We start from the raw sequence: 133,880 nt of genomic DNA, 5'->3' as shown, positions 1-133,880 counted from the left end.
TTGCATTCTTTTTTTAAGAAATAGAGATGGGTCTCAGTATGTTGCCCAGGCTGGTCTCAAACTCCTGGACTTAAGTGATCCTCCCACCTCAGCCTCCCAAAGTGCTGGGATTACAGGCATCGGCCACCATGCCTGGCCGTGATTGCATTTTTCTTTCTTTTTTTTTTGGAGACATTCTCGCTCTGTTGCCAGGCTGGAGTGCAGTGGCGCGATCTTGGCTCACTGCAACCTCCGCCTCCCGGGCTCAAGTGATTCTCCTGCCTCAGCCTCCTGAGTAGCTGGGACTACAGGCGCCCACCACCACACCCGGCTAATTTTTGTATTTTTAGTGGAGACGGGGTTTCACCATGCTGGCCAGGATGGTCTCGATCTCCTGACCTCGTGATCCACCCGCCTCGGCCTCCCAAAGTGCTAGGATTACAGGTGTGAGCCACCGTGCCTGGCCGATTGCATTTGTATCCACTGCTTAGTAGCACCTATGAGAAATCATTAACTCTACCTTGATCAAAGCAATGCAAAACAAAACCCACATAATTCTTGGGGAAAAAAAGTACACCTCAGAGGAAAAACATCAAGACCATTTGTAGAAAACTTTAAAAATTCAGAGAAGCAGACCTCCATAAAGTACTGTGGGTTAGTAATTTTATAAAAATATTGTCCAGGGTGTTGAACTGTGGGAGAGGTTTTGGGGCTTGGGCTCACTGTTCACACCTGGCAGTGGGCATTTCTCCTAACGTACAGTTTTCAGTTCTGTACACAAGGCTCTTGGCCTTCACCCATGGCACGCACCGATAAATGATTAAACCACCTTCCTCAGGGAGGACGAAAAAGGCAGGAACATACGTCTGAGCAGCTGAGGGTAATACAGACGACTGATGGTTTCCTTTATCCCCTACTGTACACTGCAACTCACAGCACTGTTCCAAGGCATGGTGGCAAGGAGAAACATCTCTGTTAGTACTGACTCAGCCTCTCTCTTTCTCTCTCACCGTGCCTAACCTACAGATGCTCATATGTTAACTCTATAAACATTTTCTGAATTGATCTGTATCAAGTCATAACTCTTTGTCCTAACTGGCCCCTTATCCTGAGTTCCTTTATGCACTTGACATGTACAATTATATTCCTGTATCCTGGTGCCTGCTTGCAACGCTATGCAAATAAGTGCACAGTGAAAAGGCATGTTCTTACCCACAGTACTGGTGTGACTAAACAGAGTATCTCTTTCATCGTGCCCTGTGTTCTGAAGAAGGCACTGGCTGTCAGTGCTCGCTGCCTTCCGCAGGGCATGGAGATCCAGCTGAGCTCCTGGGTGCAAGCTGAGCTACTGTGGACAATCTGTCCCTCTCGCCACATTAGAGGCAGGTTGAACTTGAAGACCTTGTGGCCAACTGGTGTGGCAGGATAATCCAGAGTCCTGGTTTCCTGGTTCTCAGGTTCCAGCCCACTGCTGCTGTAGCATGTGCCTGGGCAGAATGCGGGATCCAGAGAAGTGTGTGTTTTAGGAGAAATTGACTCTCCAATTATTTTGTTTTTGCTTTTCGAGACAAGGCCTCTTTCTGTCACCCAGGCTGGAGTGCAGTGGTGCAATCATAGTTCACTGAAGCCTTGAATTCCTGAGCTCACAAGATCCTCCTGCGGCAGCCTCCCTCCTAAGTAGCTGGGATTACAGGTGGGTGCCACCACACCTGGCAATTTTTTTTTTGTAGAGATGGGGGGGTCTTGCTATGTCGTGCAGGCTGGTCTTGATCTCCTGGTCTCAGGCGACCCCACTTCAGCCTCCCAAAATGCTGGGAGCACTTCGTGTGAGCTGCCACGCCCAGCTGCCAATTATTTTTTAAACGTCGTCACAATTTTGTGTTTGGTAAGATCTACCTTTCTCTCCTTTTTATTGTTTTATTTTATTTTATTCTCTTAAGCTCAATGGCAAAAACTTTTTCTCCTTTTTAAACTAAAGCTTTGAACTTGAGTCTTTGAACTTTAGTATACATCAGCTGATGGGACATGTGAGAACTTACATGCAGATAAGAATTGTTAAAAGATAATTTTCAGTAAAAGGTAAAATCATTACTCAAATAGATAGAAGACATAAAAATGTGCTAAAGATTTGATTCTACTCATGAGAGGACCAGGCAGATATAATAACCAGTTCAAAAGAGAAGTGCATGAGCACAAAGTAATTTAGATTGTTTTTCTTTTGCTTCTTTCAAGATTTTTCTCTATCTTTGGCTTTCAGTATTTTGACTATGATGTGTGTGTGTGGGTCTTCCTGCATTTATTCACTTGGAGTTTCTGGGATCTATGTATTAGTGTTTTTCAACAAATTTCAGAAGTTTTCAGGTATTATTTGTTTGAATATTTTTTTTCTCTCTATCTCTGCCTCTTGAGCATTCTTTCCTAGGATGAGTATGTTGGTGTGCTTAACAGTATTCTACATTTCTCTGAGGCTCTGTTCATTTTTACTTATTATTTTTCGTAGTGTTCTTCATCTGTATTAATCTGTCTTCATGTTGGCCGATTCTTCCTTCTGCCAACTCAAATCTACTATTGAGCCCCTCTAGTGAATTTTTCATTTTGATTATTTATTTTTCAACTTCAGAATTTTCATTTATTTAATAATTTTGTTCTATCTTTTTAGTTAACATTCTCTATTTCATGAGTCATTATTATCATGCCTTTCTTTAATCTTCAATTCTTTAAACATGGTTTACATTAAAAACTTTTTTTTTTTTTTTTTTTTTTTGGAGACAAGGTCTTGCTCTGTCACTCAGGCTGAAGTGCAGTGGTGTGATGATAGGTCACTGTAACCTTGAACTCCTGGCCTCACGTGATCCTTTCTCCCAACCTCCCTAGTAGTTAGGACTACAGGCTAATTTATTTAAATATATATATATTTTGTAGAAACAGGTTTTCACTCTGTTGCCCAGGCTGGTCTTGAACTCCTGGCCTTAAGCAATCCTCCTGCCTAGAACTCCTGAAGCATTGAGATTATAGGCGTGAACCACTATGCCTGGTCTACTTCGATTTTTAAAACATATTCATAATAGCTGCTTTGAAGTCTTTTTCCAATGTGTCCAATATTTAGGTCCCTTCAAAAGCACTTTTTATTGCCTGACTTCTTTTCCTGTGTATTTGTCACAATGTTTTTGCGTGTCATAATTTTTTGTTGAAAACCAGACATTTTAGATAATATACTGTAGCACCTCTAGATGCTGAATTCCCCACTACATTGGGGCTTGTTGGTGGAACTGTTGTTTGCTTGGGCATTTGTTTATTTAATTCTGAACTAATTCTATGAAGCCTGTTTCCTGGTTTGTGTGCAGAGTGTATAATTTCTGATGTTTCTGCTGAGTTTCTTTCTTTTCTCCTTTTTTGTTTTTTTTTTTTTTTTTTTGAGACAGTCGTGCTCTTTCACCAGGCTGCAGTGCACTGGCGCGATCTTGGCTCACTGTAACCTTTGCCTCCCAGGTTCAAGCGATTCTCCTGCCTCAGCCTCCCGAGTGGCTGGAACTAAAGGCGCATGCCACCATGCCCAGCTAATTTTTGTATTTTCAGTAGAGACAGGGTTTCACCATGTTGGCCAGGATGATCTCAATCTCCTGATCTCGTGATCCACCCACCTCGGCCTCCCAAAGTGCTGGGATTACAGGTGTGAGCCACCGCACCCAGTCTTCTGCTGAGTTTCTTAACCACTGTGTCTGGTACAGAGTTTCCACCCTACAAGTGGGGTCTGGGTCGGGGAAGGGAGCCCCAGCCCTCTTGGCCACACCTGCATGGAATACAGTTTTTGCAACGCAGAGCTGGAAGAGATGAGAGACACCAGTGACACACCCTTCTTAGAGTGAAACTTCAGTCTGGAGTGGAGGCAGAGGGAGCCCCCCACCTTCTTGGGAAGCAACACCTGCTTGGGAAGAAGATAGGAGTGGGATGTGACTCAGGTGCCACAGACTGTTTATTCTTACCGGTATTCAGGAGATTTTCTTGAATAAATATTTCTTCATTTGCTGTATGTCCTTAGGACAACATAATTTTATTTCAATTATTTAAAAAATTTTCACCAATTAGGTCAGGTGCAGCGGCTTACACCTGTAATCCCAGCACTTTGGGAGGCTGAGGTGGGAGGATCACTTGAGCCCAGGAGTTCGAGACCAGCCTGGGCAACATGGTGAAACCCTGCCTCTACAAGAAGTACAAAAATTAGCCAGGCGTGGTGGTGCATACCTGTAGTCCCAGCTACTTGAGGGGCTGAGGTGGAAGGATCGCTTGAGCCTGGGAGATCAAATCTGCAGTGAGCTGAGATGGTACCACTGCACTCCAGCCTGGGTGACAGAGCCAGACCCTGTCTCAAACAAACAAACAAATAATTTTCACCAATTAAATGGCTGTTTTGTAGGGAGAGGTCTGCTGAGTTCCTCACATAGCCATCTCAGACAGGCCATGCATAACCCTTGTGGTGAACTGATATGAGCATAAAAGAAGGCCACGTGGCCTGTTGTTCCATGAAAGAGCCGTATCCACAAAGCAACCTCCAAATGCTGAAGGAGCCAATCAACCAGAGGAGGAGGCAGACAAATCCAGTTGGTCAGCATAGGATGATTTACTGGGTAAATTTACAGATAGAAAAGCATGGTCTTGGGGGGCTGCAGACATGTAGATCTCTGCAATGCAACACCTCAAATCTAGGGCTTCTATCTTGGGGAAAAGTATATGTGCTCTGGAAGGAATGTGTAGGTGGCTATGAGTATCACTACGCCTATGATGTCTGCAACAGCATCTCGGATTGTCTTGGAGGAAAAGTGAAAGTTAAAATGAACAGGTGTTCCTACCTAAAGAGTAATACATCAGCTACACATTTGGAAGGTATTCTCGGACTCAGGGTCGGTCAGGCAGATTAGCGTTTAAAATAAAGTCGTTCTTGTCCCCGCACATATGTTTTAGTATATAAAAGTTATATAGCGAATTTTAAGTCAAAGTTACTTAAATAAAACTGAAATTGTACATTTGATTTTGAAAATGTAATTAAATATTTTAAAAGCCTACCTTGGAGATATTGTGGGTTTGATTCTAGACCACTGCAATTGCAGCAAAGTGAGTAACAGAAATTTTTCTATATAAGATATGTTTACACCGTAATGTTTTCTTCCTTCCTTCCCTCTCTCTCTCTTTCCTTACTTCCCTTCCTTCCCTCTCCTTCCTTCCTTCCTCCCTCTCCTTCCTTCCTTCCTTCCTTCCTTCCTTCCTTCCTTCCTTCCTTCCTTCCTTCCTTCGACTGAGTTTAACTTCTGTTGCCCAGCCTGCAGTGCAGTGGCACAATCTCGGCTCACTACAACCTCTACCTCCTGGGTTCAAGCGATTCTCCTGCCAAAGCCTCCCAAGTAGCTGGGATTACAGGCGTCCATCACCACGCCCGGCTAATTTTTATATTTTTAGTAGAGACAGGGTTTCGCCATGTTGGCCAGGCTTGTCTCGAACTCCTGACCTCAGGTGATCCACCCGCGTCGGCCTCCCAAAGTGCTGGGATTACAGGTGTGAGCCACCGCACCCGGCCTATAAAGTGTTTTAAAATTAACATATGTACATTGGTATTTTAGACATAATGCTATTGCACACAAAAGAAACATATACATGTGAAACAATGTTGTCCAACAATAAACAGGAATTTTATTTTGCTGAGTTGTTCTAAAAAAAAAAAGAAATGAAAACAAAGAATAAATAATATTACATAAGCTTAGTTCATAAAGCGGCAGCAGGGTTTGAGAGGATTTACTTCAATTTTGAAAGAATTTCTAATGTGGATGGGCAAAATGGCATCAAACATCACATTACGGAGGAAACTTTCAATCTATGCAGCAAGCTTTACTGTTGTCTTATTTTATTTTATTTTTTTGAGATGGAGTCTCATTCTGTCACCCAGGCTAGAGTGCACTGGTGCGATCTCAGCTCACTGCCATCTCTGCCTCCCGGGTTCAAGCAATTCCCCTTCCTCAGCCTCCCGAGTAGCTGGGATTACAGGTTCGCGCCACCTTGCCTCGCTAACTTTTGTAAAAAAAAAAAAAAAAAAAAAAAAACCCACAAAAAACAAAAACACAGCAACTTCATAGACAAAAAAGGAAAAAAAAGAAACCTTTTATCTTTAGCCTTTTTAACCATCTCATACAAACTAAGTACATACACAGAAAAGTTACTGGAATGCTCGGAATAAGATTGTTTTTCTGTTGTCTTTTTTTTTTTTTTTTAACAAGGTTTATTTTTCTCCTTTGAGATTACAATGAACATGGTCACACTACAAGTAAAGTCAGAAGTAGGACAGAGAACGCTCCGAAGGTTGGTTTGGTTATCTGAGATCATTAAAAATGGGTGGCCCTAGGCTGGGCGTGATGGCTTACGACTGTAAACCCAGCTGCTTGGGAGGCTGAGGCAGGAGGATCGCTTGAACCTGGGAGGCAGAGGTTGCAGTGAGCTGAGACAGCGCCACTGCACTCCAGCCTGGGTGACAGGAGAGAAACTTCGTCTCCCAAAAAAAGAAAAAAAACAAAAAATGGCTGACCCTAACAATATGTACAAAAATATAAAATGTAAGTAAAAAACACAAATTTCCTTTTCGAGTATTTTTATGGAGGTGAATTCATACTAATAATCATAGTAATATTACTATAATAAGATTAGTCTTTTTAAAAAAATTTTACTTTAAGTTCTGGGATACATGTGCAGAACGTGCAGGTTTGTTACATAGGTATACATGTGCCATGGTGGTTTGCTGCACCTATCAACCTGTCATCTAGGTTTTAAGCCCTGCATGCGTTAGGTATTTGTCCGAATGCTCTCTCTCCCCTTCCCCGACCCCCCGCCCCCGCCCCAAGAGGCCCCGGTGTGTGATGTTCCCCTCCTTGTGTCCATGTGTTCTCATTGTTCAACTCCCACTTATGAGTGAGAACCCCTGTTGCAAATTCTCATGGTTTGAGTTGGGTGGTGGAGAGCGCGTGTCATCTGCGGGCGGTCTCTCTACTTGAAGGTGACTACGTTTGGATTCTGAGACAGGAAGTGCAGGGTGACGAGGTCACAGTCATTTTTTTTTTTTTAGTTTAATTTTTCCTTTTTTGCTGTCTAGCTGTCCTCATCAATCTTCTGCTTCTTGGTATCGACATCATCATCCTCATCATCTTCAGCGGCTCACTTGCCCGTAGCAAGCTCAGCTTCCTCGTCTTCATCTCCATCCTCTTCCTCACCATCACCTTCTTCCTCTTCTTCATCTACCTCATTGTCAACCTCCTGCTCCCAATTTTCCTCATTAGCGTTCCCATTAGCAGAGGCATCTCTTCCATTTCTGCCTCCTCCACAACTTCCTTCTTCTCCTTTAAGTCCTTGGTGGTGATCTCGGAGCTGGTGTCTATGGCTGCATCTGACATGATGGGGCATGCCGGTGATCTGATACAGGGGATTAAAACGTAATCGAGAATTCGAGGACTCTGGTGATAAAGCTGCTGGAGTCCACGGAGGAGGAACCAAGGAGCCAGACGAGGAAAAATGCAAAGATGGCTTTTCAGAGCAGCCAGTGGGGGCTGTTTTCATTTCAACAGTGTTCAGAGGAGTAGATTCCATCTCAAGAAACCCTCTTGGTGCATGCATAAGAAGCAACTTCTAATCTGTAGAAGTTTGATCATGAGATTGCAGCAACTCAGCCACATCTTCAGGCTCCACCTCTAATTCTGCTTCTCTTGCTGTTTACACCACATCTGTGGTGACTTCTTCTACTGAAGTCTTAAGTCCCTCAAAGTCATCCACCAAGGTTGGAACCAACTTCTTCCAAACTCCTGTTAATGTTGATATTTTGACCTCTGCCCATGAATCATGAATGTTCTTCAGGGACTCTAAAATGATGAATCCTTTCCAGAAGGTTTTCAACTTACTTTGCCTAGATCCATCAGAGAAATCACTATCTATGGCAGCTATATCCTTACAAAATATATTGCTTGAATAATAAGACTTGAAAGTTAATATTACTCCTTATTCCATGGGCTGCAGAATAAACGTTGTGTTAACAGGCATGAAAACATTAATCTCCTTGTATATCTTCATCAGAACTCTTGGGTGACCAGGTGCATTGTCAATGAGCAGTAATATTTTCAAAAGAGTCTTTTCTTCTTAGCAGTAGATCTCAACAGTGGGCTTAAAATATTCAGTAAATATGGCTGGTCGTGGTGACTCATGCCTGTAATCCCAGCACTTTGGGAGGCTGAGGTGGGCGGATCACAAGGTCAGGTGATCAAGACAATCCTGGCTAACACCGTGAAACCCATCTCTACTAAAAATACAAAAAATTAGCTGGGCATGGTGGCACGTACCTGTAATCCCAGCTACCCAGGAGACTGAGGCAGGAGAGTCACTTGAATCTGGGAGGCGGAGGTTGCAGTGAGCCAAGATCGCGCCACTGCACTCCAGCCTGGGCAATAGAGTGAGACTCCATCTCAAAAAAAAAAAAAAAGAAAAAGAAAATGTTTGGTGGCCAGGTGCAGTGGCTCATGCCTGTAATCCTAACACTTTGGGAGACCGAGGCAGGCAGATCACTTGAGGTCAGGAGTTCGAGACCAGCCTGGCCAACATGGTGAAACCCCCGTCTTTACTAAAAATATAAAAATTAGTCGGGCATGGTGGCATGCACCTGTAGTTCCATTTACTGGGGAGGCTGAGGCCGAAGAATCCCTTGAACCCAGAAGGTGGAGGTTGCAGCAAGCCGAGATCATGTCACTGCACTCCAGCCTGGGCGATAGAGCGAGACTCTGTCAAAAAAAAAAAAGAAAAAAAGAAAAAAGAAAGAAAAAGTTTGAAATATCACAAGAATTACCAAAATGTGACACAGACATGAAGTGAGCACTTGCTGTTGGAAACATGAGGCTGATAGACTTACTTGATGGAGGGTTGCTATAAACCTTCAGTTTGTAAAATTGCACTATCTATCTGCAAAATACAATAAAGTGAAATGCAATAAAACAAGGTATGCCTGTAAAAGCATTTTTATAAAAAACGAACTGTCCACAATTTTAGTGTTCAATGTCCATCTAGTTGCCAACATAAAGAAATGGCATCACATTTCACATGTTATGTCTAGATCCAATTTATCCAAACCTAGGAGCAATATGAGGTTTTTACTATTGCAAAATTTAGTTTAATTTAATTTTTTAAATTTTTGTAGAGACAGAGTCTCAGTATGTTTCCCGAGCTTGTCTGGAGCTCCTGGGCTCAAACAGTCCTCATGCCTTGGCGTCCCAAAGTGCTGGGATTACAAGTGTGAGCTACCACGCATAGCCGCAAAATATTCTTTAGAACTGTGACAAATATTGCACTGATTTGGGAGTACTTCCAGAATCAGGAATTGGACAATCAATACAAGTGGGAAAATGTGGCCGGTCGCGGTGGCTCACGCCTGTAATTCCAGCACTTTGGGAGGCCGAGATGGGCAGATCACCTGAGGTCAGGAGTTCAAGACCAGCCTGGCCAACATGGTGAAACCCCATCTCTACTAAAAATACAAAATTAGCTGGATGTGGTGGCGCAGGCCTGTAATCCCATCTACTTGGGAGGCTGAGGCAGGAGAATCGCTTAAACCCAGGAGGCGGAGTTTGCGGTGAGCCGAGATTGCGCCGTTGCACTCCAGCCTGGGCAACAAGAGCAAAACTCTGTCTCAAAAAAAAAAAAAAAAAAAAGTAGCCGGGCATGGTAGCAGGCACCTGTAATTTCAGCAACTTGGGAGGCTGGGGCAGGAGAATTGCTTGAACCCGGGTGGCAGAGGTTGCAGTGAGCTTAGATCGTGCCATTGCACTCCAGCCTGGGCAACAAAGCGAGACTCTGTCTCAAAAAAAAAAAGAGTAGGGAAATGTGTTTTGTTATGCAAAAATCAATTGTATTTCTGCTCTCTGAAAGTAGGAATTGACAAGCTAATTAATTAGTCCTTTTTGTTACCAAGCACCTGTGCTGCTCAAATTCTTCCCGTATCTTGAGTCAGTGCTTGCCTCTGAAGAACCCACAAATCTAGATAGCATCCAGACACTGTCATCTTTGATTTTGAAGACACAGGGCAAGTGATGTGGAGAAGCCTTTCTCTGGGGCCTGAACAGTGTGAGTCAGAAATGCCGGTGTTGAAGGCTCTAGATTGTGCTGCATTATCACTGTTCACCAGATCCAAGCAACATAAATGCCTGTTGTTCTTTTTTTATGTTTTATTTTTTTGAGACGGAGTCTTGCTCTTTCATCCAGGCTGGAGTGCAGTGGCGCGATCTCGGCTCACTGTAAGCTCCGCCTCCCGGGTTCACGCCATTCTCCTGTCTCAGCCTCCCGAGTAGCTGAGACTACAGGCGCCCGCCACCGCGCCCGGCTAATTTTTTGTATTTTTAGTAGAGATGGAGTTTCACCGTGTTAGCCAGGATGGTCTCGATTTCCTGACCTCGTGATCTGCCCGCCTCGGCCTCCCAAAGTGCTGGGATTACAGGCGTGAGCCACCGCGCCCGGGCCCTAGTTCATTCTCTAAGATTATAGCCAACCATTTCCTGGGACATGGGAAGTCCTTCCACCTTCCCATGTACTCTCCTTTTGGAGGAATGAGTTTGATAGCAAGGGAGGCCTACACCACAGCCCAGTATTGTGGTAACGGGTGCAATCTAAAAGAAATATGACACAAACTCAAAGGTTTTGCCTGTGAATTAATTCAGTTCACATTTCCTAAGAGTTTACTATATACTGACTCCTGGGGTAAGTACTGTAAACTGTCGTGTCAATGAGTAACAGAAAACACACGGGGCCAGTAGAGACACAGAGGAGGGGCACTTGGCCAGCTCAAGTACTGGAAGGTTCCCTATCCAGTGTTCCCTACCTGACCAGTGAGGCTCACGGAGTAACACAGGGCATCAGCACACAAAAGGCAGAGGATGAGATTCTAGCAGGAAAACTCTACCCTGGCCACCAGTCCCCAGAGAGGAAGGGTTGAAAATTAATGGCCACATTGCACTTAGTTAGCCTGCAATATTAATAACCCGTGCTGTGCCTTCTTCAGCAGCAGATATACTAAAATTGGAACGATACAGAGAAAATTAGCATGACCCCTGTGCAAGGATGACACGCAAATTTGTGAAGCGCTCCATATTAAAAGGTAGTAACAATACCAGCTGTTGTGCTGAGGGCGCCTTTGTGGAGAAGTTTTCTGGAGTAGCAGGAGACTTATTTTTAATGATTATTTCTCCAGCACCAGACACTATTGGTGCCGTGGACATAGTGATGAGCAAAATATAGCAGTCCTGCCTTCATTGAGGTAAGCTCCTAGAACAGAGACAGTGGAGAATCAATTAAACAGATAATAATCCATGCTATGAAGAAAAATGTGGCAGGGCGCCAAGGCTCATGCCTGTAATCCCAGGACTTTGGGAGGCCGGGGCAGGAAGATGGCTTGAGTCCAGGAGTTTGAGACTAGCCTGGCCAACACAGTAAGACCCTGTCTGTACATAAAATTTTAAAAATTGGTTGGGTGTGGTGGCTCGTGCCTGTGGTCCCAGTTGCTGGGGAGGCTGAGGCAGGAGGATTGCTTGAGCTGAGGAGTTGGAGGCTGCAGTGACCTATGATCGAACCATTGCACTCCAGCCTGGGCGAGAGAGTGGGACTCTGTCTAAATAAATAAATAAACAAATAAAAATGAAGCATAGAGTAAGAGCTGTGGTCAGGGAAGGCCTCTCTGAGGAAGTGACCAGGTAAAAGGAGGAAGTAAGCCATGAGAAATTTATAAAGGCTGGGAAATGTATAAAGAAAAGAGGTTTAATTTGCTCATGGTTCTGCAGACCGTACAGGACCACCATGACTCAGGTGGCTTACAGTCATGGCGTAAGGCAAAGGGGAACAGGCGCATCACATGGAGAAAGCAGGAGTGAGAGAAGGGGGAGGTCCCAGACTCTTAAACAACCAGATTTCTTTTCTCTCTTTTTTTTTTTTTTTTTTTTTTTTGAAACAGAGTCTCACTCTATCGCCCAGGCTGGAGTGCAGTGGCGCGATCTCGGCTCACAGCAACCTCCACCTCCTGGGTTCAAGTGATTCTCCTGCCTCAGCCTCCCGAGCAGCTGTGACTATAGGTGCCTGCCACCATGCCTGGCTAATTTTTGTATTTTTAGTAGTGACAGGGTTTCACCATGTTGCCCAGGCTGGCCTCGAACTCCTGACCTCAGGTGATCTGCCCACCTCGGCCTCCCAAAGTGCTGGGATTACAGGCGTGAGCCACTGTGCCTGGCCAAAAACATGTGTTTTGAGGCCCCTAGTTTGCTATTGTCCTGGACATACTAGCCTTCTTACTGATTTTAAAAGGGGTATAAGTGATTTGGTGTGTCTTGATAGGTCTCATTTTATTTTGTTTCAAAGGCCACAAGCTATAATTATCATTGATTTTTGTTCTGTTGAAAATGTCTTTGTCAATATCCCCGGAGGTATACAGCTTGTGAAAATCGTCCAAGATGAAAAGAATGTCTGCCCCCTTGATATTTATTTACGGAGTGAGGATAATGATCTCTTTGCAACTGATATTCTGCTTCAGAATATCATTTCTACCCAAATCAGACCAAAAAATCGTTTGTTTTTTTTCTTCAGGCTTTCCATCTGGGCCCTTTGTACCCACCTCTTTTTCTATGTGACGATTTGCCAGTAGAATACTCCATTTCAACAAACAGGTCTATGGAAATAAGCAAACTAATTACATGCAGCTTCTTTTATGCTTGTGGCCCAGATTTAAGAGTTCCAGACCAGCCTGGGAAACAGATTTAGAAATGGAATCAAGTATTGACAGTGCTGTGATTTCTGAAGGCAGTCTACCTCTCCACCAGCACTGCCCATATGCTGGCAGGGTTCGAAACCTTGTCTGAGTTGAGGAACAAGACGGGGGCACCCCCAGGCCATCTCCCATGACCTTTGGAAGGTGCAGAAAAGCCTCGATGTCTCCATAGGAAGAAGCACAAAGTTGAGAGGAAGGGCAGGGCTCACACGCTGTCCAGGTGGCCTCTGAAGCAAATAATAGGGCCCTCCCTCTGGAGATTGGAAAGTGGATTTCCTGGTGGGGCCAGGGAAGACTAGGCTGGGTTTTCTGAGCAGGGCTTCGTTAAAGAGGGGACACCATCTATGCAGAGTCTACCTTATCCTCAGAGGTCAGCAGCAATAGATGGAACCAAGTCCAGCTGGATCTGGGGCCTCCTCACCTTGGACCTATAGTCAGCTACATTAAGACACCTCTGCTGTCTTCTTCCGTGTCCTGACCACTTCCATTTCCTGCTCTCCACACGAGGGCAGCTAGGAAGCGAGGCCTTGTAAAGAGAGGAGGCAGCAGGTATCACAGAACTAGACCAGGCCCACTCCCCAATCTCCTCATTCTCCCGGCAGCAGTGTGAGTGCCCAGCTTGTGCTGGGAAGAGGAGGTTCCCACTGTGAACCAGATATGCGAGTGGGGCTTGAAACAGGGCTGGCCTGAGCTTTACCAGGCTAAAGTGATGAATCTGCCCAAGATGTTGCTAAGGGACTGAACGGAGTTGGCATAGAGTGGAAGCAGTGATTAGAAAATAGAAAATGGGCTGGGCACCATGGCTCATGCCTGGAATCCCAGCACTTTGAGAGGCCAAGGAAAGCAGATCGCTTGAGCACAGGAGTTCAAGACAAGCCTGGGAAACATGGCAAAACTCCATCTCTTATATTTTTTGTTCTTTCTTGAGACAGCGTCTCACTCCAATGCCCAGGCTGGAGTGCAGTGGCGTGATCTTGGCTCACTGCAACCTCTACCTCCTGGGTTCCAGCGATTCTCCTGCCTCAGCCTCCAGAGTAGCTGAGATTACAGGTGCCCGCCATCATGCCCGGCTAATTTTTATGCGTTTAGTAGAGATGGGATTTCACCACATTGGACAGGCTGGCCTTGAACTCCTGACCTGAAGTGATCTGCCCACCTCAGCCTCCCAAAGTGCTGGGATTACAGGGGTGAGCCCCCATGCCCGGCCAAAACCCCGTCTCTACAAATACAAAAATTAGCCAGGCATGGTGGTGTGTGCCTTACTACAGGTACTCGGGAGGCTGAGGTGGGAGGATGGTTTAAGCCCAGGAGGCGGAGGTTGCAGTGAGCCAAGATCACCCCACTGCACTCCAGCCTGGGCAACGCAGCCAGAACTCATCTCAAAAAAAAAAAAAAAAAAAGAAAAAGAAAAAGAAAAAGAAAATGGTTTCATGTTGATACCTCAATGAGGTGAGGCTTCTCAAGAAAACAACTGCACTTAGACTCCTGTCTGGATACACTTTCCCCTCTCCTTTGATGTCCCCAGTCCGCCTCTTCTCTGACACTGGCAGTTCTGCCCTGAGGCCCTCTTCTCAGACAGCCCTGCAGCACTTTCTGCTACCCTTCTGTTTGGAACACTCAGAACCCAAAGGTGCAACAACCTGTTGTTGACCTTTTCCTGCAGACTCCCCATTTCCTTGGGAGCTGTAGCCCAGGAAACCCGTAGTGGTAGGAGTCTAGCTCCAAGACTGTAGATCACTTAGGAGTTTCTTCTGTGAGAACATTCACAAAAATCAGAGGGAGGATTTTGCCAGTGAGTGCAGCCATTCCCTGTGAGTCAGTAACCCTCTGCCCTGCATCCATCCCTGCAGGAAGGACCTGCCAAGAACAATCGCCTCCATGGATGAGCAGCCACCTGCACCGCCCGGGACAGGGCAAGTCCTCTGCGGCACGGTGCATTCACCATGTAATTAGAGTCTGAGTTGTTTTGCTGAGTCACCCTATGTTTATCACATATTTTGACACTTCCTTGACAGCAAGCAGATGCCCCAAATTTTGTGTTTGCCCTGCTGGTGGTTACAGTAAATCAATAATAGTAGATAAGAAAAACAAGTAAACTTCTCAAGCCCTAAAATGCAATAAAATCTGTCATTAAAAAAAAACGGGTAGGAGGAAATTTGAGGGTTATCCTGCATGAGCCACACCCAGAGCCATGCAGGGAACGAAGTCTGCAGGTCCCCGGCTCTACCTTGGTGTCACGCAGGCATCTGAGAAACTCATCCACAGAGTCCAGCCCGAAGTTGCCATTCCCCAGAATGAGGAGTCTCCAGGGCTGGAGGAGAGGCAGTCCCAGGATGCTCAGCTGGTTGCGACCCCTGTCCCCACTTGCATCTCACCCCAATCAATAGCACTATCATCAGGATTCAGGTCCCTTTTTTTTTTTTTTTTGAGACAGTGTCTTGCTCTGTCGCCCAGGCTGGAGTGCAGTGGTGTGATCTTGGCTCATTGCAACCTCACCTCCCAGGTTCAAGCTATTCTCCTGCCTCAGCCTCCTGAGTGGCTGGGATTACAGGTGCCTGCCACCACGCCCGGCTAGTTTTTGTATTTTTAGTAGAGACAGGGTTTCATCATGTTGGCCAAGCTGGTCTCAAACTCCTGACTTCAGGTGATCCACCCGCCTCAGCCTCCTGAAATGCTGGGATTACAGGTGTGAATCACCTTGCCTGGCCTCAGGTCCCATTTCTTTCCCATGCAAGAAATGGTCGTCAAGAATCAGGACCAGGAAATGTATATGGGTGTGGGCATCCTGTTTTGTCAGAAAGCAACGAAATTATCAAAGACAAATTTGTTCCAAGTTTACAGATCCTATTAAATAACTGGCCTGTACTCTTAGGAAATGTCAAGGTCACAAAAGACAAAGAGACTGAGGAGCTATTCCACATTAAGTGACACTATACAGACAGAGATAAATGCAGTGTTTAATCATGGATTAGATCCTGGAACAGACTTTTTTTTTTTTTTAACATTAAAAACATTGTTGGTCAACTGGCAAAGTATGAATACACTCATAGACTAAATAATAGAATTGTATGAATATGTTTCCTAATATTGATCATTGCTCGCGATTATTTAACAGTATGTTCTGTTCTTTACTACAATATTTACAGGAAAAGGACACTTTGTGATTCATTCTCAAGTGGCTAAAACGATATATATATGTATGCCTATATATGAGAGAGAAAAATAATTAAACAAATGTGGTAAAATGCTAACTACTGGGGAATCCGGGTGAAGGGCAGATGGGAGTCTGTTGTACTAGCCTTGCAACTTTTCTGTAAGTCTTATTTCAAACTAAAGAAAAATTACCAAAGGAGGCTGAGCGTGGTGGCTTATGCCTGTAATCCCAGCACTTGGGAGGCTGAGGCAGGCGGATCACCTGAGGTTAGGAGTTCGAGACCAGCCTAGCCAACATGGTGAAACCCCGTCTCTACTAAAAATACAAAAATTAGCTGGGTGTGGTGGTACATGCCTGTAATCTCAGCTACTCAGGAGGCCAAGGCAGGAAAATTGCTTGAACCTGGGAGGTGAACTTTGCAGTAAGCTGAGATCGTGCCATTGCACTCCAGCCTGGGTGACAGAGCGAGACTCCAACTCAAAAAAAAAAAAAAAAAAAAATTCAAAGGAAAAAGAAGTTCCCAGGAGACAACACAAAATGTCCCCTTTCCATACAAACTATATTTTAGTGAAACCACATAACCAATGAGGGAAAGTTCTTTATAGAATTCATACAGTTCATTGCAAGAGGAATAATAGAATCAGAAAACCATCATTTTATGAACTCCTATGACAATGATCATAAATGAACACTAAGACCTTGAGGCAGAAGCTCAGGTTGATGGAGGGAACAGGCTGACTTCATTGGCCAATCCCAGTGTCGTCAAACTTGGGGTGACAAATATAGCCCTGTGAAGAATTCTGGTCACAAATTTGAATGCATTTGCATACAGTCCAGGCTTTAGGGCTCAGCGCAGGAAGTGTATCGCATACCCCCTCAGCCAAATCCAGGTGAATATTCTGTAAGACCTGGCTTCTCTAGCAAATCAATGTCAGTTTTTAAAAAAAAATGAGAAGACTTAGCTGGGCGTGGTGGCTCATGTCTGTAATCCCAGCACTTTGGGAGGCTGAGGTGGGCGGATCACCTCTGGTCAGGAGTTCGAGACCAGCCTGACCAACATGAAGAAATCCCATCTCTACTAAAAATACAAAATTAGCCGGGCATGGTGGTGCGTGCCTGTAATCCCAGCTACTTGGGAAGGCTGAGGCAGGAGAATTGCTTGAACCCGGGAGGCGGAGGTTGCGGTGAGCCGAGATCGCACCATTGCACTCCAGCTTGGGCAACAAGAGCAAAACTCCGTCTCAAAAAAAAAAAAAAAAAAAAAAGATGAGGAGACTGTTGTGGAATAAAAGAGACTTGGGGGCACAACTAATTGCAGTGGGTGGCTCTTGTTTGGATTCTGATTTGAACAAACCAACCAATTTCTTATTTTTTAAATTTAAATTTTTTTTTTTTTCAGACAGTCTCACTCTGTCACCCAGGCTGGAGTGCAGTGGTGCAGTCTCAGCTCACTGCAACCTCTGCCTCCCAAGTTCAGGTGATACTTATGCCCCAGACTCCCAAGGAGCTGGGACTACAGGCACACGCCACCATACCTGGCTAATTTTTGTATTTTTAGTAGAGGCAGGGTTTTGCCATGCTGCCCAGGCTGGTCTCAAACTCCTGAGCTCAAGTGCTGGGATTACAGGTGTAAACCACTGCGCCCTAAACCAAGCAATTTCAATAATCGGATATTAAATAACATTAAGGAATTATTACATGTATTAAAGGTGACAGTGATATGGTGATTATGTTTTTTTAAAATGTTCTTATTTTAGAAACAGGGTCTCACTCTGTCACCCAGGTTGGAGTGCAATGGCTTAATCATAGCTCACTGCAGCCTCAAACTCTTGGGCTGAAACAATCCTTCCCCCTCAGCCTCCCGAATAGCTGGAACTACAGCAACACCACAACGTCCAGCTAAATTGTTTATTTTTTGTAGAGATGAAGTCTCACTTCATTACCCAGGCTGGTCTCAAACTCCTCTGCTCAAGTGATCCTTCTGCCATAGGCGTGAGCCACCGCAATTTAGATTATCTTATTTCCTTTTTTTTTTTTTTTTTGAGACAGAGTCTTACTCTGTTGCCCAGGCTGGAGTGCAATGGCGTGATCTCAGCTCACTGCAACCTCCACCTCCCGGGTTCAAGCGATTCTCCTGCCTCAGCCTCCCGAGTAGCTGAGATTACAGGCATGTGCCACCACGCCCGGCTAATTTTTGCAGTTTTTAGTAGAGATGGGGTTGCATCATGTTGGCTAGATCTTGAACTCCTAACCTCAAGTGATTTGCGTGCCTTGGCCCCCCAAAGTGCTGGGATTACAGGCATGAGCCACTGCGCCCAGTCTAAATTCTCTTATTTCCAAACACGAATTCGTTCCCTTTTTTCCCACCAGTCAAGGCTTTAGAAAATACGGCTGTCATGTCCTTCTTGTCCTTGCCTGGTGGTCTGGTGTCTGCTTTGATCCCCACCACCCCGCCAAACCTCATCACCTGCCCTTCAACAAAAAGTAACTCAATATGTGGCTAAGACCTCCAGCTTATATAGCATGGTCAAAAAAGACCAATAAAGTTGTAGATAAGAGATAGGACAAAAGTAAGTAGCTGTAGGCTTTTAAGGGTGGGAAACTGGGAGAACACTAAAGGAGGAAGGAAGGTTTGTAGATTCCTCTGGTGCCCTCTCTGGGCTGGTAAGTCTCGAGTGGTCTCCAGTAAAGCAGAATTTCTATGCCTGCCTTTAGGCAAAAAAGGGGAAGGGTAGAGAAAGCTTTTCTTGTGTTTGCTGCTTTGTTTTTGTTTTTGTTTGGAGATGGAGTCTCATTCTGTCGCCCAGGCTGGAATGCAGTGGCGCCATCTCGGCTCACCGTAACCTCCGCCTCCTGGGTTCAAGTGATTCTCCTGCCTCAGCCTCCCAAGTACCTAGGATTACAGGTGCCCACCACCACGCCCAGCTAAATTTTTTGTATTTTTAGTAGGGATGGGGTTTCACCATGTTGACCAGGCTGGTCTTGAACTCCTGACCTCAGGTGATCCACCTGCCTCAGCCTCCCAAAATGCTGGGATTACAGGCGTGAGCCACCACACCCAGCCTGTTTGCTGTTTTTTAATTGCCTTTAGCTCAAAATAATTTTTATGCCACAGTGGCATATTTTGGGGCATAATATTCTGGTTTCTTACACTTGCAAGTGTTGTTCCCAAGTGCACGCCCCACTAAACTGCTTGTGCACAAATCTCCGTAGGACCTGTTTCCAGGTGACTCAAGCTCAGGCAATCAGTCCCAGGAGTGGTCCTAACAAACAGACTCTAACATGGGATCTGAAGCTGGATCACCCTCTGACAGTAAGGACCCCATCACTAACCTATGTAGGGTACTGATAGCCCAAAGTTATCAAAACTTTCCCTGAAGGTAGCCTGGGTGGAATCATGGTGGAACAGAACCGACTGTCTCCAAGGCCTCCAACAGGAGGGTCATTTTATACCTCCTTATGTGCCAGTGTGGAGTGGAAGAGTCAGGACACATTCCAGGGTAGGGGGAGAGGACACGGTACCCTTGAAATTTGTTTATTTTGATGACTGAAGGAAGACAGGATTTATATTCTCAGGGCAAAAAGTTCAAACATTAGAGATAAAGCTAAAGCCTTTTCCTTCTCTCCCTCCTTCCCTCCTTTCTTTTCTTTTCTTTCTTCTTTCTTTTTCTTCTTTTTGAGACAGGGTCTTATTCTGTTTCCCAAGCTGGAGTGCAGTAGCGCAAACAGGGCTCACTGCAGCCTCAACCTCCTGGGCTCAAAGGATTCTCGCACCTCAGCCCCCTGAGTAGTTGAGACTATAGGCGTGCACCACCACACCTGGCTAATTTTTAAATTTTTCTTTAATTTTTACTTTATTTATTTATTTATTTATTCGTATAGAGATAAGGTCTTGCTATGTTACCCAGGCTGTTTTTGAGCTCCTGAGCTCAAGTGATACTCCCATCTCAGCCTCCCAAAGTGCTGGGATTACAGGCATGAGCTACTGAACCTGGCCTTTTGATTTTTCTGTAGAGATGAAGTCTCACCATGTTGCTGAGGCTGGTCTCAAACTCATGGATTCAATCAATCCTCCCACTTTTGTTGCAGTAAACTGAGGAACGGAGAGACCAATATGGCCTCCCAAAGTTTAAAGCCTTTCTTTACTATCACACTTGTCTTTAAGGGCGGAGGGGAGAGCCTTTCTTGGCAACCATTTCAACCCCACTGTTAGTAGTATGTTATATACCCCTCTCTATAGAACTCTCTAGGTAATATTTATGAGGGTGTAACATAAATGAGATCATATTACACCACTGCTGTGCAATTGCTTGTTTTACTTAACCATGTGTCTTTTTTCTTTTTCTTTTCTTTTCTTTTTTTTTTTTTTTGAGACAGTCTTGCTCTGTCGCCCAGGCTGGGGTGCAGTGGCACGATCTCAGCTCACTGCAACCTCCGTCTCCTGGGTTCAAGAGATTCTCCTGCCTCAGCCTCCTGAGTAGCTGGACTTATAGGCACCCGCCACCACACCCAGCTAATTTTTGTATTTTTAGTAGAGATGGGGTTTCACCATGTTAGCTAGGCTGCTCTCAAACTCCTGACCTTTGGATCTGCCCACCTCGGCCTCCCGAAGTGCTGGGATTACAAGCGTGAGCCATTGCGCCCGGCCGACCGTGTGTCTTAAGGATCTTTCCTTGTAGGTAGGTAGCATGGCTTCATCCCTTTTAACTGCTGCATAATAGCCTGTAAGTTAGGCTGTTCCTAATTTTTCTTATCACACAGATGTTGTGAACATCCCTGGACATATTTCCATGGACTCCAAAATATTTCTCTAGGGCAGATATATGTAGGATTATTCCATCATAGCGTATCTTGTTTAAATTTTAATAAATTATATAAAATTGCTTGACCATTTATTAAAGTTGATACAATTTTAATAATTATATCATATTACTATTAGCAGAGTGTAATATGACTTTCCCTATACCCTTGACAAAATATGACATTATCAACCTTTCAATATTTTGCTGCTCTGATAGTTTAAGACTTTTTTAAAAGATTATTGCTTTCATTTGCATTTGTCTGATTACTGAGGTTGAGCATCTTTTTTCATATTTATTGGCCACTTGCTTCAGTGAACTTTCACACCCTTTGCTATGTTCTTTTCTTTCTCTGCAATTTAAAATAGAAAATAAAACACCCAGGTAAACAAAACCTAGACATTTTTGTGTGTGTATAATTTTTTTTTTCTGTTGTGATAAACTGCAACTGCAGTTTCTCAAATGCCTTCAATCTGAAATAAACAATTTACTAAATCTGCATTTTTCTTTTTTGAGACAGGGTCTCGCTCTGTTACTCAAGCTGGAGTGCAACTGATCATGGCTCACTGCAGCTGTGTCCTCCTGGGCTCAAGCAATCCTTCCACTTCAGCCTTCCCAGGTAGCTGAGACTACAAGCACGTGCCACCACGCTCAGCTAATTTAAAAAAAAAAATTTTTTTTTTGTAGAGTTGGGGGGTCCCTCTATTGCTCAGGCTGGTTTTGAACTCCTTGGCTCAAGTAATCCTACCGCTTCAGCCTCCCAAAGTCTTGGGATTACAGGCATGAGCCCTGCACCTGGCCCCAGTCTGCATATTTTCAAGTTGATCATCCTTAACTCCTTCAGTGGATAACATACATTCACATTGTTGTGCAACCATCGCCACCATCCATCTCCAGAACTTTTTCATCTTCCCCAACTGAGACTCTGTAGCCATTAGACAATAACTCTCCAGGCCAGGTGCGGTGGCTCACGCCTGTAATCCCAGCACTTTGGGAGGCCGAGGTGGATGGATCACTTGAAGTCAGGAATTTGAGACCAGCCTGGCCAACATGTTGAAACCCCATCTCTACTAAAAATACAAAAATTAGCCAGGCGTGGTGGCACGTGCCTGGAATCCCAGCTACTCTGGAGCTTGAGGCACGAGAATGGCTTGAACGCGGGAGGCGGGGATTGCAGTGAACCGAGATCACACCACTGCACTCCCACCTGGGCAACAGAGCAAGACTGTGTCTCAAAAAAAAAAAAAAAAAGATAATAACTCTCCAGTTTCCCCTCCTCTCAACCCCTGACAATCACCCTTTCACTTTCTGTCTGTATGAATTTGTCCAGTCTAGATACCTTGTATGAGTGGAATCACAGAATATCTGTCCTCTTGTGTCTGGCTTATCTCGCTGAGCGTAAGATGAGGGCTGCTTGCTTTTTGGCATATCCAAAGCCTTGTGGGTTGTGGAGGATCCACTGGCCTGATACCTCTTGGAAGTGGGCAGTTGTCCCAACCGGGCCGTGCTCCAGGGACCCCTCACTCCCAGCTGTGCAGCCCCCCTGGAGGGGGACCCCTCACTCCCAGCTGTGCAGCCCCTGTGGAGGGGGCAGTCCTCTTCAGTATGCCTGGACAGGGGTTCCCTTCTTCATGCCTCTCAAGGACTCCTCAGGGTGGAAGCAGTACAGCCTGAAAGCTAAGAGCCCCCAGTTCTGCACCAGGCAGAGTGGATTTGAATGCCTCCTGCTTCTTATTCACTAAGTTGGGCTAGTTACTTAGCTTCTCTATGCTTGGATTTTCTCACCTGTAAAATGCAGAGGTTGGGTGTGGTGGTTCATAACTGTAATCGCAGCACTTTGGGAGGCTGAGGTGGGAGAATCACTTGAGCCAAGGAGACTGAGGCTGCCGTGAGCTGTGATGACGCCACTGAACTGCAGCCTGGGCGGTAGAACGAGGTCCTGCCTACAAAAAAAAAAAAAAGGCAGATGCTAGCACTAATAATCATAGTGGATACTTTGCTGTGCCACCTTATCTCTCATTAGGAATGAAGGATCTTTAAGGATCTTTCCCCTAGTTCTCGGAGTGCTGCCGTCAAAAAGCCTCCACTGTCAGCATGTATGGGGGTGGGGGTGCTACTTCACTGGGGAGAGTAGCTTCACAACTACTTCCCACAGTGTCTGCTCAGCCTCTACTGAGACTGCATCACAGCTCTCCCTCCTCCCTGTGCTGAGTCCTCTCCCTTTCCTCCTCCTCCTGCAGGTCTTGACCTGGGAGCACCCCTAACAAACCTCTTACATGCTGACCTCCACCTCCGTTGGCTTCCTGGAGACTCAACCTGCCACGTATCATGTTTCTCACAAGGACTAAATTACATAGAACATAAAGTTCTAAGCTGGGCGCTGTGGCTCACGCCTGTAATCCCAACACTTTGAGAGGCAGAGGCGGACAGATCACTTGAGGTCAGGAGTTCGAGACCAGCCTGGCCAACATGGTGAAACCCTGTTTCTACTAAAAATACAAAAATTAGCCAGGCATGCCTGTAATCCCAGCTATTCGGGAAGAGGATGCATGAAAATTGTTTGAATCCTGGAAGGCAGAGGTTGCAGTGAGCCAAGATTGCACCACTGCACTCCAGCCTGGGCGACAGAGAGAGACTTCATCTCAAAAAAAAAAAAAGAACATAAAAGTTTTTATCCCAGAGCCAGACACAGCGAACAATAAACATTAGTTGATATCATTATACTTTCTTTTCTCTCATGGTTACAAATGAAAAAATAAATAAAATTCCTCTCAAGAAGCCAAAGGGGGCTGGGTGTGATGACTCATGCCTGTAATCCTAGCACTTTGGGAGGTGAAGGTGGAAGGATCACTTGAGGTCAGGAGTTTGAGACCAGCCTGGACAACACAGTGAAACCCTGTCTCTACAAAAAATACAAAAATTAGCCGGGTGTGGTGGCACGTGCCTGTAATCCCAGCTACCTAGGAGGCTGAGGCCGGAGAATCGCTTGAACCTGGGAGGTGGAGGTTGCAGTGAGGGGAGATCGCACCACTGCACTCCAGCCTGGGTGACAGAGCAAGACTCTATTTCAAAACAAAAACAAAAAGTCCCAAGGAGAGACCACAATATGTGCTCATGGTGCCATTCTGACTGGGATCTTTTATCTTCAATGCTATATTTATATATATACATAGGTATATACATGCTTTATTGAGATATAATTAACATACAATACAATTCATCTATTTAAAGCATACAATTCAATGGCTTTTTGTACATTCAGAGTTGTGCAACCATCACTGTGATCATTTTAGAACATTTTCATTACGTGTCCTCCCCCACCAAAAACCCCTGTACCCATCAGCAGTCACTTCTCTTCCCTCCACCCCACCCCCAGCCTCTGGCAACCATAAATCTACTTTCTGTCTCTATAGATTTGGCTATCCTGGACATTTCATGTAAAGGGAATCATACACTATGTGGTCTTTGTGTCTGACTGCTGTCACTTAGCCTGATGCTTTCAGAGTTCATTCATGTTGCAGAATGTATCAGTACTTCATTCTTGTTACTGTTGAATATTCCATGATGTGGATAGATCACATTTTGTTTATCCATGCATCCAGTTGATAGATGTTCTTTCCACCTTTTACCTTTTTTTTTTTTTTTTTTTGAGACAGAGCCTCCATCTGTCACCCAGGCTGGAGTGTGGTGGCGCAATTTTGGCTCACTGCAACCTCTGCCTCCTGGGTTCAAGTGATTCTCCTGCTTCAGTCTCTGCAGTAGCTGGGATTACAGGCATACCATCACGCCCAGCTAGTTTTATTTTTATTTTTGTATTTTTGTATTTTTTTAGTAGAGAACGAGTTTCATCACGTTGGCCAGGCTGGTCTTGAACTCCTTACCTCAGGTGATCTGCCCACCTTGGCCTCCCAAAGTGCTGGGATGACAGGCGTGAACCACTGCACCTGACCACCTTTTAGCTATTATTTCCACTTTTTGGCTATCATGAATAATGCTGCTCCAAGCATCCATGTACAAGTTTTTACGTGGACATATGTTTTCATAGGCATATGCCTAAGAGTACGTACATATTCTTTTGGTTATACACCTAAGAACGGAATCGCTGCGTCATTTGGTATCACTTTAATATTGGGAGAAACTGCCAGTTTTCCAAAGCAGCTGCACCATTTTGCATTTCCATGAAGAGTGTGTGAGGGTTCCAATTCCTCCACTTCCCCACCACTTGTTATTATCTGTCTTTTTTATTATAGCCATCCTCCTGATGTAAAGCGGTGTCTCGTTGTTGCAGTTTTTGATTTGCATTTGATTGACAGGTTGAGCATCTTTTCATGTGCTTATAGGTTATTTGCGTATCTTTTCTGGGAAAATGTCTATTTAGATCTTTTGCTTATTTATTGAGTCTTATTCAATGTTTTGAGTTTTGTTTTCTTCATCTGTAAAAGAATGTTACAGCCTTCATAGAGCAGTGATTAATGAGAACATTTATTTGCCAGGCACACAGCACAGTGCTCTGCAGGGCACTTGGCATGCACTCCAGAAAGTTATCAAAACTTCCTGTCACCTTGCCTTGCAAGTAGAAACCAAGTGGAGTTCGTTCTGCATTACGTCACCTACCATAGTGTTTTGCATGAAGACAGGCTCAATAAATGTCTGAGAGTAAATGGACCAATTCACAACATTCAATATTCAAATCTGAATCCTCTGTGCTTTGCCCCCTTTCTCCCATTTCTCTCATTGAACCTTTTCTTCCTGGAACAATTTTCTTAATTTTATTCCCCTTGCCAGCTGCCTCCTCTTCTGAAATTTAACTCGCAGTATCATTGAAGCTGAGTACAAAGAGAACCAAAGACACCACCTGTGGCAGTCCCGAGGTGAATGTGATAAACCATTGAAGGAGCTGAGCGTCTGACAGCCTGTGAGCATAGCCTGTCCCATCTTAGTAAGAGCCACAAAAAGTAATTAAAGTACTGAAAAGAATGAGAAAAGGGAGATTTTCAACAACGCTGATTGCAGACTGAGTTATTTAACACGGTTCAGCAACCCTGGTCTGAGGAATTTTCGCTTGTAGAGGACCCAGGCCGCCATCAGGCCCGAAGAGTCCAGGTTGGTGGGGCCACCCCCCGCGGTGTGGAGCCTGCAGGGGGCCACGACTGGGTGGAGAAAAGGAATGTGATCATTCAGCCGAGTGGTAAGTCCAACCCATTCCACGCGCACTCAGCCTGCACTCTACGTGCTCTGGTAAAGCCTAGCTGAGGTGCCTGGGGCAGGACTTGAAAGGGCAAGCACAGGTGAGGGAAGGTGTGACTGTCAGCCCAGTACCAGACACCACGGTGAGATGTGAAGCTGGGTGTGTACGGAACTGCTGGTTTTACCTTAGGCCTGGGACGATAGGGAATGTGAAAAGCAAGGGGTGTATGTGTGTGTGTGTGTGTGTGTGTGTGTGTGCGCGTGTCTTGGCGCCAGCTGTAGTACCGCCGTCTGAAACCCTAGGCCACCCTCTGAATCCGCTCGAGGGCAAGCCTGGGAGCGTCAGGGGGAGGAAAGTGGAGACACAGGTGTCCCAGAGGGCAGGGACTGGTTTCAGCTCATCTTGGTATTCCCGGGCCCAGCTTGGTGCCCAGGGACCGTTCGTGGAGCTCATGAAATGCTCCCCCAGGCCCCGCACGGTGGCTCACGCCTGTAATCCCAGGCCGGGCTGGGCCGCATTCTCATTGGACGATGGCCTTTGTCAATCACTGAGGGAACTAGATCTTGAGTGTGGCCGGACATCCGGGGCTTTCCACCCTCGGCGTGGGGCGGGCTTGAGGTGGGGAAGATGGAAGGATGCGATACCCATTGGGGATCAAGGCCTTTGGCTTCGCGGCAGATTGGCAGGTGCTTGAACCACTGAAATGCCGCAGAGGATACCGGCGCTATGGCAGTGATTGGTTCACTTCGCGGGTGGGTGGTTTTCTCCGTGCGTTGGTCCCTACAGTAGATAAAACGGGCACAGTAGCTAAAATTAATGCGTAAGTAAAACCGCTGCCGGTGAGTTTTGGGAGTATTTTCGCTTTTTTGAAAGTTAGTATTTTGGCTCTCACAAAGCCTCCTGATTTTAGTAGGCTTTCCCTGGAATGACTCAGATTCCTTTTCGTTACCTTAGTTAAGGCACCCCCTCCCCGTGCAGGGTCAGGGTTGGAAAACTACCGCGCTGAGCCCAAATTACCGCCAAGATCGTCGGAAATGTGCGCAACTCAGTGAGCTAAAGCGGAGATTTAATGGATGGTATTCAGTAGAAAATGGGACAAGACATGAATGGACAGTTTACAGGAAAAAAAAATGCAAGGGGCCCCTAAACATTTAAGTGGGTGCTCAGCCTTTTTCATAATCAGAAGGATGCAAACGAAAACCTCACTGAGCTAAGGCTTCTGATCCATCAGATTGTCAAAAATCCAAAAGTTTAACAAGCGAGGTACGCTGTTAAGGACAATACAGGAACCTGATCTGTCCTGCATTGTTGGGAGGGAGTGCAAATTTACCTTTGACCCGCAACCCACCTCTAGAATCTACTCTGAAAGTAAACTTGCACAAATATGAAAACAGCATACGCGCAAGGTTTTATTTGTAGTGGCACTGTATGAATTTGCAAGACTGGAAACCATGCAGATGTCCATGAGAGGGGGAGTGGCTGAGTAAACTGGTACATCCGGGCTGGTACTACAGCCCAGCTGACTCTGTGGCGTTAAGAAAAATGAGGAAAACGACAATATTTTCTATGGCGTGATCTGTCTCCAGAGATGATGTATATTGGCTGCTACCGTTAGCAAAAAGAAGCACTGAAACGATAAAACCAAAACTGATAAAATTGATAGCATAAATGGTGGAGAATCTGGTGGAAGCCCTAGAGGGGTTCCACCAAAAGAAAAATAAGGTGACAATAATAATAGTAAAAAGAATCTGTGGCAGTAGGAATTTGCCAGGCTTCCTGTTCTGGAACCCAGCACTAGACCTGGAAAGGCATGTTTGGCTGGGTGGGCCTCAAGTTACTTATAACTGGAGGCCGTGCTATAGCCTGAGTGAAGGATTTCTGGTACCCCGCCCCTCTCCAAAAAGACGTCTCTTTGGGAACTCTAGAACTGGAATGGTCCATCAGCACCTGCCTTTTGGCAGAGAGGGCAGGCCTTTGTACCCCACTAGTGACTTGGTTTGGAGGCGGGCTGCCCCCAGAACAGGATGTAATCTTGGGCAAGGCAGCTGCTGTCAGGCTGGGCACAACCTCCCCCTCAAGGCTGTGAGGAGGGAAGAAAGGAAACAACTTCTACCTTCTTTAAAGTAGGAAACCTCCTTATCTGCCCCCTCTCCTGCAGTGAGAAGTAGAGACTAGACGTGGACACTCCCACATAGGGTACTGGGGTCTAATGGATGACTGTGGGCCTCCACCGGGCGCAGGTGACCCTGCAGATATGATTCAGAGGCAGCCTCTCGCTGCTGTTCATCAGCAGCCTGATTCCATGTGGACCATGCTGTTGCTTTCAGAAATCATGGTCTGCCTGGACCTAGCCAGGCTCACTGTTGAAGTCTTGTTGTGTGCTCTTCCTTCCAGGCCCAGAGAGCTGCCCAGTAGATCAACTTGGGCTTTCTATCAGGCTCCAAGTACAGGCAGGTCCTTAGGACAAATTAGAATAAAACCATCTCAGAGTGATCTGGTCTTAGTATAATTACTTACATTTTCAAATTAAAAAAAAAAAAGGAAAACCAGTAACAAATCAGCCACGGCAGAGAGGGGTACTGGGAGGTGATAGAAAATTTGTCCTCAGTTGTAGGTTACTCGTAAAGCACCTTAGATTGCATGTTTTCTTCAGGGTCATTGGAAAAGGTGGTTACTGTCAGTCCAGGAAGTGGGGAGCCAGCTAATTGTATCCAGATGGAGGTACAGTGGACGCTTTGAGGGAAGGAGGCCCTGAAAAGTCTCTAGCAAGCAGGCTTTGGTAAACAGAACTGCAGATACTGACGAGTGACAGTCCGCTGCTATTTGTGTCATGTAGGCAGGCCAGCCTGGGGCAGGGTTCTCAGCAGTGATGGAGGGAGGGCAGGGGAGAGATGCAAAGGCTTTGAGACTGGTTCCCATCGCTGGAAAGAGGCTCTGTGCACCTGAATGCTTTAGGTTCTCTCAACCCCCACACCCAGAGAGTTCCATTGGGATTGGCTTCTGTAGGCCTCTGTGGCTCTTAGGTTCTTGGTGGCAGTGACATACATACTGGTGATTCTCTGACATGGCTGCCAGGTAGACATCTTTCTCTTGGTGTTTGCGCTCTTTCTCCCACACTGCTGTTTCTTTTTCCCCTCCTTTGTGCTTTTTAGCTTAGATTTGGTTCATTCACTGAAATGAATCTCTGTGAGCTGATGAGAACAATCTCAGATGAGGTGGCAGAAATGGTGTCAACAGAGGCCAGCACTTACGGGGAATAGATAGGAGCCACCCAACACCACAGCAAACCAGCAGTGTTTCCATGAAGTGTCCAAGGCCAGGGGTGGGGCCTGGGCGGTGGACACCCACCACCGAGGAAGAGGAGGATGCTGAGCACTTCAGACACTGGCTTCCGAGTGCCCACCAAGCCCTGTCCTGGACCTCATAGGAAACTCAACTGGAACAGGTGTCTCCCCGACACCCATGCTCCCTTTTATCACAGATCCCCAATTAAATTCAGTTACCTCCTCCTCCAGATGGCCATGTATTCAGGGGATGCTGGGCCCAGCCCCAGGCTCCAGGGGTCTAGGCCAATCATGCTGGTCCCATGTCCTTGCCCATGATTGGTTGAAACATGGGCACATGCCATATTCTGGCCAATTGGGATCTGAAGGGATGTGGGGCGGGGACATCTGGACCAGTTCCCTTACGCCTAGAGACGCAAGCAAGACATGCCCTTTTCTTGCTTCTGGATGAGATACCTGAACTCCTGCAGCCATCTTGCCACCATGAGGAGAGCCAGTCTCCAATAAAAGCCCACAGTACGAGGAAGACTGAGCTAAGAGAACTGCAGCTTGAGCTCCGACCATTCTGGGCCTGGAGTTGTTCCAGGATTTTGACTCAAGTACACGAGTCATTCCTGTTTGGTATGATCAGAAAAGAAAGAAGAGGGAGAAGAAAGTGGGCAATGGAGACACAGGAGCTTTGCAGCGCAGCCTTGGGAGGGATAAGGGCACCTACGAGTTTGCCCTGCCCACCGATGTGCATTTAGGGGACAGAGACATTAGCTGAGGTAAGGGGTCCCTAAGACCTGAGACAGAACAAATAATTTTTTTTTTTTTTTTTTTGAGGCAGAGTCTTGCTCTGTCACCCAGGCTAGAGTGCAGTGGCGCGATGGCTCACTGGAACCTCCGCCTTCTGGGTTCAAGCGATTCTCCTGCCTCAGTCTCCTGAGTAGCTGGGATTACAGGCGTGTGCTACCAAGCCTGGCTAATTTTTGTATTTTTAGTAGAGACAGGGTTTTGCCATATGGGTCAGGCTGGTCTTGAACTCCTGACCTCAAGTGAACAGAGAATTCTTAAATCATAACATGGTTAAATGCTTTTGACAAAACACATTAAAACAATTTCAAGAAGGAAAAAAGCACTGACCACAAAAAGAAAGAAAAACACTCATATTTGGATCCAACAACAGACACAGAGAGTGAATGGTCAGCAAAGAAACAAAAGGAATCAGAGTGGAACAGAGAGGGGCTCCCGAAAAACCCCTGGCAGGCAAGAGGCGACGGCGGGAAGTTAACCTCATGATGGTGAGCATGAGGCATGGAAATGCCACTGCTCCACTTTTTTTAAGGTAGTGTGTTGATTGAGCTTTATTTCAGCAAACAAAAACTATTTCTAAGAACTTGCATAGGTTCTGTCGCTAGCATACCCTCCCTAACTCAGTTTGCTGAAGAACTGTGAATTGTCCTGCCAGTGGGGTGATCAGAAATGGGACCTGCATGGTATGAAGGACCGGTTATCCCCATCATTGTATGTTCACTCACAAAGACAGAACAATCCCCTCCGGTGTCACAGGCACTGTTCTGTAAGATCACTTTGGCATTTTATTGAATACTTTCTGGTGAGGTTCTCTTTCCCTGCACACAGGCTTTTCTTCCCTAAAGGCCTTTAACCTGCTGAAAGGTAGGGACCAAGTTGAGTTATTTTATTTCTTCTGTCTACAGCATCCAGCATAGTTCTAATTAAATACAATTAGGCAAGTACTCAAATAAGTCTTGCCTAATTATATTTAAAGTAAGTATCCTGCTTAAGTGAGAGAAATTCTTGGCAGATCTTACCTCTAGTACTATTGTTTAGTGCCAGGATGGAAGGTGAGTCTCTGAATTAGACTTTTTGCTGAAAGAACGCTCCCAGCTGGGCATGGTGGCTCACGCCTGTAATCCTAGCACTTTGGGAGGCCGAGGCAGGTGGATCACCTGAGGTCAGGAGTTCCAGACCAGCCTGGCCAACATGGTGAAACTCCATCTCTACTAAAAATACAAAAATTAGCTGGGTATGGTGGTGCATGCGTGTAATCCCAGCTACTAGGGAGGCTGAGGCAGGAGAATCACTTGAACCCAGAAGGTGAAGGGCACAGTGACCAGGCGCCAGAGTGAGACTCTGTCTCAAAAAGGAAAAGAAAAAAATGCTCTCCTTTAGCTGGATGTAGTGGTACACACCTGTAGTCCCAGTTACTGAGGCTGAGAGGAGGATTTTGTGCGCCTGGGAGGTCAAGGCTGCAGTGAGTCATGATGGCACCACTGCACTCCAGCCTGGGTGACAGTGAGACCTCGTCTCAAAAACAAAAACAAAAACAAAAAACAAAACAAAACAACCAAGAATGCTCCCCTACAGCTTTCTTCCCTACAGTTACAGAAGCTTCCAGAAATCCTCGTAAGGCAGAATAAGAGTGTAGTATTGGCCGGGCATGGTGGCTCACGCGTGTAATCCCAGCACTTTGGGAGGCCAAGGTGGGCGGATCACCTGAGGTCAGGAGTTCGAGACGAGCCTGGCCAGCATGGCAAAACGCTGTCTCTACTAAAAATACAAAATTAGCCAGGTGTGATGGTGCATGCCTGCAATCCCAGCTACTCGGGAGGCTGAGGCAGGAGAGTCGCTTGAATCAGGGAGGTGGAGGTTGCAGTGAGCCAAGATCATGCCACTGCACTCCAGCCTGGGAGACAGAGTGAGACTCCATCTCAAACAAACAAAAAAAGATTTGGATCAGGAGAGGGCCTCAGAGCCCAATAACAGCTGGAACCTCACCAGCAAGCAGAAACCAGAGGGGTCAGGGACTTTGTCTTCTGAATAAAACAATTTTGATTCCTGCAAAGTAATATACACATTGCAAGAACTCGGCAAGTACCTATAGAATGTACGCCTGCATCTACGTTTATAAGGGAAAATTAGGCCTACAGAAGTCTGGAAAGAACAAGGGCATGGGGCAAGGGTGGGGACAGCGTCAGGCATGGCCGCTGTGCATCCCGTGGGCGCAGTCTACATGTCGTAGAGCCGGAGCTGCTCCTGCACATCGCAGTCGGACATCTCGCCAAACGTCTCCTTGTTGTCTTTCATGAGCTTGAAGATGGCAGCCAGCTGTTCCTTCTGAACTCTGTCGAGAAGAAAGGACAAAGAGGAAGAAGGTGCTCCTAGCCCACTGGGGAGAGAGAGAGCCTGTGTGCAGCCGGTGGAGTTGGGACTCTCTTCTCTCTTGTGTGACTGCGGTTGCTTTTCAGAACAAGAAGAAAACGAAAATAAAACCCACTTAGAACATAGGAGCTGGTTGGGTCTGACACACGCAACTTTTGAGGGCTCTAAAAACTGGGATGCGAAATCTCAGGTTTGCCGGGGAGGTTTGGGGACCCCAGGTATCACTTAGGTGCTCTGTGCCTCAGTTTCCCTTTGGGCCTCATTTGATTGTTGACTGCACGTCCCACAGTGATGTAATGAGGAAGAAGATAGGCTCCATGAAGCAGCTTGAGGTAGTACTATGAAGAAGTAGGTTAGAAACAGCCTTCGTTGAGAGGAATGAGCCGAAAGTGGAGAAAGAAAAAACTATCAGCTGGGAAATCGGAGAGCATACAAATGTGTGCAAGACGGTGCTTGGCAAAGGAGCGAGGAGGGCAGCCTGTGGGGTTTCACTGGCCAGAGAAAGGGGGGTGCCTTTTCCTAATTTGCACAAGACACCCTATGGCAGGTGGCGGCCCTGCCCCTTTTATCAAGGGATGGGTGTGGAGGAAGACTGGCCTAAATGTTTGCTCCACGTGGGTTCTGTGCTGGGAGCAATGTCTTGTTATCTTTATGAGGCTCAGCTACACCATCTGACCAGCACAGGACAACTTCTGCAGCACAAACACCTCAGGTGGGGCGAGGCGGCTGCCGAACCCAGGGAGCCATGTTTGTTGTTTGCTCCACTCTGGTGCCCTGTGCTCCTCAGCCCAGCCGGGCACTGCATCCTGGCTGCATCTCACTCTTCTGGTTTCTGCAGTTCCTGCCCCCCACACCACACCATGGGCTCAGCGCCTTCAGAGAACGTAAACCACATCACAGTGTCGGACCTCTCAGCCCCGCTCTGCAGCTGGGTCGGCTGTAAGCACGTTACAGGCTCTGCAACTGCAGGACCTCAGCATAGCCCTGGGCCACTGGCATCCCCCACACTGCCTGGAGGGGTGGTCTCCACGTTCCCTCCCATACTTTTGCTACCATATTCCTTCTGCTTCACGCTTCCCTCCTCTCCTCAGCCCCGCATCTTCCATCCTGCAAAATTTTCTGTCTAGAGCAGCATCTAGTAGTTGAAATACTGAAGTCCCACTTCCCAGCCTCCCTTGTCCCCTGGGAAAGCTGTGTCTACAGTCGGTTCCCCTGTCTGGAGAAGCAGCAGCCTATGATGTGTGCTTTGTGCCCTCCTGTAAGAAGAAAGAGGGTCAGGTGCAGTGGCTCATGCCCGTAATCCTAGAACTTTAGGAGGCCAAGATGGGAAGATCACTTGAGCCCAGGAGTTCAAGACCAGCCTGAGCAACATAGTCAGACCCTGTCTCTATAAAACAATTAGCCAGGTGTGGTGGTGAGCACCTGTAGTCCCAGCTACCTGGGAGGCTGAGACGGGAGGATCACTTAAGCCCACGAGGTCCAGGCCACAGTGAGCTGTGATTGCACCACTGCACTCCAGCTTGGGCAACAGAGGGAGGCCCTGTCTCAAGAAAAGGAAAAAAAAAAAAAAAGAAGAAGAGGAATTCCCGTGAACAGAAAGGATGTGCTGAGCTCTGTGGATGGAAGCACAATCCATATGTCCCTGAGTGAACACAGATCATGTCATGTGGTTTTGACAGCCATGGTGACTGCATATTTTTTAACAGGGTGGATGTATGGCTTTGTACTCTGCTGCAGAGTAAGAGGCATCAAAATGAAAGAAAGGTCAAACTTCAATGGGTTCAAAAGGGATTTTTTTTTTAAAACAAAGCAAACTGAAAAAACACACAGTAATTGAGATCATCTACTCAAAGTTTATTGGACTGAACAAAGGCTGAATACAGAGATCCAAGCCATGAGGAGTACATGAGGTGTGGTGCCTATAAGCCAGGGTCGGAAACTTTCCAGACAAACCTAGACAGCTCTACTAGGAGGGAGTCAACGACCTATTGTATCAATTAGATCCCAGCCTGGACAAGGGCATGACTATTGCTGTTTGGGGACACGTGGCTCTGTGTTGAAGGCAATGACTGTGTGGCTGTTGCCATGTGGCCTGTTCTCCCCTAAGCCCTGAACCAAAGGTTCCAGGCCCAGATGAGAAGGCCACTGGGAATGCATGCCACAGGGGTTGATGCTGGACATTCCCCAGCCTTCCATTAAATGAAAACATTTTCTATAAACTTACTGCTTTAAAAAAAAGTTTTACCCAACAAACCTAAGAACTGCAAATGAGTTTGGTATAGTATAAATATTGTCAAATATAAAATTCCAAGAAACGCATTTGAGACTGATCTGATGATCTGAAGTTCTAACTAATCTATCAAACTTTCTAAGAAAAGGCATAGTCAAGAAATCTTTTTAAAGCAAACATTATTGCTTCTGCTATAGCAGAGTGGAGATTTGGCTGAGGTGGTAAAAACCTCAGTGAAAAGGTGTCTTAGCAATAAAAGGGCTGAATCCAAGATTCCTCTAGATGAAAATAAGGGGAATGGTCAAGTAAATTCCTGGTACTGGTTCTTTGCTGCCCTGTAATCAATATGGCATCTCACCCCCGACAACCAAGCCAGCCAGAGAGAGAAGTGGGGTTCCCAGGGAAAGGGGTCGGCTGACCACCCTGACGGAGCTGGTGAGCACAGGTGAGCTCTACCTCATTTGTCTCTCATTCCTCAAAGTCTTCTGTGGTTTGGCTTCAGTGAGGGCAAAAGAGGGGGGACTGGAGTGAAAGTGAACTCTGCTTTTAAAATGTTCGTTTTATCTAAGGTGTGCAGGGTGTGTGGATAGCAAGTTTGAGTGGTAAGAAAAATCCCAGTCCAGGGTCTGAGCTCTAACTCTTAAAACTCTTCAGCTTAACAAAGTGACCCACAGAAACAGACGTGAACATCTCTACACAGGGCAGGGCCAAAGGTGTTCCCAGGATCCTGCTAGCCAAGGGACAAGTCCTGATTGAGGGTCTAGAGCTCAGCAGATTTATGGAGGCAGCATGCACCCTGGGAGCCTGCCCAGACTCCTCTCTGGGGTTTCCATTTTATCTCTCAAGCTTTTAAGATGCCAAAAGGAAAAGCCTTTAGGAGGACGCTAAGGATAACTTCGTTATTCTTCAGTTCTGTAAAGAGAAATGGGGAGAAAAAGATAATTTATTTTACTCATTCCATCCTGCACCATGGGCAAGGAAAGGGGTAAATGGGGACGAGGAAGGAGAATGTTTGGAATTGCAGAAGCTGTGCTAGACTCTGGTTTCTCAAACCACTGCTGATTTGCTTCTCATCGCTTGCAGAGCTCCCCTTGATCCCGCACAGAACCTGGCAGCCCACAGACCCTGTTCAGCCTCTGCAGGGTACTTAAGGAAGGAACTTGGGCAGTTGAGTTGCCAAGGGCCTTTCTGATCTTGGGTTGTGTGGTTGTGCTGACAATATTCCTATCACCCTAGATAATTTCCCATTCCCGCTGGCTGAGTTTTGTCCCCTCGGGGGATACTGGCACCCTAGGATGCACGCTTCCAGATGGAGCCAACTGCATGTCCATCTTTTATGAACCAAGACACATTGCCAGCCCTGGGACCACTGAGAACCCAGCAGGTCTGATCTTGTCCCTCTGGCGCCCTCTCCTGGTGGTCACAGTCAGCACGCATTTCCAGCCTGAGCTGGAAATTCACACTGGCAGGTCTATTGTTTCTGTAGTTTCTTGCATACATCAGGTGGAAGAACCAGAACTACCCCACAGCTGGGGTTCCTTGGCCTCCTCCTCCCCTTCCCTGTTTTACCACACTAGCACCTTCCTCTAGAGTCATGTCCGTTTCCAGAGGAGTCAAGACAGCCCTGCAGACCTCAAATGGAGGGGTGGGTCCTGATCTATCAGAGCCAGCCCAGTCTATAGCCTGGGTTCATTTTCCCTCTGAGACCACAAGGTAGGAAGAAGTGATGGAGAGGAGCTGACAGCCGCGCCTGTTCTTTCTCCTGCCAAGCTGTGAAGCCAGCCAAGCCCTGCCAGCTTCCCTAGCTCTGGGGGAGGAGGAGGAGGCCTCTTGCTCAGGGGAGCTGTCACCAGCCTGCAAGCCCACTGTCCTAGCCACACTGTGAAACTGGAGGTGGCACTTCCCACAGCAGCTTCAGCGGAACCCAGGGACGCCACCAGGGCATGAAGTGTGTGAACCTCCAGCCCGAGGGGAGAGCTGAGGAGGTGGGCAGACAGTGGCAAGCAGGATCTTAAGCAGCAGCTGCCTCTGGATTTACAGACTTGACCGCTTTCTGGCCCCAGGCGGAAGGAATTTGATCTGTGAGTAGTTCAAGGATGAGACTGACCACTTCAGCATGTCGGGGAACTAACTGGGGGCCTTCTGCTTCCAGTCCCACTTCTTAATTGTCATGAGAGCCTGTGAACTGAAGCTCCTGGGGAGTGCTGGAACCGGCAACCACTAAAGCTTCAGGTTCTAGATGCAGATCTGTTGGCTGAGCTAGTAAATTTAAAGTTAGGGGACGTGCAGCTTGTAGCTGCAACTCGACTGGACCCTGAGAGCTGGGAAAGGCATCAGAGGCATGGAGCCCGGGAGGGTGGAACCTGACAGGCGGAGACAGAGCACCCTGCCAGCTGGCCTGTGGTTTTAGTGGTTTGATAACAACAGGCATGTTATTTTTCATACTGATGATTCTAGGGCGGTTCCCTGGACTTGGCTGGGACCGGAACTGTCTCACAGCTGCCAGCGCTCCCCACCCCCATGAGAACCATCGTGCTGAAGATGAAAAGCCAAAGCCAAACTGACCAGCCTCTGCAACCCCAAGCATCACCGTGTGAGGACAGCGTGATGTGGAGCCGCGGGGACCCCACGCAGTGCTGCGAGGGGCAACCACATGCAGGGGGGCAGAGGTGTGGGGGAGCAAGCAGATGCCACCGGCATGCCTAGGAGCCACAGGGAGCATGCGGGCTGGGCAGTGATGGGAATGAACGTGAACTCCAGTCCTGCCCCAAGAAGTCCTCCGGCCCCTCCTTCTCAATTCAGGGCACAAAGTGGTAACTGCAGCGTGCAGAGGAGTCGAGGAGTCTTCCCTCGTCCCAGGAGCAGCACCTCGGGCACAGTCTCGGTCCCACGGAACAGCCAAGTGTGGGCTGGTGGTCTAGAGACCTCCGAAGATCCAGTGGGGGAAGGATGGGCAGCAGAGGGTCTACTCTCTGAAAATAAGGGGAAGGGATTTTCCCTCCCCACTGCCAAGGTCCCAGCTCTGGACGTGGGTGGCAGTGGCAGTTTCACCCCCAGCCGGAGGCCTGGTCTTTCTTGTTCTAAGAGGCCCTCCACATCCATCTGCCTGAGCAGCCTCTGTCCCCAGGGACCTTCAAGGGCTGGCAGTTGTGTCCAGCCCCCTCTAGCCTCTGTCCAGGGACTGCAACCTTTTTCTGCAAACAGCCAGATACTACTTAGATTTGGGGGGCTGTGTGGTCTCTGCTGCAGTGACTCACCTCGGCCACTGCGGCACAAAGAGGCACAGACCACAGGAAAATGGGTGAGTGTTGCTGCTCCTGCCACGCTGGATTGACACAGGCAGGTGGGGGATCAGATGTGGCCCGGCCGTTGTCTGCTAACCCTTGCCCTGATCCTAAGAACCTGCCTGTCTCACAGCTTGGGAGCACGGACCGTTCTCAGAGTATCTGCTGTGCACTGTGCAGAAGCTGCCTCACCTCCTCAGGGTGAGACCCAAGGCTGCAGGGTGACGACATCCACATTTCCGAAGCCTGAGGTCCCAGGGTGACAGTTCCCCCAGCCTTGCGAGGGGGCGCTAGCACCCCAACCTGCCGGCCCATTAGGCCCCCTCCAGGAACTCAGGGACTTAACTCCCCTCCAGGAACCTCTGCCCCCAGATGGGGCCTTTTCTGCCAGAGATTCCTCGTGCTTGAGAAGAATGAGAAGGGCTCAGGTGGGAAATGTATTAATCGGTTATGAACGCGATGGAGGAGGGGAGGTTGAGGCCGCGTCAGTTGTTTGGGGGCACGTTAGCACGCAGTAGAAGGGGAGCACCACTAGTCTAAGAAATCAGTGTCCTTACCAAAAGGATTTGCAAGAATATTTGTGGCTCAGGACCTAAGGAACTTGCTACAGGGAAGTGAGGTCAGAGGTCAGCTCAATCCTGAAATATAAATGCAGCAAACCCGGTCATGCCAAGCGGCAGCATCCTCAGCGCCTGAGGACTCGGGGCTCCTGCCAGGGCTCTTCCTCCTGGCTGTGCTTACAGTGCCCGCCCCCCACCCACCCAGGGTGAAGAGCTTTCCTGCTGAGGGTTGAGAGCGCTGATGCCAGCAGCGGGAGGGGAGACAGGGCCTGTCACCGGCAGAGCAGCTGTGAGGTTAGAGGGCTGCCCGGCGGGTGGCTTGGCATGCAGCCATGAGAGGGCAGTTGAGTTCTGATTCCAAAATCATAAACCACCCCTCCTGCTCGGACCCTAGACCGCTGGTTTCTGCTGACAAGTAGGGGCTGATTCCCACAAGCTGCTCTGGGTCGCCAGGCTTGGAAAATGGCACAGCTACCACCTAGACTTCTGCTTTAACCAAAGGACTCCAGGCCACGCTGCAGAAGGGCAGCAGTGTGGGTGAGCACCAGGAGCCTGCTGGGCCTGGTGCAAAGGACTGTCCCTCTGCTGAGACCTCCCCAGCTGTCCCACTGTGCCCAGCGCACCCCTTCCCCGCCCAGCAGGATGGTGTGGAGGGAAAATGTGGCGGGGTGCCCAGTGGCTGTGCAGGGGATGTCCAGATGGGAAGGGGGAGCCAATTCCAACAACGAGAAGCCATAGCTGCACTGCCCGGAGCTACAAGGCGCTGCCGCAGGCGCTGGCCTGGGAGGCCGCTGAAGGATGAGCACCAAGAATCCGCTGTGTCCCGAAGGAGAAGTGGAGAAATCAGCTCTGTTGGGGACTGTGTGTGTGAGTGACAGCCAGGTCTGCTCCAGGCTCTTTCCTGGCATCTCATTTCTTTAGATGGGGGCAGTGGGGTGTGGAGGGGGTGGGGGTGCAGTAAATGGGCTCTGTATCCCCCATCACCAGTGGCCTCCTCCTGGTCAGTGCCAGGGAGGGGTGCCAGGGGTGTGCGAGCCTGGCTGACCAGGGCAGGAAAGAACTCCTAAACCGGGAAGGTGGGGCGGTGGTTGGGCAGAGCGTGTAGGAGCCCCACCTCCTTTCTGGGCCCTTCTGCCAAGGGGCAGGAACATGAAGGGCTCAGAGGGGCACCCCCCTCCCCCAAGAGCCCGCCAGGCGCCAGCGAAGGGGCTGCAGCCTACCTCTGCTCCTCCTCCAGCTCCTCTTTGGTCATCATCTTCTTGTACTGGTTTCCCCTCAGCTTCCCGGGGCTGTATTTGAAGGAGAAGCCTTCTCCTGCGGAGGGGGGACCCAGTAAGTGCCAGGAGTGCTGTAGAGGCTGGCCCCACAAACCCCGGCCCCCTTTCCCTAGGTTTAAAAAGAAACACCTCAAGCAGAGGCCACATCTGGCTGTCAGAGACATCTCACCCCAGCGCCTATACCCCCTCTCATTCCATAGCTTTCCCTTAAATCCTACAATGAGACAGCCAGAGAGAAAGCAGTCCCACTCCTAGTCCACAGCTGTCTCCAGATGCCACATCCCTCCCGACATCTGCAGTGCTCTGCCTTGCCCTGGCCCTGCCCAGCGGGTCCTCTCGGCTACTGAGCTCAGAGGCGACAACTCCGGCAAGCAGAGCACAGCTCATCTCGGGACACACACCGCGCCTGCCTGGGCTTGGGGAGGCTTGTGTCATCCCCCCACCCCCTGTGGCTATTGGAAATCTGAAAACACACATCCAGGCAGCCCACAGTGGCCAGGCCAGGGATGCGGGATTTGCTGCAGCAGGTTTGACGTGTGTACTGCTGAAGAGGCAGAGCCCGATTTGCCAGTCCCCAAGGGGAGACACCCCCATCGCTGCCGGCAAAAAACAGACTGATCTCGAGGCCTGAAGAGGGCACATGGACGGGTAGGTGGTGGGCACAGAGGAAGCCAGGACCTGTGGCCTGGAGTGGACACAGGCTCCGGGCACATGAGCCACGGTGAGGAGAGAAAAGCTGAGCTTCCAGAGGGAAAAGCCCCATGGGGGAGCAACCTCTTGGCTCCTGAATCCAGCAGGTGTCGGGCAGAGCTGGCTGGCCTCTTATCGACCTCCACTAACTAAAGGACCCAGTGAGGGAGTCGTAGAGAGATCCTCAGCTGCTATTCTGGAAGTGCTGCCCTCTCTGTCCCTCCATATCCTGTCCAGCAGCCTGAAAAGCCAGGCCCCTCCCATCTAGCTTGCAGCCCTCATGCTACCAGATAGGCTGATGCGGACCTATGGGGAGGCGGGGAGGCTCTCAGGGTGAAAGGAAGAAGGTTCTAGATGTGAATTCAGAACCCAAACATCTGGTTGGGTGTGGTGGCTCATGCCTGTAATCCCAGCACCTTGGGAGGCCAAGGCAGGTGGATCACTTGAGGCCAGGAGTTCGAGACCAACCTGGCCAACGTGGCAAAACCCTGTCTCTACTAAAAATACAAAAAATTAGCCGGGCATGGTGGCAGGCGCCTGTAATCCCAGCTACTCAGGAGGCGGAGGCAGGAGAATCGCTTGAACCCGGGAGGCAGAGGTTGCAGTGAGCCGAGATCGCGCCACTGCACTCCAGCCTGGGCAATAGAGTAAGATTCCAGTATCCCCCTACCCCCCAAAAAAGAAAACATACAAAATCCTGCCTTGGTCCCAGTCTTAGGTTTCAATTTATAGGGCAAGTCTGATTAGTTTTGTTTTCTGAGCCAGACAGAACAAACGACTTGAAAAGGATTTCACTCAATCACATGCAGTGTACCAGGCAGCGCATCCAATTTTGCTAGGCCAGGATTCAATGTGACAGCCTCCGAGGGACAGGGGAGGTTTCTTCCTCCAATCTCCTGTGAATTCACCGAGTCGCTCAGGGAAGTCATTTTAGCGACACTAATCAATTAGCCTCTGAGGCTGCCTCGTACTGCAGAGGGGCTGGGGGTGCTCACACATTCTTCCAACAGCTGGAGCCATAAACCTTTCCTTTCCCTGCCTTGCTAGAGATGGCAGGAGGTGCTGGGAGTGGGGGATGTTCGGAGCAGCGGTGCAGGTAAGGGGGGAGGCTGGTGACAGTGCTGGGGGACTGTGCCCTCTGGCAGCTATGCCAGGGAGAGGGGTCTGCGAGCCTCTCTCCTTGTCCTTGCCAAAGGGCCTCCCTCCCGTGTCCCCAAGTCACTAACAGGATCCCTGCATCCCTTCAGCTGTCTCAGGCCACACGGCAGGGACAGATGCCAGGGCCACGGCTGCGGTGAGTCCCCAGTCCCCAAAAGCAGGGAGCAAGGGTCCTTCCTGGTAAGGGACTAATGTCCCCACCTGCAGCCCACCGCCTGCACCCAAGCTTCAGTCTCCCCTCCTGCTTCAGGCTGTGCTGATGGAAACCAAGGCACTGCCTCGGGGAAGCTCTGCACCCCAGCCCAGCCTGCCCGCAGGAGCTGGTTCCTACATTCCTGAAACCTTCTCTTTCCACTGCTCCTGCCAGCAGCCGACTTAAGATCACAAAAACAGACTTGCTTTTTTAAAATTATGAAATATTTCAAACATACAAAAATGCAGAAAGCACTAATCCTCCCTGTGCTTGCCATACAGAGCCAACAAACGCTGACATCTTGCATGTCTGCCTCCGCTTTCTTTTTTAGAGAAATAAGTGGATGGACCCAGCAGAAGCCACTCCACGTTTGGTTCCGCCTCTGTCTGTCCTGGCCGGGTCCAATCTGGCAGTGTCTCCCCTGTTCTCGGTCACTCCCTTTCTCCTCTCAGTCTCATGGCTGGGGCCTGTGGCCAGTCAGCCAGAGCTGCTTAGAAAGCAGGCGTGTCCCCTCCTGGGGCCTTCGTTCTGAAGAAGGCACGGGGGAGGCCGTGTGAGTGGTTTTCGTCTCAGTAAAATAGGTCAGAGATGTTTGGAGAGAATCGTGAAATGTACAGCACGGTCACAAGAGGGGAGTTAGGAGGCAGCGCAGGACAGAGCCGGGCAGGGCGTGTAGTGTGTTCCCAAGAGGGGCCCCGGGATGGGAAAGCCAAGCCCCAAAGTGCAAGGGGGGTGAGGGAGGGCTACAGGCAGGCCAGGGCAGGGCATCCATGGCGCCAGACTCCACCTCTCATGCCCCACTCAGGCCACTGTCCCACCCCATCCCTCCCCTCGGCACTCGAACCCCAGCTCCTGGGATCCCCAGCAGTACACAGGCCACCCCCGACACAGTCAGGCCCCCACATGAGCGCAGAGGTCCCACTCACCGTCCTCCTCCTCAGGCCCTTCCGATGATGGCCCCTTCTCACCATCCAAGTCCTGCTCCTCTTCCTGCAAGACAAGGACAGGGTCAGTGCCCTTGGCACAGACTGGGTGATGGGAAGTGGTGGGGGGCAGAAGGTACGGGAGACAGAGGAGGGCCTCGAAGGTCCAGCCTGTCCACGCCCTGCGGCAGCGCCTGCCCTGTGGTCATGGTCAACCAGCAGGTGGGGGTTGCGTACAAACGATGGGCCAAAGTGACTCGGCTCACAAATGCTGAGCTGAGGCGTTCTTGACTGTGCACCCCAAGCCCTCGGCCTTGGCCTTTCCCAGGTGGGTGCCTGTTGAGGCTTCTGTGTGCCATTTGGAGAAGTGGGCCCAGGACTCCCACTGCGTCACTGCGGCCAGTAGACAAAGGGTGCAAGAGGAAAGCTGGCTGGGTTGTCTGTCTGGGACCAGGGCCAGGCAGCATGGCCATCGCAGCCTCTGGCTTTGCTTCCTTCTATGTTGTTTTCCATCCCCAACTCTCTCAGTGTCCATGTTCCCAAAACTGGAGCCCCACCTCTTCAGCCAGTTCTCTCCCACACAGAGACACAATAAACAGATGATCAGAGGAATGGCCCGGGATGGCCTTGGTGGAAGGAAGAAGTGACTTCAGCTTGCAGGAATGTCAGAGGATGAGAGCGAAGTGCCGTGCCCATGGGCTCTGTGGGATTGAAGGTCATGGGGAGGGGACATGGGGGCCCCAGGAACTTCAACTTGGAAGCCCAGTGGGTAGATGTGGAAATGAATGAATGAGCAGCCCCAGCGGATCCCATGGAGCCCAGCCAGCGCTGGCCGCTCACGGGAGGCTCCCTAACGAAACACTGAGCTGTGCCGGGAAGCAAAGTTTTTACAAGCCCCACGGCGGGTCGGAAGTGGCAAACCCAGAGGGGCCTTGAGCTCCTCTGAGTGACTTTTTGTTTGTTTGGTTTCTGTTTTTTTTCTGAGTGTTTTTCTGAGACAGAGTTTTGGCTCTTGTTGCCCAGGCTGGCGTGCAGTGGCGCGATCTCGGCTCACTGCAACGTCTGCCTCCTGGGTTTAAGCGATTCTCCTGCCTCAGCCTCCCGAGTAGCTGGGATTACGGGCGCCTGCCACCCAAGCCCAGCTAATTTTTTTGTGTTTTCAGTAGAGATGGCATGTCACCATGTTGGCCAGGCTGGTCTCGAACCCCTGACCTCAGGTGATCCGCCTGCCTCGGCCTCCCAGAGTGTTGGGATTACAGGAGTGAGCCACTGTGCCTGGCCTGAGGGACTTCCTTGACTACACAAAATGCTGCCTGCGGGGAGCTGCGCAGGCAACACAGCCTCTTCCCTGTTGGGCACTTTGTACACACAGACTCAGTGCTATCTATGGTGAAGTGGTGCCTGTGTGTCCTGACGTTTCCCAAATTTTGCACAGCAAAGTATCTCTGTGGCTGAGGTCAGGGTGGGCAGGCCTCTTCGGGGGGCAGGAAGAGGAGCCGCTCCATTTGACACAGCAAACCCACTTCTAGGGATCTGCTCCAGACTGGAGAAATGTCCATCAGGATTTTTATATAATGACTCTGACCGCGTGCAGTTGAAAAGACAGAACTGGGGACTGGGTGCGGTCGCTCATGCCTGTAATCCCAGAATTTTGGGAGGCCTAGGTGGGTGGATCAGCTGAGGTTGGGAGTTTGAGACCAGCCTGGCCAACATGGCAAAACCCCGTCTCTACTAAAAATACAAAAAAAAAATTAGCCGAGTGTTGTGGCAGGTGCCTTTAATCCCAGCTACTCAGGAGGCTGAGGCAGGAGAATCGCTTGAACCCGGGAGGTGGAGGTTGCAGTAAGCCAAGATTGCGCCACTGCACTCCAGCCTAGTGACACAGCAAGACTGCATCTTAAAAAAAGAAAAAAAAAAAAAAGGAGGCGTTGATAGGTGCTGACATGAAAAGTACATCAAGATAAATCGAGGGAAAAATGCAAGCAGCAGCCCCACGTGAGCAGCGCAGTCATCTTGCTGTAAATGGCAAAGTGGAAATGCACGCATGTGCTCAAAAATGCAGAGAAAAGGTTTTGTTTTTTGGAAGGGCCCACGAGAAACTGTCAGCAGTGGCTACCTCTCGGGAAAGGAGATTGGGGGGCAGCTTTTCCTTTCTGTCTTATAGATTTCAGTATAATTTGGACTTTCCATTAATATGCATGAATGACTAAATATATTTTTTAAATGCTAATGGTGTCTTTGGACAGTCAGATCCAAAGACCCCATTTTTTCTTTATTTATTTTCTTATATATTCTAAAAAAGAAAAAAAAAGTAAGAGGCCAGGTGTGGTGGCTCATGCCTGCAATCTCAGCACTTTGGGAGGCTGAGGTGGGATGGTTGCTTGAGCCCAGAAGTTCAAGACCAGCCTGGCAACATAGTGCACACCTCGCCTCTACTGAAAATTTAAAAATTAGCTGTGCATGGTGGCACGCACCTGTGATCCCACCTACTTAGAAGGTTGAGGCAGAAGGATCACTTGGAAAAAAAAAAAGTAGAAAGAATGTAACATCCTAAATATATATATATTTGGTTGCGGCCCCCAGTTCTTGACACAGTTTTTGTTTGTTTTTTGAGACAGGATCTTGCTCTGTTGCCCAGACTGGAGTGCAGTGGTGCAATCACGGCTCCCTGCAGTCTTGACCTCCAGGGCTCAAGCGATCCTCCTGCCTCAGCCTCTGGAATAGCTGGGATCACAGGTGCATGCCACCATGCCCAGCCCTGACACTGAGCTCCTAAATCCCTTGAATTTCCTAAGTTACAGGGGTGCTAGCAGCATGTTTTGTTCTAACATTTGGTTTTGATTCCAGTCCCTGGCACAGAGCTCCTAAGTCCGTAGGAATTTCCCGGGTGACAGGAGTGTCTTTTGTTCTAATGAGGTAACTCCTGGGTGGGCTGATCACCAGAGAGATCAAGCTGCAATGAGGAGCCTGGAACTTTCAGCCCCACCACCCCCCAGCTTCCTCCAGAGACTGGAGAGGAGCTGGAGATTGAGTTAAGAATCGATGACACCTATGTGATGAGGCCTCCGTCAACATCCTGATAGGGTTTGGAGAGCTTCCAGGCTGCTGAATGCATTCCCATACGCAGGGGGTAGCGTACCCCAACTCCATGGGGACAGAAGCTCCTGCACTCAGGACCCTACTGGACCTTACTCTACTTAGGTACCTCCATCTGGCTGTTCATCTGTAGCCTTTATCACTTCCTTTCTAATAAACCAGTTAACATAAGTGCTTCCCTGAGCTCTGTAAGACGCTGTAGCAAATTACTCAACTTGAGGAGGGGTTCATGGAACCCTTGATTTGTAGGCAAGTAGGACCAAAGTGTGGGGAACGAGGGGACCTGATACTTGTGATTGGCCCCTGAAGTGGGGGGCAGTCTGTGGGACTGGGCCCTAACCTGTGGGGTCTGCACTGATTCCAGGCAGTTAGTGTCAGAGTTGAACGGGAGGACACCCACTTGGTGTCTGGGTGGCTGGAGAAGGCGTTGGTTGCAGGGGTGGGGCTGGCTGCATATTTGGTATCAGAAGTGAAGGGTTCTGTGGAGTGTTGTGTGCATGGACAGAAAAACAGTTGGTTTTTCTCATGGTTGATGTCTCTCTTTAATGACAGGCAAACAGTCACTGACCTATTCAGGGCAGGGCCCCGGAACTAAGCCCAATATCAAGAATAGACAGGAGGCCAGCTCTCCTATTATGTGCAAAGGACACAAAGATTAAATGAAAAACAACAGCAACAATGAGCACAGTCCCTGCCTTACGGAGCTCGTGGTCCAGTAGGAAAGACAAACAAATAATTGCACTCCAGGGCGAGGAGTCCATGAGCCAGGGCAGATCCGTATCCCCAAAGGACCCAGTATCAGCTGACGTGCCCAAGCCCTCCTGAGCAGAGAGAGGCTGGTACACATTTAGATTCTGGGCCAGGCACAGTGGCTCACACCTGTAATCACAGCACTTTGGGAGGCCGAGGCAGGAGGGTCGCTTGAGCCCAAGAGGTTGAGGCTGTAGTAAGCCATGGGGGTGCCACTGCACTCCAGCCTGGGCACGAGTGAGATCCTGTCACCAAAAAAAAAAAAAATTGTACTTGACTTTGGAAGTCTGATTTTCTTTTTCTTTTTCTTTTTTTTGAGACAGAGTTTCACTCTTGTTTCCCAGGTTGGAGTGCAATGGTACGATCTTGCCTCACTGCAGCCTCCACCTCCCAGGTTCAAGCGACTCTCCTGCCTCAGCCTCCCGAGTAGCTGGAACTATGGGCATGTGCCACCACACCTGGCTAATTTTGTATTTTTAGTAGAGATGGGGTTTCTCCATGTTGGTCAGGCTGGTCTCGAACTCCCGACCTCAGGTGATCCGCCCGTCTCGGCCTCCCAAACTGCTGGGATTACAGGTGTGGGCCACTGCGCCTGGCCTGGAAGTCTGATTTTTAAAAAGCTGTGGTCATGACCCATTGATGGGTCAGGAAAGCAAATGAGAAGGCCTTACTAGTATTGTTAAAAAAAAAAAAAAAAAATGGGCGACCGAAGTCTTGGTGAAGTTTGAAACTTTAATAACTTCGGAAGTATAGATACTACAAATGTACCAAAAAATGACATTTGAAAGGTTATTTACATGTAAAATACCTTGATATCTCTCACTCAGATTCTTACCCCCTCGAGTGCTATACATGGCTCTAGTTGTTTTCAAACTTCGAAAAACCTTTTATCGACTGTTGGTCAGCGACGGGAAAAGATTGCACTGGTGATTCCAGCTTCACCAGGTTCCAAAGAACTGGATTTTGTGCACACGTGACCTCAAGGGAGGTCAATTCAGCCCAGGAAAGGGGTCCTTTGCCTGCCTGTCCCTCCAGACACTAGCACATGCGGAGAATTAGAATGAAAAAGCTAGCACTTGACTGTCAGGAAACTAAGTGGAAAAGAAATTTAAATAAGTAAATATTCAACTGATGTTTTGTAGGTTTGTACATTTAAACATCTGAAGTTATTAAAACTGCACTAAGACTCTGGGGACACCCCTGTATCCCAGAATGAAATAAAAGACAAGGCTGGGCGCGGTGGCTCATGCCTGTAATCCCAGCACTTTGGGAGGCCGAGGCGGATGGATCACGAGGTCAGGAGTTCCAGACCAGCCTGGCCAACATGGGGAAATCCCGTCTCTACTAAAAATACAAAAATTAGTTGGGTGTGGTGGTGCACGACTGCTTCAGCTACTTGGGAGGCTGAGGCAGGAGAATCGTTGGAACCTGGGAGGCGGAAGTTGCAGTGAGCTGAGATCACGCCACTGCAATCCAGCCTGGGCAACAGACCAAGACCCTGGCTCAAAAAAAAAAAAAAAAAAAAGAAAAAGAAATTAAAGACAAACAGTGTTTTGTGTGTGGTAGAGTTAGATACTGGTTTATAAAACTTCTGGGGCCAGGTGAGGTGGCTCACGCCTGTAATCCCAGCACTTTGGGAGGCTGAGGCAAGTGGACTGCTTGAGCCCAGGAGTTTGAGACCGCCCTGGGCAACATGTCAAACCTCATTTCTACAAAAAAATTACAAAAATTAGCTGGGCATGGCGGGATGTGCCTGTAGTCCCAGCTGAGGCTGAGGTGGGAGGATCACTTGAGCCCAGGAGGTCAAGGCTGCAGTGAGCCGAGATCACACCACTGCACTCCAGCCTAGGTGAAAGAGTGAAAGCCTGTCTCAAACAAACAAAAGAAAACAAAACAACAACACAATAAAAAACTTCTGGTGTAGTTGTGTGACTTTATATACAGGATGTAATTTAAAATTTCTTTCTTATTGTGACACCTAATTTAAAAAAGCTTGAAAACACTGCTGAATTGGCCATTTATTTTGTTGTCTGTGCACAAATCCCCTGTTCTTTTGGAAGTTGTCCCTTGAATCCCATGGCCCCAGTTGGGGTGGTCAAACCCTCCCCCTTCCATCTACTTATCTGGATGGGCGGCGGCATAGGCCCAGGAGCCCAATTTCTGCTGGGGGGACAAGGACCCTCTGGGACCAGAGCAGTGAGCTGCCTAGAGTGGGCCCAGGTGGAGAGGCTCGTTGGAGAGCCCCCTCCCCTACCACGTGCTTGTCCTGAGGCCATTCCACCCTGCCTTTCCCTGCCTGAGAACCGCTCCATTCCAACTCCCACAGCCCTTGGACCACGGTGTCCACCATCCACTGACACCTCTCCTGTCCACCACTCACCACACTCAGACTTTGCAGGCCAAGAACATCTCAAATCTGCCTGCATCAAATCTCAGCTCCGCTGAAGTCAAGGGTTGGATAGCCATAGAATATTTTTTTGAGTGGTTATCAAACTGTACCTCATAGAGGCATCCCAGGGCCTCACACCTGGGCTTCTACTGGAAATAACATCCTCACTTTTATGTGGGTAACTTGTTAGGCTTTTAAAGAATATACTAATAATAATTGAATGAATTCCAATTATTATTATTGTTATTATTGAGACAGGGTCTTACTGTCACCCAGGCTGCGGGAGAGTGATGCGATCTCGGCTCACTGCATCCTTGCCCTTCCAGGCTCCGTCAGTCCTCCTACCACAGCTTCCCTAGTAACTGGGACTACAGACATGGGCCACGAGGCTTGGCTAATTTGTGTATTTTTGGTATAGATGAGGTTTTGCCATGTTGCCCAGGCTGGGCTTGAACTCCTGGGCCCAAGGGATCTGCCTGCCTCAGCCTCCCTGCTTCTGGCTGTGGTGTTTTACTTTTTTAAAAAGTAACGGGGGCCGGGGGCCTGTAATCCCAGCACTTTGGGAGGCTGAGGTGGGCGGATCACCTGAGGTCAGGAGTTCGAGACCAGCCTGGCCAACATAGTGAAACCCTGGGTCTACTAAAAAATAAAAAAAATTAGCTGGGTGTGGTGGCAGGCGCCTGTAATCCCAGCTACTTGGGAGGCTGAGTCAGGAGTATCGCTTGAACCCGGGAGGTGGGGGTTGCAGTGAGCCACGATCAAGCCACTGCACTCCAGCCTGGGCAACAAGAGCGAAACTCCGTCTCAAAAACAAAACAAAACAATAAAACCACCAGTGTTGACTGCATTTTGCCCTGATTTTATAAAAGTGTGGACACAACAGAAAAGTGAAAAGTGCTGAATCCCGTAGTAAGAAGCGCCGGTTTCAGACACAGTGCAATGGAGACAAAGACACAAACCCTTCTGCAAGGGGTGGCTCTTTAGCTTCAGGTGCGTGTGTGTGTGCAACAGGATGGGAAGGGATAAAGCAAAACCTTGTGCGAAATACCAGAGCTCCATCGTCTAAGGCTGTGCCCAACAGAGAGCTGGCACTAAGGATTTTACCTTCGTGCCTCCCTCATAGCAGGCCCATCTTTCCTTCTGCTTTGGCACATTCAAATTTGCAGCTATGTTTTCAGGAATGTGCACAGTGGGGGCCTGGAGGAAATGGAGCTCAGCTGTGTCTGTGGGGAGCAGGGAAGGCCTCAGAGTGGATGAGAAAGCCACGCTGGGTCCGAGATGGGCTTGCCAGGCAGATGTAGAGAGAAGGGCATCTGGGCAGAGTGCACAGCCCATGTAAAGGCACGGAGGCACGGAACACCTCGGCTCTTCCAGTGGCTCCACAGACTTGGGTATGATTGCAGGGTGGGTGTGACACAGTCAGAAATAGCGTGCAGAGGCTGGGTGTGGTGGCTTATGCCTGCAATCCCAGCACTTTGGGAGGTTAAGGCAGGTGGATCATTTGAGGTCAGGAGTTCAAGACCAGCTTGGCCAACACGGTGAGACCCCCTCTCTACTAAAAAAAATACAAAAATTAGCTAGGTGTGGTGGCGGGTGCCTGTAATCCCAGCTACTTGGGAGGCTGAGGCAGGAGAATCTCTTGAACCCGGGAGGCGGAGGTTGCAGTAAGCCGAGGTCGCACCACTGCACTCCAGCCTGGGTGACAGAGCGTGACTCTGTCTCAAAAAGAAAGAAAGAAACAGTGCGCAGAAATGCAGGGTCTGCAACCACAGAGATCGTATACAGGACACTAAAGCGTTTGGTTTCATTCCTCAGGAAGTGAGAAGCCACCTGAAACTTTCAAACAGGGATAAACAAGGCTGGGCGCGGTGGCTCACACCTGTAATGCCAGTACTTTGGGAGGCCACGGTGGGAGGGCTGCTTGATGCCAGGAGTTTGAGACCAACCTGGGCAATGAAGTGAGACCCCCATCTCTATAAAAAATTAACAAATTAGCCGGGGGTGGTGGCATGTGCTTGTAGCCCCAGGTACTTGGGAGGCTGAGGTGGGAGGATCGCTTGAGTCCAGCAGTTTGAGGCTGCAGTGAGCTATGATGATGTTACTGTACTCCAACTGAGTGACAGTGGGAGGCCCTGCCTCTAAAAAAATAAATAAAAATAAAAAATAAACAGGTATCAATACAAATTTTTTAAATGAAAAAAAAATAAACACGGACAAACAGAGTGAGAGCTGCACTTGGGAGGCTGAGGTGGGAGGATCGCAATAGGAGCAAGAGAAGAGGCAGGAGGAACTATGAGAAGAGGGTACAGAGCTCAGGGGAGAGATGGTAAAGGCCCAAACTGCGATGCTAAAGGCACCTGGCCTTCAGCTCAGCGTTGAATGAATCCGTGAAGGTGCGGCCAGCCAAAGGCAATCTCTCCAGGGTCTCATGGTCTGAGTCCTCCCCACCATCAGGCAGCTGTGCCACTGTGGGTGCGACCAGGATCACTTCCTGGAGGTGGCACGAACCCAACAGAGTACGCAGCTGATTCTTCCTGAGGTCTTAAAGGAAACGGAACAGAGCAGCTGCTCGAGCGCTGACTCAAACCTCACCCAAGGCCATCATCACTGCGGAGTTCCTGTCCATGCCCTTGGTCCCAGGAGTGTTCAGGCTACTCGGCTCATGGGCTGAACTGTGTTCCACGCCCCAATTCATATGCTGAAGCCTTAGCCCCAACTACCTCTCAGCCTGACTCTATTTGGAAACAGGGCCTTTAAAGAGGTGATTAAGTTAAAATGAGGCCATTAGGGTAGGCCCTAACCCAAGGACTGCTGTCCTTATAAGAGGAAACTCGGACACACACAGAGACATGAGAGTTGTGAGTGCACAGAGGAAAGACCATGTGAGGAGGTGGAGAAGGTGGCCAACTGCAAGCCAGGGAGACAGGGCTTAGGAGGACCCGAACCTGCGGACACCTTGAACTTGGCCCTCCAGTCTGCAGAACTCTGGGAAAAGAAACGTCTGTTGCTGAAGGTGCCCAGTCTGTGGTGTTTTGTTATAGCAGCCCTGGCAAATGAATACATCATGTTTCTGATGAAAGTCAATCAATTTCATGGAAACAGTGAATTGAGACAGGCAGCTGGCGTCACCCTGGCTGGTCCCCAGGGCAGGCTGGGCTGAGCCCAAGCTCCATCACTTCACTGATCAGAGTCTCAGCATTTTATGACTGAATAGAGACCACATTTTAATGTCATGTTCTAGGATAATTTTCTAATTCAGCTTTTCCCTCCAATGGAGGAGGTGGAGGCAGGAGGGGGAAGGCAAATGGGACGTGCCTCCTGACAGCCTCCCCAGTGCTAGGAGCCTAGGACCAGGGTGCCCCGGAGGCCAAGCTGAGGGGCCCGGCCAGGCTGCAGTAGCTGGGAGAGACAGTGAACCAAGCTCACGCCCTGCAGGCTGCACGCTGCCATTTATGGCTGCCCTGGCTGATTCAAGCTAATTCAAGCGTGATGCAAAGTGCTGAAGTCGGGAGAGGGAGAGAGGGGAGGGGAGAGAAGAGAGGGATAGATAAGAGGGGGGAGGGGAGAGAGAGAGAACACTAACAGAGGGAGAGAGAGTGATAGAGACAGATTTCTGCCTGCGTGTCTGCTGCCCAAGGAGATGGTTCTGCTGTGGGGCAGTGCAAAGAAGGTCTCTTGTGGCCCTGTGGCCACCAGAGCTGCCGCATGCTGTGACTGCACCAATCCCACTGGCTAACCCAGAATGACTTTAGAGGACAGCGGCTCCAGGAGGCAGGCCGTTCCTAACTCCCAAGGGGACACCTGTCCCTCCCCTGCCTGCAGCAGGCAAGGATGGAGAAAACAGGAAGGCGACAAGGGGCCTGCCCAGGCCCCCCAACCCCAGAATGGGCCAGGCCCAGGGCTGCCTCCACAGTGCCTGACAATGCTCTCACTCCTTCCAGAAGGACTCCATTAGCCAATCAGCTGCTCATCTTTTGCAATGGGGGCGGGGGGAGCATCAGCTGCAGGGCGAGCAGCAAAGCCCAGCTGGCGCCAGCTCCGGGGGCTTGGTGGTGGGCAGGGAGGGCAGGCTGGGGCAGGGGTCACCTCTGTTCCTCCATACCCGGCAAAACAACTCAGCCATCTCCCCCTCCAAACTACAGCTCCAGGCTGGGGACACGCAGGCTCCACTCTCTAAATCCGTATTTGCAACTGGATGAGGCATGTCCCAGGAACTTCTGTCCAGAACCTAGTAACCCAAGTCTCAAACTGTCCCCCTCTCACTTGTCCAGTTTTTCTTGGCAGCCACAGCATCTCTGACACCTTAACATGGCCTGGGAATGTTGATTCCAACCTGACTTCCTTCCTTTCTGTTTTTTTTTTTTTTTTTTGAGATAAGAGTCTTGCTCTGTTGCCCAGGCTGGGATGCAATGGTGGGATCTCTGCTCACTGCAACCTCCGCCTCCCGGGTTCAAGAGATTCTTCTGCCTCAGCCTCCCGAGTAGCTGGAATTACAGGTGCATGCCAGCATCCCTGGCTAATTTTTGTATTTTTAGTAGACAGGGTTTCATCATGTTGGCCAAGCTGGTCTTGAACTCCTGACTTCAAGTGATCCGCCCACCTCAGCCTCCCAAAGTGCTGGGATTACAGGCGTGAGTCACCACGCCCAGCCCTGACTTCCTTTCTATTCGGAATTCTAGAGTCTCCCCTTCACTCCAACAAGCTTCTGGCTTCACCCCTTTGTTCTCCTGCTACAACCATTCAATGCCTTCAGGTGGCACCTACATCTGCTCTCCTCCAATTCATCCTTTTTGGGGAGACGGACTCATTCTGCAGCCCAGGCTGGAGTGCAGTGGTGCAATCATGGCTCACTGCAGCCTCAACCTCCCTGGGCTTAAGCAACCCTCCCCCCTCAGCCTCCTACGTAGCTGGGATCACAGGCGTGTGCCACAACACCCAGCTAGTTTTCTTATTTTTTGTAGAGATTGGGTCTCACTATGTTGCTCAGAGTGGTCTCAAACTCCTGGGGTCAAGCCATTCTCCTGCCTCAACTTCCCAAAGTGCTGGGATTACAGGCAGAAGCCACCACACCCAGCCCTCATCCAGCTTTAAGAACATCTTCAAATGCCAACTTCATAATGTGTTTCCTGCTCAAAACCCATGCCACCTGCCTACATTGCCTGACCTTGTTCAATTTCAGTAATCTCTGTTTCTCCAAGTTCTACTTCCAGATTCTCCTGCCATCAGATTGGGTGAGGTCTCTCTCCTCGATGGCTAAGAACCGAGGGTGCCACTGGGTAGGGGTGGTGGGCTGGGACTTGGGGTGCTCTTTGCACCATGGCCTCAGGAATGTGATCTGTCCTTCCACATTCACCTCTGCACACACCCCTCTCCTTCCTCTGTCTGGGCAGGGGTCCCCCAGGGTCACAGGACCTGATTTGGAGGCCCTTTAATTCTACCCTAGGTTTGCAGAGACTGCTGCAAGGAGGAGGGGACAGAGTAAAAGGGGCCTAGACTGCCACCCAGAGCAGCTCTGTTTTTGCTTTATGTCCTGGGCTTCCATAAGACACTGAAGAGGCAAGAAGGGATCCAGTGTTTTATTATTATCATTTTTTATTTATTTACTTTTGAGACTGGGTCTCGCTCTGTCGCCCAGGCTGGAGTGCAGTGGCACAATCTTGGCTCACTGCAACCTCCACCTCCTGGGTTCAAGCGATTCTCCTGCCTCAGCCTCCCAAGTAGCTGATTAGTCCCAAGTAGGGATTATAGGCATGCGCCACCACACCTGGCTTTTTGTATTTTTAGTACAGACTGGGTTTTGCCACGTTGGCCAGGCTGGTCTCGAACTCCTGACCTCAGGTGATCTGCTCGCCTCAGCCTCCCAAAGTGCTGGGATTACAGGCGTGAGCCACCGGACACGGCTAGGATCCAGTGTTTTAGAAAATGTTAGAAAACCACTGATCTAGTGTGGCTTCCGCCTAAGGAAAAACAGTCGCTGATGGAACCTTGGATGAACTGCTGCTATCCCGTCTCTGTCTGAACGCTTCTGGCACAGGAAACTCACTACCTTACAGAGCAGTCTTCCTCTCTGGGGCATAACATAACAGCGCAAGGGCAAGAACTGCAGGCGGCTGTGCAGGGCGCTGGGCTACAGGCCTGGGCAGGGACAGAAACAAGATGCCTTCCTGCTGCCCCAGGTGGGAGACAAAGAGACAGGACCTGCCTCTAGGCAGGAGCCCACAGCGATTTCTGTTCTTTCTTTTTGTGGCATTGTGGCGTATTGATTCAACAGGTGCCTACTGCGTGCGGGCCTGTTGCAGGAGCTGGGACGTGGCGGGCAAGGGCCCTGCTCTCCGGAACAGGCGTTCCACTGCGGCAGACAAGGCACACTGAAATAAAAGATGACCTCAGACCGGATGAAGTGCTATGAAGAAAGCCAAACGTGACTGTACGCTGGAGAAAGAGAGTGGGCGGGCGGCAGGGGGGGACTTTACATCTGCTCACGGGGGCAAGGACATGGAGAGGAGAGAGGTGAGGACCGACTGCGCGGAGGCTCAGGCAGGGAGGGGTGTGCTGGGCAGGGTCCTGATGTGGGCGCAGGGCTGGCAGGTCTAAGCACCAGAAAGGAGTCTGTGGCTGTGGGGGGCTGGGAGCAGATGCCGAGTAGGCAGGGTGCTCCTGGGCCTGGGGCTGTGGGAAGTTTGGAATTGCACACGGAGGGCTGTGAGCAGGGGCCGGGGGGTGTGCTCTCTGCGCTAGGAAGGTCATGCTGGTTGCTGGAAGAGCCTGGCAGGGGTGGGGAGGACGGGAAACAGGGAGACCAGTGAGGAGGTCACTGAATAGCCGCTGAAGCAGGAGCCAGAAAGATGAGAGGAGGGAGGGCTGCTCTCGGGACACACTCTGGAGAGAGGTGACCAGAATTGCAGACAGCAGGTCTTCAGGGCGTGAGGGAGGCGGGGACAACAAGGACATGTCTGGGCTTTTGGTCTGAGCAGCTGAGCGTCGGGGGGTGGATCCGGGATGAGATGAGGAATGCCGGGTGGAGGGGCAGCAGAAATGAGGCACTTGTCAGCGTGTTGGGCTGAGGTGCACGTAGACAACCCATGGGCCAGGGAGCTCAGGGGAGGCGAGAGCTGGGCGTATAGATGTGGGCACCATCAGCTATTGATCAGGGGGATGGGGGTGGCAGGTGTGTTCTGGAAGGCAGCAAGGCAGGCCTGGTCCAGGAGTCCTGCAGTTGATACTATGGGCATGAGCTCTTCCAGCAGGGCAAAGAGCAGAGGGAGTGTGCTGGGTAAGCCGCAGACAAGGAGGGAGTATGTTGTGGGTGGGGGGTGTCTGGGGAGAGACCGGATCACTGTTCCTGCGAGGAGCCGACCCCATCCGGGCCCCAACCCCTGCCCAGGGCCGACTGCCGTGTTCCAATGTCCAGACCAAAAGTATCGTCCTGCATTCCAACCTCACATCCCGATCAAGGGCACATTCACAAGCCCTAAACAAACTCTTGCTCAGATGACTGGAGCATGCCAGATTCAATCCTATCAGATTAACAGTTTCTGGCAAGTTCCTACAAAGAGGATTTAGAGGACACGAAAAGCTTCATTTAAAAAACAAAAAAGGAAAACAACAATAACAACAAAACACTCTTGGGCAGCAATCTGTACTCTCCGCAACCCCTATCAGGGAATATCAGGTCGAATTCTAGGCGCTACATTTTGAGATAGAGAAAATATAGGACAGAGAAGAAAACTAAGAGATGAATAAAATCCGATGGAAGAGGGTTGGAGAAAATGACTTAATTTTATGGGGGAAAACCAGGTTGAACAATTTTGACCATGACCAGCTTGAAATATAGTAATAGAAGATAAGGGCTGGGCACAGCAGTTCACATCTGTAATCACACAGCCTCAGGAGGCAGAGGCAGGAGGTTGGATTGAGGCCAGGAGTTCGAGACCAGGCCTAGGCAACATAGCAAGACACCATCTCTACAAAAAGTTTAAAAATTAGCTGGCTGTGGTGGTGTGCACCTGTAGTCCCAGCTACTTAGGAGGCCGAGGCATGAGGATCCCTTGAGCCCAAGAGGTCAAGGCTGCAGTGAGCTATGATTGTGCCAATGCACCCCAGCCTGGTTCTCTAAATAAATAAATAAATAAATAAATGAAGAAGAAGAAGAAGAAGAAGACAAGTGGTCAGTTTTTAAAATCTCTTGAGGGCCGGGCGCAGTGGCTTATGCCTGTAATCCCAGTACTTTGGGAGGCCAAGGCGAATGCATTGCTTGAGGGCAGGAGTTTGAGGCCAGCCTGGCCTGTAACACGCGAAACTTCATCTCTACTAAAAATACAAAAATTAGCTGGGCGTCCTGTAATCCCAGCTATTTGGGAGCCTGAGGCAAGAGAATCGCTGGAACCTGGGAGGGGTAGGTTGCAGTGAGCCAAGACGCCACTGCACTCCAGCCAGGGTGACAGAGCGAGACTCCCTCTTAAAATAAATAAATAAAAAAATATATATATGTATATCTATCTATCTATCTTGAGGAGGCCTCACCATAGGAAGAACTTCCTGAAAGGCTAACAGCTGACTTGACTATGGAGTAGGGTTTCCTGCTGATCTCCAGCAGAACACCACTGGGCTGGGGGCATTTTCTTCTCTTGAAGTGGGAGGATGGCTTGAGCCCAGGAGGTGGAGGTTGCAGTGAGCTGAGATTGCACCACTGCAGTGCAGCTTGGGTGACAGAACCAGACCTTGTCTCAAAACAGCAAGATTTGTCTCAGACTCTGAGTCCTCAGCAAATAAGAATCAGGCCAGGAGAAAAACGATGAATACCCAGGTCATCACACAAGAAGGCCCTTGCTGAGAATCTGCCAGGGTTGTCTCACCCAGAGGTCAGGTTGGTCAGCGGGTTATAAATGTGCGCAAGGAGTTCTCACTTGAAAACATTAAATACACACATACACAGGCCTCAAAACTGGAGCTGAAGGGTTGGGCACAGTGGCTCGCACCTGTAATCCCAGCATTTTGGGAGGCAGCGGCTGGCAGACTGCTTAAGCTCAGCAGTTTGAGACCAACCCGCAACATGGCGAAACCCCATCTCTACAAAAAATTCAAAACTCATCCAGGCATAGTGGTGCGTGCCTGTGGTCCCAGCTACTCGGGCGGCTGAGGTAGGAGGATGGCTTGAGCCTAGCAGGCAGAGGTTGCAGTGAATTGAGATTGTGCCACTGCACTCCAGCCTGGGCGACAGAGTGAGACTCTGTTTTGTTTTTTGTTTTGTTTTTTTTTTAAGCCAGTTAACTTTAGCAGTAGGGGGTTGTATATCAAGTTTAGTGACACTAATGTTAACAAGTTCTGATAACCCAACACCATTGGACCAGCTGAGGTCCTAGCTCAAAAAAAAAGAATACATTGAAAAAAACAAAAAACTGGAGCTGATGCCTGGAAAGTGGACAATCACTTCTGTAAGTTCTATGGCAATTCAGAGGCAACATTTGAAGATAAATAACTTCCATGAGTCCTGCAATGGGTTTTTTCTGGGCCACTAAATCTCATGCAGCCATTGTTTTAGCCAATGTAACCCTGTGTCCAGAAAACAGCATCATAGCCGGGCGTGGTGGTGGCCACCTGTAATCCCAGCTACTCAGGAGGCTGAGGCAAGCAGGAGAATCACTTGAACCTGGGAGGCGGAGGTTGCAGTGAGCTAAGATTGTGCTACTGCGCTCTAGCCTGGGCGACAGAGGGAGACTGTCTCCAAAAAAAAAGAAAAAGAAGATAGCATCGCTTCTACCGCCCCGCAGCGGGGAATAGAATGACTAGAATGACTGCTGCAGCCACCCTCCAGCTTCCTTTTCAGATTTTTTTTTTTTTTTGAGACAGAGTCTCACTCTGTCACCCAGGCTGGAGTGCAGTGGTGCGATCTCAGCTCACTGCAAGCTCCGCCTCCCGGGTTCACGCCATCCTCCTGCCTCAGCCTCTCGAGTAGCTGGGACTACAGGTGCCCGCCACCACACCCGGCTAATTTTTTGCATTTTTAGTAGAGATGGGGTTTCACTGTGTTAGCCAGGATGGTCTCGATCTCCTGACCTCATGATCTGCCCGCCTCGGCCTCCCAAAGTGCTAGGATTACAGTCGTGAGCCAGCGCGCCCGGCCAGCTATTTTTTTTTCATGCCTGTAATCCCAGCACTTTGGGAGGCCGAGGCAGGCTGATCATTTGAGGCCAGGAGTTCAAGACCACCCTGGCCAACATGGTGAAACCCCGTCTCTACTAAAAATACAAAAATTAGCCAAGCATAGTGGTGCATGCCTGTAATCCCAGCTATTCGGGAGGCTGAGGCAGGAATACTGCTTGAACCCAGGAGGTGGAGGTTGCAGTGAGCTGAGATTGCGCCACTGCACTCCTGGGCGACAAGAGCAAAACTCCGTCTCAAAAAAAAAAAAAAAGAATGCTGGAAACAGCTCTGCATGAGGCCCCCTTAGAGAAGGGGCTTCTGAACCTGACATCCTCATCCTATTCCATACATCTGTCCTTAACAGTGGCAAGCCCAGTGTGGCCAAACGCAGGTTGTTTCAGAAATACTCCTAACCATCAGGGATCTGGCATTTCTCTGGAAGACTGTTTACCAGAGGCCCATGCTGGTCTCCCTCCTCCCACACTGTGGTTTGAGCCGAGTGGGAAAGAGCGGGGCTACAAAAAGGAAACTGTCTGCATGCTCACCATTTCATTTCTAGCTCTCCAAAGCTAGGTGGCTTTTTTCTCAAGACATATTCTTTAAAAACATACTCCTTCTTGCTAAGCAGAAAATTCTAGCTGACATTAGTCTGTAACCAAGGGTCTTTCTCTCTGAAAGAACAAAGTTTATCTATTAGGAAAGCCCCTGGACTTCTTTCATATATGGAAAAAAATTAAGTTAGGCACTCAAACAACTTTACAAAAAAATACCCACTGGAACTACTGAACAGGGAACTCTACTTACAGCCCTCCAAGGCATCTTCTATTCAGTTGCTCTATATCGTTATAGTTATTGTGAATACAGTATTTTATGTTCTACCTTTTTACTTATTTCATACTAATTTGCTAATGAATCCAATGTGCTAATTAATGAACATTTGGATTATTTCTAGTTTTTTCCCCGGTAAGTCACTGGGCCTGTTCTGGACTAAATATTTGTGTCCCCTGCAAATCTATCTGTTGAAGTCTTAACCCCCGGTGTGATGGTATCTGGAGGTGGGGGTCTTTGGGAGGTGAGATTTAGACGAGGTCACGATGGTGGAGCCCCTACAATGCTATGAGGGCCCTGATAAGAAGAGGAAGAGACATCCCTCTCTCTCTGGCATGTGAAAGTACAGCAAGAAGGCGGCTGTCTGCAAGCCAAAAAGAGAGCCCTCACCAAAACCAGAATCTGCCAACACCTCCATCTTGGACTTCCCAGCCTCCAAAAGTGTAGGAAATAATGCCTGTTGTTTAAGCAACCCAGTCTGTGGTATTTTGATATATCAGCCTAAAGTGCTTAAAGACAAGGACCTAAAGTGACATAAACAACTGGCAAATATCTACTTGGCCCTCCACTACTTGGCTTCTGAGATTTTGCTAAGAGAACAGAAAGTAGGACCACACTGCCATCACAAAGGCCCACACTGCCATCAGAAAGGACCACACTGCCATCACAAAGGCCCACTCTGCCATCACAGAGGACCACACTGCCATCACAAAGGCCCACGCTGCCATCACAAAGGCCCACGCTGCCATCACAGAGGCCCACTCTGCCGTCACAGAGGCCCACTCTGCCGTCAAAAAGGCCCACTCTGCCGTCACAAAGGCCCACACTGCCGTCACAAAGGCCCACTCTGCCGTCACAGAGGCCCACACTGCCGTCACAAAGGCCCACTCTACCGTCACAGAGGCCCACACTGCCGTCAAAAAGGCCCACTCTGCCGTCACAAAGGCCCACACTGCCGTCACAAAGGCCCACTCTGCCGTCACAGAGGCCCACACTGCCGTCATAAAGGACCACACTGCCGTCATAAAGGACCACACTGCCATCAAAAAGGACCACACTGCCATCACAAAGGCAGGAGAGATGATGGGGAAGTTCACGTGCTCCTGGGTCATTCTGGGAAGGCTGGGGTCTCTGCAGCTTCCAGAGCCCACACCTATGGTGAACAGGTTGGTGAGGGCAGAGGACACAGGTGGACCTGACAGCAGGGTGACTTCAGGGGAACCAGGGCCAAGTCACATGGTTAAGACAGACAGATGGAGGCTGTGCTACCCACTCAGACCACCACCTCCAGAGTGTCTGAAAAACCAACCCCTTTCCCAAGAAATTTCCCAAAGAAGAATGTTGGCTTCTTTGTTCCAACATTCTCTTTTGAAAAATTCCAAACCTACAGAAAAGTTGAAATAATAATACAATGAATACCATACACCCTTCACCTAGATTCACCAGTTGTTAACATTTTGCCATCTTTGCATTCTCTCTCTATACACACCCACACTGTGTGTGTGTGTGCATGTAACTATTTGAATCATGACATGTCATCCCAAAATGTTTCAGCCTGCGTCTTCCTAAGGATAAGGACATTGTTTACACAGCCATCTGCCGGTATCGTACACAAAAAATTCAGCGTTGATTCAATAAGCTTACCTAACACAGCCATTCATTTAAAAAATGTCTCAATTATCTCTAGTATGTCCTTTATAGCTCCCTTCTCTGATGGAGAATCCAATCAAGGATCAAGATTGTATTTATTTGTCATATTGCTTTAATCTCCTAAATCCCAATTAAATCTAGAAGAGTCTCTGTGTGCTTCATGACACCGGCCCACTGCCTTGCAGGAAGTCCCTACTCTGTCCTTTTTTTTTTTGAGATGGAGTCTCGTTCTGTTGCCCAGGCTGGAGTGCAGTGGCACGATCTTGGCTCAACTGCAACCTCAGCCTCCTGGGTTCAAGTGATTCTCCTGCCTCAGTTTCCTGAGTAGATGGGATAACGTGTGCGCCACCATGCCTGGCTAATTTCTGTATTTTCAGTAGAGACGGGGTTTCGCCATGTTGGCCAGGTTGGTCTCGAACTCCTGACCTCAGGTGATCCTCCTGCCTCGGCCTCCCAAAGTGCTGGGATTACAGGTGTGAGCCATCGCGCCCGGGCTCTAGTCTGTCTATGAGCAGAGCTAGGCCCCAAGTACTGAGATACTTGAGTCCTGGCACAGACAAGAAATTTAACTCTAGTGCTATTCAAATGACCCTTGACGCTTTGCCAATTACCAATGTTTGGGAATCCGACCATCCAGCCTTGCTCCAATCCACAAGTCCATTAGGTAAGAGGCCTGGCAATCCTAAAACCCCAACCTACACAGGAGCACCAAGAAAGCCCTGAGTGCTGGCCTGAAAAGAGGCCGGCTCCTGTTCTTGACTTCGTTGGCTCATGATTCTTTGTGTGAACAGGACTTGCCTATAATGCTTCCTCACAGCCCACCCTGTGCTAATCCTTAGGAGAGAAAAGAGGTTCTAGCAGTATCATTCCGCTTCTCCTCAGCCTCCCTGCCCTGGCCTGTGCTGCCCTGGGGAGGCAAGAGCTGCACTGATCTCATCCCCATTTCTTTGGTCCATTTCCAGGGTCTCGGCCTATAGTAGCCCCTCCCCACTACTTTGTCCTTGGCCAAAGAGGGCACCGTGCACTAGGGGACGCTCCTGAGCGATCCCCAATAGCAGCTGAAGGCTGCTTCCCGGGGCAAGAGATCCTTCTCAATAATCAGCTTTGCAGTCGGAGGCAGCAGCTGCCCCAGCCCGCCCAGGCCTCCTTGGGAAGGGAGAGGACTGGATTAGAAAGGAAGCAGTTAATGGAAAATGAAGAGGGAGGGGAGAGGTGAGTTACACGCTGCTCCCCAGGGCAGTGACTTCCAAGCTAACAGCAGGTGGAGTTGCCCTCCTCCCTCGCTGTTGGTGGGGTTCGCTTAGGGACGGAGGGAGAAGGAGGCTGGCAGAGGGCATAGCCCCACTTCCCAACCCTGATTTGAGTTATCTTCCCCAGGGGGCCTTTTTCCCTATCTGTCCTCCAAGCCCCAGCAGTGTGATCATCAGAAGAAAGCACTGGAAGCTCTTGGAAACGCTGGAGTCCACTTCAGGACAATTTGTTTTCCTTTCTTTTTTTTCTTGTCACTGACTCGAAGCTCATCAAGACAATTTCTAAGCAGCTTCTTAGGTTAATGCCACCACTGGGAGTGGGTGGGATGACACAATATCTGTGTCCCCACAGCACCTGGCTTAATGTTTGCAGGCAGGAGTTTTGGGGGAGCTTTGGCCAGCTCAGGAAGGCCTGGGGACTTGAGCCCAAAGGGGAAGGGCACTGACTTCAATTGAATTCTCCTGTGGGGTGGGTTCTCTCCGGAGGGTGCCTTAGCAAGAGGACAGACACAAGCCTCAAGTCATCCTCACTGGCACCTATGTCATGAGGGCTGCCTGGCACGCAAACCCCCATACTGCCTTGTCCTTCAGAGCACCCATTCAGCTTCAGAGGACGTGCATTCACCCAGACAGAGGCAAATTATGTGAGTGGCTCTATTTAAACACCACTGAACCTATTCCTGTAGGTACCATGTGCTGAGAGCCGAAAGCCTTGTAGAAAGTTCTTAAGCGCTGTGCCCCACAGGATTGAGATAAGACAGGGCGCCGCTAAAGGACATTTTGCACTTCAGTCCAGAGCCTGGTGTGGGTGATAAAGGGCCAGCCCTGTAAGGCCAGGACTGACTGAGGGTGCATGACGGCTCCAGAACTGTCTAAAGGCCTCTCCTGCTCCCGCGAGACCTCGATGGAGGCAGGAATCCCAAATATGGGAGCAAACACAACAGATCAGCACATGTCCAAACCGCGCCCCCTCCACCATCACCCCGTGAGGTCTGGAAGCCCACCCCAAGCAAGAACGGCAGGGCCTGCCCCCGCTCCACCCCATTAAATGTGGCTGGTTAGAATCCTCTCTAATGACACAATTAGTCACCCACTTGTCAAGCAAAGCGCCTGCTCAGAGGGGGTCTGGCGCACTTACTCAGCAAAGAGAAATGCCTCTGAGCACAGCCTGGCTGCCTCCTCCTCCCCCGAAGGGCTTCTCTCCAGGGTAAACCATTGTGTCCAGCACAGGACAGAGTGGGCACGTAGACACGCAGGCACGTTGACAACGCGCATCCCGGCTCTCCTCCCTTCCAAGAAAAGGAGCTCAGGGGTAAGAACAAGGGATTACAATCCGACTCGGAGACCCTGGCGGTGGCCTGGACCAGCCAAGCGTGGTGAACTCCAGGGAACATGGGCACACAGTGTAGGGGCTGGGATGAGTGGATGAGGGAAATCCGACTCCTCTCAGATATCCACAGGCAGGACAAGGTGGCCAAGGCCGAGCTGATGGACAGCATGGCAGGAGGCCTGGGGCAGAGGCAGGGAGGGCCGCTTTGGGGTGCTCACTGGTGTTCCAGGAGGGCTTTATCCTGCATCTTCACTCCATCCAGGCCCAGCTTACCTACAACCTGGGGGAGTGGGGGTAGGAGGGTGTTAGGAGATGTGTAGCTTGAAAACGACAATAAAAAGGACTGCTGGGATCGGGTGCCTTTTCTTTCAGTCCCAGCCCACGGGCTTCACAAAACGCCACAGCACTGACTCTGAAATCTGGACTTCAAATTGGCTGAAAAAGAAAAGCCAGCTTTCCTCCCTCGCCCCCCGAAAGTACTACTTTTTAAACATCAAGATAACTCTCATGGCAGGCCTTGAAATAAGCCACAGGCACGTGGATTTGGGAACCGGTGGGCGGGAGGGGTCAGACGTGGGTGCGGAGCAAAATGCCAAGCCCTGGTCCCGAGGCCTGGGAGCCAGCAGCTGCGGAGCACGCCCTGGGCTGGGAGAGGCCGAGGGGAGGGGAGAGCAAAACACCTCCAAACAAACTCCTTCGGGCTCGCCCCTCGCCACACTTTCTGGGGGAGGGCGGCGAGTTTGCGGGGCTGCGGCTTAGCATGGCGGGACCTGCATTTCCTGCGGGCCGCGGGTTCTGCGCTTCCTGGGGGCAGCCTGGGCTGGAGGCCGCGGCCCCGCTCTCTGGCTCGGCGGGGAACGGCAGCGGCAGCCGGAGCCCCGGGGGTGGGGAGGGGGCCGCGAGGGCCCCGGTGCGTACCTGCCTCGCCTCCGCCGCCTGCTCCTCCGCCTCCGCTGGCGCCGCCGCGGGATCCCCTGGCCCTTCGGGCTCCCCCGGTCCCGCAGGCTCCCCGAGCTCCCCCAGCCCCGCGGGCTCTCCAGGCTCCTCCGGCCCCGCGGGCGAGGCCGCCGGCTCGGGGGCGCAGGGGCGGGACGGCGCCGGGGCCTCGGTGGCCTCGGCCGGGGGCGCGGGTTCCGGGGGCGCGCGGGCAGGCTCCGGGCTCGCGGCCGCCCCACGCCGCACCAGTAGCCAGGCGAGCAGAAGGGCCAGCGCAGTGGCCAGCGCAGGCAGCGCGGCCAGCAGCTCGGCCGGCGCCTCCATCGCGCCGCGGCCGCCGAGTGCCCGCCAGCTGGGACCCCGAGGGAGCCTGCCGCGCCCCGTCGCCGCGCCCCGCCCCGGGGCGGAGCCCCCATCGCCGCGCCCCGCCCCCGCCCCCTCCGGTCCCGGGAGGGTGACGCACAGGCTGCGGGCGGGGGTGTTGAGGGGGCAGAGCCCTGACCACCTGGGAGGCACAGGAAGGCCAACCCCTGCCCGGCCTGGGCAGCCTTGACGCTTTGGGGCACAATTTAGCTCAGGTTCAATTTGAAATACTGTATGAGGTGCCCTTAGGTTGTTGTCATCTTTGGCCTTAGTACGGCGGTTCATCTTAGAGCATTTTGGAAATATAAGTGCTAGTTGGGGAAGGCAGAGAGACAAGCAAACCCGGGAAGCTTCATGGAAACGGCAGCCTGGATTGGCTTGTAAAGCAATCATAATGCCGGATTACGTTCAGCCACTGCCGTTTTTATAGGCATGTCAGGAGTTGCTTTTAATCCTCAGGGTTGCCTTAATGTACTTTCACAGAGGACATCTCCAGATCCCGGCCAGTGAATGCTCCCTTCGGAGCTGAGGCCAGCAACCTTCAACACAGGCCTCCCTGTTAACAGTAACATGGCTCCCCCGCCCCTAGACCTGAAATTCAGCTGCAGGTCCTTGGTCAACGCTATTCCTCTTACCAGACTTTCTTCTTTGCACAATTCCAGAATGCATGCAGGGTGGGAGGGTACAATGAAGGAAATGAAGGCTATTGTTTTTGTTTCTCCAGATCCTCCCAGGCCTCTGTTGCTGAACAGTGGATTTTGAGATAAATATGTTGTAACCAAAAACATACTTTCCTACCACTCCCCACCCACTCTTTAGTTATTTTAAATAAACACAGGACGGGCATGTCAGGTATCACGCCAAACATAAGGCCTAATGTTAAAAAAAACACGGTTCCAGTTTTTGCTGAGGATGCATTTAATACTTTGTTGGGAAAATTACAGTGCCTGAGCTGATCTGTGATATAAACCAGATATTAGATGGAGTGCTTCTTTTTAAATGAAGATATACAAACGAGACCCCCCAGCAACAGGGAGAGCTGAATTCTGCTGCACTGCATGATATTAAGCGGGCCATGCATTTCCTTTTAGTGGTGGTTGATGAAAAGAGCCTATAAACTATAAAATGTGAAATAGGCTTTATCTACGGGCGACTAGCTTTTAACCACTGTGGAAGTTTCAGCCAGTGTATGGGCCTATTTTTTTTCTTTTGAGATGGAGTCTTATTCTGTTGCCCAGGCTGGAGTGCAGTGGCGCAATCTCGGCTCACGGCAACCTCCACCTCCCGGGTTCAAGCGAAACTCCCACCTCAGCCTCCTGAGTAGCTGGGATTACAGGCGCCCACCACCATGCCCGGCTAATTTTTTTCTGTTTTTAGTAGACAGGGTTTCACCGTGTTGGCCAGACTGGTCTTGAACTCCTGACCTCAGGCAATCTGCCTGCCTCAGCCTCCCAAAGTGTTGGGATTACAGGCGTGAGCCTCCGCGACCAGCCAACTTTTTTTTTTTTTTTTTTTAAGAGACAGGGTCTTTCTTTTCTTCTTCTTTTTTTTTTTTTTTTTTTTTTTTTTTTTTTTTTTTAAAGAGACAGGGTCTCACTATGTTGCCCAGGCTGGAGTGCAGTGACTATTCACAGGCATGATCATAGCTTTCTGCAGCCTCGACATCCTGGGCTCAAGTGATCCTCCTGCCTTAGCCTCTTGGGCAGCTGGGATTACAGGTGTGCATCAATGCTCCTGGCCCAGGGCCTTAATTTTGTGCTCCATCCCATTGTTTTAAAGTGTAAATACATTTTTTTTAAAGTCCTGTTCTGCTGACAAAGTACATTCTGTTGACTTTCAAATGAGTAAGAAAGAAAATAAGGACAAAACAATGCCAAAAACACAACTCCAAATCATGTTGCTTTATTTAAAATGATGAACAAGTTTCACCCAAGTGAAAGTTTAAAATACCAACCCAATAGCAGATCCACAGGCTTTCATGGCAGACCCCATGGCTAGACGGACATAGAACTAGGAGACTGCTCAGTGTTCTGACAACTCCAGGAGGCACGAGTGTGCAGAAGACAGTCCCAGTTCTTCTGTAGCATCCAGTCACTTTGGAGACAGCTGGCCAGGGCTAGCTCTCCTCCCAGGAGGTTCACTGGGGCTTAGATGACATTTCTTTTTTTTTAAAGACAGAGTCTCGGTCTGTCACCCAGGCTGGAGTGGCTTGATCTCAGCTCACTGCAACCTCTGCCTCCTGGGTTCAAGTGATTCTCCTGCCTGAGTTGACCAAGTAGCTGGGACTACAGGCATGTGCCACCACACCTGGCTAATTTTTGTATTTTTAGTAGAGACGGGGTTCCACCATGTTGGCCAGGCTGGTCTTGAACTCCTGACCTCAAGTGAGCCACCTGCCATGGCCTCCCAAAGTGCTGGGATTACAGGGGTGAGCTACGGCGCCTGGCCGAAATTTCTGAACAATGAGACAAAGTTGAGAGCCACCGCCTGGGGGTGTAAGCTCACCTAGTTTTGCTGCATAGGATGTCACATCTTGACACAAGCTAGTGGGAGGGGAGTGTGGAAGAAGCCGCCAGACTCCACTTCAAATCTACCAGCAATACCAGTACACACATCAAAAACAACTTACTGGTGGAAATACTACAGACAATCTAAAGAACCTACAGCTGGGGCATCCTTATACGCCTTCCTCCTACACAGCATTTTTTACATTTACTGCAAAAATTTTGTTCCATCCTATACTCGTCTAAAGTCCTAAATCCAAGGCTGAGTCTCTAGTAAGCTTATAAAGCATCTGCACCAGCAACCTTCCCACAGATCCTTAGTTTTGCTACTTTATGAAGAAGCTGTTACTACCTTAAGTATACATTGGTGTTAATTATGCTCTTTCATGTAGATCCACTACACCTGCATTTAAGAAGGTCTGCACTTCCTTCTACCTGCCCTCACCAGCGGCCCTGTGAACAGCCGCACATTCACTGTCCATTAAGCTTGTGGAGCTTGTCAGGGACCTGGGCTTGTCACCGTTATCTCCAGCACCTCAAGAGCAGTGCCTGGCCCTCAAACATCTATTGAACACTTGAATTACTAAGACATGGACAGCTGCAAGAATACAGCAAAATGTGAATGTCCCTCTTTTCAGTGGCTCTCCCCTCAAGGATGTCACCCTAAACATCCCAGTACCACTAATGGCAGAGGCATGTGTGTGAAGCATGGATTCTTCCAGCTGATGGTGAAGCCTCATCCCCAAAGACCCAGGGTCCTCCTGATGTTCTAGGTCCCCAACTCTTGTCTCTCCCACTCTGGTCCTCCCATCAGAAGTTAATAATCCAAGATCCCTTCTTCCAGGACCCAGCTCTTTGGTTTTAAGATCTGCTGTCATCTTGGAGAATCATCCCTGAAAATAATCTAACATTATCTCCTTCACTTTACTGTTGTTGGCACCATTCAATGGCGTAGCTCACGCCAGATGGGAAGAGGAGTTAACTTCTGAACAAGTGGTCTCTGGGTACCCACTCTTCCTAGTCTACCTTGGCCACCCGCCACCACTCCACTCCTTTTCCACACACGGTTTCCCCACCTTGCCCCTGCTGTGCTTACGTAACGGACAGCCTGGCTAGCCCACAGAGACAGTAAGGGGGGTTGGGGAATAGGGCTGCTGAATCCCTGGCCTGGCAGGAATAAACAAAGCATGTCCCAGAAGCACAGAATCTGTACTATCCAGACACTGTACTATCCAGAGCTGACTTGGGCCTATCAGATATGTTATTCCCCTCATTTCTGGAATACTGTTATGAAACAGGAATCACCTTTAGCATCTGGAGAAGGAAAACTGGGTGGCTAATCTTTATTTTCCAGATTATTATTTTTTTGAGAGATGGGATCTCACTATGTTGCCCAGACTGGTCTTGAACTCCTGGACTCAAGCAATCCCCCTGCCTCAGCTTCCCAAAGTGCTGGGATTACAGGTGTGAGCCACTGCACCTGGCCTTGGTGGCTAATTTTTAAAATTCAAAATTTCTGCTCCCCTATCCAGACCACTGGCAACGTGTCCTACCACGCCCCCTGGTGGCAAAGAGCCTTTTTGGGCTGTTTTTTATTTTAAACTGAAGTTTAGAGGAGTTGTTGATAGAAAACTGAAAGGAAGGTAAGGAAAAAGGGCAAGTGTGGCAGCACAGGAGCAATGCTGGGAAAAAGAAAAAAGCTTTTTGTAGATGGCAAGAAAAGTCTTTTTAAAAAGCAGGAGGAGCAACACCACTCAGATATTACTACCAAGAGATTATACATTCAGAGTTTGACTTTACTCACACCCAAACACATCCTGTGCCCACCACAGAACCAAGGGGGCTGTGGGCGTGGGGGTAAGGAGGGAGAGCAGCCCCCATGGCAGGCAGGCAGCACAGTTCTACCTACCCAGCCACATACTGGGGTTGGCATTTGAGGATGCAGAAAATTGAACTAAGACAAAAATAGAGAACCAGCCTCCTAGAGTAAAGCCACATGACCCAATGTCAGGAAATGACAGTCTGTTAACAGTGAGCAGAGACCTGTATTTTCCTGGTTACACCTGTTTCTAGTGGATATTTTGAGAGGCAACAGCACACAATTCTAACGCATCCACACACAGCCTCCCTGCCTGTGAACACTGCAGTGAGAGCGAGCTCCTTCCCACCTGCCTGCCAATGCCTCCAACGCTCCCGCCCAGGCAGTGCTTCCAAGTGCGCCCCATGGCCTTGACAACCCCTCTTATTGAAGTTTAGTTGAATTTAGGGACAAATTAAGGCAAGCAGGTGAATCAAGAGGGCAAGAGATGGCATCTGCTGGTCAATCCCCAAAAAGTCATCCAGTTAGTTATTTAGAAGTATCAACAGACTGCAAGGACTACAGGTGCCATCTCTGAATTTACTCCCCGTGTGTAACACAAGTCACCCACTTAACGTCTGTAGGTCAAACAAATGGGGAACGCTAATCTCAGAGTACCTCGCAAAGTGAGCACTTCTTATGGATCCCATGGTGGGGAAGAATGGAGCCTATTCATACTTTAAGTTCTGTGGTAAGAGCACATTGCACACCGTTCCCACTCTATGCAAACAAAAAACCCCAATGTATCACCCCCCCCCCCAAAAAAAAATACACTGTACAAAAACACCCCTGAAATTTCACAGTCTCTATGATGATGGAGAAAAAGATAAGGAATCCTAAGACAGACTGAGCAGTGGGTGATGTGCTGGGTCACTGCCACTGAATGCATTTGTGGGCTGATGGTGACATACAGGAAGAAGGGCGGACTCCAAGTCCTTCCGACACATAATTGGCTCACAAAGTCCACTCACCACTCTCAGTCTCTGTGGTACACAGCTGGCTCTGTAGAAACTCCTTACCGACATCCGTGAGGTAACAGACACAAGACGTTACAAGGATCACACCCCGCCAGCCTTGTGGTTGACTGGCTCGGTTTTCAATGAGACAGCACAGAACCTTCTTACCCAACATCCCATTAGCTTCAGTGTTTCACTGAGCTGGCCGAGCTGTTAAACTTCTTGATAATCTATCCTTAGGAAGCAGTAAAAACAGCATTTGACCGAAGATAGGAGCTTGGACCAGGGAAGGAATATCCAAATTCAAAGAAGACAGAGGAGAAGGTAGGACCAGAAGACGCGAGAACTGAGTTGGGTGGCTGCCAAAAGCTTATGCTGAAAGCACCTCAGGGAGAGTCTCTTTATCTGCTCAGGGGTGAGCCCGGCCTCCACAAGTGTCCCTAATCCTGCCAAGGAAAGTACAATTGCCTGTAATCAGCACGTAGACAGCATGCTGGGTACAAAGCTGGAAGGCAATGTTAAAAGCAGGACCCCCGGGACCCCACGTGGAAGTCATGGCAGGGCTTTCTCCAGAGTTTTCTTACAAATTACAAAGTCACAGATCAAGTGCAGATATAAATCTATAAATCTATAATAATAGAAACAATTTAAAACGGCAAGAAGAGTCTAAGTATGGCTGTGAAAGGACATCTAGGGTTGAGAAATGCACATTCCAGTTTGATAAATTCACTTGAATAAGTCACTTGAATTTCCCCATGGAATTTCAGCTAAACCACAGAGAATGGAGACTACACGATAGGAGGGACTGTGGGTCCTGCACTTCCCCAGTGCATTTAAGAAAGACTGAGCCGCTGGGAGAGAAAACGTTAACAGGAATGTCACCTTCAGCAGTCAAGGACTTCAGACATTCAAAATCCTATGAACGTCAGTATTAAAACATGTATATATATATTTTAAAGACAGGGTATCACTATATTCTCCAAGCTGGTCTTGAACTCCTGAGCTCAAGTGATCCTCCTGCCTTGGCCTCCCAAAGTGCTGGGATTACAGGCTTAAGCTACGATGCCTAGCTTCAACTTCAGTATTTTACTATCTTCCAACAACCTCTCTTAACACTTCAACCAGCACATCAAAGACCTGTGGCATTTAAAGACCCTAGACAAATGCAGAGAGTGAACAAATTCCATTATGAGCCTGTTACATGCCCAGGTGCTTGCAAACACGTTTAAATTTTAACTTATTTAGGTCCAATCTTGTACCTGGAGACGTGATTAAGTTTTTATAAAAGCTGGGTGAGGTGGCTCATGCTTGTTGTAATAATCCTGCTGCTTTGGGAGGCTGAGGTGGGGGGATCACTTGAGGTGAGGAGTTCAAGACCAGCCTGGGCAACACAGAGAGACTTCGTCACTACTAAAAATAATAAAAAAAATTAGCTGGCCGGGCATGGTGGCTCACATCTGTAATACCAGCACTTTGGGAGGCCAAGGTGGGCGGATCACAAGGTCAGAAGTTTGAGACAAGCCTGGCCAATATGGTGAAACCCTGTCTCTACTAAAAATAAAAAAAATTAGCTGGGCGTGGTGGCGCATGCCTGTAATCCCAGCTACTCGGGAGGCTGAGGCAGGAAAATTGCTTGAACCTGGGAGGTAGAGGTTGCAATAAGCCGAGATCGCATCACTGCACTCCAGCCTGGACAACAGAGCGAGACTCTGTCTCACAAAAAAAATAATAAAAAAAAAATAAGCTGGGCATGGTGGGGTGAATCTGTAGTCCCAGCTACTTGGGAGGCTGAGGCAGGAGGATTGCTTGAGTTTGGAAGGTTGAGGCTGCAGTAAGCCATGATCACGCCACTGCACTCCAGCATGGGCAAGAGCGAGACCCTGTCTCAAAAAAAAAAAAAAAAAAAAGAAAGATTTGATAAATCAGAGTTTTCTGCTGCTGTCTGATTTGGCTGAGCACTCAAGCAGCAACAGCAAACTGGGAGAAAAAGCAAGAGGCCACGCCTCAGGTTCTGCAGAAGATGCCGGGTGACTTTTCCAATGGCTCTCCCTACGCTGCTGGGACAACGACTCTGCGGTCAAGGATGCACAGCAGGAGTCACTGCTTTCCCCCAAGACCACCATGAGGAGAAGAGCAATAACGGAATGTTCTGGTATTCTCAAAGGAAAACATTTCCAAGATAGAAAATGGATTCAATTTTTATTAAATAATGTAAAGGGTTTTCTTGGCACTATTCACATTCTCTTGCCTTTCTGAGTAAAACAAGCCGCGTTTATCTGCATCGGTAGCAGAGGGAAAGCTACTGGAGCAAACGCTAAGTGAATGGGTTCCCGTGCCAAGGGTATCCTCATTCTTGGGCTCTGTCAGGCCTCCCCTTGTCTGCAGGACTGGACAGGCCACCCTCCCCAGGCCCTGCCCTCGCCGCGAGCGTGTCCTTCCATACAGACAACAGCCTTGCTGGGTCACCTGGAGGAGCTGCGCTCTTTGCTGACACAGTCGTCCTGGGAGGTGGTGTCCCCGTTTCCCACCATGCTGCACGTCCTCCTCTTCTTCCTGCGGTGCACTGTCCCATCGCCCTCGGATCCAGACTCGCACTGGACACAGGAGGACAGAAAACAAGGAGTCAACCTGGATGCAACCCACTTCTTCATTGAACAAACCTCTGACCTCGGGAGATAGCACAGATATTGGTCACTTTCTCCCAGATGCAAAGCAGTCATTATGACAGCTCCACAATGTAGCCTTCATAGCCACCTCCTTGGATGTTCCTGGCTCCCTAAGAATTTCAAACTTCCCTCAGAGGCCAAGTATCCCTCCACTGTTCTCTTAACGGTGTGGTTATCTGTCTGAATAGGATACCCATTGTAAAAATCTTTTAGTCAGAATTCTGAAAGTACATTATAAGATTTCACTCTACCAACAGAGCTTGATGTGTGAAAGAAGTAGGTACAGCACTGAACATTCCCAGAGCCTGTTCCCCGCCTGACGAGAAAAGACTCAATCAGTAGACTGTGTGAAAAGACAGAATTTTTTTTTTTTTTTGAGACAAAGTCTTACTCTGTCGCCCAGGCTGGAGTGCAGTGGTATGATCTTGGCTCACTGTAGCCCTCGCCTCCTGGGTTCAAGTGATTCTCCCACCTCAGCCTCCTGAGTAGCTGGGATTACAGGCGTGCACCACCACGCCCAACTAATTTTTGTATTTTTAGTAGACATGGGATTTCATCATGTTGGCCAGGCTGGTCTTGAACTCCTGACCTCAAGTAATCTACCCACTTTGGCCTCCCAAAGTGTTGGGTTAACAGGCGTGAGCCACTGCGCCAGGCTGAGATAGAAATTTCATCTGTTAAAGGTGCAGGGCCCTCTCACCCAGTATTACTGTCAGCTTCAAGTTTAAGGTTATTGGATTTGCTGAATTTCCAGGCTTACAATTCACCATCCATGGGGGAAATTCTTCATATGAGCTTTGAGGTCAGAAGGATGAGTTTGAAATCTGACACTGCTGCTTCATCTTGAGCCATTTACTTCACTAAATCCCCAAATACCCCTGATACCTCGAGGCTATTTTAACAATTCTTAGCCGGGCGCTGTGGCTCATGCCTGTAATCCCAGCACTTTGGGAGGCTGAGGCGGGTGGATCACCTGAGGTCAGGAGTTCGAGACCAGCCTGGTCAACACAGTGAAGCCCTACTGAAGTATACAGAGTTTATAGTCTCTACTAAAAATACAAAAAATTAGCTGGGTGTGGTGGCATGTGCCTGTAATCCCAGCTACCAGGGAGGCTGAGGCAGGAGAATCGCTTGAACTTGAGGGGCAGAGGTTACAGTGAGCCGAGATCACGCCATTGCACTCCAGCCTGGGCAACAAGAGCGAAACTCAGTCTCCAAACAAACAAAAATTCATGCACATGTGCGAAGCTGTAAAATGGGCAAGATACACCACTCAGCAGGAATGGTGACAACCGTGAAACCCTTAGAACAACGTGGAAAACCTTTCATATCCTTCTCCTGGATAGGAGGAGGAAGAGTCACACCTGGTTATGACTGAGTTACATGAGCCTTGGAGGCTCCAGGAGTCAGCCAGAGAGCAAGGCCTCACCTCTGAGTCAGAGTCTGACGAACTGGAGCTGGAGGAGCTGGAAGAGTCGCTGGAGCTGTCGGAAGCTATCCCTGTGGACTCCTGAAGGTCAACCGAGTCTGCCAGGACTGCCAACTCGGGGTGCTCTTGCTTCAAGATCCTGAGAGACAAGAAGTGTTGTTCTCAGTGCACTGACAGCCACACCCACTCACAACGACTCACTCAGAGTCGAGGCCTGTGTCTCTCAGAAACACCTGGGAATGCCAGGTGTGTCCGTTCAGAATGGATACTGTACAATGGTGAGGACAAAACCCCAGGCTGGGAACAAGAGAAACCCAATACGGTGCCCATGTTTTTCTGCAAGGAAAACTATACTAACTACACACAATTTACTACCACCTGCATAAATGAGCCAGCCGTGCCACCAATACACGAGGCACAATTTTCCTTAAGTTAGTCTTAGTTTTATTCCCTTAGGACAAAAAGTTTCTCTTCCTAGTTTTACTTCCTGAACCTTTCCCAGTTGATTTTTAAAAAAATCTTTCCTTTCCACAGCACAGCACATAATGATCAGAGTTTCATTGGTTAGATTCTATTTCTAAGAGTAGAAACAATTAGATTTGTAAGAAATACGAGGTGTCAAATAACACAGATGGTCCCCCCTCACTGGGAGCGTAAAACTGAACTGAAGAGCAGCAGCCCTCCCCTTCAGAAACCTCATCTGGCATCCACTGTATCCAGTGACAAAAGACCTGTTGTATCATAAGGCCTGCGGTGTGACCAAATCACAGCACGCAGTGGCCTACGGGGCGGGGTAAGTGGGCCTCAGATGCCCAAGAGTCCAGGGAGAACAGAAGCCACCACCCTTACTGGCCCTCTCAGCAGGGAGGCTGAGCATGGAACAAGCCAGAATCCCTCTCTTACCCCGAGAGCTGGTCCCTCCAGGTCAGGGTTGGGACACAGTGGCACGGGGTGGCTGTGGGTGGCTTGCACTGCCGCTGCCCGTGCTGTATCTGTTCTGTGGATAAACAGAGGAGCTAAGTCTCCAGGGCAGTCACCTCACTCACAAGAACTGAAGGTATTAAGTTCAAATGGGAATAATGCTTCTAGGTAAGAAAAAGAAACAACCCAAATAAAACCCAAATAAAATGATTTTAGCTAGCGCTAGCTTTGAAAAACAAAACGCAAAACAAAACGAGAAACAATCCCAATTATGACGTCTTGACTGAGTGGCTTGGATTCAACATGCAGAGTCTCACCCTGCCACCTCGAGGCTGGCAAACACCCTGAGGACTTGCCCTGACCTTGGCCCCTCTCTCCTCTACCCAGAGGGTCGGCAGCCCCAGCTTTGCCCAGGCCTGTGTACGATCAGCACACATCATCGCAGCAGCGGACTAGCCATTTTATCTCTGGGGTCGAAATTGAAACCAAGCAGAAATAAGAAAAAAATGACTCTCACCTATACCATTTCCTTGATAACTTTGGTCTCCCTCTTACCGTCTTGTGCCATACCACAGGGAAGTTGGTGCTGCTGGCAAAATTTTGGGTGATGGCGATAGTAGTGTCGAGATTGAGGACAACATGCCACCAGCCTCCTGAAATCCAACAAATAAACAGTTAAACAAGGTTTGATCCTATACCTAATTACTGTATAACACACACACCAGAAATTGGGAACTCCTATCCATAAGGGAGAGCCTACAGAGACATGATGCAGGGTAGTAAACGTTCCTTCTGATCCAGGGATTGCAAACAACTTGTTTGTGTAAATCAAGTTTTATCGGAGCACAGCCATGCCCACCTGGTGACGGATTGTCTACGGCTGCTTTCCAGCTACAAGGACAGAGTTGAGCAATTGTGACAGTCTGGCTTACCTAAAATATTGACTCCTCGGCCCTTTATAGAAAAAGTTTGTTTACTCCTGTTAATCCAAAGCTATGACCAAAAGTGCAAAAGCATGAAGTTCTTCAGCCTCTAGGAAGAGGACACCTGCTTTAAATATGCTTACCTTACTTTCCTTCACTTATCAAAGTGCAGTTGTCTGGTGTGGGATTTCCTGACTCAACCCGGACAGTGCTATACTGCATCAAAAACCCAATTTAGGCTGCGCTTGGTGGTTCACACCTACAATCCCAGCACTTTGGGAGGCTGAGGCAGGAGGCTTGTTTGAACCAAGGAGGCCAGCCTGGGTAACAGTGAGACCTCCAACTCAATTTACAGAATTAAACCCTGGCCGGGGGTGGTGGCTCACGCCTGTAATCCTAGCACTTTGGGAGGCTGAGACGGGTGGGTTGCCTGAGCTCAAGAGTTCAAGACCAGCCTGGGCAACACGATGAAACCCCGTCTCTACTAAAATACAAAAAATTAGCTGGGTGTGGCAGCATGTGCCTGTATTCCCAGCTACTTGGGAGGCTGAGACAAGAGAATCGCTTGAACCTGGGACGAGGAGGTTGTAGTGGGCTGAGATTGTGCCATTGTGCTCCAGCCTGGGTGACAGAGCGAGACTCGGTCTCAAAAAAAAAAAAAGAATTAAACCCCAATTTACAGAAACACAAACAAGCCGCTACACATATACAAAGACAATAGGTAACTACTGCAGACAAAGAAAAGTTGTATCTTTACATACAAGTTTTTTTTTTTTTTTGAAACGGAGTTTTGCTCTGTCACCCAGGCTGGAGTGCGGTGACACAATCTCAGCTCACTGCAGCCTCCTCTTCCGGGTTCAAGTGATTCTCCTGCCTCAGCCTCCTGAGTAGCTGGGATTACAGGCACCCGCCACCACGCCTGATTAATTTTTGTATTATTAGTAGAGACAGGGTTTCACCATGTTGGCCAGGCTGATCTGGAACTCCCGACCTCAAGTGATCCACTTCGGCCTCCCAAAGTGCTGATATTACAGGTGTGAGCCACCGCACCCGGCCTACATACAGTTTATCAGGTTTTATAGCCGTATAAAATGTGAACAAGAGCTCCCAAAGTATGTGACACTATAGCTACATGTTACTGTCAGAGGTGAGTACCAGTTCATTTACCAGGCAGCATCCAAATGATTTTTTGGACTCACTCTCTAACAGTTCTGCTCCAAAATGACAAAATATTGAAATCAAAGAACGTACTTTTTTTTTTTTTTTGAGATGGAGTCTCGCTCTGTCGCCCGGGCTGGAGTGCAGTGGCATGATCTCGACTCACTGCAACCTTTGCCACCTGGGTTCACGTGATTCTCCTGCCTCAGCCTCCCAAGTGGCTGGGACTATAGGCGCCCACCACCACACCCGGCTAATTTTTTTGTATTTTTAGTAGAGACGGGGTTTCACCGTGTTAGCGAGGATGGTCTCGATCTCCTGACCTCGTGATCTGCCCGCCTCAGCCTCCCAAAGTGCTGGGATTACAGGCATGAACCACCGCGCCCGGCAAAGAATGTACTTTCTTCCAGTTCATCTATACCTGGTACAAAGACAGTCTCTCCTGGTTTTTGTAAGATTTCCAGGGGTTTGAATTCAGGTGGCCAGGTTGGAAGCTGTGTCCGGGGATAAATAACATTAAACCAGGTAATAGCTTCGTCTTGCTGGTTCCCTCCTTCGTCTCGGGTCACTTTGATGAGTTCCCTGGGAGTGCTGGTAGGAAACAGGCACCAGCGCTTGTGGCCCTGAACTAAGGCATTCCAGGCACTGGTTCCCAGAGGGTCGATGTGAATCCCAGTTCCGGAGCGTGGTGGCCCCATCACAAACCACCTACAGAATGGAGATATCCAAGATGTGAAGTGTAATTTACTTACACACATACCACACAAAACAATAAGTTTTTAGTTTTTCTTTGAGAGTCTTGCTCTATCACCCAGGCGGGAATGCAGTGGCGTGATCTTGGCTGACAGTAACCTCTGCTTCCCCAGGTTCATGTGATTCTCCTGCCTTAGCCTCCTGAGTAGCTGGGATTACTGACGCACACCACCACGCCTGGCTAATTTTTGTATTTTTAGTAGAGACGGGGTTTCACCATGTTGCCTAGGCTGGTCTCGAACTCCTGGCCTCAAGTGATCACCTGCCTCGGCCTCCCAAAGTGCTGGAATAACAGGCTTGAGCCACCGCACCTGGCCAGGTTTTAATTTTATGTGATATATCATCTTTATTTCAGAGATTATATAAACTCTGGTACACAGAAACACTGAGTGCATTGTTCATGGACTGATTCCTAACAAAATAAGAAAAATCAGCTGGGGCGGTAGCTCATGCCTGTAATCCCAGCACTTTGGGAGGCGGAGGTGGGTGCATCACCTGAGGTCAGGAGTTCAACACTAGCCTGACCAATACGGTGAAACCCCATCTCTACTGAAAATACAAAAATTAGCCGGGTGTGGTGGTGGGCACCTGTAATCCCAGCTACTTAGGAGGCTGAGACAGGAGGATTGCTTGAACCCAGGAGGCGGAGGCTGCAGTGAGCCGAGATTGCGCCACTGCACTCCAGCCTGGGCGACAGAGGGAGACTCCATCTCAATGAAGAAAAAAAAAAAGAAAAAAAAAGAAAAATCACTACTGTGGTTTATTGCTGGACTTTATTAAAACCTCCCTTAGAGATCAGTGCTTCAACCTTAGCTGCACATTCAAGTCACCTGAAGAGCTTTCAGAAATTCTGATGCGCAGGCATCACCCGAATTAAATCAGTCTCCCCAGTAGGGCCCAGGCAGGCCTCAGGAGCCCCCTAAGTGAGTTCAATGTACAGCCGAGAGAGTACTCACTGTTTCGAAAAAAGATTAGCAACTGAACTCAGCGAGCAAATGCTGTTGTAGATAAGATTTTAACCACAGGCCGGGCGCGGTGGCTCACACCTGCAATCGCAGCACTTTGGGAGGCCGAGGCGGGCAGATCACCTGAAGTCGGGAGTTTGAGACCAGGCTGACCAACATGGTGAAACCCCGTCTCTACTAAAAATACAAATTAGCTGGGTGTGGTGGCGCATGCCTGTAATCCCAGTTACTCAGGAGGCTGAGGCAGGAGAAGCGCTTGAACTCTGGAGATGGAGGTTGCTGTGAGCCAAGATCGCACCACGGCACTGCAGCCTGGGCTACAAGAGTGAAGCTCTGTCTCAAAAAAAAAAAAAAAAAAAGAAAGAAAAGGATTTTAACCACTTAGCTGCAGAATACTTTACCTGTAAGGGGGCCTGCGCTTCTCCCCAGCATACTGGAAAAGGTCATCAGTGAAAAACTTTGGCACCTTGTAGTCTTCCAAAAGTTTCCTTCTTTTAGGGTGTTCACCATAGCTGCTGTCAAAGATGTAAAGGGGACTATCATCCCGAGTGCTCTCCATGTACTCGATGTAGTATTTCATCTTCATCTTCACTGAGTAGCCATCATTATCCTCACCACACTTGAACTTCTGGTTCCGATATTTCCTTTTTAGGCGCTCCAGAGTCCATTTCTCCTGCGCAGACCAGCCCTCCTGCGCATTCAACAAAACCACGGGCTTGTAAGGTCTTTCATACCGCTCCACAAATTCTTCCACAGACAGCTGTAAAGCATCTGCCCTTTCCACGTTATCCTGAGGGAATTAAAAAAGACCTGTCCAGTTAAAAAAAAAAAAAAAAGTCCAGTGGCAGATAAGGGTGTCCCCAAGGCCAACTGGTAATGACAAACCGAAGGAAGTTGACTCTCGTCTGGCTCCTCTGGGGTGGGGGCAGGGCGCGTGCGTGAGGCCACGTCGTTCCTAGAGCCACCCCCCATGAGCCTTGACAGCCAGGTCCCCTAGGGGACCCGCCGCCCAAAGGAGCCAGGGACGACGGGCCTTCTACTTGAGAGCGCCACAGGCGTGGGACTCCCGTCGTCCGCCAGAGCAGACGGGCGGCCACAGCACGGGAGGAAGCAGGCCCGCCCCGGAATCCGCGCCTCGGGGACCCCAAACTCCGCGGGGTGCGGGTGAGCCTCTACGAGGTCCCGGGCGCTCGGGGCGAGGGCAGCCTCGGGCCCAGAGAAAAGTGCGCAGCGGCTGGAGGTGCCGATGCCCGGCCTGGCCACCCCCGCCCGACCCGCTCACCGCCACGGCCGCCGGGCTCAGCGAGAAGCTCTCGTAGTAGTTGTGCCGGGTCCAATCCAGCGAGTCCTTGAGCTCCGGCCGCGCACTCCGCTTGGCCTCGCGGATGCGCTTCTTGCTCTTGTGGTTCATTCTGCGGGGTCGCCAGCTGGTTCCGCTACGACCTCGGCGCAGCCCGCTTCCTGACACTAACGCACCCCTCCCCGGCCTGGGCGGCGGCGACGGCGGTACCCAAACGCCCTTCGCTCAGTTCCGGCGCCTTTAAAGTCGCCTTCCAGAAAATTCACTCCCCAGCCACCTCCCGAGCCTCGGGTTGGGCAAGCAGCCGCCGTCTTCCCCGCCCCGACGCCTCTCGCGGTTTTCCATTGGCTTCGGCTCCCCTGGGGTACGCCTTCACACACGGCGGGTCTCCGCCATGTTGGGAAGGTCACGTCGGCTGCGTCACCGCCCCGCCCCGCCCCTCCCCTCCCGCGCTGCCGCTGTGCCCATCACTTCCGGTCGCGCCGGCCGCCCCTTGCCAGTTCTGCGCGTGTGAGTCTCTTTCGCCTTGCTCCGGGCTTTCTTCGCTCGCAGCGCGGCAGGGTTATCACCAGATCTGGGCTTTCCCCTTCTTGCCGTCAGGTGCGACGGCCACGTGGCCCGCGGCTTCCCGCTCGCGCAGTCTGGCAGCCCGGAGCCTTCCGCGGTCCCCCGCCCGCCCGGGGCCCAACGACGCCCCACTGGGCGAGCACGATTTCCGAGGACAGGGGGTCCGGGCCCAGCGCTTTCGATTCTCGGAGGAGCCAGGCCCGGGGGCCGACGGGGCTGTCCTGGAGGTCCACGTCCCGCAGGTGCGTGCAGCAGCACCCGCCAGGAGGCGCCTGAGGTCAGGAGCGGTTCTCGGCTGACTTGGCTGGGTTCCTGAGGGACCGGGGGTGCGGACGCTCAGCTGCGCAGCTTCCTGCTTTAGGTTGACCCCCGGAGCAAAAACGTCGGATATGAAGCCCTTCGGTGCATTAAATGTCTCTCAGTAAGAATTTTGGAGACCCTGCCAAGAAGTGACCCTGGTCACTATGTTGGTCAGGCTGGTCTCGAACTGTAAGCTTAAGTGATCCTCCCGCCTCGGCCTCCCAAAGTGCTAGGATTACAGGCATGAGCCACTGCGCCGGGCGGCTTTCTCCACATCGAATCTTTCCTGCCAGGAAAGTGACATTCTTGACTGACCTCTAATGCTTCTTTTGCTCTTGTCCAAGGGTTTCTTGATTCATCCTTATCTCTCACTTTTGTGTGAGTTTTGGGATCAGGGTTTCCAGTTTTATTTGGTGCCCAAAGTGTTTCTTGGGTTGGACCTCGCTTCTTCCTCTAAGCTCACAGCTACAACAAAACTCTCAATAATAATTCTTTTTCTTTTCTTTTTTTTGAGACACTGTCTCGCTCTGGCGCCCAGGCTGGAGCGCAGTGGCGCGATCACAGCTCACTGCAACCTCCAACTCTCGGATTCAAGTGATCCTCCCGCCTGCCTAAGTGCTAGGATTGCAGGAGTGAGCCACCATGCCCTGCCTGTCTTCGGTTTTTCAAAGCACTTTCACGTTGCAGTATTTCATTTGGTTTTAACAGCAGCCTGTGAGGCATGTCCCATGCTAAAGAAACAGCTTTAGAGAAGTTAAATGGGAGGCGGAGGCGGGAGGATCGCTTGGGACCAGGAGTTCGAGACCAGCCTGGGCAATATAGTGATACTACGTCTCTACAAAAAGTAGAAAAATAGTCAGGCGTCGTGGCTTGTGCCTGTAGCCCCAGCTACTCCGGAGGCTGAGGTGGGAGGATTGCTTGAGCCCGAGAGGTCGAGGCTGCTGTGAGCTATGATCAGGCCACTGCACTCAGGCATGAGCAACAGAGCAAGACCTTGTCAAAAAGAAAAAAAAAAAAAAAGACTGGAGTGGAGGCTATTTCTGATTGTTTCCAAACAGCTTCACTTTTTTTTGTTTTTGACCCGGACGCTCGCTCTGTTGCCCAGGTTGGAGTGCAGTGGTGGGCTCACTGCAACCTCAATCTCCGGGCTCAAGTGATCCTCCCACCTCAGCCTTTCAAGTAACTGAGACTACAGGCATTGGCCACCACACCCAATCTGGCTTCAGGGATTTGTTTTTTGTTGTTTTTTTTTTTGAGATGGAGTCTCGCTCTGTCACCCAGACTGGAGTGCAGTGGCACAATCTCAGCTCACTGCAACCTCCACCTCGCGGGTTCAAGTGATTCTCCTGCCTCAGCCTCCCAAGTAGCTGGGATTACAGGCGCCCACCACCATGCCTGGCTGATTTTTGTATTTTTAGTAGAGACCGGGTTTTGCCATGTTGGCCAAGCTGGTCTTGAACTCCTGACCTCAGGTGATGCACCCGCCTCGGCCTACCAAAGTGCTGGGATTACAGGTGTAAGCCACCGCTCCCGGCTGGCTTCACGTTTAAATACACTTGCATTTCTTCCTAAATGTAGGGGGTGATGATATTGCCTGTGAGAATAGAAGCCTCTTTCCTTTTTTTTTTTTTTTTTTGGAGTTGGAGTCTTGCTCTGTCGCCCAGGCTGGAGTGCAGTCGCGAGATCTCTGCTCACTGCAAGCTCTGCCTCCCGGGTTCACGCCATTTTCCTGTCTCAGCCTCCGGAGTAGCTGGGACTACAGGTGCCCACCACCATGTCCAGCTAATTTTTTTGTATTTTTAGTGGAGTAGAGACGGGGTTTCACCACGTTAGCCAGGATGGTCTCGATCTCCTGACCTGTTGATCCACCCACCTCGGCCTCCCAAAGTGCTGGGATTACAGGCGTGACCCACCGCGCCCGGCCTTTTTTTTTTTGAAACGTAGTCTCACTCTGTTGCCCAGGCTGGAGTGCAGTGGCGCAATCTCGGCTCACTGCAACCTCCGCCTCCCGTGTTCAAGCGATTTTCCCGCCTCAGCTGGGATTACAGGCACGTGCCACCATGCGCGGCTAATTTTTTGTATTTTTAGTAGAGACAGGGGTTTCACCATGTTAGCCAGGCTGGTCTCAAACTCCTGACCTCAGGTGATCCGACCGCCTCAGCCTCCCAAAGTGCTGGGATGACAGGCCTGAGTCACCGTGCCCGGCCCCTGACTAGAAATATCTTATTTGCTTGCTCGTTGCCACTCTACAGTAGGATATGTGCTCAGGGAGAGCTACATCCCCAGTCTAAGAATGATCCCTGATACTGTGACACTAGAAGCGCTTGTTGAATAAACAGTGCTATCAGGAGTTTCTATCACATTGCATTGCAGTTTTATATCCCCAAAGGTCGTGGATTGGTGAACAGGGCTGCCATTTTTGTAATGGATGCCAATGCCTGACAGAAATTGCTGTATGAATGATTCCAACTTCCAGCAGCTAAATTATTTATGGCACACAAAAACATTCTTTTCAGGTCCTGCATCTCCAGTATGGAATGTATGTTTGGCCCTGTGCTGTGGTCCTGGCCCAGTACCTTTGGTTTCACAGAAGATCTCTGCCAGGCAAGGCCATCTTAGAGGTACGAATGCCCCTGAAGTTTCCAGAGTTCTAGATTATGTTCAGATGTGTTAAGTTGACATGTGTATATTGCTTGTTTTTAGCTTTTGTTAAATATTTTTAAGTCGGGTAATTTAGCTAGTTTGTAAGGTCTGTGAGCTAAGAATGTTTTGTTTTTGTCTTAAGGTACAGAGATTATCGTGGAACTTTTTTTCATTTAAAAAGTGGTTTTTTGGCTGGGCATGGTGGCTCACGCCTGTAATCCCAGCATTTTGGGAGGCTGAGGCGGGTGCATCATTTGAGGTCAGGAGTTCGAGACCAGCCTGGCCAATGTGGTGAAACCCCATCTCTACTAAAAATACAAAAAGTAGCCAGGCGTGGTGGTGCACGCCTGTAATCCCAGCTACTCGGGAGGCTGAAACAGGAGAATTGCTTGAACCCTGGAGGCGGAGGTTACAGTGAGCAAAGATTGCACCATTGCCCTCCAGCCTGGGCAACAGAGCGAGACTCCATCTCAAAAAAAAAAAAAAAGTGGTTTTTTAAAGAAGATACTGGGTGTGATGGCTCACACCTGTAATCCCAGTACTTTGGAAGGTCGAGGTGGGAAGATGACTTGAGCCCAGGAGTTTGATACCAGCCTGGTCAACATAGTGAGACCCTGTCTCTAAGAAAAAAGAAAAAAGTGTGACAGAGATGATAGGTGGACCACAAAGCCTAAAATATTGACTCTCTAGCCCTTTAGTTTGCTGACCGCTATTCTAGATGAAGCCCCTGAACTGCCTTCCACGGTCGTGGCAGTCTTTAAGGCCATTGTTTTAGGTGTCCCATCAGCATCATGCAGCCTTTTTATATTCAGGTTGCTGTAACAAAATACCATAAACTGGGTGGCTTACAAATAACAGAAATTTATGTCTCTGGCCGGGCGCTGTGGCTCATGCCTGTAATCCCAGCACTTTGGGAGGCCAAGGCGGGCGGATTGCCTGAGGTCGGGAGTTCAAGACCAGCCTGGCCAACATGGTGAAACCCCGTCTCTACTATAAATAGAAAAAATTGGCTGGGCGTGGTGGCTCATGCCTGTAATCCCAGCACTTTGGGAGGCCGAGGCGGGCGGATCACGAGGTCAGGAGATCGAGACCATCCTGGCTAACACGGTGAAACCCCGTCTCTACTAAAAATACAAAAAAAATTAGCCGGGCGTGGTGGCGGGCGCCTGTAGTCCCAGCTACTCGGGAGGCTGAGGCAGGAGAATGGTGGGTGAACCCGGGAGGCGGAGCTTGCAGTAAGCCGAGATCGCACCACTGCACTCCAGCTTGGGCGACAGAGCGAGACTCCATCTCAAAAAAAAAAAAGATAAAATTAGCCAGGCCTGGTGGCACATGCCTGTAGTCCCAGCTACTCAGGAGGCTGAGGTAGGAGAATCGCCTGAACCCAGGAGGTGGAGGCTGCAGTGAGCTGAGATTGTGCCACTGCACTCCAGCCTGGGCAACAGAGCGAGACTGCATCTCAAAAGAATAAAGAAATTTGGGTCTCAGTTCTGGAGGCAGTGAAGTCCCAGGATGAAAGTCCTTACAGGTTCAGTGTCTGGTGAGGGCCAGAATTCTGGTTCAGTGTCCTCTGTGTTCTTAAGTGCCTTGTACTTTAAGAAGCAAAGCAACTCTCCAGGGCATTTTATAAGGGCACTAATCATGAGAACTCTGCCTTTATGTAATTGCCTCCCAAGGCCCACATCAGATGGGTAATTAGGATTTGAACATATGAATTTTGGGTGAACACAAACATTCAGACCGTAGTGTAGCTCTTTCTGGTTTTGGAAATGTTGAGATTAGTGTAAAAATGTATCCCATTCTCTTTCTAACCTCACTACCTGGCCTCAGACTGGTGAAGGCTTGGAAAAACCAATTTTATCACATTTGCAAAAATAGACTTTCACACCATACTTAAGACCAAAGGCTAAATAGACAAACCAGAAGCTTAATATTAACATCCCACTCTTAACTTTTACTACACCAAGTAAATGAAATCAGGGGTAGGATTTGGCACACACCTCTGGTCCTAGTTGTAATTGCTGGGCACTCAGAATAATTCTCTGTGTCCTTCCTTGAACTGGAAAATGGGAAGCTTGTGTTTATGCTAATACTTATGAAGGCATTCCCTGGTATTATTTCTTAGTGTCTGCAAAGCATCTTGCCACTTTGAAGGCCCAACTGGAAAATCTTCACTAGAAAGCCATGTTGCAGACCTGTTAGGTTTTAGCTACAGAAAAGCAATCAACTATAGAACATGCTAACAGAAGTGAAAATTAGGCTGAGTGCTGTGGCTCATGCCTGTAATCCCAGCACTTTGGGAGACTGAGGCTGGTGGATCACTTGAGGTCAGGAGTTCAAGACCAGCCTGGCCAACATGGTGAAACCCAGTCCCTACTAAAAAATACAAAATACTAGCCGAGTGGCTGGGCACGGTGGCTCATGCCTGTAATCCTAGCACTTTGGGAGGCCGAGACAGGTGGATCACCTGTCAGGAGTTCGAGACCAGCCTGACCAACAGGGAGAAACCCCGTCTCTACTTAAGAAATACAAAATTAGCTGGGCTTGGTGGTGCACGCCTGTAATCCCAGCTACTTGGGAGGCTGAGGCAGAATTGCTTGAACCCGGGAGGCGGGGGTTGCAGTGAGCCAAGATTGCACCATTGTACTCCAGCCTGGGCAACAAGAGCCAAACACTCTCAAAAAAAAAAAATTAGCTGGGCTTGGTGGCCAGTTACTCAGGAGGCTGAGGCAGGAGAATCACTGGAACCCGGGAAGCAGAGGTTGCGGTGAGCCGATATTGCACCACTGCACTCCAGCCTGGGGAACAGAGCAAGACTTCGTCTCAAAAAAATAAAACAAAACTGAAAATCATGGCAGAGGAATCAAGTGCCCCAAAACTACTTCTGTGTGCATAGCAGTTAACTGCCAGTTACGATACATGGCCCTTCAATATTGAAATTGAAGGTTAAGCTTTTACCTTTTAGCAGGGTAGATTCATAAGGAATGTACTTTTGTCATGTTTATAGTAATGTTCAGTTACGGTACACATTTTACACAAACCCAGAAAGACTGACTCTATGCTTATTTAAAAAATGCAAGAATATAATGAAAAAGTACTAAGATTCCCAATTATTTGCAGTTCCAAGTATAATTGTGAAATGCCATCTTTCGTAACTTATTAGATTGGAGCTGGAGTGAGCCTTCCAGGAATTTTGGCTGCCAAATGTGGTGCAGAAGTAATACTGTCAGACAGCTCAGAACTGCCTCACTGTCTGGAAGTCTGTCGGCAAAGCTGCCAAATGAATAACCTGCCACATCTGCAGGTGGTAGGACTAACATGGGGTCACATATCTTGGGATCTTCTGGCTCTACCACCACAAGATATCATCCTTGCATCTGATGTGTTCTTTGAACCAGAAGGTAAGCTTTTTTGGCTCAATAGTACATTTGGCCAGTGATGCTATATGAAAGTCTATTCATAAATCCTTTCTCCTCAGATTTTGAAGACATTTTGGCTACAATATATTTTTTGATGCACAAGAACCCCAAGGTCCAATTGTGGTCTACTTATCAAGTTAGGAGGCAAGTATGGATAACCCTTACTTTTTGTATGTAACTTAAGCCTTACTCTACCCTACCCATGCGATACATAATTTAAGAATAGAATATATCTGAAACAAAACAGAAAAGGCATGACTTTAAAAGAACTTTTTTTTTTTTAAGTGCTGACTGGTCACTTGAAGCTTTACTCTACAAATGGGATATGAAATGTGTCCACATTCCTCTTGAGTCTTTTGATGCAGACAAAGAAGATATAGCAGAATCTACCCTTCCAGGAAGACATACAGTTGAAATGCTGGTCATTTCCTTTGCAAAGGACAGTCTCTGAATTATACCTACAACGTGTTGTGGGACAATGTCAATACTGATGAGCAACCTGGCACACAAACTATGAGCAGACCACTTCAGCTTGAGAATGCAGTGGGTCTGAAGATGGTCAAGTCTGTTTGCCTTAGATTTTGGTGTCACCTAGACAACACTTAAACTCATATGAAACAAAAATTAAAATACGTATTACAAGTACTTGGATTGTTCCTTAGTCATTACATAGGATATAAATTAGGTTGAGAAGGGGGTATATCACAACCTCAAGAAAAGTGCCACTTAAAGCATTGCTTTTAGGTGTTCAACTGGCATTTCCACTTTAACTTAGGAAATGATAGGCACTAAACATTCCACTTCCATACTATGCAGGCAGTCAGCCACAATCACAAAATTGAATAGGTCCTTCAAATAAATGGGGGAAAAAAAGACCGAGACATATTCTGAGAAAAGCTAACACCAAGAAAATGTTTTAATTAAACTACAGAAACAATGGTTATAATACAGAATATTCATAAGCAAAAAGATACACCATGTTATAAGTACTTACAAAGTTACAACCATTTGCTTCCTTAACATTTTCCATGTTAAGTTCATACATGTAGATATGATCAGATTTACCATTTTTAGGGGGAAGAGGGAAAAAAAGGTGTATTTATCATCAGCTAGATGTGCTCACTGTATGCTCCGTTATTTATATGCAAGGCCCGGGTGACTGGAAGTGCAGTTGTCAGGCATTTTAATAAACTGGACAGCCATTTGTTTCTGCACGACAAGGCATCTTTACACAGGAGCAATCGGGAGAAAACAGGAAACAGCCAAGCACTCTGCACTGCAACACGCCACCTTAACAGCTAACCAGCATTACTCAACTGCTACACAACTGCGCCTAGTGCACAAAAATACATAAGAGAAGAGATTAGAATTGTGTTTGATAAACAATCCTTTCAAAAAATCAAGTCTTTTCACCTGAAAAGTCTTTATACAAATTTGGGTTCAGATTACCATTTAGATCTGAAGGTAAATAACATATACAAATTTACACCAACTTTTGTAGGTTTTTAATTTTAAGGAATGAAGGCAATGCTGAGTCAATCTCTTGACAGCTTTAGGCTGTGTGTAATGGCTGCACACGTTTTCCTTAAAAGTCAGGAGGCCACAAATTAGGTTACCAATCTGTTTAATTTCAAACAAAAAAAGTCAGCACTATATAACAAAATGAAATTTTACCTCAAATATCCAAATCCAATAATGAAATCTGAAGTCGTTCACCTCACTAAATTACAAGAAATTTGAATAACAGCAACAAAATGGCACATAAAATGAAGTTTGCCAACTGAGGCAAAGCTTAAACAAGTAAAAAGTTAGACAAATGTTACAAAATAACCTTTTCAATAGCCAGTTGCTTGTTCCAAGGACTCTTCTTCGATGGACTGAGTATGTGGTCCTTTTTCCCCAAGTCCTCCGTTTACACTGCTTGCCGATACATCTAGGTTTGAAAAGAAAGAAGTTCAGCTTACCTTCCATTAAAGTGCACATGGTTTCAGTTTCAGGCATGTACTTACTAAGGCTCTGGTCAAACCAGTAGGGTACAGAAATGTTCCACCCAGCCATGTTTTTAAAAGGCCCAATTAGGAAAATTTCACAAAGGCTACCATCAGCATGTACAAGTTTGAATTTACGTATTCCTGGCCAAATAACCAAGGTGAAGAAAGGTAAGGGGAAGAAAAAAAAAAAAGAAAAAAAAAAAAGGGCTGTATCCAAACAAAAAGAACTCGAGATCAGAGAATTGGTCTATATTTCATTAAGATAAATTGTTTCAAATGAAACATTTGGTAATTGAGAATACTACTTTAATATCTGAGCTACTTAGGGCCCTTTCCTTTTTAAAAAATAGGACCAAACAATTTAAGAGTTAAAGACACACTATCCTTTCCCCACCCAGTGCAATACCTGTAACTTTCTTTTGGGGTTCCAAATGTTCACTGCTTCTTATTGCAATTCTTTTGCCACATCCATTAGAATATGAAGTCCCAGTCAGTACAACAATAGTTGAACTGATTGTTTCTCTAAGAGGATAGTGCATCTTTAACATTTAAAGACAAACCTGCTCCAATACACGCCCACAGAAACTGGTCCCTGGAGGATCAGCCAAATCAGTTAAAATCTGCAATACTGGCCAATATTCTTTTATCAAACAGGAGACCGCAGCTTTAAAGGGGGAAAATGCAGACGTTGGATAAAAACAGCAAGAAATAGTCATTTTCATTAATAGGTCTCAAACAGTTTATGAAACAGCCATTATTATCTAAGCTTCATACACATCCTTTCTGCAGACCCCTCTCTTCAGTATTACTCCCAAAGGTGAGTAACCTCCGAGCAGCACTCCTAATGATAGGAGTCATTCTTACATTAACACGACTCAAAAAGACCTACCCCAAATCCCATTTATGAATTAGGGTTATGTGTCTCGGATTCCCAGACATTACCATTTTCTTAAGAGGACACCGCTCCTTCCTCTTCAGGAGACTTGGGGGGACTCTTCGATCGCGACCTGGATTTGGATTCCCTCTTGGACACTGGGGGAGGACTCCTGGACCGAGACCGGGACCTGGACCGCGAACGAGATCTGGAGACCGACGAGGACTTGGACTTGGACCTTCGCGCGGATCTGGACTTGGAGGTCGACCGAGATCGAGAACGAGTGCGGGACCGAGACTTCGAGCGGCTGTAGCGAGATCGGCTGCGAGACCTGGAACGGCTCCGACTCCGGGATCGGCTGCGGCGACGCCGCCTAGGGCTGCAGGCGGGACGAGCAAGCACAGCGGGGTTAATTCCAGGCAGCGGGGCCGGCCCCGCCCGCGCGCTCCCGCCCAGGCCGCCATTATCTCGCCGCCAGACGCCATTTCCCCAGTCGCGAGGCGGGGTCCTCCGCCCCGCGCCGCCCACACCCCGGCCACTCCCGGGTCGCAGACGGCGGAAGCTCGCGGGGCGGCCGGAGGGTCGCGAGACGCGGCGTGCACCCCCGCCCCGTCCGGGCCCGCACCACGTGCTTCGCCGCAGACCTTTGTGAGGTCGCCCGGGCCCCCCGCGCGCCCCGCCCCGCCTCCCGCGGTCCCCTCAGCCCCCGTTTACCTGCGGCTCCGGCGTCCGTAGCCACCGCCCCCGTACCTGCGGGGTGGCGGTCCCCGGCGGCTGTGGTGTGAGTCCGGGGGGCGGCCGTAGCGCGCCATTTGCACCCGCAGCTCGCGGCCGTCCAGCACGGCCCCGTCCATGGCATCCATAGCGTCCTCAGCGTCGCGCTTGTCGTGAAAGCGAACGAAGGCGAAGCCGCGGGACTCCTTGGTGTAGCGGTCCCGCGGGATGTACACGTCGCCGACGCGCCCGTACTTCTCGAAGACGCGCCTCAGCGTGTCGGGCGAGGTGCGGTAGGTCAGGTTGTCCACCTTGAGGGAGGTCATACCCTCCACATCGGGAGGGGGGCGGCCGTAGCTCATGGCGCTGAGTGGCGGCCCGGAGCCCCGCGAACTGGCGCCGGCTTCCTCAGCTCTGGGCGGTGCGACGCCGCGCCTCTTAGGCAGTTGCTTTCCGCGTGGGGACACTGGGAAAGGCCTTGCCGCAGAACAGCACAGACGAGCTCCGCAGGCTATCGCACCTGAGTAACAACTGGGCGGGCAGCCGGCCTCTGCGCCCGTTTATATCGCTCCTCACAAAATGGCGCCCGCGCCACCCGGAAATGAAATCTTCTGATTGGCCCACCATGCCCCGCTTTGTAACGTCCCTGCCGCGTGCCCCGCCCCTACCCGAAGCGCCTGCGCACAGCCCGGCGGGCGGGCCAAAAAGCGCGGAGTCACGGCTGGAGGGAGGGGGAGTGGAATTAGCGGGCAGTTGGAAAGCCCGCGAAACGCTTTTTCCGCCTGGGAGGCCGGACGATCGCGATTGGGCAGGAGGAAGAGGAGGTGCTCCCCATCTGGGCCCCCACCTTTTTTTCATGCCAATACTCCAAGTTCACGCCCCTTTTTTGCTCAGCCGTCAGCCCCGTCTCCGTCTGAAGAGTGCTTCTGCCCTCATTTGCCTCTCCCTGTGACCCTGGCCCCCTCAGACTCCGCTGCGTCGTCTCTCGGCCCCGTCCAGCCGTTCCTGACTGCTCTTCGCCGGGGTCCGCTTCCCAACCCCCTTTCGCCAGAGCCCGAGAGCTCCGTCGGCTCTGCGTCCTGGCGGTGGGGACTCCCCGGGGAGCGCTTGCGCGTGCCAGGCCACCCGGGACTACGTTTCCCAGCGGGCCGAGCGGCCGGCGCCGCGGCTGCGGTCAGGTGACCCGGTCGCCTGACCGCAGTGAGTCAGGCCGGGAGGGCGGGGCCGCGCCGGTTGCTGCGGCTCGCACTTGGCCCTTTAATCCCCTTCCTCCAGGTTGGGCCCCTCAACCTGGAGCGGATAAGTTCTTGGCGCTTCTGCGGGGGTTGTGCTCTTCCGTACTCGGATCGCTTCTTAGGAATATCCTAACTGCCGGTGGGGGAGAACTTCGCCCTAAACCTGGGATTCCGATCCAGGAACTGGAAGTTGACAGCTTGGCTGCCTGGCTCCTGCATCTGCCTTCTCCACTCACCATCTCATTTCTTTCTCCAGGATTGTCAGTGACTTCGCCCCGAGTAGAGCTGACTGCCCTGGGCTGCTGCCTCCGGCAGAGCTGAGCCAAAATGTCCCCGGAATCTAAAAAGCTTTTCAACATCATTATTTTAGGAGTTGCCTTTATGTTTATGTTCACTGCCTTTCAAACTTGTGGAAATGTGGCGGTGAGTTGGAATCTGTCCTCCCTCCTTTGAAGTGCCCATCATAATGCAGTCCAGAAATGAAAATAAACGTTAATTATATCTAATAGCGCGCTTTAATTGCATCTTTTATTTTTCCCACCCAGGCTTCCTCATTTTTTATGATTAGGTTTGATTTCTTGTGTCAGACATTTCTCATGGGGGCGTTAAGCATTATCGTTTAATCTGATTTGATTAGGGGTTTGGATGTTAACCTGGTTATTTTGTTTCTCGTCTGTATTAAGCGCTTCCTTAGTACTTGGATGGTTACAGCTGCTTTTCCTCCCCCCTCCCTGTCATTGGTTTGCCTTCTGCAGTTCTGTTGTCCTTTTTCTTTTCTCATAATGGACTTCAGTATTAAGTACATTATGAACTTTTACTTTATTCTCTTGCTGAGTACTTGGAGTCACACTTCCCAAGGGTGGGAGGAAGACTGCAAAACATTTTCGTTGATTAGTTTTATCTTCCACACAGCAAACAGTCATCAGGAGCTTAAATAGGACAGATTTTCACGGCAGTGGATATACCAGGTATTGTACCGTATGATTGATTTTGCTTTATATTTGACAGTAGTTGCTTAAATCTCATCAGAATCACCAGCAATAGAATATTGTGATTGAATAAGTGGTGATTGCATTTTCTCTTCTCAGTGCCTAGACTGAGAGAACATAATAGAATAAAGCTGATGAGTTTAGGTTTCCTGTGGAATTAGGCACTAGGTTTGAAATCCTGACTTTACAAGGTATTTATTGCATTGTTATCTTAGGCAAGCGTTTCCGTGAGCCCAATTTCCTAGCTCAGACAATGCACGTAAAGCACTTGGCACAGTGCATGGCATTGAATAAGCACTCTAGTATTGTCATGATTAGAATTCCCAGTCCTAAATAGAAGATGTTGTGATTCTTGAAACATTTGGTCCTTCTGTTTTTGTAATTCATGACGATTAATATACGTATGTCAGGAGCTTTTAGATTTTTGTTAAGGTGTTTAGTCCCAATTTTACAGATGGGTAAAATGAAAAGACCTTCACAAGTCACTAGAACCTTGTGATTGGAGCTGAGAATGTAATATGTACAGGTGTATATACACAAACAGGTTTTTCTTTTTTAAAATTAGATTTGTTAATTGACAAATGAAAATTGCCTGTTATTTATTGTGTACAACATGTTTTGAAATATGTGCCATGGAATGGCTACATTGAGCTGTAGAAACAGTTTCTTAATTTCTCTAGAGTTAGAGATTGGATCATGGCACTCCCCCGCCCCCCACAAACCCATAACTCATACTTGGTTCTTTTTCCCTATCCTAAGCCTTGTATGTAATATTTGAGAATGAAGGGATGTTACTGTTCATTTTTCTAAGTGATTAGTAGCACAGCTTTTTCTACTTTTTTGTCTTCATGTGTATTCTAAAGAACAAATGCGGCCGGGGTGCGGTGGCTCACGCCTGTAATCCCAGCACTTTGGGAGGCGGAGGTGGGCGGATCACGAGGTCAGGAGATCTAGACCATCCTGGCTACCACGGTGAAACTCCGTCTGTACTAAAAATACAAAAAAAAAAAAATTAGCCAGGCGTGGTGGTGGGCGCCTGTAATCCCAGCTACTCGGGAGGCTGAGGCAGGAGAATGGCGTGAACCCGGGAGGGGGAGCTTGCAGTGAGCAGAGATTGTGCCACTGGACTCCAGCCTGGGCGACAGAGCGAGGCTCCGTCTCAAAAAAAAAAAAAAAGAACAAATGCAAAAACACATTTGATATTTGAGAGACTCATAAAAGCCAAAGAATAATTTACTTTGGATTTATGAACAGTATCTAGTAAATGAATTCAGGGCCTTTTAAATGGTTTTAATCCCACTTCGTACAAGACATATGTACTAGGGCTGGGTCAATAGTAACTGAGTAATAATGTTCAAGTGAGACCATTAGGTTGAGTTAAATAAATTCTGGCTTAAGCAAGTTGTAGCTCTGCGCTTGTTATTTATAGCAGAGAAATGTCATGACGCTGCCAGAGTTGTAGGCTAAGTTTGTAGGGCAGATTGGTGGACTGGGGCCTCTGGAGTCATGCAGTCCTGGCTCGACATTCACCAGCCACCCAGCTGGACTTTTGGCAAATTACTTGATCCCACTGTATTTCCTTTTTCTTTTCTTTAACATGAGGATAATAACAATATCTTCCTCCTAGTGCTGTTAGGATTAGAAGAGAAAATATGTATAAGGTACTTGGCACAGTTCCTGTTACTATGACTTACCAGTATGTAAAAAATGTATTGTAGGCAGACTGATCCCAAGGCACAGTTGGTGGGCTTCAATATTTTGTACAAATGCAAACTTTTATATGGTATTGAATTGAATGATATAACTATCATAAATTCTGACTAAATAATATGAGTGTTTATTGTAAAATCTATAAACAAATGGATTTTAAACAGTGACACAGCATATAAGGGCTTTGTTCTTTTTTTTTTTTTTCCGTTTGTGTATTATGTGTGCAGCATGGCTATTATCTATGGAGTGTTCTCTGCTTCAAATTTGATTACACCGTCAGTGGTTGCCATTGTAGGACCTCAACTCTCTATGTTTGCCAGTGGTTTATTTTACAGGTAAGTAGTGTAATCTTGCACTTATTTAATCAGAACACTTTTCAGGATCTTTCAAGTAGATAGTAAACTTCACAATAATTTATAGACTTGGACTGAATAGAATATAGGTGGTATTTTACGAATTTTGGCTCAGTACTTATTGCTCAGGGATATCATATTCTAATGTGATAGGATGTATCTGTATCTGCTTTTGTTTTATTGTTAATAAAAATAGTATCCAAAAGTCTCTATGAGGGTTGAAAAGAACATTCTATGAAATAATCTTATTTTCTGTCAGTTGACTGAAAATATGTGGGGATTCAAATGAAATAACTAAATCTTTCTCTGAACTCTAGAACTATAGTTCCATGATGTGCTAAGCTTTTGGCAAAGAACACTGCAAACCTGTAAAATGTCTGATTTTGCAAATCTGAAATAATAAATTATGGGCCAGGCACAGTGGCTCACACCTGTAAATCCCAACACTTTGGGAGGCCGAGGTATTGCTTGAGCCAAGGATCACTTGGGTCCAGGAGTTCGAGACCAGCCTGGGCAACATGGTGAAACCCTTGTCTCTACCAAAAATAAAAAAAAATTAGCCGGGCGTGGTGGCACATGCCTGTAGTCCCAGCTACTTTCGAGGCTGAGGTGGGAGGATGGCTTGAGCCCAGGAGGTGGAGGTTGCAGTGAGCTGTGATGGTGCCACTGCACTCCAGCCTAGGCAACGCAGTGAGACCCTGTCTCAAAAAAATTAATTAATTAAGAAATGAGAAAGTTGATTGTGTCCCTTTTTTCAAAACTGGAGCGATCCTTTACAGGTCGAGTTTTAAAAGAAGAGAATGTCTTAACTGATTCCTAGAAGGCATAATTGGCATTCTATTTCAGGTATCGTTTGACTATAATACCTTGACCTGTTATATTTTAGCATGTACATTGCCGTTTTTATCCAGCCTTTCCCATGGTCCTTCTACACAGCCTCTGTTTTCATTGGAATTGCTGCTGCTGGTAAGCATTTTGATTTTTAACTTCTCTGCTTTCTTTTCTGGGGCCTATCTAAGGGTATTATTTATGTGTTTAGTATGTAACTCTAAGTGAATTTCTTTCCCTTGATAAACTTTTGGGTTGAATTTTAGTGCTTTGGACAGCACAAGGAAACTGCCTGACAATCAATTCGGATGAGCACAGCATTGGGAGAAACAGTGGGATTTTCTGGGCACTTCTGCAGTCTAGGTAATTATCCTTTTGAGGTTCAGTCTTTCCTTTTCTTTTTTTTCTGTCATACCATTTTTTAGGTCTTTGGTTGACAATTTGGATCTTCCATGTTACGTGACTGAAGTTCTAGCTAAATGTGACATGATTCCAATTTTATAGAATTACTTGTAATGATGGCTGGGTATGGTGGCTCACTAGCTACTCAGGACTATTTATACCAATACTGAATAGAGCATACTAACTTTTTTTTTTTTTTTTTTTTTTTTAATGAGACAGTGCCTCACACTGTCACTTGGGCTGGAGTGCAATGGCACGATCTCGGCTTACTGCAACCTCTGCCTCCTGGATTCAAGCAATTCTCCTGCCTTAGCCTCCTGAGTAGCTGGGATTACAGGCGCCCGCCACCATGCCCGGCTAATTTTTTTTGTATTTTTAGTAGAGACGGGGTTTCACTATGTTGGCCAGGCTGGTCTCGAACTCCTGACCTCGTGATCCGCCCGCCTTGGGCTCCCAAAGTGTTGGGATTACAGGCGTGAACCACCGTGCCTGGCCTTAACATTTTTCTTAAGAAGAAAGCAAAACAGCTGTTCTGCTCTTGACTGTTGGATTTCTGGAATCCCTTCTGAGGAATCACCCTCATGAATCGCGCCTAAAGTTTTGGCCTTGACAAGGCTTAACAAATGCAAATGTTACATTTTAAAGAGTTGTATGTTAAGAAACTAGTGTGTAAGTGAATGATTCTTTCTTCGGGAAAGTATGCTAAAGAAAGTATTTGATTAGATGCAGATAACTAAATCAAGGATTTTTAGAAACAGATTCTTTAAAATTTAGCTTAAGCTTATTTCCAGGGAGTCATTTCCAGAGTTGCAATAAATCACATGTTTCAAAGTGAGTCAATTCTTCTTTGAAGGGTGCCTCTGAATCAGGTTACTGTCACATGGAAGGAGACTGAATTCCATCTGGGGCAGTTAAGTTTATCAGAGTCCAGATGAAGCTGATACTTTTAAATGACCCAGGACAGGTAGATACTTTAAAAATGATGTCCTTCTCTCTCCTTCTCTTACAACAAATAATGGGAATAATTATTTTTAAAAAACTATAAATATTAAAATAATTACCCAACATCCTATCCTCCCTTTTCTTCCCCCAGCTTGTTCTTTGGAAATCTCTACATATATTTTGCCTGGCAAGGGAAAACTCAGATATCAGGTTTGTTTTATTCGCGTTGCTTTATTCAGATATGTTCAAAGCATAATAGGAGTTATATAGAAATACCCATTATTGCTTTATTCAAGCATCGTTCTCATGAACCCCGACACCTCAAGTTCTCGCAGATTTTAGTTTTTAGTAAGCCTTTTCCTTGGTTTATATTATTATTATTATTTTGAGATGGAGTTTCACTCTTGTTACCCAGGCTGGAATGCAATGGTGCCATCTTGGCTCACCGCAACCTCTGCCTCCCGGGTTCAAGCAGTTCTCCTGCTTCAGCCTCCCAAGTAGCTGGGATTACAGGCCTGCACCACCACGCCCAGCTAATTTTGTATTTTTAGTAGAGATGGGTTTCTCCACATTGTTCAGGCTGGTCTCAAACTCCTGACCTCAGGTGATCCGCTGTCCTCAGCCTCCCAAATTGCTGGTATTACAGGCCTGAGCCACCCCTCCCAGCCTGGTTTCTATTATTAAACTAGGATTATAGTTTACGACTATGCTTTAAGGGGCTTCTCAGCGTCTAAGGGAAGGTTATGCTGTGCACGAGCTTACGAGAATACTGCGCGCGAGTATGTGGTTCTCAGAAAACTTCTGAATGCTCAGTTGTTTTCTCTGGACCCTTCTTTGATCAAAAGAAGGCGATTAAGCCCTTGGGCTGTTTTTCTTTGGCTTATTCATATCTCTCTAACTGAAAGACAAAGGTGAAGGTATCCTATTTGTCTCCTTTTCCTAAGTTTTTACTGATGCATTAAAGTAAAAATGTAACGAGGAAGTGTGTTGACAGTTATAAGCAGCCCTTGTACCGTGATACTAATTCTGGAATTGTTTGGTCGATACTATCTTGTTTCTTCTTTTTTCTCCTTAGAGAGTGACCGAAGAACAGTGTTTATTGCCCTAACGGTGATTAGCCTTGTGGGGACAGTTCTGTTCTTTCTCATTCGGAAACCAGATTCTGAAAATGTCCTAGGAGAAGATGAGTCTTCTGATGACCAGGACATGGAAGTCAACGAGTAAGATGTTGGAAACATTCTATTTTATTTTAAAATAGATTTTGAGTAGATCTAGTCTAGAGATTACCAACCCATTTAGCCCTAACTGATGTCCAGTACTCTCTGTAGGTTACCACAGGCAAGAAAAGGAAGAAAATAAAGGAGGAGCTGTGAGGGAGGAAGAAAAAAAAGGTCACCAGAGGAAGGGAGGTGGTGAAAAGGTGCACAGGGAATTTGAGTCTATTCCTGGCCTTGCCACTGATGTGTGTGTGACCCTGGACAGTGGCAGCAATTCCTGTCATGTCTCCAGGCCTCAGCTTTCTCACTCAATCCGTATGTTTTCATGGGCAAGGAAATAGAAGGCAGTGTTGACCTTGGTTACTGTTTCTGTGATCCGGCTCTAAAGTTTTCCTGTTCTTGTGGTGTGAGTGAGTGGCAGGGCCAGTGATGGTTGTCACAGATGAACCTTGGTTATCACTAGGCTCTTGCTTATGGTATCCGGCTCTTGCACTAACTTACATAGGCGGTTTTCCCCAGAGTAGTCCAAATAGGGGAATGAGTATACAACCCTGTGTTTTGTAAAAATTGTAAATTACCTAAGCACATTTCAGTTGCAGGTGACACTATTTAAGCATGACAGGCTAGTGATCTGCAGTATCATTCAGATTTGAGGAAGGAGAGATGAGAAATTAATCTCTGCCACCCTTGTTTTGCTTTGTTTGTGACACATTGTGAAGATTGCCTTATAGCATTTTATATATTGTTAAAACTTTCGCATTGAGCATCCCATGCTGACTTTGTAATCCAGAAAGGGCCTAAAATTGTCCAGTCATAGGAGCATTAGATGCTCCAGATTTGCAGTAAGTTTGTGTAAAGCAGAAGCAAGGCAGCGCTTTGGTCTGGATATGCTGCCATGCCCTGCTTTCTTGCTCTTTATTGTGCTTCACAGACACTGGGTTTTTTACAAATTGAAGGCTTGTGGCAACCCTGCATCGAGTAAGTCTTTCTCTCCGTACCACTTTTCCAACAGCGTGTGGTCACTTTGTGTCTCTCTGTCACATTTTGGTAATTCTCACAATACTTCAAATATTTCATTCTTATGACATCTGTTATAATCTTATAACATCTGCTGTAAGATGTGATCAGTAATCTTTGATGTTACTATTGCAATTGTTTTGGGGCACCACAAACCAGATCCATAGAAGGTGGTGAACTTAATTGATAAATATGTGTGTTCTGACTGTTCCACTGCAGGCCATCCCCCATCTCCCTCCCTCTTCTCCTGAGACACAGCAATATTGAAATTAGGCCAGTTAATGACCCTACAATAGCCTCTATGTGTTAAAGTGAAAGGAAGACATGCATGTCTCTCACTTTATTATTTACTTATTTATTTATTTTGAGATGGGGTCTCACTCTGTCACCCAGGCTGGAGTGCAGTGGCATGATCTCGGCTCACTGCAACCTCTGCCTCAGCCTCCCAAGTAGCTGGGATTACAGGCATGCACCACCACACCCGGCTAATGACTAATCAAGAAATGACTAAGCTTAGCAAGGAAGACATGTAGAAAGCTGAGATAGGCTGAAAGCTATGCCTCTTGTGCCAAACAGCCAAGTTGTGAATGCAAAGGAAAAGTTTTTGAAGGGACTCAAAAGAGCTACTCCAGGGAACACACGAATGATAAGAAAGTGAAACAGCCTTATTGCTGATACAGAGAAAGTTTTAGTGGTCTGGATAGAAGATCAAACCAGCCACAACATTCTCTGAAGCCTAATCCAGAGCAAGTCCCTCTCTTCAATTCTGTGAAGGCTGAGAGACGTGAGGAATCTTTAGAAGAAAAATTTGAAGCTAACAGAGGTTGGTTCATGAGGATCAAGGAAAGAAACCATCTCCATGACATAAAAGTGCAAGGTGAAACAGCAAGTGCTGCTGGAGAAGCTGCAGCAAGTTATCCAGAAGATCTGGCTATTATAATTGACAAACGTAGCTGCACTAAACAACAGGTTTTCAATGTAGACCAAACAGTCTTACATTAAAAGATGCCATCTAGGAATTTTATAGCTAGAGAGAAGTTAATGCCTGGCTTTAAACCTTCAAAGAACAGGCCGACTCTTGTTAGGGGATAATGCAGCTAATGACTTGAAGTTGAAGCCAGTGCTCATTTACCATTCCAGAAACCCTATGACCCTTAAGAATCATGCTTAATCTACTCTGCCTGGGCTCTAGAAATGCAGTGACAAAGCCTGGATGGTAGCACATTTGTTTACGGCATGGCTTATTGACTATTTTAAGCCCACTGTTGAGACCTACTGCTCAGAAGAAAAGGTTCCTCTCAAAATATTACTGCTTATTGACAATGTACCTGATCAGCCAAGTGCTTTGTTGGAGGTGTACAAGGAGATGAATGTTGTTTTCATGCCTTCTAACAACATTTGTTCTGCAGCCCCTGGATCAAGGAGTAATTTCCATTTTTTTTTTTTTTTTTTGAGACAAAGTCTTGCTCTGTCACCCCGGCTGAAGTGCAGTGGCGGGATCTCGGCTCACTGCAACCTCTGCCTCCCAGGTTCAAGAGATTCTCCTGCCTCAGCCTCCTCAGTAGCTGGCATCACAGGCGTGCGCCACCATGCCTGGCTAATTTCAACTTTCAAGTCTTATTATTTAAGAAATACATTTCATGAGGATATAGCTGCCATAGATGATGATTCTTCAGATCTAAGCAAAGTAAATTGTAAACCTTTTGAGAAGGAGTCATCATTCTAGGTAGGTCACATTAAGAACATCTGTGCCTGGGGCTGGGTACAGTGACTCACGCCTGTAATCCCAGCACTTTGGGAGGCTGAGGCAGGTGGATTGTTTGGGCTTAGGAGTTTGAGACCAGACGGGGCAACATGGTGAAACTTTTTTTTTTTTTGAGATGGAGTCTCACTTTGTCACCCAGGCTGGAGTGCAATGGCGTAGTCTTGGCTCACTGCAACCTCTGCCTCCCAGGTTCAAGTGATTCTTCCGCCTCAGCCTCCCGAGTACCTGGGACTACAGGTGCATGCCACCACACCCGGCTAATTTTTGTATTTTTAGTAGAGATGGGGCTTCACTATGTTGGGCAGGCTGGTCTCGAACTCCTGACCTCGTGATCCGCCCGCCTTGGCCTCCCAAAGTGCTGGGATTACAGGCATGAGCCACCGCGCCTGGCAAAACGTTTTGTTTTAAAGCACAAACCAGTAGTTACTGGAGAAGGAGTCTGTGAAGGTGAATACCACAAATTCAATGAAAACTGACCCCCCATTCAGCCAGCACATGTTTGGTGTTGGTCCTAGAGGACAAATGCCGCCCATCCCTGTTTTCAAGGAACTGCCGAGTTGGGGAGGTGGATGAGGGGTTCTGTAACTGTGAGCTGGCGTTCTTCTAGAAATACTGCTCAGCCTTTGTAGCATTCTCTCTTCCTGAATCGTCTCCTAAATTTGGAGCTTCTGTGTCTTTGTTCTACAAATAGCACAGACTTGTGGCAGCCCTCTTCTATGCCTGAGGGATATAGGCGTGAACAAGACAGATAAGTCCTTGTTCTTACGGGACTTAATTTTAGAGGGGGTGGTAGACAATGCACGTGTAAGAAAATAGCAAAGCGAGTGTTAGGAAGACTGTGAAAGAGGGGGAGAGTGGGGGGGAGGGGGGAGAGTGGTGGGGAGATGGGGGTGGAGAGTGGGGTGGCTCCCTGAGACCTGCCTGGTGAGACATGAAGGTCAGCGGGTGGCCTTTGCCAAAGCCAGGCAGTGGGAAGGGCGTGGTGGGCTCTGGGCTCCAAGAAGGAAGAAGTGGAAGCAGTAGACAGGGTCAGATTGTGTAAGCCAAGATAGGAGGTTTGTGTTTTCTTCTTAGTGTGATTAGAAGCTGTTGAGGGTACAAGTAGAATTCTGTTTTAAAGATTCCCACCTAAAGGCCTCACAGAAAAAGATTTGAAGAGCTCCAAAGAGACAGCTCTGTCTGTCTTCTGGCTGGGCACAGTGGCTCCTGCCTGTAATCCCAGCACCTTGGGAGGCTGAGGCAAGAAGATCGCTTGAGCCCTGTTTGAAATCAGCCTGGGCAACATAGCAAGACCTAGTCTCTACGTAAAAAAAAAAAATGAGCCAGGTGTGGTGGTGCACGCCTGTAGTCCCAGCTACTTGAGAGGCCGAGGTGGGGGGAAGCTTCAGCAAAGGGATTCAAGGTTGCAGTGAGCTGTGGTCACGCTGCTGCACTCCAGCATGGGCAACAGAGCGAGACCCTGTCTTAAAAAAAAAAATCTGTCCTCTATCTCAAGTGCGTAATTTGCATCTCTGAGGACTTATTAGCTGGGTGATCTCTGGGTGTTTCTTCACTGGCGGTTACTTCTATCCTTCTTTTCCCCTCCTCCCTGTATTCTTTCCTTCCTCTCTTCTCTTCTTTCCTCCCTCTATCCTTTCACTTCTTACCTTCCTGCATTCATCCTTTCTTTCCCTTTCCTCTCTCCCACCCTCCCTTCCTCTCTCCCTTCTTTTCTTCCTTCCCCTATATTTGAGGTTCTCTGATATTCCAAGCATTGTGCTAAATAAAACAGAAGTTTGTGCATTCATGGAGCTTACTTTCTAGTTGGTGACAGAGAGAAAAGAAACAGGCAGGTTTTAAAAATAGCTTTATTGAGATATAACTCATATACTGTATAATTCACCCATCTAAAGTATACACTTCAGTGCTTTTTAGTATATTCACAGAGTTGTGCGTCCATCATTGAAACCAATTTTAGAATATTTTATGAATACTTTTATTACCCCAAAAAGGAGCCACAGGATGAATGTGATGGCCCATGCTTGGCCTGTGGTTCCTTTTCCAGGTAATAAAAATCATAGCACTTTGGGAGGCCGAGACAGGCGGATTGCTTGAGCCCAGGAATTTGAGATTAGCCTGAGCAACATGGCGAAACACCATCTCTACCAAAAAAAATACAAAAATTAATCAGGCATGGTGGCGCATGTCTGTGCTCCCAGCTGCTAGAGAGACTGAGGTGGGAGAATCGCTTACGCCCAGGATGCGGAGGTTGCAGTGAGCCAAGATAATCACACCACCACACTCCAGCCTGGGTGACAGGGAGAGACCCTGTCTCAAAAAAAAAAAAAGAAGAAGAAGGAACAATGTGTGCTGTAGCCGATCTCCATATGGTTCTTGAAATAAAAAAATAAAGCAAGCTGGGCACGGTGACTTACGCCTGTAATTCCAGCACTTTGGGAGGCCGAGGTGGGCGGATCACGAGGTCAGGAGATCGGGACCATCCTGGCCAACATGGTGAAACCCCGTCTCTACTAAAAATACAAAAATTAGCCTGGTGTGGTGGTGTGTGCCTGTAATCCCAGCTATTGAGGAGGCTGAGGTAGAATCGCTTGAACCAGAGAGTTGGAGGTTGCAGTGAGCCAAGATTGCGCCACAGCACTCCAGCCTGGGCGATAGAGTGAGACTCCTTCTCAAAAAAAAAAAAAAAAAAGCAGAGAAGCAATAGAGAAATATGAGGGTGGGAGGTGGAAGGGGAGCTGTTGCAGTTACGGAGTTGGGAAGGCTGAGAAAGTAACATTTAAGTCAGGGCCTGAAAGAGGTGAGCCAGGTGTGGCTTTTACCTGGAGTGGGATGGTAAGCCATTGGAGGGTTCGAGAGAGGACTGACAGTGATCTAACTTAAATGGTAAATAACTCACTGAATTAAATTGGAAGTGATTTGCAGCTGAATTATTGTATTTTAGTGGTCTGTAGAGTATAGGGGCCTGAAGGGTAAAATATTGGAATCCTACATGGGATCCTATCCAAGTATAAAATGAGGGTACTACCAATTAATGGCATCTAAATAGTATTTGCTTCCAGGCAAAGCATGAGTTTTATGATGAGGAAAAAAGTTTTCTTGCTGGTTAGAGCACACTATTTTTGTGTGTGTTAGTAATTTTTTTTTTTTTTTTTTGAGACAGAGTCTCACTCTGTCGCCCAGGCTGGAGTGCAGTGGCGCGAACTCGGCTCACTGCACACTCCGCCTCCCAGGTTCACGCCATTCTCCTGTCTCAGCCTCCTGAGTAGCTGGGACTACAGGCGCCTGCCACACGCCCGGCTAATTTTTTGTATTTTTAGTAGAGACTGAGTTTCACCGTGTTAGCCAGGATGGTCTCGATCTCCTGACCTCGTGATCCGCCCACCTCGGCCTCCCAAAGTGCTGGGATTACAGGCGTGAGCCACCGCGCCCCGCAGTGCTTTAGAAATTTTTTAACTTAATTGGATCACCATTAGATTCCTTTTATTTCTTAAGTTAACAAGATCTTCTTTACATTACTTTTTTTGGTAAAAATGCCATTTAGAGATATAGGAGTAGACTTGGCTGTTAGGATAGGAAATGTAATCTTTTTTTTTTTTTTTTGATACGGAGTCTCGCTCTCTCACCCAGGCTGGAGTGCAGTGACACGGTCTAGGCTCACAGTAACCTCCGCCTTCCATGTTCAAGTGATTCTGCTGCCTCGGCCTCCCAAGTAGCTGGGATTACAGGCACCTGCCACGCCTGGCTAATTTTTGTATTTTTAGTGGAGATGGGGTTTCACCATGTTGGCCAGGCTGGTCTCAAACTCCTTACCTCAAGTGATCCACCCACCTTGGCCTCCCAGAGTGCTGGGATTACAGGATAGAAATGTAATCTTTTAAAAATCTTTTGGCTGGGCGCGGTGGCTCACACCTGTAATCCCAGCACTTTGGGAGGCCGAGGCGGGCGGATCACAAGGTCAGGAGATCGAGACTATCCTGGCTAACACGGTGAAACCCGTCTCTACTAAAAATACAAAAAAATTAGCCGGGCGTAGTGGTGGGCGCCTGTAGTCCCAGCTACTTGGGAGGCTGAGGCAGGAGAATGGCGTGAACCCGGGAGGTGGAGATTGCAGTGAGCTGAGATCGCGCCACTGCACTCCAGTCTGGGTGACAGAGTGAGACATTGTCTTAAGAAAAAAAAAAAATCTTTCTGGGATGGGTGTGGTGGTTCACGCCTGTAATCCCAACACTTTGGGAGGCTGAAGTCAGAGGGTCACTGAGCCCAGAGTTCCAGACCAGCCTGGCAACCTTGTGGAATCCTGTCTCTGCAAAAATTTAAAAATCATGCCTGTCTCTACAGGCATGGTGGTGCATGCCTGTAGTCCCAGTTACTCGGGAGGCTGAGGCAGGAGGATCACTTGAGCCCAGGAGGTCAAGGCTACACTGAGCCATGATTGTGCCAGTGCATTCCAGCCTGATGGCAGAGCAAGACTCGGTCTCAAAAAAAAAAAAAAGGAAAAAGAAAAATCTTTAAAAATTAAGGAAAGAATATTTTTTAAAAACTTTCTTATAATCTTATTAACAATTATGCTTAACTTGCATCATCTTATTTAATTCCCATGGGTAAGTCGTAGCATCCCTATTTGATGAATGAGGAAATAATACTTGGAGAAATGAAGTCACTTGTCTAAAATCACACAACTAATTAGCAGCAAAGCCAGGCCTCTGACTCCAAAGCCCTTGTTTCAACCAGTAGATCATTGTGCGTCCCAGCCATGTCACAAGGAGGGCATTCATGATTCTGAAGAGTGTTATTGAATATGATTCTAGTATAATTAAAAACTTATTTCTCCAAAGGAATCGTAGAAGGAAATGTCTGCTTTGTGAAAATTGCAGATTAATGAAAGCAAATGGTATCAATAAGAACTCTGCTATCCTCAGTATTATAGCTTAGGCGTGTTGTTGCTCAGTCCTCAGACAGCTGCAGTTGCTCTGTATATCACCTTATATAACCCACTTCCGTTTCCCATTGAAGAGAAAATGAGGCATAGGATGTACAATGATCTAATGTTAGGCACTTCCTTGACTTCATCAATCTTGGTGGATGAATAAGAAAAATACGTTTTAAGCTTTGGAGCATGATTTCAAGCACTCAGTAGTGTTTCGGCAGTAGTCTTGGTAAACTGGAAAAGTCAGGAATTTTTTTTTTTTTTTGAGATGGAGTCTTGCTCTGTTGCCCAGGCTGGAGTGCAGTGGCGTGATCTCGGTTCACTGCAACCTCCGCCTCCTGGGTTCAAGCGATTCTCATGTCAGCCTCCTGAGTAGCTGGGATTACAGGGGTGCACCACCACACCCTGCTAAATTTTTTTGTATTTTTAGTAGAGATAGGGTTTCGCCATGTTGGCCGGGCTGATCTGAAACTGCTGACCTCAAGTAATCCACCCTCAAGTGATCAGTCTGCCTTGGCCTCCCAAAGTGCTGGGATTCCAGCCGTGAGCCACTGCACCCTGCCCAAGTCTGTGATTTGACCTGCCTTGTATGGATAAATAAAATTGCAGGTTGCAACGAAGACCCACCTCTCACAGCAGGGCAAGAGATAGGCATGAATCCTTGCCTTGGTAATCTTCCTGAGGTAAATATTAGTATAGATTTTAAAATAACCTTCCCTTTTAAAACCTGAGATTTGATGACACTGTTGGTATAGAAACATATATAAAAATCTTGTGCTCACTTCGGCAGCACAAATACTAAAATTGGAACAATACAGAGATTAGCATGGCCCCTGCGCAAGGATGACATGCAAATTTGTGAAGTGTTCCATATTTAAAAAAAAAAAATCTTGTCACATGTTGGTTACAGGACATCCAGTTCCCAAAAACACTTCATCAGAAAGCACATAGCAGTCGTCACCTGTCAGTGCTTGAATTTTGATGTGAAGCCAATCGAGAGTACAGTACCTGTCAAAGTCTCTTGGTTCTCGATACCCAAACAGTCATAGCAAGGAGATGAATGAAAGCTAACTTCAAGAAAGCCTTCATGATACCACATCCAAAGCAACCATCTCTCAGGATGCAGAAAATAACAAAAGTCTCTGACGGGTTTTAATGCCAAAGAACTTATTTTTCATAGTAGGGGCGGTAGAAAACTGAGTACTCACAGATTATTTTCACAGTTTGAAGGTAACAGGATAGGCCGGGTGTGGTGGCTCATGCCTGTAATCCCAGCACTTCAGGATGCTGAGGCAGGTGGATCACTTGAGCTCAGAAGTTCAAGACCAGTCTGGCAACATGGTGAGACCCCGTCTCTACCAAAACTACAAAAAATTAGCTGGGTGTGGTGGGACCCACCTGTAATCCCAGCTACTCAAGAGGCTGAGGTGGGAGGATGGCTGGTGGGAGGATCACCTGAGCCTGCGAGGTGGGGGTTGCAGTGAGCTGAGATTGCATCACAGCACTCCAGCCTGGGAGGTGGAGTGCGACCCTGTCTCAAAAAAAAAAAAAAAAGAAGAAAGAAAGAAAGTGAAAGTAACAGGATAGAAGGTATTTCTGTACTGCCTGAAGTATCATTTCTGAGAAAGACGTGCATAAACATGTACAATAAGTGTAATCTGAAAGAATAGTCTTCCATAGTTGATAGAGAGGTGCCCAGGTGGGACTTTAAACACCTAGAGCGAGGGTGTGGCCATGAGGGACACCCTGAGGCAAGGAGCATTCGAGTCACTGGAAATGCATCTCAGACCTGGTATAGGACAGGGTTTTTACGAACGTAAATGAAAATGTGATCGTATTTTTGTTCTTTTATTTTCAAAAAGAAAAAACTTATTTTTTACATTTTATTTTCTCAGGTCTGCCCAGAACAATCTGACAAAGGCAGTAGATGCTTTTAGTAAGTATTTTCTGTATCTGAAATGCAAGAACTGTTCAGGAACAACTTCGGCATTTGCCTTTCCCCTATTCCCTGGTAACTTTGGATTGATGACACCCCAGGGTTTGCATTTTTCCAGGTATGCTGCTCTGAAATATATTGATCTTCCTTATCAACATCTCTCTAACATGGGGGTTGTGAGGGATGGATAATGGTATGACTGCCCACCTGCCCAGGTGTGTGAGGGAAGTGGAAAGAGGCTGCATAGCACTCAGGTTCTCCCTGAAGTTGAGAGTCTCCTGGGATTTTTGCAGGGTAATTAAGAGCAGATTGTGGCTGTGCGCAGTGACTCACGCCTGTAATCTCAGCACTTTGGGAGTCCAAGGCAGGCGGATCACCTGAGGTCGGGAGTTCAAGACCAGCCTGGCCAACATGGCGAAACCTCTTCTCTACTAAAAATATAAAAATTTGCCGGGCGTGGTGGCATGCACCTGTAGTCCCAGCTACTCAGGAGGCTGAGGCAGGAGAATTGCTTGAACCTGGGAGGTGGAGGTTGTAGTGAGCCGAGATTGCCCCACTGCACTTCAGCCTGGGTGGCAGAGGGAGACTCCATCTCAAAAAAAAAAAAAAAAAAAAGCAGATTGCTTGCTACTTCTTGGAGCAAAGCAGTAGCTCCAGTGACCCAGAAGGTAGTAAGAATAATCATGTTCATGCATTGAGAAGTCTTCCTGGCCAAAGACTCTGCTGAATTCTTTGTTTTTTACTCTATGTAATTCTCACAATTCTACGAGTATTATATAATACACACCTATCATTGTCTGTTTAACAGAACAGAAAACTGAGGCTTAGAGAAATTAAATAATTTAAGGGCCAGGCATGGTGGCTCACACCTGTAATGCCAGCACTTTGGGAGGTCATGGTGAGTGGATCACTTGAGGTCAGGAGTTTGAGACCAGCCAGGCCAACATGGCAAAACCCCGTCTCTACTAAAAATACAAAATTAGTCGGGTGTGGTGGTGTGCGCCTGTGGTCCCAGCTATTTGGGAGACTGAGGCAAGAGAATTGCTTGAACCCAGGAGGTGGAGGTTGCACTGAGCTGATATCACGCCACTGCACTCCAGCCTGGGCAGCTGTGAGACTGTCTCAAAAAAAAAAAAAAAAAAATTAAATAATTTACCCAAGGTCAACCAGTTAGTAGGTGGCTGAATTGGGATTTGAGCCAGATTCTCATAATTTCCTTCAGAAACTTCCAGTGAGTCCCTTTTGCTTCTGCCTGTGGCTCTCTCAGCTTCTTTGTCTTCTCAGGAGAGGGAATCTGACTGGGGCAGTTATTCTCAAGAAGAGAGCAGCCTTTTGAGACCATGTGTATTCATTAAGCCTATTGTAGGCCACAGGGCGTTAATGACATGTGGCCCTTATGGCCCTTGAGTACTTATGATTAGCTTCTAGGTTGCCTTGGGCTGGAGTGCAGATTCTTGATCTAATCAGCCATGGCCTGGCTCAGATGACACAAAGCTTGTTAACTCTTGGCCAGAAATGCCTGTAGCTTGTTTTTTTAGAAAAGGTCTATGAGCATGGGAGTCTGAGCCTTCTATACGTAGTATATTGTTTCAGGAATATATTCATAGTTTTTTACATATATATGTGTGTATATATATGTGTATACGTATATATATGCATATATATGTGTATATGTATATATATGCATATATATGTGTATATGTATATATACGCATATATATGTGTATATGTATATATGTACGTGTGCGTGTGTGTGTGTGTGTGTGTGTGTGTGTATATATATATATACTTTTTTTTTTTTTTTTTTTTTTTGAGACGGAGTTTTGCTCTTGTGGCCCAGGCTGGAATGCAATGGCGCGATCTCAGCTCACCACAACCTCCACCTCCCGGGTTCAAGCGATTCTCCTGCCTCAGCCTCCCAAGTAGCTGGGATTACTGGCATGTGCCACCACACCTGGCTAATTTTTGTATTTTTAGTAGAGATGGGATTTCTCCACGTTGGTTAGGCTGGTCTCAAACTCCCGACCTCAGGTGATCCACCCGCCTTGGCCTTCCAAACTGCTGGGATTACAGGCATGAGCCACTGCACCCAGCGTTTTTTTTTTTTTTTTTTTTTTTGAAACAGAGTCATGCTCTGTTGCCCAGGCTGGAGTGCACGGGCACCATCTTGGCTCACTGCAACCTCTGCCTCCCGGATTCAAGTGATTCTCCTGCCTCAGCCTCCTGAGTAACTGGGACTACAGGCACGTGCCACCACGCCCAGCTAATTTTTGCATTTTTTAGTAGAGATGGTTTCTCCATTTTGGCTAGGCTGGTCTCAAACTCCTGACCTCAAGTGATCCACCCGCCTTGGCCTCCCAGAGTGCTGGGATTATAGGCGTGAGCCACCACACCTGGCTGGGGAATGCATTTATAATTATAAATTGAGCCACACGTGATAATTAAAAGGATTATACTCTGACTCCCTTAGCAAGGTAGGAGGTCAATCACTGCCAAAAGTTTGGCTTTCATCTTTGCAGGCCTAGAAACTTGTCTGTCAGAATACCCATTATTAGGCCGGGTGCAGTGGCTCATGCCTGTAATGCCATCACTTTGGGAGGCTGAGGTGGGAGGATCACTTGAGGTCCGGCATTCAAGACCAGCCTGGCCAACATGGTGAAACCCATCTCTACTGAAAATACAAAAATTAGCCAGGCATGGTGGCGGGTGCCTGTAATCCCAGCTACTCAGGAGGCTGAGGCTGGAGAATTGCTTGAGCCTAGGAGGCGGAGGTTGCAGTGAGCCGAGATTGCGCCGCTGCACTCCAGCCTGGGCGACAGAGTGAGACTCCATCTCAGAAAAAAAAAAAAAAAGAATACCCATTATTGATCACAGAGGCCAGAGGGGAAAAGGACTCAAGCTAAACTCATAGAAATGGCAATCTAACCATTTTTGATGGCACTTGACATTTCTTAGTGAGCCCTTTCATGGATATTTCCTTCTTGTCAGCAGGCTAGAAAGCCACATTGGCTTACTTGGTGAGATCGGAGTCGTTAAAGGGAGGTAGATGACCTGGCTTATGGGATGGTGTCCCCAGCCATGGTGAGACTGCTCCATCATAGATCCCCCTCTGGCTGTCTGTTAATGTTAACCAGATTCAGGACATCTCACCTAGACAGTTGGACAGACTTTGCCTCAACTCTGTCTGTAAAAGGAAGCACTGACACATTTTGGGCCACATGCTTTGCATTACGGAGCTGGTCAGTTACTTGATAGGATTGATTTGTCATAGAATATTGGGCTGTGAGGTTTGAAGAGGGAGAAGGTATGGCACGTAGGGTGCTGCAGGGAAAGTAGACTCGGGCCAGTTCCTGGGCAATCGGGGCACAACAGGAAGTCGTGAGGTGGCAAGGGAGCCAGAGGCACAGGGAGAGAGGGAGAATGAATGGCAAGGCTTCATGTGGCCTGTGTGTGGCCAGTGCTTCATTTATTAATTAATCATGACATTCCTGTGGTTGGGGCTGTGATGAATGTTGTACAGAGAAGGTTCCTACATACTATCTAAAAGCACTTACTTCCCGAACTGAATTTATACGTTTAGTGTGCTTCTAAAATATGTTCGTAAAGTTTTTAAACATTGATTTTTTGATCTTGAGGAAACAATGCTAAAGTTCATCTGCTAGGATGAATGTCTGAAAACAGCCAAGAAAATGTTCTCAGGCCGGGCGCGGTGGCTCATGCCTGTAATCCCAGCACTTTGGGAGGTCGAGGCGGGTGGATCACGAGGTCAGGAGTTCAAGACCAACCTGGCCAGGATGGTGAAACCCTGTCTCTACTAAAAATACAAAAAAATTAGCCAGGCATGGTGGTGGGTGCCTGTAATCTCAGCTATTTGGGAGGCTGAGGCAGAGAATTGCTTGAACCCAAGAGGCGGAGGTTGCAGTGAGCCAAGATCGCACCACTGTACTCCAGCCTGGGTGACAGAGCGAGACTGTGCCTCAAAAAAAAAAAAAAATGTTCTCAAAGAAGGCAAGAGACTTATCCTAGTAAACACTAAAACCTATTACAGATTCATTTGCAAACATCAGAATAGCAAGACCAATAAAACAAAGTCTAGAATCAGGCCCATGCTCGTAGAGGAATATAGGATACAATAAAAGTAGGTCTTAAGCAAGGTTAGATAGCTGACTGCATAGAAAAATAATATAGATCCATACTTCACTTTATATTAAAACTTTTAGTAGATTAAAGGTTAAATATAAAAATGAAACTATAAAAGTAATTGAGGCTGGGCACAGTGGTTCATGCCTGTAATAGCAGCACTTTGGGAAGCCAAGGCGATGGGGGGATTGCTTGAGCCCAGGAGTTTGAGACTAGTCTGGGCAACATGATGCACCTCTCTCTCTACAAAAAGTACAAAAATTAGCTGGGTTTTGGGGCATGCACTTGCAGCCCCAGCTACTTGGGAGGCTGAGGTGGAAGGATTGCTTGGGCCCTGGAGGTCAAGGCTGCAGTAAACAGTGATGGCGCCACTGCACTCCAGCGTGGGCACAGAGCGAGACCAGGTCTCAAAAAAAAAAAAAAAAAAAGTGATTGAAGAAAATAAATGTAAAACTTCAGGCAACACAACCTAACAAACTTGAAACGGCAAGGAAAATCTGGGGAAAATATTTGCAATATGTGATAAAGAGCTGTTATGAACCAATAAGAAAAGTGTAAACACTCCAGTAGAAATAGGCATTTTACAAATATGGAAAAAATTTTTACAACTTAAGTATAATTGACCCTTGAACAGCGTGGGGCATGGACACTCCATTCCACACACCCCTACCCCCTACACACAGTTGAAAATACACATATAACTTTTGACTCCCTCAAAACTTAACTAAGGTCACTGTTCACCTGAAGCCTTACTGATAACATAAACAGTTGATTAACACAAATTTTGAGTCAGGCACAGTGGCTCACACCTGTAATACCAGCACTTTGGGAGGCCAAAGTTGGGAGGATCACTTGAGCTCAGGAGTTCAAGACCAGCCTAAGCAACATAGTGAGACCTTATCTCTACTAAAAATTAAAAAAAAAATAAAAATTAGCTGGGAATGGTGGCACGTCCCAGCTATTAATACTTGGAGGGCTGAGGCAGGAGAATCAATTGAGCCTGGGAGATTGAGGCTGCAGAGAATTATGATCACACCACTGCATTCCAGCCTGGGTGACAGAGCAAGAACTTGTCCCAAAAAAATAAAATAAAATAAAATATATTTCTTTTTCTTTTTTTTTTTTTGAGATGGACTGGCACTCTGTCACCCAGGCTGGAGTGCAGTGGTTCTATCTCAGCTCACTACAATCTCCGCCTCCTGGGTTCAAGTGATTCTCCTGCCTCAATCCCCTGAGTAGCTGGGATTACAGGTGCCTGACACCACGCCTAGCTAAATTTTTTTTCTTTTTCTTTTCTTTTTTTTTTTTTTTTGAGATGGAGTCTGGCTCTGTCACCCAGGCTGGAGTGCAGTGGCGCGATCTCAGCTCACTGCAACCTCCGCCCCCCAGGTTTAAGCGATTCTCCTGTCTCAGCCTCCTGAGTAGCAGGGACTACAGGTATGTAACACCATGCCTGGCTAATGTTTTTTTGTATTTTTGCTAGAGATGGGGTTTCACCATGTTAACCAGGATGGTCTCGATCTCCTAATCTCGTGATCCGCCTACCTTGGCCTCCCAAAGTGCTGGGATTACAGGTGTGAGCCACCGTGACCGGCCTTTTTTTTTTTTTTTTTTGTATTTTTAGTAGAGATGGAGTTTCACCATGTTGGCCAGACTGGTTTTGAACTCCTGACCTCAAGTGATCCACCCACCCGGCCTCCCAAAGTGCTGGGATTACAGGCATGAGCCACACATATTTTCTATACGTATTATATACTGTAGACTTATAATAAAGTCAGCTAGAGAAAAGAAAATATTAAGAAAATCATAAGGAGACTGGGCATGGTGGCTCATGCCTGTAATTTCAGCACTTTGGGAGGCTGAGGCTGGCAGATCACCTAAGGTCGGGAGTTCGAGACCAGCCTGGCCAACATGGCGAAACTCCGTCTCTACTAAAAATACAAAAATTAGCCAGGGGTGGTGGCTGGTGCCTATAATCCCAGCTACTCGAGAGGCTGAGGCAGGAGAATTGCTTGAACCCTGGGGTGGGGGTGGTGGCGGGGCAGAGGTTGCAGTGAGCCATGCCACTTCACTCCAGCCTGGGCAAAAGAGCTAAACTCTGTCTCAAAAAAAAAAAAAAAAAAAAAAAAAGAAAATTGTAAGGAAGAGAAACTATATTTACTGTTTGTTGAGTGGAAGTGGATCATCTGGATCTTCATCCTCATCATCACATTGAGAAGGAGGAGGAGGGAGGGGGTTGGTCTTGCTGTCTTGGTTGGCAGGGGCAGAAGAAAGTCTGCACAGAAGTGGACCCCTGAAGTTCAAACCCATGTTGTTCAAGGGTCAACTGTGTAAGTAAAGTGCAAATTAGAAGCAGTTTTCTTTCTTTCTTTTTTTTTAAAACGGAGTCTCGGGAGTTTCGCTCTTGTCACCCAGGCTGGAGTGCAGTGGTGCGATCTCGGCTCACTGCAACCTCCACCTCTTGGGTTCAAGGGATTCTCCTGCCTCAGGCTCCTGAGTAGCTGGGATTACAGGTGAATGCCACCACACCTGGCTAATTTTTGTATTTTTAGTAGAAGTTGGGTTTTGTTATGTTGGCCAGGCTAGTCTTGAACTCCTGACCTCAGGTGATCTGTTCACCTTCGCCTCCCAAAGTGCTGGGTTATAGGCGTGAGCCACTGTGCCTGGCCAGGAACAGTTTCTATCGGATTTCAAAAGATAAAACATAATTCTCAATATTGTGGGCGGGGGGACAGGTAATTATATGCATAAGACTACATTGCTGGCTGGGCGCAGTGGCTCACGCCTGTAATCCCAGCACTTTGAGAGGCCGAGGTGGGTGGATCATGAGGTCAGGAGTTCGAGACCAGCCTCGCCAACATGGCGAAACCCCATCTCCACTAAAAATACAAAAATTAGCTGCGCATGGTGGTGAGCGCCTGTAATCCCAGCTACTCAGGAGGCTGAGGCGGGAGAATCGCTTGAACCTGGGAGACAGAGATTGCAGTGAGCCGAGATCGTGCTGTTGCGCTCCAGCCTGGGTGACAAGAGCAAGACTTGTCTTGCTCTTGTCTTGGGGAAGACTACATTGCTGATATATACTTGTAGTACTTTATAAAAAGTGATTTGTTATTAGGTATCAAAAGAGATAAAAATGTTTATAACCTTTGCCCCAGTGGAATAACCAATTTCACTAATAAGATTATCCTCAGGAAATAATTAAATATTGTGGCAAGATCTAGCTACTAAGATGTTTATAGTAGTGAGATACTGGAAATAAGTATTCAACTGTTAGACATTAGTACATCTATATAATAGATTACCCTAGCCATAAAAATTATCTCTGTGAATGTTCAAAAAATTCTGCTGTATATTACGTGAAAACAAATGATAAAATGGAGAATATATAGTAGAATTTGTTTTTGTAAAAAATGCATAGAAAAAGACTGGAAGGAGATTCATTAAGGTGTTAGATTCTGCTTTTTTAAATTGAGATATAATTCATATACTGGCCGGGCACAGTGGCTCACGCCTGTAATCCCAGCACTTTGGGAGGCCGAGGCGGGCAGATCATGAGGTCAGGAGATCAAGACCATCCTGGCTTACATGGTGAAACCCCATCTCTACTAAAAATACAAAAAATTAGCCGGGCGTGGTGGCGGGTGCCTGTAATCCCAGTACTTGGGAAGCTGAGGCAGGAGAATGGCGTGAACCCAGGAGGCAGAGCTTGCAGTGAGCCAAGATCACGCCACTGCACTCCAACCTGGGCGACAGAGCTAGACTCCGTCTCAAAAAAAAAAAAAAAAAAAAAAATTCATATACCATATGATTCACCCATTTAATCAATCTAAAGAATCCATTGCAAAGTCAGTACAATTTATTATATTCAGAGTTGCGTAACCATCACTTTACTCAATTTTAGAGCATTTTCCCTGTGCACGTTAGAGTCACTTCTCATTCCAGCCTCCTAATGCAACCTCCCTAAGGCACTCCCAACTTTCTCCCCTTTCACTACTATTGCAACCATTTCTCTACTTTGTCTATAGATTTGCTTATTCTGGACATTTTATGTAAATAGAATCATACAACATGTGGTCTTTAGTGCCTGGTTTCTTTTAACATAATGGTTTCAAGGCTCATTCATGTCACAATATATTATGAAATTTGAGTCATTCCTATATTTTATGTATTATGAGTTTCAGGGGTCTGTCCTGCAGACCCTGACCCAACAACGGATGAATAAAGTACACTGACACACAGATATTCTGCTTTGCCAGTTTGGCTGAGCATCCGGGCAGCTTACAGACTCCACGCAGAGTGCTGTAAACAGTTGGAGATGGAGACCATCCTGGCTAACACGGTGAAACCCCCGTCTCTACTAAAAATACAAAAAAATTAGCCAGGCGTAGTGGCGGGCGCCTGTAGTCCCAGGCTGAGGCAGGAGAATGGTGTGAACCGAGGAGGTGGAGCTTGCAGTGAGCCGAGATGGCGCCACTGCACTCCAGCCTGGGCGACTGAGCAAGACTCTGTCTCCAAAAAAAAAAAAAAAAAAACCGGCCTTGACCAGCTAGTGAGACTCACATTTATTCAGTAAATATTAATTGACAAAGGCTTGAGTCAACACCACTAGAGGGTAATTGACATCGTGGACTTCCCGAGTAGAAAGAAATTAAGCACCCGGCGGGAAATCAAAGGTTAGCCTTAGGACCACATGAGTAAACAAGCTAATTAGATAAACTCCACACATTCCTTTTTTTTTTTTTTTTTAAACTCCCCACATTCCTTTGTTTCTGCTGTAATTTATTTAACTAAGGGGACAAGGCTGCCTTCAGCTAAGTTTATTACTGGAGCTTATGCAAACGCCCCAGGCCTTCCAAGAAGGTTTGCGTCTTATAATTTTCCCCACCATCCTGACTGAACTCCCACAATGAGTAATACATAAAGTTCGTGTACAAGTTTTTGTGTGGATGTGTTTTCAGATCTCTTTGATGCACACCTAGGAATGGTGGAATTGCTGGGTCATGTGGTATCTGACTGCTTAGCCTGTGGGGGAACTGCCAGATTGTTATACCACTTTACATTTCTACCAGCAGAGGATGAGTTTGCCAGTGTTTCCACGTGCTTGCAGTTATTTTCTGGTTTTTTTGTTTGTTTGTTTTTTGTTTTGAGGTGGAGTATTGCTCTGCCACCCAGGCTGGAGTGCAGTAGCACAATCTCGACTCACTGCAACCTCCACCTCCCAGGTTCAAGTGATTCTCCTGCCTCAGCCTCCCGAGTAGCTGGGATTACAGGTGCATGCTACCCCTCCCGGCTAACTGTTATATTTTTTGGAGAGACGGGATTTCACCATGTTGGCCTGGGTGGTCTTGAATTCTTGATCTCAAGTGATCCACCCGCCTCGGCCTCCCAAAGTGCTGGGATTACAGGCGTGAGCCACCGCGCCCGGCCCTAGTTAGATCCTTTGCCCATTTTTAAATTGGATTCTGTTTTTATTAATGAGTTGTAAGAGTTCTTTATACATTCTAGATAAAAGTTCTACATATATGATTTACAAATATTTTCTCCCATTTTGTTTCAGCAAACGCTCTAGGAAGACAAATGTTTTCTTCCGTTCTATAGATTGACTTTTCATTTTCTTGATAGTATCTTTTGAAGCACAAAACTTAAAAAAAAAAATTCCCCCAACTTTATCGAGTTATAACTTACAAAAATTGTATATATTTATGAGGTACAACATGTTTTTGTTTTTGTTTTTTTTTGAGGCAGAATCTTGCTCTGTCACCCAGGCTGGAGTGCAGTGGCATGATCTCAGCTCACTGCAGCCTCCTCCTCCTGGGTTCAAGCGATTCTGGTGCCTCAGCCTCACGAGTAGCTGGGATTACAGGGGTATACCACCATGCCCAGCTAATTTTTTTGTATTTTTAATAGAGATGGGATTTTACCATGTTGGCCCAGTTAATCTTGAACTCTGGGCCTCAAGCAATTCGCCTGCCTCCAGAAGTGCTGGGATTACAGGCGTGAGCCCTAGCACTCGGCCACGTGTTTTGATATATGTATACATTGTGAAATGATGGTCACACTCAAGCTAGTTAACATATCCATCACCTCACATAGTTATCTTTTTTTTGCATGTGTAATGAGAACATTTAAGATCTACTTTCCAACCAAATTTCAAGTATACAATAGAGTGTTATTAACTGTCAACACCAAGTTGTACATTAGATCCTCAGCACTCACTCATCCTGCCTAACGAAAACTTTCTACTCTTTAACCAACATCTCCCTATTTCCCCCACCCTCCAGCCCCAGCAACCACTATGCTACTCTCTGCTTCTATGAGTTTGACTTTTTAATATTCCCCATATAAGTAGGATCATGCAGTATTTGTCTTTCTGTGTCTGGCTTATTTCACTTAGCGTAATGCTCTCCAGGTTCATCCACGTTGCCCTAAATGGCAGGATTTCCTTTTGTAAGGCTGAATAATATACCATTGTATATACCATATTTTCTTTATTCATCCATTTAAGGACACTTAGTTGTTTCCATGTCTTTGCTATATAATTAATACACACACACACACATACATATAATAGTGCTGTAATGAACATGGAAGTGCAGCTATCATTTTGAGATACTGCTTTCATTTCCTTTGGATATATGCCCAGAGGTAGAATTGCTGGATCATAACATGTTTTTAGTTTTTTGAAGACCTTCCATATTGTTTTCCATATTCGCTGTAGCAATTTACATCCTCACCAATAGCGTACAAGGGTTGTCTTTCCTCCACATCCTCACCAACACTTGTTACCTTTTGTCTTTTTGATAATAGCCATCCCAACAGGTGTGAGGGGATGTCTTACTGTGGCTTTGATAAAGTTTTTAATTTTGATGTAGTCAATTTGTTTAGTTTTTCTTCTGTTGTGTGTGCTTTTGATGTCCTAAGATTTTGCTTCACCCCAGGTCCTGAAAATTTACTCCTATATTTTCTTCTAAAAGTTTTTTTTAGTTTTAGCTCTTACATTTAGGTCTGTGATTCATTTTCAGTTAATTTTTACATATGGTTTGAGATAGGAATCCAGCTTTATTCTTTTGCATGTCAATATCCTGTTGTAGTCGCGCCATTTGCTGAAAAGTCTGTTTTTTTGTCACTCTTGTCAAAAATCAATTGACTGTAGATATAAATGTTTATCTCTAGATAGATAGATATATTCTTATGCCAGTACCATGCTGTGTTGATTCCTGTATGTTTTGAAATTGGAAAGTGTGAATCCTCCAACTTTGTTACTTTTCAATATTATTTTGGCTATTGTGGGTCCCTTGGATTTCCTTTTTTTTTTTTTTTTCTGAGACAGGGTGTTGCTCTGCCGCCCAGGGCGGAGTACAGTGGCGTGATCAGAGCTCACTGCAGCCTCAACCTCCCAGGCTCAAGCAATCCTCCCATCTTAGCCTTCCAAGTAGCTGGGACTATAGGCGTGCACAACCATGCCTGGCTAATTTTTGTAGTGTTTTGTAGAGACAGGATTTCGCCATGTTGCCCAAGCTGGTCTTGGCTCAAGCGATTCTCCCAAGTCAGCCTCCCAAATTGTTGGGATTATAGGCATGAGCCACCAGGTCTGGCCATGAATTTTAGGATCAATCTATTTCTGCAAATAGATTGATGGGTTTTTTAAATAGACTTTATTTTTTAGATCATTTTATGTTCATAGCAAAACTGGGCAGAAAGTAGAGTTCCCATGTGGCCCCTATACCACATATATGGAACTTCCCTCTGTTATTAATGTTCCCCACCAGAGCACATTTGTTATAATGAGCCTACACTGACATGTCGTTATCACCTAAAGACCACGGTTTATGTTAGGATTCACTCTTGGTGTGGTACCTTTTATGAGTTTGTACAAATATATAATGACATGCATACGTCATAATAGGATCATATTAGATAATCTTTTAGAATTTCTTTTTGTTAGCTAAGTCTTCTGATTTTTCTGAAATGAACATGTGGCCAGGAGTGATGGCTCGCGTCTGTGATCCTAGCACTTTGGGAGGCCGAGGTGGGTGGATCACCTGAGGTCAGGAGTTTGAGACCAGCCTGGCCAACATGGCAGAACCCCTTCTCTACTAAAAGTACAAAATAATTAGCCAGGCATGGTGGTGTGGGCCTATAATCCCAGCTACTCAGGAGGCTGAGGCAGGAGAATCGCTTGAACCCTAGAGGGGGAGGCTGCAGTGAGCCAAGATCGCGCCACTCTACTCCAGCCTGGGTGACAAAGTGAGACTCTGTCTCAAAAAAAAAAAAAAAGAAAGAAAGCTAAATAAATAAATAAAATAAAATGAACATGCTTTGCTAGTAGTTTTTTAAGTTAAAAGTATTGTTTTAAACTTTGCACTGGTTGTGTATTTTTTTCCTGGAAATACTTGAAAATGATTGGTACAAAATGTCTTCTTATATTTATTCTTAGTATAGTTCAGTGAAATTAGAGAAAAAAGTATCCTTTCTTACATATGGAGAGATTTAGACCAGTGTTTGTGACTTAGGTAAGTTTCATGGCCAGCAGATAAATCACAATTAAAATCTGGATCCACTGTTAGTTTTGTGTACTAGAGTAGTGGTCCTTAAATTATGAAATGTGAATAGATTCCAAAAAAGTCAGTTAAATGCGGAGTTTTTAGAAATGCATTATCCGTTGCAGATTTCAACTAAATAAACAGTGTAAAAACAAACATTAAAGTGACTAGAAACAAATATGCACAATGCAAGTTTCAGTCCTCAGAGCTACAGAGTCAGAATCTTGGGAAGTGGTGCCCAGCTTCTGTATGGCCAAAAAGCTACCCTGTGATTCTGATCTTGAGTCCAGTCTTAAAGCTGCTCCATGGTAATTCTTTAGGGAAGTCAGTGCTTTGCTGATTGTTGACTCTCTCAAGAGCCTAACGGTTAATCATGCCTTTTGAAGTACTTTGTTGTTTTGTTTGATTCTATTTTTTTTCCTCCTTTTCATGTTTTTGTTATAAGAGCTGGAAAATGTGCTGAGGAAATGCATCTGTAGAATGTATTTAAGCACTTGAAATAAACGTTTTATTTATAGGGCAAATTTAGTTCATGCCTTAAGCATTTTAATCTGAAAGTTCTATCCCAAAGTGTTCGTTTACTGGCATTATTGACAAGGGGTGTTTTGGTTGAAGGAATGTTGTTTTAGAATGTTTGTTTTATTAACAAATCTAATTAAGTACTCTTAAATTTTTTTGTTTACAGAAAAGTCTTTTAAGTTATGTGTCACCAAGGAGATGCTCCTTCTTAGTATTACAACTGCTTATACAGGTAATGGAATTACTGTTCTTATTTTCTCTTGCTGCATAATGACAATAAGGAGTTGAAAACGAGCCATGTTATTATTTCTCACAATTCTGTGCAGTGACTGGGCTCAGTGAATGGTTCTTCTCATGGTGTCACTTGGGGTCTTTTGTGGCTGGTTTCCTTCACGTGTCGCCTTCACTGTGGTCAGATGAAAGGCTGAGTATCTCTCTTTTTGTGTAGTCTCAGAGCTGCTCTCCATCTACACGACCCCCTCCATAAGATCACCTTGTGATCCGGCAGGATAGCCAGACACCTTAGTTAATGGACTGATGGCTCCAAAAAAGGCAACAGGAAAGAATACCAGACCTTCTTAAAGCTCAGGCTTTAGTCTAGCCCAGCATCACTTCTACTGGATTCTGTTGGTGACGGCAAATCACAGGGTTGGCCCAAATTCAGTGTGGAAGGATTACACACAAGGTTCAGAAAAACCAGGACACATGGCTCTTTGGGACCAGTGGTTTTAGGCAACGCAGAGCGCTACAGAAAATAACCATGAAGAAATCTGTAACTTTATATGGATTAAAATCATTTCTGGACAGGTGCAGTGGCTCACGCCTGTAATCCCAGCACTTTGGGAGGCTGAGGTGGGTGGATTGCTTGAGCCCAGGAGTTCAAGACCAGCCTGGGCAACATGGCGAAACCCCATCTCTACTAAAAATACAAAAAATTAGCCCAGTATGGTGGTGCATGCCTGTAGCCCCAACCACTCAGGAGGCCGAGGTGGGAGGATCACCTGAGCTCAGTAAGTCAAGGTTGCATGATCCGAGATGGTACCACTATACTCCAGCCTGGGCCACGGGAGTAAAGACCTCTGTCTCAAAAAAAAAAAAAAAAATCATTTCTAATGAAATAGAAGCATGTCATAATGTGGTATGATAACAGGCGGGGTACCCTTAAGTCAAGAATGATAAAGAAATTTGTTTTCTTTTAAAAAATGCTGTAATTTGCTAGTTAATCTTTTCCTTTTATGTGCCTCATAGATACAACATATTTTTAGGTGAAATAGAATAAACATTAAACATCTTTAAAATTCACAGTTAAGGTTTTGTAGCATTAGGGAATCAAGGTCCCCTACTGATTTACTCTAGTTTTTTAATCTTTGGAATTTTCTTTTCCTAGAAAAAGGGGTTTAATTAAAACATTACGGTGCTTTTAAGACACATTATATAGTATGTATTGGCTTTCCGTTACAGTAAGAATATAATTGAATAGGGGCTGGGCACAGTGGCTCATGTCTGTAATCCCAGCACTTTGGGAGGCCGAGGTGGGTGGATCACCTGGGGTCAGGAGTTCGAGACCAGCCTGGCCAAAACGGTGAAACCCCGTCTCTACTAAAAATACATAAATTACCCGGGTGTGGTGGTGCACGCCTGTAATCCCAGCTACTTGGGAGGCTGAGGCAAGGAGAATTGCTTGAACCTGGGAGGCAGAGGTTGCAGTGAGTTGAGATAGCGCCACTGCACTCCAGCCTGGGCAACAGAGCAAGACTCTCTCTCAAAAAAAAAAAAAAAAAAAATGTTCCTGTTTCTTTGGAAAGCTACTAATAAGGTTAATGAGCACGTTAGGCTTCACTGTTACAAAGTTACGTTAATTATCACCTCTGCCCATCTCCGCCTGCATGGAGAGTGATAGGTTTTAACATAAGGATATCTGTTCATTTGAGTTGTATACTTTTATCTGAAATATATGGCAGATGCCGTCTTGTGGTATCTTAATTTTAGCTGCTATAACAAATTTCCATAGACTGTGTGGCTTAAACAACAGACACTTAATTTCTCACAGTTCTGGAGGCTGGGAAGTCTGAGAGCAGGATGCCACCATGCGCAACTTGTGGTGCGGGCTGTTCCTGGTTGTAGACAGCTGCCTTCTTGCTGTGTCCTCCCATGGCAGAGAGCAGACAGGAAGCAAGCTTTTTGTTGTCTCTATTTATAAGGGCACTAATCACATCGCGAGGGCTCCACCCTCATGGCCTAATTGCCTCCAAAAGGCCCCATCTCCAAATACCATCATGTTTTGGGGAATTTGAGTTTCAATATGTGAATTTGGGGAGGACACAAACATTTAGTCCATAGCATGAAGCTAATTCCATTTCATCAGTTACATCACATTATGCTCTGCTTGGGGATTAATATTTCAGTCTCTGTGAGTTTTATGTGTTTTACTACGCAAGTATTCTTTTGTCAGATACTACTAGATGGGAAGATAAACAAAAATGTGAATATATAAATTACATCTGATTTTTTTTTTTTTAACTAAAGGTCTGGAATTAACTTTCTTCTCTGGTGTATATGGAACCTGTATTGGTGCTACAAATAAATTTGGAGCAGAAGAGAAAAGCCTTATTGGACTTTCTGGCATTTTCATCGGCATTGGAGAAATTTTAGGTTGGTTTTAAAAAAAAAGCATTTACATTAAAAATATCAGTTTATTATAGGTAAAATATAAATTTAAAGTGTGCTTCACCTTTGTCCTTGAATTTCTGTTTTTTCTACTTATTTTTACCCAAACATGTGTGTTTTTATTTTTCTATTATTGCTATTCTTTTTCTTTTTCTTTTTTTTTTTTCGAGACAGAGTCTCGCTCTGTCACCGAGGCTAGAGTTGGAGTGCAGTGGTGCGATCTCAGCTCACTGCAAGCTCCGCCTCCTGGGTTCATGCCATGCTTCTGCCTCAGCCTCCCGAGTAGCTGGGCCTACAGGCGCCCACCACCACTCCTGGCTATTTTTGTTTTTGTATTTTAAGTAGAGATGGGGTTTCACCGTGTTAGCCAGGATGGTCTCGATCTCCTGACCTCATGATCCGCCTGCCTCGGCCTCCCAAAGTGCTGGGATTACAGGTGTGAGCCACTATGCCTGGCCTATTATTGCTATTCTAATATAACTAAATTATAAAACATTTGCAAAATAATTCACAGATAGAAACCCTGTGTAAGAAAACATACAATGTCTCCCGACTTTTCCTCTTAAAATATTTAGAAAGTCTTGGAATTCCTGACTCTGGTTCTCTGATTCCCTGTCACCAACTGGGTGTCCAACAGCTCAATCCTGTTCTAACACTTAACTCTCCAGAGTTAGTGTCAGATTCCACAGGTTTAAGGGTTCAGTCCTACAGACAGACAGTCTGGGTCCATAGGCCTCTCAGGCACACCTCTCTGACTTGGGTACAAATTTGGAGGTTCCCACAGCCCTCTTCCCCCTTCATGTTTGATAATGTGCTAGAGCAACTCACAGAACTCAGGAAAATGCTCTCCTGACTATTAGAGTTTATTATAAAGGATACAGATGAGCAGCCTGATGAGGAGGTGCAAAGGGTGGGGTCTGAAAGGGTCCCGAAGTGCAGGAGCCTCTGTCTCCATGGATTTTGGGCTCACCACTCCAGAAGCTCCTCCAACCCTGTTTAGGGGGATTTATGGAGATCCTGTTACATAGGCATGCTTGATTAAATCATTGGCCACATGGCCGGGTGCAGTGGCTCATTCACTGGGAGGCCGAGGTGGGAGGATCAATTGAGCCCAGGAGTTCGAGATCAGCTTAGACAACATAAGGAGACCCTGTCTCTAACAGCAACAAAAAAACAATCATTGGTCATTGGTGATTGATTTAATCTCCAGCCTTCCCTCCCTGAAGTGGGAGTGAAAGGGGCCTGGAAGTTCTAGCCCTCAGGGCTTGGTCTTTCTGGGAACCAGCCTCATCCTGAAGCTCTATCCTAGGCCAACCCCTCTCTCCCCAAGGGTTGCCCCCTTAGCGTAAACTTCGGTATGGTTGAAAGTGGCTCTTTCTGAATAACTAATGTCCCTCGTATCACTGAGGAAATTCCAGGCCTTTTAGGATTTCTGTGCCAAGAACTAGCAGCAAAGACCAAATATATATTTTTATTATGCTCCACTAGTTATTCTTTGTTCAACAAAGATTTGTTCAGCACTTGCAGTATATTGAATATTGTGTTAGATATGAGGAACTTCAACAAAGATTTATTGTAATCTGTCATGTCAACAAAATAGACAAAAATACCTGCCCATATAGAGCTTATATTCTTGAGGAAGAATACAGACAATAAAAACAGAAACCTTTGTATGTCAGACAGTGGTAAGCACCATGGGTAAAGTGGACTTCGGAGGGTTTGTTTGTTTTTTACTTTTTGGCCCCTGCCTTATTGCCAACACCTGGAGCAGGACAAGGTCTATATTGGGCATCCAATAAATGAGTTAAATGTGTTGAATGAATAATGAGAACATGGTTTCAGCAGAACTTAGTAACCAGTTGCGTGGTGGTGTGAGGAGAGATGTCTAGAATGATGACCAGGTTGATCAGAGTAACCTGGGCAGAGAGAATGCTGTAGGAGATGGGGTTTGAGGAAATCTGCTGAATGGAATTTTGAACACCTCGAAGTACCAGAGAGGCACCCAAGTAGAGAAGTGTCCAGTGGGAAATGCAGGCCGATGCTCAGGAGGGACTCGTGGGCTGGAGATTGATGTTGGGAGTTATGGGTATGTAAATGGCGGGCGAAGCTTAGCCATGGTGAGTCAGTGCAGGGTAGTCTTCTCTGGTAAGTGCTTGTTTAGTGTCTGCCTGTAGACTACCTGGGAGAAACTCACTTTCTGTAGGCAACCTGCTTTTTTGAAAAAAATAATTTCAAATTGATAAGAAATTGCGAAAATAGGCCAGGCACAGTGCTCACGCCTATAATTCTAGCACTTTGGGGAGCTGAGGTGGGCAGATCGCTTGAGTTCAGGAGTTTGAGACCAGCCTGGGCAACATGGCAAAACCCCATCTCTACAAAAAAAGTACAAAAAAATTAGCCAGGTGTAGTGGCGTATGCCTGTAGTCCCAGCTACTTGGGAGGCTGAAGTGGGAGGTTGCAGTGAATCCAGATCACACCACTGCACTCCAGCCTGGGCCACAGAGCAAGATTCTGTCTCAAAAAAACCAAAAAACCAAAACAAAAAAAGAAATTGCAAAAATAAAAATAGTACAAAGAACATCTGAATATCCTTTAACAGGATTCATCTATTGTTAACACTCTACCTTAGTAACTTTTTTTTTTTTTTTTTTTAAGGACAGAGTCTTGCTCTGTTGCCCAGGCTGGGGTGCAGTGGCTCGATCTTGGCTCACTGCAACCTTCGCCACTGGGGTTCAAGCAGTTCTTCTGCCTCAGTCTCCCAAGTAGCTGGGACTACAGGCAACTGCTACCACGCCTGGCTAATTTTTGTATTTTTAGTAGAGATGGGGTTTCACCATGTTGGCCAGGCTGGTCTCAATCTCCTGACCTCTTGATTCACCCACCTCAGCCTCCCAAAGTGCTGGAATTACAGGCATGAGCCACTGCACCTGGCCCTCCTGTCAGTATTTTTGAGCTTTGTTCTTAGATGTAGTTCATTTAATTGAAAACAGCATACCTTTTAAGATTTGTTGGGCAGGACTGGAGCATTACTCAGTCTAGGGCTAATTATTTCCTGCTTCTAAGGGAAGACCCTTCTGTGTGCTCCACCCAGTTCCTGTGAATCATAAGCTTTTAAGTGGCTGGTGGGACCAGACACTATACCCAGCTGAGGGCGGGGCCCTAATACCACTAATCCTCTTGGCTGGTTCTTTCCCAGACTTCTGCTAATTTGCTCACTTTATGTACTGATCAGTCCTCAGCTGAAGACTCAGGGGGACAGTCTGCAGCTCTCTGGAATTGTTTTTCTGTGTAGCTTTCCTTTCTGATACCGTTGTCTGTGAACTCTGGTCACCCTGATATCCCTAGAGTCACATCCCCGTCTCTTCAGTCCATGGGGGCTGCTGGCCTCCGCCTGGGTTCTTTCTCCCTCTGCTGCCTACTCTTGAGAGGAACTGCCAGATATTTTCCAGAGTGGCTGTACCAGCAATGTGTGAGTGATTCCGTTTTTCTGAATCCTTGCCAGCACTTGGTGTTATCACTATTTTTGATGTTAGCGATTGTGATAGATGTGTAGTCATGTTTCATTGTGGTTTTACTTTGTCTTTAATGGGTAATGATGTTGAGCATCTTTTCATGTGTGTATTTACCCTCTTCATATCTTCTTTGGTGACGTGTATGTGCATATCTTTTGCCCATTTTCTAGGCAGGGTTTTTTTGTTTTGTTTTGTTTTTACTGTTAACCTTCACTTTTTAAATTTTTTTGTTTTCCAGACGGAGTCTCGCTCAGTCGCCAGGCTGGAGTGCAGTGGCGCAATCTTGGCTCACTGCAACCTCCACCTCCTGGGTTCAAGCGATTCTCCTGCTTCAGCCTCCTGAGTAGCTGGGACTACAGGCGCACGCCACCACGCCCAGCTAATTTTTGTATTTTTAGTAGAGACAGGGTTTCACCATGTTGGTCAGGATGGTCTCGATCTCTTGACCTCGTGATCCGCCCACCTTGACCTCCCAAAGTGCTGGGATTACAGGCGTGAGCCACCACGCCCAGCAACTTTCTAAATTTAAAAAAATTTTTTTTTATTTTTTTGAGACAGAGTCTCACTCTGTCACCTGTGCTGGAGTGCAATGACGTGATCTCGGTTCACTGCAACATCTGCCCCCTGGGTTCAAGTGATTCTCTTGCCTCCGCCTCTTAAGTAGCTGGGACTACAGGCATGTGCCACCACACCTGGCTAATTTTTGTATTTTTACTAGAGACAGGGTTTCACCATGTTGGCCAGGCTGGTCTCGAACTCCTGACCTCGGGTGATCTGCCTGCCTTGGCCTCCCCAAGGGCTGGGATTGACAGGTGTGAGCCACCGTGCCTGGCCCACTTTTTAAAAAATATATATACAATTTTTTCTTTCTTTTTTTAAAAAAGACAGCATCTTGCTATGTTGCTGAGGCTGGTTTGGAACTCCTGGCCTCAAGCAATTCTCCCACCTTGGCCTCCCAAAGTGCTGGGATTACAGGCATGAGACCCTGCACCCAGCCATCCTTCACTTTTGATATATAGGTTTGCTGGTATCGATTTCTGGGGTAGAAATCACTTAAAAATTATAAAGGTCTTCTTCCTTTCAGTTACAGAGTTCTCCTCTTCTCACTGTTGAGGATTCTCCTCTCAGCTTTTGAGACATCCTAGCTGTTCTGGCTGCTGACTCTTCCTAGGCCTCTCCGACTCCCCTTCGGAGCTCACACATAATTCTCAGAATCCATAGTGACTGCCTTTCAGTGTGATACCTTGGCTTGTTTGGCTATGATTGCAACAAAAACGTGGTCATAATGACAAGTTGTGTCCTTATTTTATTTCTGTTATAAGCTAAGCTACAGGTCAAAGGGGATAGCTTGCGGGGTACAATAATTCACAGAGAAGAAATACAAGAATGTTCCTGGATAGAAATGCAAGTCATTTTGATACCTTACTTTGTTCTGATAGTTGATGCTTGGTCATCATTATCATTATCTGCAAGTGCTGAGGTGTTGGGGTTTTTGAAGAAATTTAACAAGTGAGAATGTTTATTCCTTGGCTCCTTGGTGGTAACTCAGGCCTGGGTATGTGATGTTTCGGCAACATTAGTGACGTTTCTGCCATCTTGACTTATAGGTGGAAGCCTCTTCGGCCTGCTGAGCAAGAACAATCGTTTTGGTAGAAATCCAGTTGTGCTGTTGGGCATCCTGGTGCACTTCATAGCTTTTTATCTAATATTTCTCAACATGCCTGGAGATGCCCCGATTGCTCCTGTTAAAGGAACTGACAGCAGTGCTTACATCAAATCCAGGTATAGTGGCTGTCATTTCTCTAGTCGCTTGAGGACGGGTGGGAGGTAACGGATGGCTAGATATTGAAAGTGGAGCAGTTAATCCTCTTCAGAGAGCCTGGTGTCTCTCTAAGGTCATCTGTCAAGTGTTCATGGAGTCAGACTGAGTTTAAATAGGAATCCTTAGAGAATCCTAAGTTATTTTTGTAATAGTTGGTTTTAACCTTTTCCCCCACTAAATCTTTTTCTTGATCCTTGAGGGAGCACATAAGTATCTGATTTGAATTTTTTATCTCTGCTTCTTGAGCAGTGAAATATCCAGACATTAGGGCCTGGAGGAAGAACAAAGAGGAGCGAGGGAGAACCTGGCAACTGGGGAGGCCATTCAGTCCTTCCAGAGCAGTTTATATAACGTTTGAGGATATCGGTTTAGTGCACTCAACTCTCAAGTTCATTATAAACGCAGACATTTATGTCCAGCTCCACAAATCCAAGGGGAGCCCAGCCCAAAAAACTATACAAACTGAGTATATTGCATCTGAAAATCTGAAACTTTTCGAGGGTCAACATGATGCTCAAAGGGAAGTGTTATTAGAACATTTCAGTTTACAGATTTTCAGATTAAAAATACCTAACTGGTCAGTGTAATGCAGATGTTCCAAAATCTGAAAAGAAAATTTGAAACACTTCTGGTCTTGATAAGGGATACTCAACCTGCATTTTCTTCACAAATGGTTGAGACCAGAGTTTGTTAGAATGTAAAGGTGTGTGCATTTGAGCACAAATTCTTACTTTGTAAATTCTAGTCTTTATGTTTTATTATTTATTTATTTATTTATTTATTTATTTATTTTGAGACAGAGTCTCACTCTGTCTGCCAGCCTAGAACGCAAGTGGCGTGATCTCCGCTCACTGCAACCTCCGCCTCCGGGGTTCAAGTGATTCTCGTGTCTCAGCCTCCCGAGTAGCTTGGATTACAGGCACGTGCCACTATGCCCAGCTAATTTTTATATTTTTAGTAGAGTTGGGGTTTTGCCATGTTGGCCAGGCTGGTCTCAAACTCCTGTCTTCAAGTGATCCACCCACCTCAGCCTCCCAAAGTGCTGGGATTCCGGGCGTGAGCCACCGCACCAGCTTTGTCTTTATTTTTGTTTCATAGTGTTTAAAATTTGCAGGTACAATACTTTTGTGGGTGGGTTGCTTGTATATTTTAAATGGCTCTAGCAGATATTGCTCATACTAAATTGATTTTTATTTTCTTCAGCAAAGAAGTTGCCATTCTCTGCAGTTTTCTGTTGGGCCTTGGAGACAGCTGCTTTAATACCCAGCTGCTTAGTATCTTGGGCTTTCTGTATTCTGAAGACAGCGCCCCAGCATTTGCCATCTTCAAGTTTGTTCAGGTAACCTCTTCAGATTGTGATTGTGTTTGACATAGGGCTCTTTCCTTTGTGTATTGCCTTGTTTTCCTTGGTTACTTGTATTGTGGTTTTAATTTTTATTTATTTATTTTTATTTTTTTGATAGAGTCTCTCTCTGTCACTCAGGCTGGAGTGCAGTAGTGCAATCTTGACTCCCTGCAACCTCCGCCTCCCGGGTTCAAGCAATTCTCCTGCCTTAGCCTCCTGAGTAGCTGAGATTACAGGCGCACACCACCACGCCTGGCTAATTTTTGTATTTTTTTTTCTTTTTAGCAGAGGCAGGGTTTCACCACATTGGTTAGGCTGGTCTCAAACTTCTGACCTCAGGTGATGCACCTGCCTTGGCCTCCCAAAGTGCTGGGGATTATATGCGTGAGCCACTGCACCCGGTCTATTTTTTTATTTTATTTTATTTTTAAAGACAAAGTCGGCCTGCCGCAGCTCACGCTTGTAATCCCAGCACTTTGGGAGGCCAAGGTGGGCAGATCACGAGGTCACAAGATCGAGACCATCCTGGCTAACATGGTGAAACCGTGTCTCTACTGAAAATACAAAAAATTAGCCGGGCGTGGTGGCACGTGCCTGTAGTCCCAGCTACTCGGGTGGCTGAGGCAGGAGAATGGTGTGAACCCGGGAGGCGGAGCTTGCGGTGAGCCCAGATCGCGCCACTGCACTTCATCCTGGGCCACAGAGCGAGACTCCGTCTCAAAAAAAAAAAAAAAAAAAAAAAGGCTCACTCTGTAGCCCAGACTGGAGTGCAGTGGCACGATCTTGGCTCAGTGCAATCTCTGCCTCCCGAGTAGGTGGGATTACAGGAGTGTGCTACCATGTTCAGCTAAGTTTTTATATTTTTAGTAGAGATGAGGTTTCACCATTTTGGCCAGGCTGGTCACAAACTACTGGCCTCAAGTGATCCCCCTGCTTGGGCCCTGCAAAGTGCTGGGATTATAAACATGAGCCACCGCCCCGGCTATATTGTGTTTCTTATTTTATTTTATTTTTTTGTTTCCTCTTTTTTTTTTCCTTTTTTTTGCTTTTGTCTTGTATTGTGTTTTTTAAATGAAAGTTGGGGACATCTTTTAAGAGGATTTATGACTAGAATTAGGAAGCAATGAGCAGTAAGATTTTTTGTATAACAGATTTTACGTTCTGGTCTCTATGGCTCTGATTAGAGATTTCCTTCCTTAGATACCAGAATTCTATTCATTTGTAATACAGACAAGTGTATTTCTTACTCTGTACATTCTTGTTACTCCAGTTTTCCACAAAATGCTATTTTTGTTTCATTTTATTTTATTTTGTAGAGATGGGGTCTTGCTATGTTGTGCAGGCTGGTCTTGAACTCCTGGGCTCAAGCATTTCTCCCACCTTGGCCTCCCGAAGTGTTGGGTGGCATGAACCCCCACACCTGGCCAAAATGCTGTTTTAAATACCAGGAACTGTGGCAGGAGTTTATGGTGCATGTTTGTGAGTCAGTGACTGAGGAAGTCATACCTTGATGCAGAAAGAATAGAAAGCACTGTGAGTTCCAGGTGTCCTTGGGGCAGGATAGGAGTGGGGCTAGGGGCTAACTGTGGCTCAGTGTGGCCCCCGCTGTGCCCGTTGTGATTTGTTTTGTTTGTTCTTAGTCTATTTGCGCAGCCGTGGCATTTTTCTACAGCAACTACCTTCTCCTTCACTGGCAACTCCTGGTCATGGTGATATTTGGGTTTTTTGGAACAATTTCTTTCTTCACTGTGGAATGGGAAGCTGCCGCCTTTGTAGCCCGCGGCTCTGACTACCGAAGTATCTGATCTGGTGTCCGTGAGGGGACACGTATGACCTCAGAAACACAGCTGGACACAGAGCTTGGTAGAAGAAGTCGCCTTTGATCTTCACTTTATATTGGGTGATGTTCAGTATGGAAAATCAAGGGATTAAGACTGTTAAATCAGCCAGAGTTGGTGTTCAAGTTTACAGATATGAGTTATTTAAAGCAAGTAGAATAAGGGAAAGCTGTTCTGTCAACTGTAATTGTTCAAAGATGTTGTTTTTCATTTCATCTATCTCAATTCTTATAATCATGTTATAGAATGTAAATGTTTTCTTCTCTCTCCTGCTCTTGTTGGAAGATCCTGCCTTGATTTAGAATACTAGGCCATATGTCATATAAATATTTTTTCTGGATATGGAGTATGTTTTGCTATGTAATAATGGGAAGCATATGTCATTCCCCATATGTGTTGGAGAATGACATTTAAATAAATAGCAAAGCTGGGTGTGGTGGTGCACCCCTATACTCCCAGCTGCTGGGGAGGCTGAGACAGAAGGATCACTTCAGCCCAGGAGATTGAGGCTGCAGTGAGCTATGATCACACCACTGCACTCCAGGCTGGGCAACAGAGTGAGACCCTGTCTTGGAAATAATAATAGGCTGGTCGCAGTGGCTCATGCCTGTAATCCCAACACTTTGGGAGGCTGAGGTGGGTGGATCACCTGAGGTCAGGAGTTTGAGACCAGCCTGGCCAACATGGTGAAACCTCATCTCTACTAAAAATACAAAAATGTGTTGGGTTTGGTGGTGCATGCCTGTAATCCTAGCTACTAGGGAGGCTGAGGTAAGAGAATTCGCTTGAACCTGGG

At 47.5% G+C, this 133,880-nt stretch overlaps 5 protein-coding genes and 2 non-coding genes across 25 annotated transcripts; 4 read left to right on the top strand and 3 right to left on the bottom strand.

Moving 5' to 3' along the window:
- The first annotated feature begins 11,035 nt into the window (after positions 1-11,035).
- On the top strand, positions 11,036-11,138 carry LOC115934735 (U6 spliceosomal RNA). The gene has a single exon (XR_004070498.1). It is a non-coding gene; the product is annotated as a U6 spliceosomal RNA (small nuclear RNA).
- A 15,860-nt stretch (positions 11,139-26,998) lies between these two features.
- On the bottom strand, positions 26,999-65,471 carry MXRA7 (matrix remodeling associated 7). 2 transcript variants are annotated; one of them, XM_031010671.3, is made up of 4 exons: positions 65,056-65,471; positions 42,705-42,768; positions 39,681-39,774; positions 26,999-32,348 (listed from the first exon to the last, which is right to left on the bottom strand). In XM_031010671.3, the coding sequence occupies exons 1-4, from the start codon at positions 65,395-65,397 to the stop codon at positions 32,234-32,236; spliced, it is 615 nt and encodes a 204-aa protein (XP_030866531.1). In that variant the 5' UTR covers positions 65,398-65,471; the 3' UTR covers positions 26,999-32,233. The 2 variants fall into 2 exon arrangements, with proteins under 2 accessions (XP_030866531.1, XP_030866533.1); XM_031010673.3 differs by lacking the exon at positions 26,999-32,348 and adding an exon at positions 34,220-35,528 and having other exon boundaries at positions 65,056-65,469.
- Positions 65,472-67,322: 1,851 nt separating this feature from the next.
- Positions 67,323-81,294, bottom strand: JMJD6 (jumonji domain containing 6, arginine demethylase and lysine hydroxylase). 3 transcript variants are annotated; one of them, XM_004040905.5, is made up of 7 exons: positions 80,852-81,294; positions 79,971-80,359; positions 78,273-78,559; positions 76,288-76,423; positions 74,850-74,988; positions 73,221-73,348; positions 67,323-71,200 (listed from the first exon to the last, which is right to left on the bottom strand). In XM_004040905.5, the coding sequence occupies exons 1-7, from the start codon at positions 80,978-80,980 to the stop codon at positions 71,164-71,166; spliced, it is 1,245 nt and encodes a 414-aa protein (XP_004040953.1). In that variant the 5' UTR covers positions 80,981-81,294; the 3' UTR covers positions 67,323-71,163. The 3 variants fall into 3 exon arrangements, 2 of the variants coding, with proteins under 2 accessions (XP_004040953.1, XP_055244821.1); XR_002005979.4 differs by lacking the exon at positions 67,323-71,200 and adding an exon at positions 75,753-75,846 and having other exon boundaries at positions 73,222-73,348; positions 80,852-81,269; XM_055388846.2 differs by lacking the exons at positions 67,323-71,200; positions 73,221-73,348 and adding an exon at positions 75,753-75,841 and having other exon boundaries at positions 74,855-74,988; positions 80,852-81,269.
- A 32-nt stretch (positions 81,295-81,326) lies between these two features.
- Positions 81,327-88,443, top strand: METTL23 (methyltransferase 23, arginine). 5 transcript variants are annotated; one of them, XM_063706065.1, is made up of 5 exons: positions 81,327-81,379; positions 84,253-84,357; positions 87,543-87,780; positions 87,858-87,942; positions 88,084-88,443. In XM_063706065.1, exons 2-5 carry the CDS (start codon positions 84,274-84,276, stop codon positions 88,247-88,249), a joined length of 573 nt encoding a protein of 190 aa, XP_063562135.1. In that variant the 5' UTR covers positions 81,327-81,379; positions 84,253-84,273; the 3' UTR covers positions 88,250-88,443. The 5 variants fall into 5 exon arrangements, with proteins under 5 accessions (XP_063562135.1, XP_055244825.1, XP_004040954.1 ...); XM_004040906.5 differs by lacking the exon at positions 81,327-81,379 and adding an exon at positions 81,470-81,713; XM_055388850.2 differs by having other exon boundaries at positions 81,345-81,678; positions 87,858-88,443.
- Positions 88,444-88,683: 240 nt separating this feature from the next.
- On the bottom strand, positions 88,684-92,014 carry SRSF2 (serine and arginine rich splicing factor 2). Of its 5 annotated transcripts, XR_004070335.3 has the most exons (5): positions 91,378-91,739; positions 90,732-91,042; positions 90,350-90,453; positions 89,630-89,731; positions 88,684-89,131 (listed from the first exon to the last, which is right to left on the bottom strand). XR_004070335.3 is itself a non-coding variant. In XM_031010670.3 (3 exons), the coding sequence occupies exons 1-2, from the start codon at positions 91,737-91,739 to the stop codon at positions 90,739-90,741; spliced, it is 666 nt and encodes a 221-aa protein (XP_030866530.1). In that variant the 5' UTR covers positions 91,740-92,014; the 3' UTR covers positions 88,684-89,731; positions 90,732-90,738. The 5 variants fall into 5 exon arrangements, 1 of the variants encoding a protein (XP_030866530.1); XR_004070334.3 differs by having other exon boundaries at positions 89,630-90,453; XR_004070332.3 differs by having other exon boundaries at positions 88,684-89,731.
- Positions 91,378-133,424, top strand: MFSD11 (major facilitator superfamily domain containing 11). Of its 8 annotated transcripts, none has more exons than XM_063706062.1 (14): positions 91,378-91,670; positions 92,869-93,035; positions 93,525-93,580; positions 95,539-95,646; positions 96,551-96,630; positions 96,759-96,855; positions 97,988-98,046; positions 98,912-99,056; positions 108,658-108,698; positions 122,067-122,132; positions 124,427-124,552; positions 129,687-129,861; positions 131,105-131,240; positions 132,887-133,424. In XM_063706062.1, the coding sequence occupies exons 2-14, from the start codon at positions 92,940-92,942 to the stop codon at positions 133,049-133,051; spliced, it is 1,350 nt and encodes a 449-aa protein (XP_063562132.1). In that variant the 5' UTR covers positions 91,378-91,670; positions 92,869-92,939; the 3' UTR covers positions 133,052-133,424. The 8 variants fall into 8 exon arrangements, with proteins under 8 accessions (XP_063562132.1, XP_063562134.1, XP_018882478.2 ...); XM_019026933.4 differs by lacking the exon at positions 91,378-91,670 and adding an exon at positions 92,048-92,201; XM_055388843.2 differs by lacking the exon at positions 91,378-91,670 and adding an exon at positions 92,170-92,401.
- On the top strand, positions 107,537-107,640 carry LOC115934731 (U6 spliceosomal RNA). Its single transcript, XR_004070494.1, has one exon. It is a non-coding gene; the product is annotated as a U6 spliceosomal RNA (small nuclear RNA).
- Positions 133,425-133,880: the final 456 nt, after the last annotated feature.

The sequence above is a fragment of the Gorilla gorilla genome, chromosome 4, assembly GCF_029281585.2.
Source record: "Gorilla gorilla gorilla isolate KB3781 chromosome 4, NHGRI_mGorGor1-v2.1_pri, whole genome shotgun sequence".
NCBI lineage: Eukaryota > Metazoa > Chordata > Mammalia > Primates > Hominidae > Gorilla > Gorilla gorilla.
Note: the sequence above shows the minus strand (reverse complement) of the source record. Positions and strands in the feature narration are given on the sequence as shown.

Excerpts from the sequence above, each read along its gene's own strand:
- MXRA7 (XM_031010671.3), bottom strand. The coding sequence starts at position 65,397 with ATGGAGGCGCCGGCCGAGCTGCTGGCCGCGCTGCCTGCGCTGGCCACT. Across the intron at positions 39,775-42,704 it reads AGGGCCTGAGGAGGAGGACG|GAGAAGGCTTCTCCTTCAAA; the intron begins GTGAGTGGGACC and ends CCCCCTCCGCAG. Across the intron at positions 32,349-39,680 it reads GAGCTGGAGGAGGAGCAGAG|AGTTCAGAAGGAACAGCTGG; the intron begins GTAGGCTGCAGC and ends TCTTCTCGACAG.
- JMJD6 (XM_004040905.5), bottom strand. The coding sequence starts at position 80,980 with ATGAACCACAAGAGCAAGAAGCGCATCCGCGAGGCCAAGCGGAGTGCG. Across the intron at positions 76,424-78,272 it reads AGAGACTGTCTTTGTACCAG|GAGGCTGGTGGCATGTTGTC; the intron begins GTATAGATGAAC and ends GTTGGATTTCAG. Across the intron at positions 74,989-76,287 it reads TTATCAAGGAAATGGTATAG|GATCTTGAAGCAAGAGCACC; the intron begins GTGAGAGTCATT and ends CTTGTCTCTCAG.
- METTL23 (XM_063706065.1), top strand. The coding sequence starts at position 84,274 with ATGTATGTTTGGCCCTGTGCTGTGGTCCTGGCCCAGTACCTTTGGTTT. Across the intron at positions 84,358-87,542 it reads CAGGCAAGGCCATCTTAGAG|ATTGGAGCTGGAGTGAGCCT; the intron begins GTACGAATGCCC and ends GTAACTTATTAG. Across the intron at positions 87,781-87,857 it reads TGTGTTCTTTGAACCAGAAG|ATTTTGAAGACATTTTGGCT; the intron begins GTAAGCTTTTTT and ends CTTTCTCCTCAG.
- SRSF2 (XM_031010670.3), bottom strand. The coding sequence starts at position 91,739 with ATGAGCTACGGCCGCCCCCCTCCCGATGTGGAGGGTATGACCTCCCTC. Across the intron at positions 91,043-91,377 it reads TACGGACGCCGGAGCCGCAG|CCCTAGGCGGCGTCGCCGCA; the intron begins GTAAACGGGGGC and ends TCCCGCCTGCAG.
- MFSD11 (XM_063706062.1), top strand. The coding sequence starts at position 92,940 with ATGTCCCCGGAATCTAAAAAGCTTTTCAACATCATTATTTTAGGAGTT. Across the intron at positions 93,581-95,538 it reads CACGGCAGTGGATATACCAG|CATGGCTATTATCTATGGAG; the intron begins GTATTGTACCGT and ends TTATGTGTGCAG. Across the intron at positions 131,241-132,886 it reads CCATCTTCAAGTTTGTTCAG|TCTATTTGCGCAGCCGTGGC; the intron begins GTAACCTCTTCA and ends GTTTGTTCTTAG.